The sequence below is a fragment of the Felis catus genome, chromosome B2 (genome assembly GCF_018350175.1).
Source record: "Felis catus isolate Fca126 chromosome B2, F.catus_Fca126_mat1.0, whole genome shotgun sequence".
NCBI classification, from domain to species: Eukaryota; Metazoa; Chordata; class Mammalia; order Carnivora; family Felidae; genus Felis; species Felis catus.
Window position 1 is genome coordinate 35866405 of NC_058372.1, and position 141546 is coordinate 36007950.

The window sequence follows — 141546 nt, forward strand, 5'->3', positions numbered from 1 at the left end:
CTTTCCTCCCGACCTTCGTTCAACATCTGGTTAGGATATACTATATGCTGGATGTTGGGGATACAGCCAGCAGTGAACAAGAAGACTGGGTTTCTGCCCTCAACCAGTTCACCATTTACCTTTCTCAACTTGTTCTTAATCTGTAAACTGAAGACAATGAGATTAAGTGAAATGAGGTGATGTGACGACACCTGCTCTTCCAATTTTTATATTTGTTTCTCGTCCCCAGAGCGGGAAGAGAAGGTACCTCGGTTACTTTTACTTTCGTATCCTTCCCCGCTAGGCTCTTCCGCGCAGGCGCCTTGGAAGGCCCTGGGTGGGGGTGGGGCGGGCCCTAACCTGGGTCTTCTTCCCCGGGGCCAGGACCCGGCCGCGAGAAGGAGCGGGCTGCCCGTGACGTCATCAAACTGCGCAGCCCGCAGGGCGGGACCCGAGCGCGACAGCGCGGCCGGCGGACCTGGCTGGCTTGTGGGGGAAACGAAACTGAGGGAGGAGGCGGCGGCTCTGGCAGCGGCAGGGCCAGGCCTGGTGGAGGAGGCGGCGGCAACGGCGGCCTGACCCCCCCCTCTCCGCTCCCAGGCAGCTCACCCTCTCCCCTCAGCGTGAGTGCCGACGCGCGGCCCGGGGGGAGCGAGCGGGCGGGCGCGCGGGCTCAGCATCCCTCTCCCCTCCACCGCCGCCTCGGCCACGCACCGGCGGTGGTGACCCTCGCCGCCCCTTCTCTCTCCCCTCCTCCTTTCCACCCTCCCCCGCTCCCCACCCGCTCTTCCAGCTCCCGCAGCCCGAGCTGCCGCTGACAAACGTTTCTGCGCACACATTCACACACGTTGTTTTCAAATGAAAAGACTGGCTCGGAGAGATGGGAGCTCATCTCCTCCCTCAGTGGATAGGGGTGGCAGTGCGAAACCGACACCCCGGGAGAGAAGACTGGAGAGGGGATTTGAACCCGTTCCCTTGGGGGAGCAGCAGGTAGAACCAGGCCTCTTGCCTTCCACGCAGAAGTTCCCTGCCTGGGCACATTCTTCTGGCCTGTGTCGGTCACTGGAGCAGGGCACTGGTTAAGGTGTGCGGCCTTCCCCTCTCAGGCCTTAGTTTTTTTGCAGTGGAAAATGAGAGCGCTGGAGTAGATGATTTGGAAGGCCCAGATCTAAGATGGTTTGGGGAGGAGCATCAGTGTCTCCTGCCTTTCACACAACTATTCTTTTTTTGCACCCACCGCGACGCAGTCCACGTTGAATTCCGTTGCTTACCATCTCTCAGAGTCGCTGATAATAATCATATGGCCCTTTTACTTTTGTTATGGGCCTTTGGGGGCATTTAAGACGCTGGTTTAAAGTGAAACGTGGTCTTGCTTTCTCTTTGTTCAGTGTCTCCCGCTTTTCTTCCCTGGGATAACCCCTGCCTGTGCCTAGTAAAAGGCTGCTTCCTTAAAGAGGATAAGATTATGCATTGGGTGGATGGGCTCATCCTTGAGCCGGAGAGAAGTGAAACATGTGATTCGGGGTTTTGTGAGATTGAAGGGATCAGTGATATCTGTGCATTTCATTGCTTTCTTCCTGCTGTGATTCATGTTAAAAGACCATTTTGTGCCTCTGCACCTCCCCTTCCTCAAGGAATTGCAGCCCAGCTGGTCACCCACCTGTTGGCTCCTATGTTTTGAGTTCTTTCTCTTTTCTGAGTCTTAACAGACAGTCGGTTGTGTGTAAACCACACTGTATTCACTACTACTCTTGCTTGCTCTTTGACTTGATCATTCCTTAAAGTTTCTAGATGTAATAATCACTTCATTCCATCGCATTTTTCCCCCTCATGCTTACCTCCTGTGCCTACACATGGGCATGGGTGATGGTGATGTGGTGCCTGATTGTTTCCATCCTCTTTTCACGGAGGTGTGTTCGTGTTCTTAAAATTATTTTTGTACCTGAGTCCTATGACGTGGCTACTTCTGGTTTCAGTAATTTTCCTACTCTTCTGTTTCCTCAGTCCTGAGTCAACTACTGTTTCCATTCCTTACTCATTAAAAACTTTCCCAATTCTTCCATGCTTTCAAATATCCCGAAATAAACCAAAGCCAGTATTTTTATCATATTATGTAATCCGTTGATTGTCTTGCTAAAATAATAATGGTGATGGAGCAGTCATTCTGGGGTGGTCCCTTCACATTCTGGAGTGGTCGATACTCATCAGGTCCAGTTTACACTGTTGTCATGCATGGCTAGTGTTGTATGAAAAGTATAGAATGATAAGTTCCCAAGGCTTTTTTTTTTTTTTTTTTTTTTTCTTCCTTGTGGCCTGTGGACTTGATCCATGACTTTTTGGTATCTGACACCCTTTCCCTGAGGCCTCTGGGTCTGTAAGCACCACACATTATCCAGTAAAATTAACTGCTATTATTGAAGACGAGCTTGGCTAGCATCCTTCCTGGACTTCAATTTGAGGAAGAGGCTATTCAAGTGCTGGCACTGGAAGCTATTTGGAATTGCCGAATCCCATTCCATTGATGACTTTTACCTTGGAATCCCTGCTCTGATCCTAGTGGCTCTGACAAGGGCAGCTGACTATCTGGATTTATGGTTGCAGTAACAATGAGGAGGAGAAATGATCCAGAATGCACTGCCCCTATCAAGAAACAGAAGAAAAGAGTTGCAGAGCTTGCCCTGAACCTCAGCTCTACGTCTGATGACGAACCTCCCTCTTCTGTCAATCACGCAGCAAAAGGTATGCTTGCCCATGTGATGTGAGGCCGCTGGCCATCTGGTTATTTGAATCCCTGGTGCCTGAATTGGGCAGAACACAGTCCACTGCCCCTTGAGGGAAATTAGGCAAGTTCTACAGAGAGTTGTTGGCTATAGCTTCTCTTGCTTCTGTCATTCTTCTACTAGGAATGGGCAACTTGTTTTAAATAAAAAAATTGGAATTTTGACAGTAGTGCCTTAGTTCTGCTGCTGGCCTTTCAGCAGGTGGCACTCTTTTGCTGCCTTAAACCTGTTGGAAGTAGCGGTGAGCATTGAGTGCCCTGTGCTCTTAATTGCTGTTAATGATCCTGGGGCTCTTTCACAGGGGATGGGCTCTTTGCTGCAGTGATCTGGCCTAATTCCCCTCAGGTTTTTGTATTCTGTTTTCTCAATTCCCTCAGCATGTGTGACCAGAAACACCTAAACGAATTGGAGCATCCTGTGCTCACTATTGACGTTAAACTCAAAAGATTTCACTGATCTGGTTGAAACTGACGTTTGCTTTGCCTGTTTTTTAGGGTTATGGACATTCACAGTTTCCATAGGTAACCTTCTGTGAGAAATTGTAAGGTGCCTACGAGCTTGCCTCAGATACCAAGCAATTAGAAGTAGTTCCACTTACATTTACCTTGACTTGCCAGCTGTATTTCCTAGGGCTACTGTAACAAATTACCACAAACTGGGTGGCTTAAAACAACAAATTTATTCTCCATAGTTCTGGAGGCTCCATGTCTGAAATCAAGGTGTCGGCAGGGCTGTGCTCCCTCCTAAGTCTCTTGGGAAGAATCCTTCCTTGCCTCTTCTAGCTTCTGGTAGTTGCTGGCAGTCCTTGGTGTTCTTGGCTTATAGCAGCATAACTCCAGTCTGCCTCTGACTTCCCTCTGTGTGTGTCTGTGTGCAAATTTTCCTTTATAACGACATCAGTCATTGGATCAGGGCCCACCCTAATCTAGTATGACCTCATTTTAATTTGATTACATCTGCAAAGACCATATTTCCAAATCTCACATTCCCAGGTGCTGAGTGGATATAGCTTTTTGGAGGGACGCTGGTCAGTCCAGTATACCAGCCATCTTGGCTTTTGGATCCTTTGCTGGATCACTGGTAAATTAGAATGAAATTTGGTGACAGATTGGTGGCTGAAAGGGTGTGAAGCATCCTTTGAGAGTGGTAGGAAATACAGTTTACAAGTGGTAGACTAATTGAAGGACAGTTACTCATCGGTTGTACTGAGAAGCTGGTTCCGAGAGGAGAAGCTTGACTGGCAGTAGAGCTGAAGCATTTGGTGCAGCTGTGGTCCCGGTTGACTAAGAGACTCATAACCTTGTGTGTGGAGATACGTTTGCCTTTAAAGTTGTCATAGTAGCTTCCATTCCAGGTAGCGGAGAAAGGCTGTATGTAATTGAGGTTACTAAGTGGGAAGGCAAAAACGTACTGGGTGCATTGGTTCTAGGGATTGTTGAAGAAAGGGAGTCTTGCTTTTCACCTGGGATTTGAGCAGCTTGGTGAAAGTAGAGTCTCCTTAGGTAGAACTCTGGGTTATTGGGAGAGATGGCCTACAAGAGAAGAAGGGAAAGCACGTCTGTGCTTTCACAATTTCTCAAACGCTTTTCACATTTCTCAGATGTGCTCAGGTGCTGGCAGTATTTAGGTCTAAGCGGTTCTCGGGGGACATCTCTTTGAGGTAAGGAGAGGGCAACGCCCAGGTAGAGGAAGGTACATGGTTAAGGATCTTATAAGGGAACCAGTCTGACTTAAATTTCAAGCTTTTAAAATGGACTGAATTGAGATTACCCAACTCCCCCCTGCATCCCCCTTAATTGCACCAAATAGCTTTAACCTTTTCTGGAAGTAGCGCCATATGATTCAGTTAGGATTGACTATTGCTGTTGTGTGTACAGAATGGAAGTCTAGATGTGGCCAGTACCTTGTATGTGTCTGGCAGTAGGCCATTTGGTCCTTTTCATTTTTCAGGAAATGAGGCGGGAGGCAGAGGCAAAGAAACATTGTGAGATTTCCCTGGTTTAGCTTATTTTAAGAAGGGGCAGCTCCACGCCACAAAAACTGAGGGCTGGAGTCTGGTGTCTTCATCAGCAAGATTGCTTTCTGTGCTGCCCCCACCCCACCTCCCGCATGGAATAAATGCTTAATAAATATTCACCGAATAGAATTGATACAAGTACCAGTAGCATCTTTTCCAAGAAGCTTAAAATGTTTCACCTCTTTCATTTTGCCTATCCTCCTCCATTCTGTAGAAGATCATTTCATTAAGTACTTAGCATTTATATCATTTCTGTTCTGTATTGGCTTTTCTTAGGTGTCCCCTGGACGGTGTGCCCTGGTAGTTTACTGTCTTTCCAGAAACTACATTTGCTGAGGTTTATATACAGCTTTCCTAGTGAGGTCATTGCATTAAAGCAAATGTGTTTCCTTTTGCTTCGACCACTTCTACCTGAACATACTGTTGAACAGATGACTGAAAAATGCTCTTTAGGGAGTACAAATAGAAAAACAAAATATAGTAGTTACTGTTTTTGTCTTTCTGTGCTTTCTTGTGCTTTCTGTCTTTATTTGTGCTTTGTCTGCTACTTCAGTGCAGTGACTCATTAATAGATCTATTTAGTTTAATCAGTGTGTTTATTTTACTTTATTGACAAGGTAACTGCATTGCCTGGTCAGAGATTGACATTTGACCAGAGTAAAGGAAAAAAGGGATGTTATTGTAATGGCCACCGTGGCATCATGTGTTCTTTTGAGTTTTGTTTTGTTAAGTTTATTCATTTTTGAAAGAGGGAGAGAGACAGAGTGTGAGCAGGGGAGGAGCAGAGAGAGACTGAGACACAGAATCCAAAGCCGGCTCCAGGCTCTGAGCTGTCAGCACAGAGCCTGACATGGGGCTCGAACTCCCTAACCGCGAGATCATGACCTGAGCTGAAGATGGACGCTCAACCAGCTGAGCCACCCAGGTGCCCCTCTTTTGAGTATTTTAAGAGGACTTTGAAGGATTTTTAAGCCTAAATAAACTTGGAAATTTGCTATTAAGTAACAACCTTTTGAAGTAAGAAGAGGCAGGTGGAGGTCATTTTGTTCTTTTTAGTTGTTTCTCTCAGGGAAAATGTGGTCTAGGCTCCAAGACAGTTTCCTTTTCTCTTTAGCTGTGTGTGTATCCATTGCGGGCTCCTGGCCCTCCCACAGCGTGTTGCTTTGGATGTTGCCAGGCCCTTTTGCTGGCACCACACTAGTAGCGTCTTCCCCTCCACCAGGTTTAATTCTTCCCTAAATAGGCTATTTTCCCTGAAACACCATCGCTTTCCTGTCAGCCCAGATTCATGACCTTAATCAAAAACTTCCTTTATCGGTATCTGCTTAAATTGCTCTAACGAGTTACCATTTGTCTGGCATGAAGGAGAAATTGAGTCTTTAAACAGGAGTGAGTGTATTCCAAAGCAGTTGTTAGGCAGGATGCGATATTTATTAAAATCCATAATTTATTCTTCTGTATCTGTGTGCTGCTCACCTTGGCCGTTAGTGGTTGGAACTGCCTCTCTATATGTGTTGTCACTCTCACTTTTAATCTTGGCCTGTTTGCCCTACTGTTCTATTGCCATGTAAAAAATTCTGCCCTACTGTTGTATTGCTATGTGAAAAATTTTGAACTTTTCTTCTTTAAAATGACTTAAGAGTAATGATTTCTATCAGGTAGAGAAGAATTCTTAAATGAAAACTCTAAATAATGTTTTGGGCTCTCTGCTAGGTTTTAGAAGGGGAGCTCCTGGGGAGGTAAATGGGAGTGCCACCCAGCTTTGGCAAGTTCTTAATGAAACTAATCATTTTAATAGACTGACCTTATTACTCCTGTTAATTTATATCTTCATTACAAAATTGTCTGCCCAGTGTTTGCTAAATTCTTATCAGTCTTGGGAGGCTAAATCTCCTCTTTAGTTACTGCTGCAGCAATGACAGTTGTCTCCTTTTCATCTGAAGAGAGTGGCCCCAAAGGCCCAGGGGTAAAATGGGTAGTGACTGTGGCAGTCTGTGGACATCAGGATTAATCCAGGCAACTTTGTCTTAAATCATGGCAGGCTAAGAATTGGCTTCAAATACTGCATGAAATAAAAGAAATAAGGCTTATCCAAGACACTTCTTGATCTCACAAATGCCTAATAATGTGATATTTTAGCTCCCGTTAACCTCACTCTCAGAACCATGTAGACAGCTGCATGCTAGGTAACGCCTAAGGAAGAGGAACGGAGTGGAAAGGTAATTTGTGCCAGAATCTGGTGCTGGTAGTTTGTACCAGAGTCACCACTGATTTGCCTGATAAGCCTTCCACTCAAATTTGGTTCTCCCTGTCATTTTCGTCCAAGAATGTTATGAAGACAAAAAAGACAAGAGATTTCTCTTTGAGATTTGAGGGTGGTGTGTGCCCTGCATGCCCAGGAATGATATTCATACCATTGATGAGTGACCACAGATGGGTCCTCAAGCAAACCTGAGAGCCTGCAACTCTAACTGGAGCTAGACCAAGGGCACACTCTCCTTTGGTGAGGATACCAGGTTTTCCTAACTTGTCGTAGGTAGGCCTATGAATCCCCAGAGAGCTGGTGAACGGAGTAGTAACTGATTTAACATTGTAGCTTCTGGTTAGTCAGGACCCTGAATCCCTGGGCTACACAGAAAGAAACTTAAGGGCTGTGCTTAGGGACCTGGCCACATACCACCTCTTTCTGTATCATTTGATACAGGTTGAAGGCATGGAAACAGTTGAGTAAAGAGAATTTCACCTTTGGAAGCACAATTCTTTAGTATGTGGGCACTGTGCTATAGAGTGTATCTGTTTCCTCTGTATGTGAGAGAATAAATGAGAAACCCAGGGTTAGTCTTGAGCCACTCGAGAGGTCTTCCTCTTTAGATCTTGCTGCCCTCTGAAGATTGGTCTAAAAAGGAACTGGCTTTTTCTCAAGGTGTGGAATGGTACTTTATTTCTTTATAGCTTTATTTATTTTATTTTTTTTTAACTCAAATGTATTCTCTTTTTTTTTTTTTTTTTTTGAGAGAGTGTGTGTGTGCCAGTGAGGGAGGGGCAGAGGCGGGGCTTGGTGGGGAGAGAGAGAGAAAATATCCCACGAGAGGAGGAGAGAGAGGCAGGACTTTTTTTTTTTTTTTTTTTTTTACCCAAAGCGGGGCTCGTGTTCACCTCAAGCAGGGCTCATGCTCACCCGATGTGGGACTCGAACTCACGAACTGAGATCATGACCTGAGCCGAAGTCAGATGCTTAACAACTGAGCCACTCAGGCGCCCTCTAATGAATATATTCTTATTTCTCACACAGAAAATGTAGACAAGTGCAAAACAGAAAATAAATATAACCTCACCTCACAGTTTCCATGGTTACTCATTGTTCTGGGTCTTTCCTTCTGAGTGGCATTCTCTGGCACTCTGTGACATGTGCTGCATTGGTCTGTGTAAGCAAGTCAGTTCCTTTTTGAGAGAATTGGAGAAACCTTAAGAGGAAAGGGTAGATTTGATAACCTCTCATATAGGACGTTCTCAACCAAAATTTCTCCTTGCTAACTGCTTAGGAACCAGAATGTTGGTTTTAAGTTTATTCTATTTTTTTCAAACATGTTCATAGGACTTTTCTTTATTTTGCAAAATGCTGTATCCTTGAAAGAAAAGAAATGCATATTCAGTTATCTGATTTTTATTTATTATTATTAATTTTTTTTTTCATGGACCAATCTAAGTTATTCATTTAAGCCATCTCCTGCCATAAGCAAAGGGACTCAAGATCAGTGTACCAGTCATCATCTGATACAAGTAAGGAAGGTGGGCTTAAGGTCCTGTATACTTTTCTGGTCCTTGTGCTGAGTCATGGTCTAAACCAGTGCTGTGGTCCCCACGGGGCAGTGGTCCAGGTTCTCTTTATTCATCCTCATAGCTAGTGGGAAGTGAATTCATGTGAGAGTTATGGAATAGAGTATGATTACCATCTCCCCACGGAAAGGGCTTGGACCTGATGTGGAAATGGGGGTAGGTGATGAACTCCCAATCTCTCGTGCTCTCCATGATACGACTTCAGGAAGATGTTCAGCATGCTCACTTCCACACTGGGGAGCCCTACAGAGTGGGTGAGGGCCTTACACGTGCAGGCTGAGCCCTCCTTGCCATGTGTGCCATCTGACATGGACCACCCCAGTTGTGCCCTGGACCAACCCAGTGGCCTAGAAACCCGTACCCAGCTGCTGCCACCATTTTCAACCAGGACCTTAGCTATCTGATTTTTAAACTCTGAGGGTAGAGTTATTACTTTAGGGGAGTGCCCCATTATATATAGCATGGACCTTTTATAGAACAGGTTCTGAACCAGAGTGGTTGTCTGATCAATTAAACAATACCAGTGTTTTGTTTTCTGACAGATCTGACACACATCCTATTTTAGCCTACTGGTGGGAGTGGTGGGGGAATGGGCTTTGTTAAGTAATAGTCCAAGGAAGGCCCAATTCTCTGTTAAGGTATAGGCATTTCACACTCATGCTTAAACTTTTTGTTCTTACTTAACCTTTTTTAAAAAAAAGTTTAAAGACTTAATTAAAAAGATTTTTATGGCATTAGGTCATAAAGCAGCTTTTTTAAAAACCATCTTTGTCAGAGTTTTAACAGTAAAACAAAGTTAAATGTACCTAAGTGAGACATGAAGCCATTCTTGGCAATACTGTACATTTTGTCCCGTGGGTATTACTATTTTCAAGTTTTCTCCTCTATATGAAACTATTGAAGGGAAAATTTATGTTGCAATTTCTAGATTACTTTGTACATGTCTCATTCTATAGACAAATGTATTCGTAGTTAATACATTAAGACCATAAATCAGGGCTTAAAATTTTTTTTTAAATTCACTGCAGTGAGTACTTAATTTTTGTTAAATGGAAAGATTCAGTCCAGGTGTTGGAGATGGGATGTGGAGTGTGACACAGTTCTTGCTCTCTGGGAGTGACCCTGTCCTAGTATTTGTGATGAGTGCTGGGCTGATAGTGCTGCTGCTGCTGGGGCGCGGTGGGAGGGAGAATCAGGCCTGGGGTGCTGGAGGAAGGCTTGGCTCTTCTCAAATGTTCACCCTTAGTGAGTTTGTGTTCTCATGGGGAAGTGGGCGGATCAGTGCAGATAGGCTTTAGAATTATGACGTCATTGCAAGTTACGAATACCTGAATAGTGACCATCTTGGGTTTTTGAAGAATTGTTTTACCCGAGTGCCTTTCCTTAACAAGCAGCCAGGCTTTGACTCCGCATCTCTTCTCTGGGACTTCCTTTCTTCCTTAAGAGAATTGTGTCAGTCACTTTCTTTTTCACATTTATTTTAAATTTTAATAGGTAATATATTCACATGGTTCATAAATCAAAAATATAAAAAGATAGTAAGTATAAACTCCAGTGATACAAAATGTAAATCAAATGTCACGTCTTTCACTTGTTCCAAGTAATCATTTTGGCATTCTGTCTCCATGCCTCAACTCCGCATATGTGGGTAATCACTTTTATTGGTCTTTTTGTACATCTTTCCTTCCAAAAGCTCTTTGTGCAATTACAAGAAATATAAATATATATTCTTATTTTCTCTTTAGTATAGACTTAGGATGCCATGTGTCATGCATATGGTCTAGCTCTTCTGTTACTCATTTGACAGTATGTCCTGGTGATCTGTTCATTTCAGTACATAGAGCAGAGACTCCCAAGTGGTTTTTTTTTTTTTTTTTTTTTTTTTGATTCTCGGCACCCTCAGTGTTCCCTTAACTTTTTTCACCATGCTCCTAGACCAAAAGAAATACCTAAAAGTTCGTATTATTAATATTTAGGTCTAAGTAACAAGCATTTCTAGTCTAACAACTAGTATATGTTTGAAAGCATAATACATGTAAACTGGAAAAAAATTTTTTTATTTTATTCTTAAATAAGTACAGTTACTTATTAATGAAAGGTGTATACCGTTGAGCACTGTACAACACCTCAAGCCTTGGGATGAGATTAGACACCACCACCCTCATTTTCTGTCTTGCATTCTTCCTGGCTTGCAATTTATACCATTTTCAATGGGAATATGCAGAAATTGATAAGTTTTTGAGATACGGTCCATTTCCAAATTTGGTTGGGTTTGTCTGAGAAACTACCTGAATAAAATTACATCAGGTTGAAATCGCTTTCAATTTAAGAAATTCATGTATCTATAAAAGAGAGGGTGAGAGCCAGACAGACATAGTGAATAGAGTGTGAGTCATCCCACTTTGAGCCAGGACACAGGTAACCGACCACTTCTGGCAGCTGCTAAGGTGGGTCTTATTTGGAGTCCTTTGGTAACGAGGTGGTTGACCATGAAGATAATGGTTTAGCTTATTTAGGCCACCAGCTTCCTCCTGAAGCATTTAGGTGTAGCTCCTCTGCTGTTTGCCTTAGTTGATGCTGCTGCATAAGCACCTTTCCTCTTCCCTGTCCTTCCTTTCTTTTCCCCCTTCCTGCTCTTTTTCCTTCTTCCCACCCTTCTCTTTTCCCTTGCTCTTCTTCTACCTCTTCTCTGGGGCAGTGCTGTAGATCTGCCCTCTTACCTATATGTTTGAAGGACTGTGAAAACAGAGGAAACCAGGAGATTAAGCAATCAGAAACTGTCAGTCCCATGATAAAATTGTTGAAAATGGAGCTCGGTATCAGTGTTTGGAAGTTGATGTTCAAATAATAAATAAAATTTCAATAAATACATTTTATATTTGACAGTGTACTTCCAAACACTGGTTTCATTTAACTTTCATACAACCCCATGAGGTAGGTATTATCATCTCAGTTTTGTGGGGGAGAAATTGAAAGGATGGGAAAGGACACCTGTTATTTCTGAGCTCCCATCGTGTGTCAAGTACTATTAGGAACTTTGAGTGACTTGCTGACGTTAACATAGTAAGAGGTAGAGAATACGTTTGACCCTGGGTCATTTAATAAACTTTATGTGTGCGATGCATAAACTGAACACTAGTTGAATAAATGAAACCTGGACTTCTAGAGGATACTTTGTGCCATAAGCTCACCTAAACAGTTTCTTTTCTTCTTTTCCAGCATCTACCACGAGCCTAAGTGGGTCCGACAGTGAGACTGAGGGGAAGCAACACAGCTCTGACTCTTTTGACGATGCGTTCAAAGCAGACTCCCTTGTGGAGGGAACTTCTTCTCGCTATTCCATGTATAATAGTGTCTCCCAGAAGCTTATGGTATGTCAGTGCTCGGGTTGGGTTTCTAAAGCTCCACCAGCAGAGTAAGAGAAGGGAAATTGTACTGGTATGAAAAGAAGAAAAGCTAGGCATGAGTTTTTCCTCTGCTTTTCAGCCACTGAAATTTAGTAGAGAGAGTGTGGCCCCCTTCTCAATAGAACTATCTGTCACATTTGAATCATCCATGGTAAGTGGCTGCACAAGCCTGCTTCTTCTGTCCTGTCCAGAGCTGGATCACTCTTTGGTCTCCCTAGTAATGAAAGCTTATTGTAAGTACATGTGAACATACTTCCCTACACATAGATGTGTATGGATGGGTAAAGAGGCTTCATGCTGTGAATTTTTGCTCTAGTGAGTAATCTCAAGAGAAATGACTAAAATCCTGCTCACTCTCAGATGCCTAAAATAAGTGGGAGCAGAACAGTCTTTTATATTATTTCGAAAAGAAGGTCCGGTTCTCCTTCCCAATTTCTATACTCCATTGATATATCAGAAGAAGGAAAGCGACCAGGAAGACCTGCTTGCTTTCCTTGTCAAACGTTAGTGCACAAAGGTTAGGGAAATTCAAGTTTGCTTTCTGACTAGAAATATTAATATTATAGTTAACCCCCTCCATTTTCTTTTGGATTCATTTAAGAGTAAGAACTGCAACTTCTGAAGTCATAGTCCGGATTCTAGTCTGGGGGGCCACAAACTTTGGGAAAGTGGACAGTGGGGAGGTTTGTAGCTCAGTCAGCCTTTTTGACCTGGGGAGAGATTTGTGGCTACTGTAGGAATTCTGTCCAGTTCTTGAGTTGGTAATGCTCCTTCCAAAGGGAATATAGACCCTCAAGGAGGAACTATGTTTTCTTAGGACTGGAGTTCTTTTATTAGATAAGGGTGCTTGGGTTTGGGATTTGGGTTTCTGATTTTGGGGCATATAACTGGGCCCAGTGACTCAGGGGTTTAGTGTGAGCTTATGGACAATGGTGACATTTAAAAAACATTCCTGTCCAGTATCTTATGGTACCTTCCATACCTCAGTTTTACATGAAGTGATTTTTCAGTTAATATCTTGATTAAGTGGGCTCCTGCAAGCCCTCATTGTCTTTACCTGGTAAGGCTGTTTGAGTGGCTGAGAGTAAGGTAGAGTTGCTGCTTGAAGCATTTCCATTTTAAATTACGTTCTCTTTATCAACTCTACTCTAGAGCTACGTTTCAGTTAATCAGGCAAATTAGCTGGAAGGGTAGTTGTGCAAATGTCCAATGAGATTTGTTAAGTGCTCTTGGTGCTTTTAATTACAGCTATGAGGTTCCTTCTCATTTATCCAACTTCTGGTTGCCCTAGACTTTCACCTCCAGAATAGACAGCCACTGGACCCACAGTTAAACTGCAGTTACTTTTTATGCTTATTTTCTTCATTAGGCCTTTCCTAAAGGAAAACTTCAGGCCTTACTCATTGATGTTTTTTCAGAGCTTAGCACAATGTCTGACACGTGATAGGGGCTAAGTAAATGTCTGTTTATATAAGTGCTCCCTTATTATCTGTTTATTTATATAAATGCTCTATCTTATTTCTTTTTCAGGCCAAGATGGGCTTCAGGGAAGGTGAAGGATTGGGTAAATACAGCCAGGGTCGGAAGGACATCGTTGAGGCCTCTAATCAAAAAGGTCGAAGAGGCCTGGGTCTGACCCTGCAAGGTTTTGATCAAGAGCTGAATGTGGACTGGCGAGATGAGCCAGAGGTAACTGGTGAGGGGAGGAGGAGACAGGAAAGCCAATTTGTATACGTGGCTTGAAGTAGCCATATTAACAAATTAGAAGTCTCCAGAGGCAGTGGGGATTGGAACTGGTTTTTTTTACGTGGACTTGTACTGGGGATGTCCATAATGGAAACAGAAGAGATATACTGAGGGAGATGTGATAGGATGTGGGTTTGTTTTCTACCGGTGGGTAGAAGAAGCTGGAAGACAGAGTTTGACTTCACAAAGAGCTTAAAAAAATTTTTTTTAACGTTTATTTTTTGAGAGAGAGAGAGAGAGAGAGACGGAGATGGAGACAGAGACAATGAGTGGGGAGGGGCAGAGAGAGAGGGAGACACAGAATCCAAAGCAAGTTCCAGGCTTTGAGCTGTCAGCACAGAGCCCTACTCGGGGCTTGAACTCACAAGCTGTGAGATCATGACCTGAGCCGAAGTCAGATGCTTAATCGACTTGAGCCACCCACGCGCTCCCACAAAGAACTTTAATAAATAGGTATACCTTTCCACTAGTGGTTAAGGTACCTCATGAGATAGTGAGGTCCCTCTCTCTGCTGAAAGGATTCAGAGGCACTGAATGAGGACCCATTTACCCATTGTGTGAGTGACTGGATTAGATGCCCTCTAAGGTCTTGCACCTCTATGGGTTTATGACACCCCATCTCTACCTATGTAGGTGTTTGTTTATACTCCATAAGTTACTGTTTGGTCTGCTTATCTGGTTGGGTACCAGTTGTTCTAACCCCAACTACCAAAAGAGACTCCTGTCCTTTTTCATGGCACAGATGATGTTGAGATTTTATTTTTATTCATTTATTTATGTCCTATCTTATTTCACAGAGGATTTGAAGTAGATGTGATAAAAGCAACTAAAAATAATGATGAAATATTACCATTACGGAGTTGAAACTAGAGAAAATAGAACACAAATGTCTAGTCTTCTACATAGTTGCTGTAGTTGAGCTTCACATGTGGCTCTGAACTCTGGAGAATTGATATTTTGTCTCCCTGATATTCCAGTTCAGGAAAGAACTCTCGTGAATTGCACATGATAAAAGCCTAATAAGGCTTCAGAATAAGATGCTGACAAGTCAGGAGCTAATGGCTTCTGGAGGTGGTCCTGCTGTGTTGCCTTGTAGTTGTGAGGAGACGAGACCAGCAGAATACCAGATGAGACAGTGCAGAATAGGGTAAATATTTGTAATTGGGTGCTAGATAGAGGTTTTTACCTCAGAAATACTTGGTGCTTTCCATGTCTTCATTTGTATGAAAACCAGTAAAGAGTCTTGATTTGATTCTCTTAGTGGGGCAGAATTAGAACTAACTTAACTCAGGATCTCAAATTTGCCTGTAAGATCTCTGTTTTTAATGGACACAGGCTATTGAAATTCCTTTCTGAGGCAAGGCTGTCCTAATTATCACTTACTGTGATTTAGTTTTTCTCTTAAAAGAGATGCCCTGTTGTTTAAGAGTGTGGCCTATTGGTGTCCACTTCTTTAAGGTAGATGAATCTGGGTTACCTTGGGGTGACTGTCCAATCCTGGAGTCGCTGCAGAGAAAGTGCTTGGTGCCTGCTGCAGCCCAGGAATGTGGAATGCGAGGTTTGACCCTTCGGACAAAGTCCTCTTTGTGGTCCATTTTTGCCCTTAATGTTCACACTTCTGTGGGGAGATTGAGTCTGCTTATTTTCTCCAAAAGGACATGCCAAGTGTATGTGAGTTTTCTTCCCCCAGAGTTTATAATGTATAACCATTTACAAATGGATTTGACTGGGGTGGGGGGAGGGGGGGGAAGCCATGATTCACTGCCAGATTCATTGACAAAAGGCTTCAGTAACTTTTCTTTGAAACTTTCTCTCTCTAGTTGATGGTTGGCTTGCTCTCATGACCTTGCATTGCGTTACCATTTTATGCTTTTCAGAGCATGGAATATTGCCTTTAATCACATTGCTTCAGTTTGCAGTGGTGAGTCTCTTCTCCACACTTGCTTGGGAGGCAATGTGTAGTGTTGCCACGCAGGTTAGCCACCTGTTTAGGTTTTATAATCCAGTGAATGTAGTCCTGGTTGGACATTAGAATCATTTGGGGACAGCTAAAAAATGTACTTAGAACCAGATTCTGCCTCAGACTGATAGAATTATATACTCTGAGGGTGGGGCCTAGCTATCAGTAGTTTTTAAAAGGACCGCAGAGGGGTGCCTGGCTGGCTCAGTCAGCAGAGCACGCGACTCTTGATCTTGGGTTGTGAGTTCAAGCCCAATATGGGGTGTAGAGATTACTTAAAAATAAATAAAATCTTAAAAAAAACAAAACAAAAAAACAGGACTGAAGATATTTCTAATGTATAATGTAATTGAAAAATTAAGAGAATACACCATTGAGGTGCCAGTTTCGGCTTTGGAATGAATAGGTGAAGAATCTTATTTGTTCACAACACTTTGAAAGGCATCAGGAGGTGAGACACATTGCCATTGGCTCTTCCTGGTATAATTACCTTTTCATAGACTTATATCCTATGTGTACTTCCCTGTGTCCCTACTGCTCTGATTGTAGGCCCCTTGGGTCAAGGACCATGTCTTTTTAACTGCATTCTGAGTACTTAGCCCATAGTATGTATTTTTGAGATAACATTGGAACAAATAAAAGAAACTTTGAAGTTTTGGCAAGTTTCTAGAGATTCAAACTAGAATTGTTGCTGGCCTTCAGAAGTTAAACTTTAGCATCATGGCTCTCAGTTCTCATGTCTGACCACTGCATTTGGTCTCAGCTTTCTGGAGGGACCCTTCCTGGACTGAGTCCCTTTTGATTGTTTTGGGGAAACCTTAATGAGTTGGGGCATAGCCCTAAGGGGTTGTTTTACTTGACTTACTTGCCTCTTTTTTGTTTGTAGCCCAGTGCCTGTGAGCAGGTGTCATGGTTTCCAGAATGTACCACTGAAATTCCTGACACTCAGGAAATGAGTGATTGGATGGTTGTGGGAAAGGTAGGATTTCAGGAAAATACACCCTGAATTATTGGCACTTATCTCCTGACTTTTCTCCTTGAGTCTAGTATGTATACTCATAGTTTAAGAAAAATGTAAATCTGCCATTCTGGCAAGAGTAAAGCTGTGTCAAGATGGTGTGTCAAGGGCTTTACAGATATTCCCCTAGGAGATGTGACAAGGTTTTTTCTCCTAGTCATTTAACTTGCAAGGCAGCACAAAATGCATAACTTCTGTCTTCCTCATGGATGCTTTTTCGAGTAGCTGATTATACATTTGTGTATATTCTGGTCACTGCTGGGCACTGTTCCAGGTAGATGAAAAGACACCGTCCCTGTCCTCAGAAAATAATGAGGGAGTTGTTACAGAGGGAATTTGTTTAATCTCCTTCTGGAAAATTGTAAGAATAAAGTAGATAGCCACCAAATCAGTATGGTCTGGAGAACAGTTCTCAAAGTGTAGGGCCCCCTGGGGATCTCCAAGACCCTTTCAGGGGCTCTGCAGGGTCACGGTTATTTTCATAATGGTACTGGAAGGTTACTTGTCTTTTCACTCATTCTCTCATAAGTGTCCAGGGGAGTCTTCCAGAGGCTGCACCACAACCAATTGAATGTAACTGTAGAGAGGAGAATCTAGCCAGATATTAAGAGATTTGTAAAAATGGAAAATAGTGCCACTCATTAAAAGTTTTTTGGGGAAATATAGTTACTTTTCATAAATATGTTATGTTAACACAATGTATTGCTTTTTTACACTGAATGATATTTTAACATTTTCTCGGTTTTAATTTCTAATAATGTTGATACGTATATATCCCCCACATAAACAAAAGCTCTTTGGGGTCCTCAGTGATTTTGAAGTGTGTAAAACCTGAGAACACCCAAGTCTGAGCATCGTTGGTTTAGAGGTAGCCTCACTCAGACCTGAGGTTGGATTTGACACCCACGTGAAGGTCTCTTGAACCCTTGTCTTCTCTGATGCTACCAGCTCCTACCTGGTGCCTGGTGTCCTACCTTTGTACCCATCATCGATCAGGAGGCTTCCTGGTTGAAGGAAGAACAGGCTTCTGTCATTTAGGGCGGTCCCCATCCGTCTGCCTCCATGCTCTGGGGGCAGACAGCTTGAACGTTTCCTTCCTGTTCGCTTTTCTCAGCCTCAGCGTTCATGAGTCTTATATCCATATGGTGCTCTAGTCAGAGCACCCAGGGGGCTGCTTCATCTCACAGCCATCTGGAGTGTAGCCAGAGGGATTTAAGGTTTTCTCTTTCCCTCCCCCCAGGGATTGATGTTCCTTGGCAGGCACTCAAGCCCCTTCTTGCTCTACTCACTTGGAACCCTCGTTTCTCCATTCATTCCCCTAAATGCAGTCACACGTGGTCGTTATTGATTGTTTTCTTCTTTCTGTAGAGAAAGATGATTATTGAAGATGAGACAGAGTTTTGTGGGGAAGAGCTGCTTCACAGTGTGTTGCAGTGTAAGGTAAGGCCTGTGGCTAGAGCTGGGGTTGAAAACCTTTTGTGAGGGGATGTTCTGGGCTCTTCCAGTTCTTTTGAATTGGTTGTGGGGCTGAAGTTTAGCTGAGGTTTTTCCTGGAGATCAGATGTGTGTCTTGCTACGTTTCTCTGAGATAGTATCCTTTTTCCTGGTTCCCTGCAGTAGTGGGCTGTCCCTGTGGTCAGTAGCCAGGAAAGGATTCACTTAACAACTCAGTGGGTCCGTTCTTTACCATCAGACCTGAATTCAAATCCTTGTTTTTCAGGTTTTTTTTTTGTTGTGTGACCTTGGGCCAGTTGCTTTAGCTGCTCTGAGTTTGAGTTTCCTCATCTATAAAATGGGGAGAGAATACTTTCCAGGATTGTTATGAGAATTAAATGAAATAATCCACGTGAAGCTCATGACACGCTGGGTGAATGTTAGTCTCTCCTTGATACTTTGGGAGTGATTTTGTGTCAGGAAGTACATTGCCTGGGGCAGAATGAGCCAGGGAACCTCTAAGGAAGAAATGGGTTGGAGAAGAAGTAATACCTCAGACCAGCCTCACTGAACTTATGTTTTTTGCCGGCAGAGGGTTGGGAATATCCTTAAGGTGACTGGAACTCAGGTGAAATGAGGCTTTTTGTTCCCCAGGGAAAAAATTGGGAGAAGGAAGAAGGGGTCTCCGTTGTGCATTAGGTGCCATCAGAGAACACTGGTCTTGGTTTGTTTGCCCTCTCCAAGTGAGCTCAACATCAGAATTCTGGTCCCTGGAAAGTTGCTGTTGGAGTGGAGAAACAGATTTGCTCTAAGGATTTGTGATGCCAACAGGTGGCTTTCTGCATAGCCACAGGTGCCATTTATTAACCACTGACCATGCAGGGACATGCTTACCTTTTCTCTTTTCCACTTAATAGGTGAGATAGTTGAGGGTCAGAGTGATTGAGCAACTTGTCTGGGGTCACACAACCGGTCGTTTTAGAGCTGAGATGCAGCAGTATTCTACCTCCTCAGAGGGCTGAGTTGGGCTCCTCTAGCACTTGAGTTCCCTGTCCCATCCTGGAGGGTGATGCTCACCTCGAGGTTCTGATTGTCTCCGGGCAGAGTGTGTTTGATGTCCTGGATGGGGAGGAGATGCGGCGAGCTCGGACCCGGGCTAATCCCTACGAAATGATCCGTGGAGTCTTCTTCCTAAACAGGTTTGCGGACGTTCCCCTCCCCTGCCCTGATATGTACTGTTGCACATTTCATCTGAGCCTCAGCTTTCCATACATCTGGTGTACTGAGTTGCGCTTTTCTGTCTTTGTTGCAGGGCGGCAATGAAGATGGCTAACATGGATTTTGTGTTTGATCGCATGTTTACAAATCCGCGGGACTCTTGTGGGGTGAGAACAAGATTCTGTGTGTGAATTTATAGCTTAAGCTTCAGCGGCCCAGAAATTGCCATTCGTGCAATGCTAGGAGAGTATTCCTGCTATGTGGTAGAGATAGGTTTTGCTTGGAGCTCCTCAAATTAGGTCCCTCAGTGCTTCCTCTGGTCCCAGGGATGCTCCACAAGGCAGCTGTGTCTAGGGCTTGAGGCCCAGAGTTCCAGCCCCCAACTCTGCAGATCCTCCTGCCCACCCCAAGTGGAGGAGGGCAGGGCTTGCAGCAGTGGCAAAGGGACATTTCTGGGCCAAGTCGGCAGTTGTGCTACCTACAGGCCTAGGGAGCAGGGAGGTGAGGCTATGAGATAGGGCGTGGGCCCTCCTCCTGCATCCGGTAAACACGTATTTATCCTACTATGTGCCAGGTACCAGGAATATAATTTTAAATGAGATAGATGTGATCCCTTCCCTCATGGCACTTAGGTTCCGGATGTTCTGGTGGATTTGAGAACTGGTAAGGGTGCAGGGTTGAGATGCTTGTAAAGCCTTTCTAAAGCCTTTCTGGGCTCATTGGTGTGTGGAGGGCAGCTGCTGCCAGGGAGCTTTAGACTGCTGCCTTCCTACCATGGATGAGGTGGAGTGGTAAGGGTGAGTATGTAGTCCTTACAGTGAGCTTATTTTCCAAATTCAAATTTGTGATATCGTCTGACTTGAGTGCTGTTGCTGGTATGAGAAGGGAGTGCTCTGGCAAATGTGATGTGCGTGTTGAATGAAATGTGGGCGTCTGGGTCCTTTCACTGGTCTATTTAAAATCAGTATCACGTCTGAAAATCTAGGCTGTGTTTTTCAGTGAGGGGTCGCAGGGGGCAGGAAGTACAGAACGTCCGTCGCAAGTAGTGTCACTTAAGTTCATCCCTTCTTTGGGGCTCGGCTGCCTCATCTCTGGAATTAGTCCTACTAACCTGCCAGAGGGTTGGACCAAAGGCCCTTAAGATTTGTTCCAGATCTAAGATCTGTGATTTCAGATGTGGCCACTTTCCCTTTCTGCCTTTCTGAACCAGCTTTGCGTGGGATCATATAATTATTAGATTTTGGCCCTTCTCAAGAAGTGGTAGAGCAGAATGATTTTCTACTCTGCTACATCTCATTTATCTGAACCCAGACACACAATAATTATAGAGAAAGAAAAAAGGAAATTTCATTCTGGCATTCCCTTTAGGGTTTCAAAGCATTTTTGCCCGGTCCTAGAAAGTTAGTTCTCTTTGACAGTGAAGGGTCAGCAGCCAGCTGTTCCCAAACCTGTTTCTGCTTCACACTCTGTCCTTCCAATAGGCCCCATGATTATCCACCCGCTAAAGGAACTTATCTTCCAAGTTTTTTAGTGTTTCAGCTCCACCTCCCTTACTGCTTCCCTCAGTGCTGGCAAAACTGGCATGTAGACCCCTCCAGCCTGTAGTCATTTCTCTCTCCCAGGTCTCCCTCCCTGTTTGCCAGGACCAGCAGGCAGCACAAAAGGGCTCTTGGAATTAGCATCTTGAGAAAATTAGGTTGATATAATGTTGGTTTAATTTTCTGAGTTCCAAATGATTTCCTTTAAACCCCTGCCTGGCAGAGGAGCTCTGTCAAGCTGATGGGAAGTCACAGCATCATTTTGGGCTTTTGAATGTAAACGCCTCCAGCAGCTGGTATCTGGTTATTGTCTTTTGCTGTCAGGAAAATGAAGTAGGCGCCAGGGTTGTACCATTCAGGTCAAGGGTGGAGATGTTAGTTACATAGGAAAAGGCAACTGTGTTTGTAATGCTTCAGGCAGCTTCTTGACCTGAATTGATTGTTAGTGGCCACAGAGAATTGCCCTTTCTGAGATGTTTCTCTACACTCTGCTATAAAAAGGGATTTCTCTCCAGCCCCTAGTGTTTTCTTCTCTCTCTTCATCTCTGTTTTCCCCTGAGGACCAGAGTGATAGCCAAGCCCAGTAGTCTTGGTGTGTTTTTCAGGCGAGCAGAGACACTCCAGAGCAATCCCCAGCAGAGATGGGAGTGGCTGAAGGTCCAGACACACACTGGGTTTGCTAGAATCTCAGTGGCTCTGGGATCACACAAACTTTAGAATAAGAGCATGGAGAACTTGAAGCTTAGATAGGTGTGAGGAGGTTGGAGGTGGGAAGCAGAGGGGACTGTGAATTTTTTTACTGGGTTTCTGGTTCTGTGGGTTGTGGTAAAAGGAGAAAAGAGACTAGGTAGGGAAACAAATTGTAAATATGAATTGGAAGAGATAAAGGAAAGAAGAGAGTTGAAGATTCTTTGGGTATATGCTAGCATGTTATGTGCAGGTTCTGTGTGCCTGGGGGTATTGCTGAGGTAGTAAACGTTGTGTAGCCTCAGGAGACAAAAATTGAATGTAGATATTTAAGTTTCAGTGCTATCTTAGAGGAAATTAGATAGCACTTATAAAGTGCCTACTGAGTGTGGAGTACTGCACTAGGCATTGGAAAAGGAAAAAGATGGGAAAAGACAAGAGTTTTGACTCCAAGGAAGTTGATCAGTTGAATGTTGTGTCATCTTACATTTAGTATTTACAGTTTATAAAGATCTTTGACATATGATACTTTAATCCTACAACAGCCTTGAGAAATTAGTTACATTAATCCCAGTTTACAGTTGAGGGAATGTGAGCTTAGAGGCATAAATCTTATGCTTGCCCTTAACTGCGCAGCCAGTAAGTGGCAGAGGTGAGAACTCCAGCTGTCCTTTCTATGAAAAGGCCTTCTGGCCACGACCTGTGAGGTCTTGAAATCACAGATGGAGATCATACTTAAGTGCTCTTTTTGGAGGTGAGATTCTTTGACTGATTCATTTTCCTTCCTCTGCCTGGTCTTTCTTTGGGCCAGTGGCTCACCTGGAGAGCCTAGAGCCTGGGGTTAGGGCATAGCCAGTGATGAGAAACATTGTTTTTCCTCTTTCCAGTGTGTGCAGGCCTTAAACTTGCGACCCCCGCCTCATTACCACTGGGCTGCCTAGAAAATGCTACATAATGTTCTCAGCAAATGCCATTAGGCCTTTTTTGTATGTGTGCAAGTGAATATAATCCAAAAATATGAATAATTGATGGCTCAGAAAGGAAGAATACTGAGGCAGATTGGTGGGAAAGAAGAGAAAGAACTGATACATCTCAGCATGCCTGGGTGGGCTTATCTTAGGATGATGAAGTTTATTTTTAGCTAAAGTCCAGAGACTTCTTCAACTGTTTTGGTTAAGCAGGATAGCTATCATCAGAGGCTAGGCCCTTTTCACCCAGAAAGTGACTAGATTGTGAACATTAGTATTTTCCATTTCTTTCTCACAGCTCTTTCCCTGAAAGCTTTCTGATCTTTATCTAGCAGTTACAGAACTCTGGATAAGTACTCAGCCAAGACAAACCTATGGAGAGGGAAGGCTGAGCTGTCTAAGCTCCTTCTAGCTGGATGTTCCTCAGGGTCCTCTAGTTACCTGCTCTAGAGCTCAACCTCTTGTTGTCACCAGTGTGCAGGTGGTATATCCCCTCTGCGTTGGAGCCAGGTCGGAACAAGTAGAATTCACCCTCTAGGGCCAGGTGTGTAAAAGATAAACACAATATGGGCCAGTGCCGGTTCAGCATAAATTTCAGATTAAGGGTTAAAAGCTACTGGAGGGTTAAAAACTATAATCCAGTAAAATTCAAATACTTGTTGTAATTTAGTTATTCCTAAGGTGTGGGCGGGTACCCTGGGGGCTGCCTGGAAGCTCCACGCCAGTGTCTCCTTCCCCCTCTGCCTTGTCAGCCTCCAGCTCTGCACTGCCCCGTACTTCTGGCTAGCAGAGGAGCAAAGGCAGGAGAAGGGAGTGCGTAAAAGGAGGAGACTCAAAGCACTGTGATATATTGGACTGGATCTTGGAACAAAACAAGGACTCTAGTGAAATATGAATCAAGTTGAATTTAGTTAATAGCAGTGTACCAGTGTTGGTTTCTTAATTTTGACAGATTTTGTAAGATGCTAACAAAATTGGAATCTGGATGAAGAGTATATGAGAACTCTGTCTTTGCAACTTTTTCAACGTTTATTTATTTTTGGGACAGAGAGAGACAGAGCATGAACGGGGGAGGGGCAGAGAGAGAGGGAGACACAGAATCGGAAACAGGCTCCAGGCTCTGAGCCATCAGCCCAGAGCCCGACGCGGGGCTCGAACTCACGGACCACGAGATCGTGACCTGGCTGAAGACGGACGCTTAACCGACTGCGCCACCCAGGCGCCCCTGTCTTTGCAACTTTTTTGTAAATCTAAAATTATTCCAAGATAAAAAGTTAATTGGAAAAAAATAGGGAGAACCAAGAAGGAAGGGGAGAAGGGAAGCAAAGGCTATGGTTTGGAAAGGTAGGCCCTGTGACCAGGAGGGAGACATGTTAGAGCCTCTCAGACTTTGTTTTTGTTTGTTCTCTTAATGTTTTTTATTTATTGTTGAGAGAGAGAGAGAGAGGCAAAGAGAGAGGGAGACACAATCTGAAGCAGGCTTCAGGCTCTGAGCTGTCAGCACAGAACCCAACACGGGGCTCGAACTCACAAACTGTGAGATCATGACCTGAGCCGAAGTCGGACACTCAACCGACTAAGCCACCCAGGAACCCTGAGCCTCTCAGACTTTGGATAGGAAGACCGGAGTCCAGCAGTCAGGCCAACTGGATTCTGATTGAGCTTTGTTGCACACAGGCTATGAACAGGTTGCTTTGTGTCTTGGTGTCTTTTTTTCCCTGTCTGTAAGTGGGGGATACAGCATCTATTCTGCTCAATGGGACTCTTAGAGTCAGGATATGGTAAGGAAAGGACTCAGAAATAAAAACGAATACTCAGATTCCCATTAAGATGTTTTTATTAGGAGTCTGAGCCAGGCCATGTAGTTGAAAGGCATTAGGGGTATTTTGAAGCACGGATGGGCAACTCCAGGGGGTGATGATCACAGAGGATACATATCCTGGGTGTCGTGGCCCTGGCGGGAGTTGTGCACTCCGCTTGCTGAAAGGCTCGTTTTACCTCCCTGCATTCTCCTTCCTGTTGCCCGTTGAGCCAGACTTTTTCCCTTCCTCCCCTGTCCTCCACTTACCTTTGCAGAAACCACTGGTAAAGGACCGGGAAGCTGAGCTTCTGTACTTTGCTGACGTCTGCGCAGGCCCAGGCGGTTTCTCTGAGTATGTGCTGTGGAGGAAGAAGTGGCATGCGAAGGGCTTTGGAATGACTCTGAAGGGCCCAAATGACTTCAAGCTGGAGGACTTCTACTCGGCCTCCAGTGAGCTCTTCGAACCCTACTATGGTAGGAACATGGAGGAGGGTGACGGGCTTTGAGAGAGTCCTCTGTGGGGACTTGAGGTCAGATGCAGTTATTATCCACTTGGCATGCTTTCTTTCCTAGGTCTCTCAGCCTGGGGTTTCCAGTCCTTGTCCTGAAGATCTCCGTTCCCTCTAGACCTTCCCTTTTTACCCCAGGCCTGTAGGATATAGGTTAAACACTCCACTAGGCAAACTCTCATCAAAACCATTTTAATTCCCCTTTTCTTCTCTTGTGGTGACAGGAGATAATGAAACTGCCTGATCTCCAGCTGAGAAATGACAGGGTTATTAACAAATACAAACTCCATGCCCATCTCCAGCCTGTGCACGGGGTGTGGAATTCACTGGATAACGGACAGCTCAGCAGCCCCACAGCAGTCCCCTCCACTCTTTCTTGACTGTTGTGATTTGGCAGAAAGTCCCAAGTTCTTTCTTAACAGTTCTTATTTAAAAGTGGATGTTGGTTCCTAAATATAGGTGCTTTAAACACAACTTGAGTCTTGAAGAGGAAGGCCCTCTACTTCAATTGATGACTCTTGGCTGGACAACTCTTTTTGAATTCTGCTTTATCACAACAGGCCCTGTTTTTGCCTCTTGGTCCATCACTGTAAGGCAGCCTTGCAGGATGGATTCTGCATTGAGTTGCTCCTCACAGGGCCTTTTCTCCGGGTCCTTGAGGAGAACCTGTGTTCACAGTCCCAGAGAGCTTGTGTCCCGGCTCCTGGGATCCACAGGGCAGATGAGCTAAATGTGCATCTTGTGTCCTGCCAGGTGAGGGTGGCATCGATGGAGATGGGGATATTACCCGGCCAGAGAACATCACTGCTTTTCGGAATTTTGTCCTGGATAACACAGATCGCAAGGGTGTCCACTTTCTGATGGCTGATGGGGTAGGTGATCTGTTCTCCATAGAGCGATGCTTTAGGGATTTATCATGTTAGAAGCTTGAGAGTTGCTTTTGTTTTGTTTTATTTTATTTGGTCCTTTTGGCTGCCCTAGAAAATGGTAGTTCACTATTCAGATAGTAGGGATATATGATGCATTTTTTTATTCTTTCTGCACATATTTTCAATGATAACTTTGTCAATCCTGTGATTTTGTGGACACCTTTGCTTAGAGCAAGTGGACCTTCTGAGCTCACTTCTTCGAAGGGCCTCGGTTAGCTGTGAGAAATGGTAGGGGAGAACCATGACTAAGATGGATTACGCAAAACTGACTGGAAAGAACATTTCCATCGTTGGTCACCTGGGTGTGGCTCCTGGTAGAGGCTGTCCTTACATGACCATACCTAAGCCTCTGGATGGGCTGAAGATGACCACATAACCAAAGGCAGTGGCTCAGGGGAATCCACCGGAAGCCCTGTCAGTGATTGGGCTGAAGTGAATATTCAAGGAACCTTGTTCTTTGGGCAGCTGCTTGAGGCACAGAGGGGAGCCCACTGTAGCTTTCTCACCTGGAAATCTGATGCTGCAGGTAGTCTTTTTTGGAGGAAGCCACCACTCACCAAGAGGAAAGACAGAATGTGGCAGTTGCTCCAGGGTCACATGGCTAGAATTGAGAAGAGCCTCTAGAGCTCCTTGGGTGGCCTCTCAAGCAGTAACGATGTGGAAAGGTGAAGGAGTGTGTAGGATGTCAGCATAGGCTCTGAGATGCCTTGGCTTTCCACAGCACCGTGCATGGCAGGGAACAGCAGATAGGCTTGGGGGAGAAGAGGGAGGGGCTGCTCCAGCTGAGCAGATGTGGGGGCCTGGTAGTGCTTGGGGGGCTGTTGTTGCATTGTGGCAGCTAGAGCACAAACTCAAGGATTGTCTTTCTGTTCAGGCATTGGAGCCTGATGACTTGGGATATTTATTTATTTAATTGGCCCTGTGAACAGGCATGCATTTTGAGAAACATCTACAAATCTGGAGGACATTGTTAAACAATTTCTGATTCTGAGTCATTTAGCTATTACCTTTGTAGGACTGAGGCAGGGAGACCTGGCCTGGCTGCTGCCAGCTTAACAATCATCAGCGTCCTTTACATTTTAAGAAAGTTATTGTTAAAACAACAACAACAACACACATACAACTTACCATCTCAGCCATTAAAAATTTTTTTAAGTTTTTAATTTTAATTTTTTTATTTGAGAGAGAGTGCAAACAGGGCAGAGGGCGGGGGGGGGGGGTGGGGGGGGAGAGAGAGAGTGAGAGAGAGAGAGAGAGAGAGAGAGAGAGAGAGAATATCCCAAGCAGGCTCCATGTTCAGCGTGGAACACAATGCAGGGCCTGATCCCATGACCCTGGGATCATTATCTGAGCCAAAATCAAGAGTTGGACTCTCAACTGACTGAGCCACCCAGGTGCCGCCCCCCCCTCCCCCCATTGCAACCATTTTTAAGTTCAGTAGTGTTGAGTATGTTCAAATTTTTGTGAAACAGATTTCCATGCTTTTTTCCTTTTTGTGAAATTGAAACTCTGTAGTCATTAAACAACTCTCCTCTCCCCCCTCCTCCAACTCCTAGCCTCCTTTACTTCTGTGTGAGCTTGGCTCTCTGCTCCCTGCTGGTATCTCACAGAGAGGGAGACCACTCCAGGGGTGGCAAGGCACATTCTTTGAACAAACACCCTGGCCAGAGACCCTGCCAGCTAGAGGGAGAGGCTCCAAGGTCTTGAGACAGGAAGGGGGTTTTGGTTAGCAGAGAACGAGATTACTGTGACTGTCAGTTGTGTTAACTTTTCACCTATCACCATCCTGGGGCCTGAACAGTGGCTAAGCCCAGGCAGAGTATTCACACCACTCTCAGGGTCTTGGACTGACCAGGGCATTCTGTTTCCTATCTTGTAGTTGGCCTGTGACCAGCCAGTATTTTGCCTCTGCCCTGCCTTACTCTTCCCCTGGGTTCCCAAATGGGTTTTAAAATTTTCTGGACCATCTCCTTGGAAAAGTAGTCTTGGTTGTATCTCCTGGGAGTGATGGAGCAGAAGAGTGGCCCTGTGCTAGGAGTCAGGCCTGGGTCCTGGTACTGGCTCCGTCTGCGAGGAGCCATATGACTGTGCAAAATAATTTAAACGCTGAGCTGTATTTTTTATCAGTCTGATGGTGGAAATCAATGGAAACGCTTCAGGAAATCTTAATGAAGATGTAGTAGGGATGAGCGAGGTCCTCATCACTACTCTTTCCTACTCCCGATTCTTATACTCTCATTTCAGGGTTTCTCAGTGGAGGGACAGGAGAACCTGCAAGAGATCCTCAGCAAGCAGCTGCTGCTCTGTCAGTTCCTCATGGCGCTGTCTGTTGTCCGAACAGGTAACGCTTCCTCAGGTGTCTCCCCAGCCTGGGGTCCGCTAGAGGCCCTGTTTGGACACGAGCACGTATGGGGTTTTGGAGTAAGAAAAAAAAAAAACCTGCTTAAATCAGGTGTCAGTTGGCTAAATGAGGAATTTAGGGAAGTTAGTGCAATAGAATCCCCAGAGTCCCCTCTAAAACTGAGACTACCCCTTAAATTGCCTCTTTTAATGGACCCGAGCGCTGGGTCCCTGGCTTTGTCACATTTATTCCTTCAGACTACCTTACCACTGGGTAAGAGCCCACTGACGGCTGTTGGTGTCTTCACTCTAATCTAGGAGGCCACTTCATCTGTAAAACCTTTGACCTGTTCACACCGTTCAGCGTGGGGCTCATCTACCTGCTGTACTGCTGCTTTGAACGAGTGTGTCTCTTTAAGCCGATTACCAGCCGTCCTGCCAACTCCGAGAGGTAAAGCCTTCCTCTCCATTCTAATCAGACTAGTTGACTAAATGTTAGAACAGAAAAGTGCAGCTCTCTGGCATAACTACTCAAGCTTGTACTCAAGCTACATTAAAACCCTGATTTTAAGGAAGTGATTAGAGCCAAGAGGAGTCAAGATTTGGATCTTACTGGTTCTGTGGTGTGTCAGTGCAACTTCTGCCTCCTTCTCCACAAGCCATATTCCTCACACTTAGGTCGGGGATCCTTGGCTTGGTCCGGGAAAGAGAAAGTGAAAAGGGCACCTTTGGGCTGGGCCAGGGCAGGAGGGCCACCAACCAGAGGCACTATTGGCATCCTAGTTGGGACACAGTGCTCATGCATGACGTGAGAGAAGATGTGGCCAGTCTGAATTGCTAGGTGGCTTGTTAAAAACACAGATTTCTGGGCCCTGTTCCTGGGGAGTCTGATTGACAAGGTCTGTAATTTAACAGACTTCCTAGTGACAGTGATACAGCCAGCCTGACACCGGGCAGTTGGGAACCACTGCCACAGAGAGTAGAAATATAGCCCAACATAAAAAGGAAGGAATCGAATTGAACTTTTGCAGCACAGAATTGGTACTGTTCTTTGTGCACAGACTTAAGATTCTTTAGCTTTATGACTCAGCAAGGAGTTTGGGGAGGAGGAATGTGGGGGAGAAGCCCTTGCTCAGTGGAGTGACAGGGTATCTTCTGCCAGGTATGTGGTGTGCAAGGGCCTGAAGGTGGGCATAGATGATGTGCGCGATTACCTCTTCTCAGTCAATATTAAACTCAACCAGCTGCGGAACACTGATTCTGATGTCAACCTTGTGGTCCCCTTGGAGGTAATCAAGGGAGACCATGAATTTACTGACTACATGATACGGTCCAATGAGAGGTAAGCAAACCCAGTGTTTTTTGCTGATACCACTGTAGTTATCAAGGAAGACCAGAGATTGAAGGACTGAATGGCTCTTAGTATCACTTTGTCGATTCCCAAACATTGGTAACTAGGATTGGTGTGCTTGTTCCAGGACTCTCTGGGACGTGGGGGACCTTGGGGACCTTTGTCCTACTCCCATGCCCTGTCCCTAGGGTGGCCAGTGGGAACCTGGTTGGTGTTGCCCTGCCCATGGGAGCCTGAATATGATAGTGGAACCTGATAGAGCGCAACCGTGCCCGGTCCCTGGAGGCAGGAGTAACTCTGTTTGCTTCTGTTTGTGAAAAGCCATCATGGTTGTTGCCTTGCGAAACTCCCTGTTTGGAAACAGGAGATGGCTAGAAAGCAAATATGCAACATGCTTTGGAAATTTCTGGTAATAAAACTTTTTTGCCAGTTCATGAATTCTTTAGATGCATGATCTGAATGCTGGGTTTTTTGTTGTTGTTGTTGTTTGTTTGTTTTAAGCCTTTTTTTGATTTCTGCCCCCTTCTTGTTATTGGTAATAATTTAAAGTTGACAGTTGACTCAGTTTTCTAAGGGAAAACTTGGAGAAAAATTTTTTGAGGTAAGTTGGAGAGTTGTATAGTACCAGTGAATCAGTAGAAGTGCTTTCTCACAGGGCCAAACAGGTGTTGGTGTCATTTCTAAGGGTATAATCCTGTCTCCCATGGAAGTTTGAAGGTATAGGTGGCCCTGGAGAATCACAGAAGGATAGAAAGTTTTTACCCATTTGCCCACCATCCTGCAGTGTTTTAACTTTGCACAGTACTGCCACATCAGTGCTTTCATCTTGATGGTAATGCTAGGCACCACGGTGGAGAAGATACTAAGCTTCGGCATGTTATACATGAGGAAACAGGTCTGGGAACTGGTCTAGAGTCAGCAACGCCAGGGCTTTGTAACATTTCTGTTTGCTGAACCGTGCTCCCATCTGCTATGAATGTGTGTGGACGCATGGCGGAACTGGACTCTGCAGTGCTCCCGATAGTGCAGTGTTTAAGCAGTCCTACAATGAATCAGTTTGCTTTTTTTTTTTTAAGATTGATGGATAATTCCATAATTGAAATGCAGATCTTGTGTGTATTTTTGACAAATGCATATCTTCATATAGCCTACATTCCTATTAAGATTAAAAAAAAAAATTAACCTCAGGAAATTTCTTTGTGCCCCTACCTAGTCAACCTGGAAGTAACCACTCTTCTGATTTTTATCTTAGGCTGATTTTGCCCGTTCTAGAACTTAGTGTAAGTGGAATCATATATACATACACACTTATGTGTCTGTTTTTTGTTTAATTTGTCTTTTTTCCTTACCATAACATTTTTGAGATTCTCTCATGTGGTGTTAGTTTGTTCCTCTTTATTGCTGAATAGTATTCCATTGTATGGGCATACCAGATTTATTCTTCTGTTAATGGACACTTTATTTCCAGTTTGGGGCTATTCTGAATCAAGCTGCTAAAACATTCTTGTACAGCGATTTTGGTGGACAAATGTTTTCACCTTTCTTAGATAAATACCCAAGATAAATGACCCAAATTGTAGGTCATAGGTTAGATGAGTACTTTTTAATAATGCCATACAGTTTTCTCAAGTGCTTATATGAGTTTATACTCCCTGTAGCAGAGTGTGAGAATTCTGATTGTTCTACATCTTTGCCAACATTTGGTATTGTTAGTCTTTTTCATTTTAGCTATTCTGGTCGGGGGTTCTATTTTTGTGTGTGTGTGTGTGTGTGTGTGTGTGTGTGTGTGTAGTTAATTAAGTACCTGTGTTAGTTTCAGGTGTACAACATAGTGATTCAGCATTTATATACATATATGAAATGGTAACTACAGTAAGTCTAGTTACCATCTGTTACCATATAAAGTCGTTACCATATTGTTAACTACATTCCCGTCTCTCATTTATTTAACTGGAAGATTGTACCACTTGCACCACTTAATCTCCTTCACCTATTTTGTCCATTCCCCCTCCACTCTTTCCCTCCTGGCAACCATCAGTTGGTTCTCTGTAAGTCTGTTTCTGTTTTGTTTTGTTAATTTGTTTTGTGTTTTAGATTCTACATATAAGTGTTTTTGTCTTTTTCTTTCTTATTTTGACTTATTTCACATAGCATAATATCTTCTAGATCCATCCGTATTGTTGGAAATAATAAGATTTCATTCTTTTTTGTGGCCAAGTAATATTCCATTGTATATATACATTTTATTTGTCCATTCATCTGTTGAACATTCAGATTGCTTCCACATTTTGGCTATTATAAATAATGGTTGATGAATCTTGGGGGACATATGTCTTTTCAAATTAGTGTTTTTGTTTTCTTTTGATAAATACCTGGAAGAATTGCTGGACCGTGGTAGTTTTATATCTTTAATTTTCTGAGAAAATGCTATACTGTGTTCCATAGTGGCTGTACCAATTAACATTCCTACCATCACTGCACAAGGGTTCTCTACTCCACATCCTCTCTAGCACTTATTTCTTGTCTTTTTTTGGGGAGGGGGGTTGGTTTTCAGTTTTTTTTTTTAACTTGTTTTATTTTTTATTCTTGATAATAGTTCTGTGAAGTGATATCTCATTGTGGTTTGGATTTGTATTTCTGTGGTGACTAATGACGTTGAACCTCTTTTCATGTGTTTATTGGCTGTTGAACATGTGACTCATGATCTCACGGTTTGTGGGATCAAGCCACACTCTCAGTGCGGAGCCTGCTTGGGATTCTCTCTCTCCCTCTTTCTTATCCCTTTCCTCACTTTCTCAAAGTAAATAAATAAACTTTTTAAAAAAAGTTGTGGGTTTTTTTTTTTTTTTTTTTTTTTTTGTGAGAGCACAAGCTGGGGAAAGAGAGAGAATCCCAAGCAGGCTCCATGCTCAGCATGGAGGCTGACATGGGACTCAGTCCCATAACCCTAGGATCATGACCTGAGCAAAATCAAGAGTCAGACGCTCAACTGACTGAGTCACCCAGGTGCCCCTCTTTTTATTAAATTGTAATATATTTTCTATTTTCTATATTTTGAATACAAGTCTGATTTCAAATATGTGTGTTGTGAATATTTTGTCCTAATGTGTGACATGCCTATTCATTTTCTTAATGGTATATTTTGATAAACAGAAGTTAAAAAAAGTTTTTTTATTTATTTTGAGAGAGAATATAAGTAGGGGAGTGCCAGAGAGAGAGAGAGAGAGAGAGAGGGAGAGAGAATCCCAAGCAGGCTCTGTACAGAGCCTGCTGACAGCACAAAGCCCATTGCAGGGCTCAAACTCACCCAGGTGCCCCCTACTTTGACCCTTTTTATTTGTTTATTTTTGAGAGAGAGTGCAAACGGGAGGGCAGACACACACACACACACACACACACACACACACACACACACACACACACACACACACACACACACACACACAAAATCCAAAGCAGGCTCTAGGCCCCGAGCTGTCAGCACAGAGCCGACCGTGGGGTGGGGCTTGAACCCACAAACCGTGAGATTATGACGTGAGCTGAAGTTGGAGGTTTAACCAACTGAGCCACCCAGGTGCCTCTATTTTTAAAATGTGTAATTCTGGGGCACCTGGGTGGCTCAGTCGGTTAAGTGTCTGACTTCAGCTCAGGTCATGATCTCACAGTTTGTGGGTTTGAGCCCCACGTCGGGCTCTGTGCTGACAGCTCGGAGCCTGGAGCCTATTTCAGATTTTGTCTCCCTCTCTCTGCCCCTCCCGTGCTCACTCCCTGTCTCTGTGTCTCTCAAAAATGAATAAATGTTAAAAAAAAAAATGTATAATTCACTGGCATTAAATACACTCACATTGTTGTGCAACCATCATCACTGTATATTTCCAGAATGTTTTAATCATCCAAAACAGAAATTCTGTACCCATTAAACAATAACTCCCCATTTCTCCCACCTTGAAGCTCGATGAATTTGCCTGTTCTAGGTACCTCATATAAGTGAAATCATAACGATATTTGTTCTTTTGTGTCTGGCTTATTTCACTTTGCATAATGTTTTTAAGGTTTGTATCATGTTGTAGCGTGTGTCAGAATTCCATTCCTTGTAGGGCTAAATAATATTCCATATACACACACACACACACACACACACACACACACACACCACATTTTGTTTACCCATTCATCTGTTGTTGGATATTTGGATTGTCCCCACATTTTAGCTCCTGTGAATAATACTGCTTTGAATATTGGTGTGCAAGTAACTGAGCCCCTGCTTTCAGTTCTTTCGTGTATACACTTAGAAGTGGAGTTGTTGGATCGTATGGTAACTGTGCTTAAAATGGTGCAGCTACAACTGCCATACTATTTTTTACAACACTTGACCTACTTCACGTTACCAACAGTCATGCTCAAGGGTTACAGTTTCTCCACATTCTCACCAACACCCGTTGTTGTCTCTCTGTTTTTGTTTCTGTTTTTGTTTTTTTTGGATAATAGCCCTCCTAATGGGTGTGAGGTGGTGTCTCATTGTAGTTTTGACTTTTGATATTGAGTATATTTTCGTATCGGGCTGTTTGTGTATCTTTGGAGAAATGCCTATTCTAGTCCTTTGCCTATTTTTAAATTGGTGTTTTTCATTGTCAAATGGTAGGATTCTTTATTAATATTCTGGATATTAATCCCTCATCAGATATATGATTTGAAAATATTTTCTCTCATTATGTGTTTTTTTTTCCTGCATTGATTGTGTCCTTCAATGCACAGATTTTAATTTGATGTGGTTCAATTTCTTTTTTTTCTTTGATTGTTTATGCTTTTGGTGTAATATTCAGGAAATCATTGCTGAATCCAGCATCATGAAACTTTTCACTGTGCTTTTTTCGAAGTGTTTTATACTTTTAGCTCTTATCTTTAGGTCTTTGATCCATTTTGAGTTAACTTTTGTAGATGTTATAAAGGGTCCAACTTCATACATTTGCATGTAGACAACCAGTTTTCCCAGCACCATTTGTTGAAAAGACTATTCTTTCCTCATGAAATGGTTTTGGTACCCTTGTTGAAAATCATTTGATCATATATGCAGAGGTTTACTTCTGGGCTGTCTATTCTGTACCTTTGGTTCTGTATGCCTATCTTTATGCCAGAACCACAGTTGTGATTATTCTAGCTTTGTAGTAAGTTTTGAAACTAGGAAATATGAGACCTTCAGTTTGTTTTTCTCTTTCAAGATTGTTCTGGCTATGGGGCCCCTTGAGATTCCATATGAATTTTAGGATGGGTTTTTCCATTTTCGCAAAAATTGCCTTTGGGATTTTGAAAGGGATTACATTGAATCTGTAGATTGCTTTAGATAATATTGTCTTGTTAACAATATTGAGTCTTCCAATCCATGATCACAGGATGTCTTTCCATTTATGTCTTTTTCCATTTTTGTCAGCAGTGATTTGTAGCTTTTAGTGTACAAGTCTTACACTTCTTTAGTTTACTTCTGAGTATTTTATTCTTTCTGATGCTATTGTAAATGGAGTTATTTTCTTCATCCTTTCAGATTATTCATTATTGTGTAGAAATGACTGGTTTTTGTGTGTTGATTTTGTATCCTGCAAATTGGCCAGATTTGATTATTAGTTGTAATAGTTTTTGGTGGAATCTTTAGGGTTTTTTTGCATGAAAGATTATGCTGTCTGTGAACTGAGATAATTTTACTTTTTTTTTTTCTTTCCAGTTTGGATGCCTAGAACTAACTTTTCTTTTCTTTTCTTTTCTTTTCTTTTCTTTTCTTTTCTTTTCTTTTCTTTTCTTTTCTTTTCTTTTCTTTTCTGTCTTTCTGTCTGTCTTGTCTAAATACTCTATTGTATGTAAAGGGGTGCCTGGCTGACTCGGTGGGTAGAGCGTGTGGCTCTTGATCTTGGGGTTGTGAGTTCAAGTCCTACATGTGGTGTGCAGTTTACTTAAAAAAATTTAAAAAGATATTCCATTGTATATATATTACCACATTTTCTTTATCTGTTCATCTGTCAGTGGACATTTAGGTTGTTTCTACATCTTGGTTACTGTGAATAGTGCTTCAGTGAACATGGGGGTGCTAATATTTTTGCAAGATCCTGATTTCAGTTCTTTTGGATAAATACCCAGAAGTGTAATTGCTGGATCATATGGTAGTTCTGGTTTTTTCTTGCCTTATTGAAATGACTAATTCCTTCAATTTGCTGTTGAACTGAAGTGATAAAAGTAGACAGCCTTGCCTTACTCTTAATTTTAGGCATAAAGTGTTTAATCTTTCATTAAATGTGGTGTTGGCAATAGGTTTTTGTAGACGTCCTTTATCAGATTGAGTTTTCTTCTATTTTGAGATTGTTGAGCGTTTTTATTTTGAATGGATGTTTAGTTCTGTCAGATCCTTTTTGTATCTATAGAAATTATTATGGTATTATTCTTTATTCCATTAATACAGTGAATTACATTGAATGATTTTCAGATGGCAAGCCAGTCTTGCATTTTTTAATATGCTTTGGTTATGAATATCATTCTTATATATTCTGTATTTGATTTACTAATATTTTATTGAGTTGAGTCTGTGTTCATAAGGGTTATTAATCTCTAAATCTGTATTCTGTTATTCTTAATGAATTGACCTTTGTCATTATGAAATATCCTTCTTTATCTCTAGTAATACTCTTTGTCTTGAAGTCTACCTCATCTGGTATTAATATAGTCACATCAACTTTCTTTTGCTTCGTATTGATTTGTCTTTTTTTCTTCAATTCATTTATTTATTTTTGAGAGAGTGTGAGTGAGCGAGGGGCAGAGAGAGAGGGAGAAAGAGAAGAGAAGAGAATCCTATATAGGCTCTGCACTGTTAGCACAGAGGCCGAAGTGGGGCTCGAGCTCATCCAAAGTGTGGCTGGAGCTCACCCGAAGCAGGTCTCTAGCTCACCCCATGTGGGACTCGAACTCAGGAACCATGAGATCGTGACCTGAGCTAAAGTCAGATGCTTAACTGACTGAGCCACAGATACCCCTGCTTGGTTTATCTTTTTAAGTCCTTTTATTTTCAACCTGTGTTTGTCTTTATAAATAACATATGCTTGGGTCTTACTTTCTTATGCAGTGTGACAGTCTCTGCCTTATAATTAGAGTGTTTAGTATAGTTACATGGAATGTAATTATTGATATGTTTGGGTTTAAATCCTCTATCTTGGAGCACCTGGCTGGCTCAGTTGATTTAGTGTCTGACTTCGGCTCAGGTCATGATCTCACAGTTTGTGGGTTTGAGCCCCGTGTCAGGCTCTGTGCTGACAGCTCAGAGCCTGGAGCCTGCTTTGGATTCTGTGTCTCCCTCCCTCTCTCTGCCCTTCCCCTGCTTGTACTCTGTCTCTCTCAAAAATAAACATTAAAAGAATTTTTTTTTAAAATCCTCTTATCTTGGTTGTTTAGTATCTCTTTATCCTGTTTTCTTTTTGTTTCTCAGTTCCTTTTTGGGGGGGCTGGTTGGTATTTTTAAATATTCGTTTATATCTCCTTGGATTTTTTCTTTTTTAGTCTGTTTTATATTTTAGCTCTTTTATTTATTTATTATTTATTTATTTATTTATTTATTTATTTATTTATTTATTGAATATATGAAATTTATTGTCAAATTGGTTTCCAGTGCTCATCCCAAAAGATGCCCTCTTCAGTGCCCATCACCCACCCTCCCCTCCCTCCAATACCCCATCAACCCTCTTTTTTTTTCTTCCCCTCCCCCATGGGTTAAGCTTCTCAGGATCCACATAAGAGTGAAAACATATGGTATCTGTCTTTCTCTGTATGGCTTATTTCACTTAGCATAACACTCTCCAGTTCCATCCACGTTGCTACAAAGGGCCATATTTCATTCTTTCTCATTGCCACGTAGTACTCCATTGTGTATATAAACCACAATTTCTTTATCCATTCATCAGTTGATGGACATTTAGGCTTTTTCCAGAATTTGGCTATTGTTGAGAGTTATTTTAGCTCTTTTAAAGATAACAGTATTCATCTTTAATTTATCATGGTTTACTTTCAAAGAGTATCCTGCTTTATGAACAATGTAAGAACCTTATTACCACAGTATATATGCATTTACAGTTCTGCCTTTGTGTTCTTGTTTTATATAAACCCTACTTTAGCTTGCTATTATTTTTATTTTAAACCATAAAGTCTATATCATCTTTTAAAGAGATTTAAAGTATATCTGCCTGTACAGGCATACCTCAGAGATACTGCAGGTTTGGTTCTAGATCACTGCAGTAAGGTGAATATTGCAATATGTCAAGTCAAATTAATTTTTGTTTCTTAGTGCATATAAAGTTGTGTTTATACTATAGTTTACTAAGTGTGCAGTAACACTGTGTACAAAAAACAATGTACAAATCTTAATTTAAAAAATGCTTTATTGCTAAAAAAAAATGTTAACCATTGTCGGGGCTTTTAGTGAGTCATAATCTTTTTGCTGGTGCAGGGTTCTGCCTCAGTGCTGATGGCTGCTGACTGATCAGGGTGGTGATTATTGAAAGTTGGGATGGTTGTGGTAGTCTCTTAAAATAAGACAATGACATTTGCCACATTGATTGACTCTTCCTTTTATGAATGGGTTCTCTGTAGCATGTGATGTTTGATAACATCTTACTGACAGAACTTCTTTCAAAATTGGAGTCCATCCTCTCAAACCCTGACACTGCTTTATCAGCTAAGTTTATGTAATACTCTCAATCCTTTGTTGTCATTTCAACAGTCTGAACAGCATCTTCACCACGAGTAGATTCCATCTCAAGAAACTACTTTCTTTGCTCATTCATAAGAAGCACCTCCTCATCTGATAAAGTTCTATAGCAGTTCAGCCACATCTTCAGGCTCCAAAGTTCACTGATCACAGATTAGCATAACAAATATAACAATAATGTAAAAGTTTGAAATATTATGAGAATTACCAAAATATGACACAGAGACATGCAGCGAGCAAATGCTGTTGGGAAAATGGCACCAATAGACTTGCTCAACACAGGGTTGCCACCTGCAATTTGTAAAAAATGCATTATCTGTCAGGTGCAGTAATGTGAAGTGCAATAAAACGAGGTATGCCTGCATATGTACATTTACATTTTTTAAAAAGGTCCTTTGTATCTACTGGCCTATTTACACATTTTGGTGTTCTTCATTTCTAGTTCTTGCAGAACTGGGTTTCTGTTTGGAATCCTTTCCCTTTGGCCTAAAGAATTTCTTTTAGCCTATTTTTATCGTGCAAGTATGCTGGAGTAATTTGTCTTTTGAAAATGTATTTATTTCCCTCTCCTCTTTGAAGGATACTTGTATTGGATATAGAATTTGAGGTTGGTCGTGTTTCTCTTTCAGCACTTTAAAGATAATGTTCCATTGTTTTCTGCCTTCCTTGTTTCTGATGAGAGAAGTCAGTCATTACTGTTACTGTTTTCATGCATATCATGTGTCCTTTTTCCTCTGAGTGCTTTTAAGATTTTCCCTTTATCTTTGTTTTCGACATGTTGACCACAGTGTGTTTATATATGGTTTTCTTTGTACTGATTCTGCCTGGGGTTCTCTGACCTTGGATCTGTGGATTGATTTCATTTACCAGTTTGGGAAAATTCTTGGCTATTATCTTGTTAGTATTTTTGTCTTATTCTTTTTTCTGCTTCTGAGACTCTACTTATTTATGTTTAACTGTTTGCTATTGTCCTGTAGAGTTCTAATACTGGTATTTTTTTTTTTTCACTTTTTTCTCTCTTTATGTTTTGGTTTGAGTTTCTGTTGACCTCATTATCCCCAAGTTCACTGATTCTTTCCTCTGCTGTTTTCAGTGTGGTGATAAGCCCATTAAAATCATTCTTCATCTCTAATATCATAGTTTTCAATCCTAGAATCTTGGTTTTTTAGAAATACGGTTTCTGTACCTCTGCTGAAATTCTCTATCTTTCCATGAATGTTGTACATCTTTTCTACTAGATCCTTTAATATGTTTTTCAGTTATTTTAAGGGCCATGTCTGATAATATGAACATCTGGACCATTTCTGGATCTTCTGCTATTGGATTGTTTCCCCTCTTGTTAGCTGGTCACATTTTCTTGCTTTATCACATGTCACACACTCTTTAATTTAATGCCAGACATTGTATAAAAGGATAGTGGGGATTAAAGTAGCAAGGGCAGCTGCTAGTGTAGGTGGGTTGAGTCAGTTCAGTCTGCAGCTGAACTGGGTCTGGGCTTTGTCGTTGCTTTATTTAGAATTAATTCACTACTGCTTTCAAGTTTTTAAGGATGGGATCAGAACTTTCCTTTTAGCAGGACTTGGGAGCTGGGTGTCTAGCGGGTTTGACTCAGTTCTGCTTTATCGTAAGCCTTTAGCAGGCCCCATGTAACTGTATCTTGGGGTGTAGTCAAGGGGGTTCTCTTTCAGTTTTCCAGCCCCTCTCCCCCAGATGTAGATGGCCACTGCTCTGGCTGAGCTTCTCTTTTTTGATATCTTTTGCCTTTTTTGGTAATCCTTCTGAAATTAAATCTTTTTTTTCCCCCCCTCTCTCTAGCCACTGTAGTCTGCAGATCAAAGCTCTGGCCAAAATCCATGCCTTTGTTCAAGACACGTGAGTGTTGCCCACTCCCCAGAATTCTTTTATTTCAAGGAAAGATCTTTTCATTTTGCTCCTTCCTCTGAGCTCTTTATTTCATTTCAACAAACATTTAAAAACGTCTATTTTTTTTTTTTAATCTTTTACTCTGCTGTGGTCTGTGAAGCATACCAGGGAAGTAGATGGCATGAACCTTGCCCTCAAAGACTTTGTGTTTAGGCAGATAAGAGTACCCCAGGAAAAGGATACAGGAGGAATGTAGAGGGTGCATCAGAGGGTGTAGAGTGGCATAGTATGAGTAGAATGCATAATGTTGAGGGGACACAGAATAAAGAGTGATCAAGAGAGGGGAGATAGGACTGGTCTAAGAAAACCATTCTTCTGGTAGGGGGTCAGCATAAGCTGATAAAGCTTTCTGGAGCATAGTGGCATCCATTGGGATGGACTTAATGTGTATCAGCAGAGGAAAAGCCAGAACATGCTCAGAGAGGAGAGTGTGTGGGGAACTCTGGCATTCAGGGTGATCGGGAGGGTAGTCTTCCTTCCCTTTGTGGTGAGAAGGGGAGGTCATCCATTTTGTCTACATCTGATCCCCCTTCTTTAAGGGGCAGAGCCATGTGAGTGTTGTAAGCATCCTGGGCTAATGGCAGCATGGCCTCTGTGTGCACACACGTTTATTCATCTGGGCTTCCTCTCTTGGGAGTTCTGAGGGGTGCATGGGATGCACACTCCTTGTACCTCTTGGAGGTTTTAATCACTTGTTGGTTTTATTTTCCCAGAACCCTGAGTGAGCCTCGGCAGGCAGAGATCCGGAAAGAGTGCCTTCGACTTTGGGGGGTGAGCATCTCCCTAGCCCATTATTACTCCAGAGCAGGGAAGCTGTAGAGAAGAATGGATTGACCAACCCTGTCTACTTAGGGTTTCTCCTTACATGTAAACGTCTCCCTACCCTCACAGGGTTCCAGAGTTAGACGTCTTAGCATTGTCAGGAGTTACCTTTTTGGCCCTTTCACTGACATTGTGGTCCTGCAGTTGGGTCAAAAAGGACAAGGGTGGTGGGTGACCAGGCCTCATTTTGTTGCCAGGGCCCTATACAGCAACTCTCTGCCCACAGTGAGTCCCAGACAGAGGGAAGGGGCCTTTGTGGTGTGCAACCACAGGGCTTGAAGTGAGGCAGTGACTGGATTACCCACTCCCACCTCCTGCTTTCTAGCCCCCTTTGTTGGGGGCCATTGCCTCTTCCCCTGTCTGGACCTATCCCCTCGCCTGCATGTGCATACACACAGCTTTCGTTGAAAGTACATTTGCAAATCAAAGCTCTTTGCCATCTCCTTTCAGATACCAGACCAGGCTCGAGTTGCTCCTTCTTCCTCAGACCCCAAATCTAAGTTCTTTGAGCTAATCCAGGTGAGTTTGGTATCTGTTGAAAATAAAAAGTCAGAGAGGCCTAACTTTAGATGTGGAAGGTATCAGACCCATGCCATCCTCCCTCCAGATGCCTGGCCTCCAGAGGGCTTGTGTAGGCACCTCCTGGATTCTGAGGGGCTGGGCTTCATTTAAATCTAGCCCAGATTATGGGGCCGTTGTGCTGGTTTTTTGGGGTCACGGACTGGAGAATGAGGTTCCAGATGACCTCAGAAGAGTAGCATGTGTACATATTTCTGAATGGGGTGGAGCGGTCACTTAACTGCTCTCAGACCAACTACTGATGAGTCCTCGCCTTCAGTTTTATTGAAGGGGTGGCTTATATATTCTGGCGGCATTTCCTTATAGCTCTGGTAAATTGATCTGTACTCAGGGAGTTGGTGTTCTTTCCCTTCCCAGCCTCTTCTAATAGGTCCTAAAGGAACACTCCAAGCAGATGGAATTAGATCCCAGTTAGTGCATGGTTAGGGAGAGCAGGGGGGCATGTTTCAGAGAGCAAGTGCTTCCTGTCCTTCGCCTCTCCCAGCCTGCCCCCATCCCTCATACAGGCACCCATACTGAGCGCCTGTCCCTTCCCCCAACCCAGCCATGTTTTCTCTGACCCGGGGCTGCAGGGCACTGAGATTGACATCTTCAGCTATAAGCCCACGCTGCTCACCTCCAAAACCCTGGAGAAGATCCGCCCAGTGCTTGACTACCGCTGCATGGTGTCTGGCAGCGAGCAGAAGTTCCTCATCGGTCTGGGGGTAAGTCTGCTGCTGGCTTCCTCTCTACTGTCGGGGTGGTGGAACCTTGCTCTGTGTCTGTGGGAGTCTGGACAGCTGCCTGCCACCCGCGGTGCGTGTTGTCTTGGCACTAGGGAGCTGGGGCTTTGACCCCAGGGAAGGTATTTCTTAAATCTTCACTTCCTTTCTGTGAGTTAGCCAAGTGTCATTCATCCATTCAGTTTTTCATTCATTCACATTTGCGTATTCATCTCTGTGCATTGTAAAGGGAACACTGCTTCTTTTCTTGTGATATTAAGCTTCCTAGGCCAACAGGATTGTCAGCAGGCTCCTGTGGCTTGAATCCATGCAGCCATTTCTTTGTAACACCACCCCCATCGGGCTCTGTGCTGACAGCGTGGAGCCTGCTTGGGATTTGCTCTCTCCGCCTCTCTCTTTCCCAAAACAAATAAATAAACTTAAAAAAAAAAAAAAAAAAAAAAAGGTGCTCAGCCAACTGAGCCACCCAGGCCCAGGTGCTCCATAAGCTTGATCTTTTTTGAGGGTCACTAATCATGGACTTGGGCCTTTTTTTTTTTTTTTTAAATGTTTGCTTATTTTTGAGGGAGAGACAGAGCATGAGCAGGGGAGGGGCAGAGAGAGAAGGAGACACAGAATCTGAAGCAGGCTCTGAGCTGTCAGCACAGAGCCCGACACAGGGCTCGAACCCTTGAACCAAGAGACCATGACTGAGCCAAAGTTGGACACTTAACCAGCTGAGCCACCCAGATACCCCTGGACTTAGGCCTTTTGAATGGTGCCCTGGGCCTGTTCCCTACCACCAGGACTGAGCCAGATCCCTGTCGTTGAAGTATAATACTAATCTCTCCTAGACATTTTCTTCTGACATTTCCCAGCCCCATCAGCTTATAACCGCCAACTGAAAGCTCTTTTGAGCGCTCACCCCTCAATCTCCATGCCTGCCTCATGAGGCCCTTTCTCTCTGCCTGTAGAAGTCCCAGATCTACACGTGGGATGGCCGCCAGTCAGACCGCTGGGTCAAGCTAGACCTGAAGACAGAGCTACCCCGGGATACTCTGCTGTCTGTGGAGATCGTCCATGAACTGAAAGGGGAGGTCAGAGGTGGTTCTGCTCATGTGTTCTGGCCCTGCCAGCTAGGGAACTGGGGCACGGCTGAGCCTGGCCCTTTTTCCCCCAAGTTAACTGGGTCACATTGTGGTGCTTGACAGGGCCCAGAGCTGGGGGAAGGCTGTGAAATGATTCCTCCTCCTTGGGTAGTTGCTCGAAACAATGATATGTTTAGGTAGGAAGGATCACAGTCCCCATGTGTGCAAGAGGGAACCTCAGTCATCTCTGGGCATCCTGGGCCCTAGTGGGCCTGCTGGGTATTTTTTAGCTGCTGATTTTGTTTTTACCAGGGATCCCTTGAGCTTTGGCCATGACAGCCATACAGATGACTTTCAGAACAGTCAATGGGAACAGTGGACAAGATTGGGAAGCTAGGCCCTGAATGGAGCACCATGGCGGCAGCCTCACTGAGTTTGAGGTTCAGGGGTGCTCATCACCTAAAGCCTCAGATCTCTGGCTGCTCGGAAGTCTGGGCTGGTGTGGTGCTGAGAATGATCTGGGCGGGAGGCACAAGAAAGTTCTGTGTTTGGAGTCCTTCTCTTCCCCCGGTGATATATAGGTAGAACGGAGGCCAGCATGCCATGGTGGGCAGTGGGCCCCAGGCCGATGCTTGGCAGGGTGGGCAGCGCACTTCTTCTTCTAGGGGAAGGCCCAGCGGAAGATTAGTGCCATCCACATCCTTGATGTCCTCGTGCTGAATGGCAGTGACGTGCGGGAGCAGCACTTTAACCAGCGGTTTGACCTGGGTCCTGGGGAGGGAGGGCAGGGTAGGCCGGGTCAGCTGTGCGGCAGCAGCCTCTGAGGCTTGGTCCCTCACCCAGGCCTTCTTGCCTAAGGCTATCGTTAGTTTTCCTTCCCCACCCATGGGCTGGTTCCAGGGCCCGGGTGAGGAATTAGTATCTGCACTGCAGAGTTTGCTGGGGCTTGGGCCTCCATTGCCACAGATACCAGCACACTCCGTTTGGCCACAGCTGTTCAGATCAGAAGTGGTTTTGATTCAGGTTGAGCAAGAGGATAGGCTTATGGAGAGAGGGAGGGTCTCTGAAGAACACGTCTTGAGCATGGGTGGTCCCGTTTAAGTCTGTTCATCTGGATCCCACAGCGGCCCTTTTGCTTGTGGATGGATGACTGATCAGTTGTTAGAAGGGGGGTGGGGGACACAAAGGAGGGACCTCTCACATTGCCGTGATACTGATATGCCGAAGTTGGTTCTTCTGAGTGGGTGTGCTGTGGCATCAGTGGTTTGGGGTGAGTCGACATACACGATACAGATGACATTTTAAGTTCTAGTGGAGGGGACTGAGCACAACTTAAGGCACACTTCAGAAAAGCCTACCAACATGTAGCAAAACTGGATGTCCAAATCTACAGAGGGAGGGCGTCCACAAAGATGTTAGTGGAGAAGGGCAGGTGGGCTTCCTCAGGCATAGGAGTGCTGCCTCTTGGAGCGGCTTTGCTCCACATCCAGAAGTGTTCCGTCTCTGGTGCCACGCAGATGCCCTGGGGGCAGGGGTGCTAGTGGAGGCGCCTTGGCTCACCTCTGAGAGACTCTGTTTGTGCTCTAGAATTCAGCTTGCTGAGAAATTTGTGAAAGCTGTTTCCAAGCCCAGTCGGCCTGACATGAATCCCATCAGGTGAGCATATGGTCTCCCTCCCAAACCCCCATTCCCCATTGCTTCTTTCTGGCCAGTGCCTGCTTCCCCATCCTGTGGAGGATGGGAGGGCTCAGTAGAGAGGACCAGGCAAAGTTGTGGTTAGAGATAAGACTACCCTTGGTGAATGTGAATTGGGGTGGGGTGCTGGGTAGGTGTGTCCTTCGCCCCAGAGTGTCTCCCCATCCCGCCTGTCATGGCGGGCCAGCCTCCACAGGAGATGCATTCCTAGGGGTTAAGGTGTCATTGAAGATGCACATGCTTCTTGGGGCACGACACACCTTGCACATTCACACTCATTAGCATACCACCTGGCCTTTTCTTTTTTTTCAGGTGAGAAAAGGGTGCTAAGGGAATGGGAGTTTTTGAACAGGAAGAAGAGAGTGTTTGTTGCCACGTTAGATGGTGTGAAAGTTCCAGGCCCTGAGGTAGGAGAGGAGGATGAGGACAGTCAGGGAGCCCACATAGGGAGACCAGACTTTCCAGGCTGTGCCCAGGTCAGAGGTTATTACCTTTGGGGCTTGGAGACCCAGACTATATGATTGGAGACCGAGGTGTCTCTCTACACTTTTTATAAAATGTCCTGCCTGCCAGGTCCTGAGGGACACCTTCCAGGGACCCTCCCTGTGTTGCTTGTTGTCTAGTTGCTGGGTCCCTGGAGACCTTACCCAGCAGTTCCAAAGATGTGTTCAGAGGCCCCCAGAGGTGAAGGAACCCTGCACCCTGGGTAGAGGTCCCCCTGTCCCCTATGGTAAAAGGCCCGTTAGGACTGTTTGGAAATAACTCTGCTACAGGAAGCCCTAAAATCCATGGTGACCTACACAAGAGCCTGGACCTTGGTATTCGGGCCCCTGGTGACAGTGAAGATGACTTGGGTGTCTGCCAGATCTTCCTCTCTCCCCCTTCTTCAGTAACCATAGTTGTGCTCCCCAGTTGCCGTGGGGCAGGCCCAAGGGGGTGTTTGGTAGCTCTGAGCTAGGGCATCTGTGTTGGACAGCAGCACACGGGGCTGGGGGTCCTCATTCTGGTGGGTTGGAATACTGGGGCCAGAAGCAGAAGACAAGGACAGGCACAGCCTCCTGCCTCCAGCTGCTGCTGGGTAAGAATATCTGCCCCCCACACCCCAGAAAACCTTTGTCCTCTCTCTGTCCCTCTACACACAGGGTGAAGGAGGTGTACAGGCTGGAGGAGATGGAGAAGATTTTTGTCAGGTGAGTGACTCAGTCTTAGTGCAGGATCTGAGAGGAGAGTTGGGGTGGGGGTGCAGCAGCGTTCTCTTTTTGCAGAGGTGTGTCGTGGGGGAGGTGGTGAGTTGGCCCTGGCAGCCTGCCTTTAACCCCCCTGCCGCAGCCAAGAGCCCCCCCGGCTGAGAGCTGATTCAGCACCGTCAGGAGGGGAGCAGGGCGGTGTGTGTCAGGCAGAAATACGGGCTCATTGATGCTGTAATAGTTACGATTGTCCCTGCGAGGGGCAGAGCAGCAAGCTGCTTGAAACACTATAAATCCCAGCTCCTGGTGCTGACAGAGAGATTGAGCCTGGAGGGGCAGGGGGGTGCAACTGCTTCCTTGCATTAGTGGTGTGCAGGGTGCTCTCATCTGGGGGTCTCATCCTGGGTTTGTGCCTGCTGCGGCCATGGGAGCTGGGCCAGGTCTCCGTGGTCTCGTGTTAACTCTTTAGTGGCCACAGTGATGCCTTTGGTGGGGGATCGAAGACCCAGTGGCACCTCTGGTCTCAGATCTTAACCTTACTTGTGTCACCCTTGAAACACCCTCCCTACCCATCCCCCAAACGGCAGCAACAGAGCAGGGACATCTGTCACTTTCCTGACTCCATTGCTTAGAGTTTAGAGCCTGAGTCCTCCATCCAGCTCTGCACAGACTCCCTCGATGGGTAGCCTGGAGCAACTCACATCTCTGCCTCAGTTTCCATTTCTTATGTTGAACTGAGATAAAATGCTGTGGGTGGTGGGATTTTAAAATTAGCCGGAGAATAATGTGAGGGCTCGCTCTCATGCACAAAACCATACTTGCTGTTTACTCACCTCGGGGAAATTAGGTTAGAAATGAAGATCATCAAGGGCTCCAGTGGCACCCCGAAGCTCAGCTACACAGGGCGGGATGACCGGCACTTTGTGCCCACTGGCCTCTACATCGTCAGGACGGTGAATGGTAGGTGATGGGTGATTGTTGCCTGTCCTCTTTCCTGCAGCCAGGGTGACTAGCCCGGACCCTGTCTGAGCCGGAGCTGAAGGCTGCCTACTAAGGTGCATGGCAGCCAGGCTGGTGTTTCTTTGAGGTGTGGGGTTGGGGACTGTTTCCCGAGCCTTTTCTGTTCCTTGGTGGGTCCTGGGGGTCGGGTTGGGGCTGAGAGAGAGGAGCCCAGTTGGTTTGTGCACAGTGTCCTCATGCAGGTAAAGGGCCTTCTCTGGGGGCGGCAGCAAGTCAGGCTTGGCCATTTGTATCCTCTGTACAGTCCCTTTTCTTCAGTGCCTTCTGGCTAAAGAGCCTTCCCTCTGCCAGGGTCCCAGAGTTGTTGCCTGGTGGCAGGTTGGCAGGACTGGGGTGGGGTTGTTGAGAAGTAATTATCTTTGTTGTCCTCCTTGAGCCCCTTTGGGCTGGTGATAAAGGCTGCATCCTCCTCACAGGCTGTTCTCTGCCTGCTTTTTGGGAGAGAGGGCAATGGAAGAACACAAGTGCAGAAAGGCACACCCCTATGTTGGTCTGTTCCTGTCCCGCATGAATATTTTGTGTCCTTTTCTGAGCTTTCCCCTCTTCCTTCTGTCAGAGCCATGGACTATGGGATTCAGCAAAAGCTTCAAGAGGAAGTTCTTCTACAATAAGAAAACCAAGATCTCTACCTTTGACCTCCCTGCAGACTCCATCGCCCCATTTCAGTAAGTGGCCCTCCTCCGTGCCTGTCCCCTCCACAACCCCAGGTGCTCCTGCCAGGATGCCGGCCAGCCCTCTTGGGGCATACCCCAGGTCCTGAGAAAGATGGCTGCCCAAGCAGGGGCTTCCCTAGCATAGACTGGGCTCCTCCCAAGGGTGGGGCTATGCCCCCTCTAGGGCGTGGCCCCCAGTTCTGGATAGAAGCTCAGTGAGAAGCAAGTGACACCAAGACCTGCTGTGATGGCTGGGGGTCCTGGGTGGGAAGAGCCTCATCCAGGCAGGGTATCTATCTGCCCCATGGAGCAGCCACTGCTTATGTGACTTTCTGACACTGGCCTGGTGGTGCAAAGCTACCAAGGGCCTGCAGCCCTGCCCCTTGGGATTCAAGGGTCTTAGGTGTCTCTCATGAGCACCCAGAGTCCGTTTGCCAGACTGTTACAGTCATAGGTTTTGACAGCAGCCAGTAGCTCTAATGCACCTATAATTAGCCACTGACACCAGTGTCTGTTGCTACACTGTTTTATTAGAACGGCACAGACAAACCAGGAATATCAGTAATTCTAGGAATCTAGTTGGACACAATTAGCATCAGCATCTGTTTGTTGGAAAGGAGCTGGGGCCTACTGAGTACCTGTTGGCTGCTAGAGGGAAGACCCTCAACTGGAGTTAAATGACCCACCCCTTTAAGGATCAGTCCTCTAAGTCATGGTTGCCAGGGTTGGGGTGGTGATCTCTTGGTCCTGCTCCACCCGGGTACAGCCCTCTGACCTCCTTTCTCTTCCTTCTCCCCAGCATCTGCTACTATGGCAGGCTCTTCTGGGAGTGGGGGGATGGCATCCGTGTTCATGACTCCCAGAAGCCCCAGGACCCAGACAAGCTGTCCAAGGAAGATGTCCTCTCATTCATCCAGATGCACAGCGCCTGAGGGTGTGGGGATGCCCACCCCTGCTGAATGATCTGTCATTCTCTGAGTCAGGGCACTCTGCCTGGGGCTCACAGTACTGGTTTTTTACCCCTTCTCGGAAAGGGACTGGGGAGCACAGTCACTGCAGCCTGACCATAAGGGGTGGGTGGTCTCCTCTCCATTCTCCCTGAAGAACTCAGTCGGGGGCCTTCTGAGGACTCTGACGTTCCTTCTGGGACACCTTTTGGACTTCCCTCCCCAGAGACCTGCCTGGGAATTGTCTTCCCTGCCAGGAATCAGCCTGAAGGATACTGCTCCTACAGGCGGGTTTGAGGTCAGGGCCGAGGGCATGTGTGGCCAGTGGAGGACGTGTCAGAGAACAGCAGGGCTTTGTTTCTGCCATTCTCTCTTGTATCCTGTAGACTCACTTTTCTGAGTTCCGTGCACTGCCCTGAGGGCGGCCATGCCCGTGCTCTGCCCAGCTTTTTATTGGGCCGACCCTGAGTGGGTGTAGGCCAGGGGCAGCTGCTGTACAAATCAAGGTTTTGTTTCTTTGAACTTGCTCTGTTTTGATGCCAAGTTGGAGATGATTTTATCTCCTCCCTGACCTCTGTCCTGGTCTTCCCTGGAGTTCGTCCCAGCCGGACCTCTGACAGTCCCGCAGGCCGGGAAGGGAGGCACGTGGGCCATACTTCCCTGCCACTGCATCGGGACACAGGCAGTGCTGTCTCGATAGCGGGCATGACTGCCTCCTGGGGTTGTAGAGCCTTCCTGGGCCCCATTCCCTTTTGTTCTGAACCTTGGGCAGCTCTAGAAGAGGAAGCAGCCTTTAAAGACCTTTTTCTATGCCCCAGCAGCAGTGGCCCCCTGGCAACAGAGGTACCTCGGGTTGGGTCACACCCAGCCTTCTGGCAATCATGGCACCCCCCCCCCCATTTGCCACAGCCACCTTGCTACTCACCCCCTTTTTCTTCCCCAGTAGGAAGTACAGTCACTTTCGTTTGTCCTTTTGTGGTCACTCCATTTCCTCTGTCTTGGCAGAGGGGGAAGAAGGGAAGCTGGGCAGTAGCTTTGGGCGGGGGGGGGGGGGCACTTGTTGTTTTTAATGGGAAATACCTCTCAGAGATGCTCTTATGGGCTCCCTAGAGCCCCATCCCAGTGCTAGGCTGGTTTCCATGGCGATAGGCCACAGAGACTCCCTGTGAGGTTGGAAATGACTCTACCTGGGGGTGGGGGGGCGGTGTCGCCTAGCCAGCATCTAGCCCCTCCCTCCCCCCAGGTTGGTGGCAGCACGGCTGAGAAAGGTGTGTTTCCACCCCGTTCTGGGTATATCAGTGTGTCTTGCAGAATCTTGGATCATTAAAGATAAACATATTTTTAATGCCTGTGTGGCTCTGTGCTGGGGATAGTGCTGTTTGTCCTTGGTGCTGTGTGGTCTGGGATTGGCTTGAATGAAACAGTTTGGGCTGGAGAAGGGGAGAAAGCTCTACTTAAGAAGAGGGGAGAAAAGCAGGTTTGTTTAATCAGAGCCTCTACAAGCTCCTGGGCCTCGTGGGCCCTGCTGCTAGAGAGGGGCCCCACCTAGGAAGAGTCCGGAAATTATGCAGCTCCTGTTGGAAGCAGGGACTGGAGAATGAAAGAACCTACTGCCCAGCAGGGCAGGGAGGCACCTACCCCCTTACATAAATCACACGGCTCACTCCATGGTAGCACTGTGACAATCCAGGATCAGTCTGTGTGACTAAAATAACAGAGGTGTCAGACCAATTAGTGTCACTAGACCGGAGGGAGAGAGGGAGGGAGAGACGGTTGCACTGACCCCTGGCCAGCCTCCCCTCCATTCTGTGCCTGCACCGGTGGGGGTGGGGGGGCTGTGCTTGGGGTGAGGTGTGCAGGTGCCGATGGTGCCTCCCTCTCGGCCCAGGGCTAGAGCTGCTCCACCAGCTCCACAGCTCTGGTGCTGGCCTCCTCCAGCCTGCTGTACTTTGGCTCCTTCCTTCACCCTGGCCCCGAGGGTCCTTGATGTCTCACATCCTGAGCTCCTAGGGCAACTCCTTTCTTAGGGCAGCTCCACTTTCCTAACTGGTGTAGTCTCCAGGCCAAGCCCCTGATCCTTCTGGTTGCCCTACTATGCTCGGCTTTGCTCAGCCTCTCACTCCTGCCCCTCCTGGCCCTGGTGCTGGGAGCAGAGTTGGGGGGTGGCCGTGTTTGTTGCTCCTGCCCCCACTCCAGCCAACCCTGCCTGATTTGCTGCCCACTGTCACTGTAAGTCTGGTCATTACCATGGCTCTTGCTGCCTACTCACTCTGCCAGGCCTCACCAGCCCTGCTTGCCTCTTGAAGATGGGTTAACTCTGTGGTCCTGTGGTACCTCCACATGACCACTTCCCTGGTCACCCTTTGCTGCATGGCGTGTGTTTTTTTTTTTTTCATGCCATAATTACAGGCAGTGACCCTGACTGGAGGGCAAGAAAGTGTGTTTGGTGGGCACGGTGGACTGGTAGTGCAAGGCCTAAGCCCTGGAAATGGCTCCCAGAATAGTTTTGGCTTTTACATGCTTCCTCCTGTCTCCTTATTCCCCACTTAAGCTGGGGCCTCGCCTTTGCAGCCCTGCCTTCCCCCTCCCTTCTGAGTTCTAAGCTGAACACTTCCCCTTGAACATCTTTTCTTCCTTGATTCCCGAGTGCCACCCCCACTGCCCTCCAGCTGCAGTCAGACCATGACATTTACTCAGCAGACAGAAGCAGCCTGGCTGTTCTTTATTGGCTCTCCCTTGGGCTGAGAGGGGAATCAGCACAAAGTCCTTCTGGAGACCCAGGCCCCACAGCAGGACCAGGAGTGAAGAGGGGCTGGGCTGGCAGCCCTGATCCAGTGTCGGGGTCGGGGAGAAATGCGCCTGTACCTTGGATGTCTTGAGGCTTGAAGGGCCTGCTTGGTTGTGACCAGGGGGCCAAGGAGGAACCCCGTGCTGACTGTGGAGAAGTCTCAGGCTCACATGGTCCAGTAGGTGTAGATGAGGGTCAGGAGAATAAAGATGGCCACAGAGAGGAGCATGTTCTTCCGGTTCTCCTGCCGAAGCAACTTTAACTCCTTCTCTGGGAGGAAACAGGAGTGAACAGGTAGTTTGGGCTCATATGCTACTCTCCTCTGTCTGCTTCTCTCACAAATGGGCACATACATTACTCTGAGGGGCAGACGTGTTCCTTCCCAGCCTCTCCACTTCCTTATCTATAAAAATGACTGTCCTTGATCTGCCCAGATTCTCACAACCTTTTGGCCACAGATCCTGGCCCAAAGGAATCCCACCACGCAATGCTGCTCAGCCGTTTCTCTTCAAACGCAGTGAAAGTTGAGGATGGAGTGTGTGAGGGGGTTATCGAAAAGGCCACACCTGAAAGCCAAGCTAGGTGTTGGCATGGCATCACCAGGTGAGTCCTTTGGGCTGGGGGTGGGGGCTACGTGGTGCTCATCCTTTCAGGTGTTCTCATCTGGTCAACTAGAGACTCGGGGTAGCTGGGACTTTTGGGGCCTGACGCTGGAGCGGGTACAGGGTGGGGCCACACCATCAGGGCTTCCAGTCCTGCCCCCTGCTGGACACCCAGCTAAGCAGGAACCAGGGACACTAAGAGAAAGCAGTTTGTACCCACAAGGTGGTTGGGCTCGCCTCTAGAGGAGGCCAGTCCTATGGCCACTCTGAATCCATTCATCCCCTCGTGTGACATGCAGGTGGGTGGTACTGAGGTACCGTACCTCTCAGGGAAATGGGGTTGATGCTGCGGCTGTAAAAATTGCTAGGCTTAAGGGGCACCTGGGTAGTTCAGTTAAGTGTCTGACTTCGGCTCAGGTCATGATTTCACAGTTTGTGAGTTCAAGCTTTGCATCTTGCGCTGTTAGCGCAGAGCCGGCTTCAGATCCTCTGTCTTCCTTTCTCTGCCCTTCCCTGGCTCACTCTCTCTCAAAAATAAACATTAAAAAAAAAATTGCTGGGCTTGAGGCAAAATGGATATCCCACTCCTACTTGTATAAAAGAGTGGGTATGTACCTGTAAATCAGCGCTGGGCAGGCCAGACTGAGATTGGGGCCCACGCAGGGGTGTGTATGTGCTTACAGTGTTGATTCAAACTGGTCCCTCTGGGAGGTTCCCTGTCACCTGGACTGTTCTGGGGCTGATTCTTGGCCTGGTCTGGTCTCTCGGGGAGGACAGAACAGAGAAGTCTGATGAGCCTCTGTAGACCATGTTCCTCTGAGGTTGGCTGGGGCAGGGTGGGGGTAGGGGCGGTACCAGCCGCCCTCCCGCTCTGCATCCTACCTGGTTCTACCTGGCTCTGCCCCCAGTGCCCAGAAGGTGGCAGCATTGCTCCACCCACAGTAGCCCTTCCTGCTGCCCAAGTGGGAGGTTCATCCTGGGATGGAATGGAGGGGAAGGGCGGGGGGGGGGGGGGGGGGGGTCGGAGAACAGATGTCCCAAGTCTGGGTGGATATGAGAGTCTCTTCTGGACCTGACTACAGCCATTCCCCTTCATCCCACAGAGGAAGAAGAGGCCCGTAGGCCTCTCCATCTCCCCTGGAACAAAGAAACAAACCTGCTCTCCTTCCAGGCTGTTGGGCCTACAGTGGGTTCCTACAGCCTCGGTGGAGGGGCGGGGGGGATGGCTCCCTCCCAAAGAACCCTCTCGATCCCCATCACCCGGTGGGCTCCCTGGGCCTGGAGGATGGGGCTGGTAAAGGAAGGGAACTTTCTTACCATAGTTAGAGGCTTTGTTCATCAGGCTGTTTTTCTCCTTCTCCAGAGACTTCCTGTAAGGGGAGAAGGAGTATTATGGCTCAAGCCCTTTTCCTTCCCATCTGAGGGGCAGCTGGCACACCGGGGCAGGATGGACAAGGAGCCCAAATCTCCAGCAGCAAGGAGTAGGGCAAATGGAAGCTCAGGGCCAGGTCCCCAGGATGAGAATGAGGGGCCAAGGGCAGATGCCTTACCTGGCCTCTGGGCTCAGCTCCGTCCCACAGAGCCTGGAGTTTACAGCTTCCAGGTCTTTCCGACACTGTGACAGCTTCTCCTCCAGCCCATCGATCTGAAACACACAGCACATGGGCAGACAGAGATGGGTGACAGAGCCTTTCAACTTTCAAAACAGTTGGGGTCCTCGGATGGGGAGGAAGGGGCCTCTAGGAGTCTTCCTGGACGGTACCCCGTCCCCCCAGCATCTTTGTTTTGCCGTCCTCTACCTCCACACAGTGCAGCCTGAGCCCCACCGCAGACAGCTATGGGTGTGGTGCGGTTCCCACAGTTGCCCTGCTTCTCTGGACCAGGCATGGGTGGGGGACCGTCAGGAGCAATCTCCCTGTCTTCCTAGGACGCATGCCGGCCAGGCTGACAGCAGGAGTGACCTGAGACAGTCCTGGTCTAGGAGGGAACAAGGCACTGCTATGGGAGGCCCTGCCTTTCCCCAGCACTCCACACACACGAGGGATGGGGGTTAGACATACAGGGGCCAAGAAGCAGAGGTATTTCTTGCGTTGACACACTTAAGGTAGTTTTAAGTGGTAAGAATATATATATTTTTTCCCATGAGAATCAATAAAAATCACGGACTGTAAAAAAACACAGCTCAAAAACTTGTTTCTGACTTGGTTCTTGTGCAAAAACATTGCCTATCATCAAGGTAGCTGTAGCTTGTGGGGCAAAGTAGCTAAGCTCCTCAAAGGCTGGCTGACAAAGGTATCAGTTTCCCTTTTTTTTTTTTTTTTTTTTAATTTATTATAGTTTCAGAGTCCTGTTCTTGGGGAAATAATGTGAGTTGTAGGAAAATGTTTTCTAAAATACTGGACTGGATCGTTCAAGCCTGATTCCTGGTATCATGTATGTGGCTTTGAAAGTTCATCTCTGTCCATCTGTCTCCAGGTGTCTAATCTGCCACCTCTCTGGGCCCAGGTCTGTTCCTGTACGTCTGCCCTGCTGGAGGCAGCCTAGATTTCAGTGGGTGGGAAGATTCAGAGGGCCCAGTGTCCCTCAGTGGCAGGTGACTGAATAGTGCCTGGGGTCCCATGATGCTCAATTTTCCATCACATCGCTGGAGAGGGATAGCAAATATGACCTCTATATGGGAGGCTGGGATCCCCAAAGGGAAGGACTTTCTCGAGGAGTGAGACTGGAGCACCCCTCACCTTAACTGGTCTCAGCCAGTTCTCTATCCAGTTCCTCCCGGAGAGGCCCCTGCAGAGACAGTGATCAATGATTACAAGTGCGGATCCCAGAGTCCCAGGCAGGTGTTCTGAGGCCTGTGTTAGGAGAGATGCACTTGAAGCCTTCTGCCCCTCTCCCTGGCCAGCACCCATCCCAGCCACTTCTGGGTCAGCCACTTTGCCTCGTCCCAACACCTAGCTCTAGACATACCATCTATTCCCTTCCCTACAGCCTCAGCCACCTGCCAACTGCAGCTCCAGAGGCAAGGCCCTGTGGGAGGGAGCAACTGAAGAGCCCTGAGTTGATTGCCTGGTTAATTGTGTCATTTCTCTGCTAATGGGCACCAAAGGAAGGACTGTCCTGGGGAACAGCCCCAGCCACGAGCTGGGGCCTGTGCCTTGGGAGGCCGAAGGCTGTCCTGGAACCTGCACTACAGGGAAATAAGCACTGGGCAGTCAGGTCAGTGCAGCTGAACGAGAACAGCAGGTGGTGTGGGCCACCATGCAGCCCCCTCTTCCAGCAGCACCCTCAACACACACAGCCCAGCTCCTGGGGCCCCGAGACTTGCTGTTTCCATCCCATGGTGTGCAAACCACAATCAGGGCACCAAATTCCACGCTAGGTCCCAAAGCTTAGTTCTTGAAGTGCTACCTCCTCCACAGGCCTTCTCTGCTGCCCTTGACTGGAGAGGTATCACTTCCTTCCCTTGGCTCTCCTAAGGCTGACTGCACACGATGTCATCCCAGCTACGGGTGTCTAAACCTCACCTTCCTATACTCTGGGAACCCCTAGGGCAGATGTTGTAAACCTGTAGCCCAGGGATCAAGTCTAGCCCAGACTGGCCCATTCCACTTGCAAATGTGACTGCCCGGCTCCTAAGGATGCCTGACTTTGTAGCTCCTATCCTAGAATGGCGGCCGTCTGTCTCCCCTTTGTGATCACCACAAAGCCTGTCCTGCTGCAGTCTTTGTGTTTGTAGCCACGGAGGAAGGACTGCAGTTGAACGTGGATGGGGCCGAGGGGCTACAGATAGATCTAGGCCTCATGTAGAAACTAGAGCCTGAAACCCTCCCTTAGAGCTCACTCTTGCGTCAGATGTCTTCCTGCCACTCCTTGGGCCAAGTCCTGGTTCAAATGTCCCCAAGCAGGCTCGGTATTTCCACGCCTAAACATCTCTGGAAGGCTACCGGGTGCCCAAACAAGTGGTAATTGGCCCAGAACAAGACCGGGAACTCACGCTAAGCAAAATCTTTAAATTGAGGTTGGCAAACCACAAGTGGCCAAGCCAATCTGCTGTCGTGCTCTGGGCAGGGCGTGTGGAGCTGGCAGTAGGAGGCCTTTATCTGAACAAGCCCAATTTATCTGCAGTTCCACTGAATATCCCCACTTTCATTTACCACTTTTTAATGAGGCTTAAACGGACGAACACAAATCAAGGTTTTAGGGACTCAAGTTCTAACCTCCCTCTATGAATATTTATGTCCTGCTGACAGCTCTCTCTGATTCCCTTCTAAATAGCAAGTTCCCCCCCCCTTTTTTTTTTATAACCCAGCTGCTTGATGTGGGCCGAGTGAGGGGAGGCTGAGACTGTCAGGAAGCTCTTCAGTAGGCCACAAACCTGTCCTCAGAAGGTGACTCTGCTGGCAACCACCCTGCAGCATTTGCTGAAGCAGGAGGCAGCTTTCAAGCAGCTTAATAATGGGTGCAAAGATCCAGGGTGACCTGGCTGCAGAGAAGGCAGGGAGGGAAGGTCAGGACGCGGGTTTTAGTTATGACTGGGGTCAGGAGTGGTGGCTACAGAGTGGGACTGACTCAAGATGGGCCCAGAAGTCGGGGAGAGGACCTAGAAAGTGGGCCTTAAAGGAAGCCTCTCATTGGGTTTTCAGTCAACTCACAATGACACTCTCAAGGTGGATTATTCACCTTGCAGATTCCCCAGTGCAAATCTATAATCCTTGGTTAGCTTTCTCTCTGCTGCCAGGCTAAAGGCAATAGAGGACAATACAGCCAGGACAAGAGAGAGGACAACAGGGTCAGGACCAGAGTAAAGAGATGAATGTCAAGCAGATTCTAGAAACATAGGGTCAGAGCTGGACAAGCAGTTGGGAGCCCAAGTGCCCAGAAACCTGAAATTGTGGTTCCTGAAAAGTGTGGTGGTAAGGAGTGCGGGCTGTGATCAGGTGCCTCAGCTGACTGCTCACTTGCCCTCTAAAGGACTTCCTTAATTCTGCACCTATTACTCATGTGCAAAACCAAGTTAATGTTTCATATTTCAAAAAAAGCTGTTGTCAGAATAAGAGGCAATACATGTAAGGTGCTTAGAATAGTGCCTAAAAATTAAAGAAGTGTGTGCTATCACTATTAGCAGAGAATGGCTTTCACTGGATCTTCGGAGAACAAAAGGGAAAGTGAGTTAATGTGAGGTGAGAGTAAGAGGAGGAGACAGAAGTGGGTGGGGTGTGTGATGGAGAGGAATCTCCACTCCTCACTGGCTGGCAGCAGTGGGAAGGGGAGGCCCTCTAGCTGGGATATGGCCATCCTCTGGGTCTGTGGCGGGGTTCGGTGGGGGAGGGGGGGCCTGCAGCACAGACCATCAAAACAGCACTGCCTCTAAAGGCTGGCCCACCACGCTGGCTCAGGACACAGCATGCTGGGAACCTCATGTTCCTGTCTGAGGATGAAGCTGGAAGCGTGGGGCTCTGGAGCCAGCACCAACCTGCTGAGGCTGGGCCCAAGGGTGAGGCCAGAGCAGTGCCTAAGGGCAGAAGAGATTCAGGTGTGGTGTGGGCACAGATGGGCCTCTGAGGAGACATGAAATGGCAGGCGGACCCTGGCAGTTGGAGACCGTGTTTGGCCACACCATGGGCCTGGCATCCAGTTAAGCCGAGAGCAGGAATGTGAAGCCCCGGGACTAAGAAAGGGACTGTCAAAGAGACTGGACTGACTCAAATAGGAAGAGAAGGTTACACTCTGGAGGCCAAAGTGTCTCCTAGGACTCCTGCCCAATGGACGATACAGGGTCAACTGGCAAGAAGAGCACGGCTGGCCCGAGGCAAGCTCAGGTACTGAGGCTTTTCTGGAGCTAAAGGGGACGACACTGCTGGCTGTGACTGTCACAGGCAAAGTGGTAACAGCCAGGGGGGACTCAGACAAGGCACTCATTTAGACACAGTGTGGGAGCACAGAGTGGATACTGATGTAAAATTACATTAAAAAATACCAAGGGGCGCCTGGGTGGCTGAGGTGGTTAAGTGTCTGACTCCTGATTTCAGCTCAGATCATGTATGATCTCACAATTCGTGAGACTGAACCCCGTGTGGGGCTCCGTGCTGGGCGAGGCGCCTGCCTGGAATTTTCTCTCTCTGCCCTTCTCCTCTCGTGTGTGTTCCCTCTCAAAATAAACATTTAAAAAATGCATTACGTTTGTATTCAGAAGACCAAGTGTCCATTTTCATACAGGGAAAAAGAATATTGTAAGTCTTTGAGATGACGGTCAGCCAGTGAAGCACAGATATAAAGGGACACCAGAAGTCAGAAAGGCGGCGGTGTGAGCTATCGTTAGCTGTGACCTCTGGCACTTCACGCAGAGTTGAGGACCTGGAAGGTGTGAAAACCTGTGTGCAGCAGTTCAGTGGACAGAGAAGTAGGTGGGGAGTGTGCAGGGTGTCCTGGTAGGAAAGTCTGTTCTTATCCCCGAGACGAGACCATGGGGACTATGGGTCTGAGCCCAGGCAGGAAGATGCAGAGGAGGAGGAAAAAAGAAGTATGTAAGGTAGGGAGGCAGAAGGATACAGGAAGGAGTTGAAGGTCCCAGAGGCGGTCCTGGAACCAGGGTCCAGGAAGGGTGTACTTGAACAAGAAAGTCCACAAGTGATTCCATCGCCATCAGGATGAGAACCGCTGTCTTTCTGATGCCCCAAACATGGATTGGGGCATCAGAGCCCAGAGCCTGGGGGGCGGCTTCGAGAGCGGGCAGAGGAGCAGGCTCAGTGAGAAGTTTAGGACCAAGGATTCTCCACAGAGCAGGGGATGTTTCCTGCACAACAAGGTGAAGATCTGAAGTCAGCCCAGCAGTCAAGGTCAGCAGAGACCAAGTGGGGCCACTGATCCTGTTGGCAGGTGCCAAGGGAAGAAAGGGCTTCTTCATTTCCAGTCCTTGGGGGCAGAGTTCCTGCAGCCTCTTCCTCAAGTGCCCTTCAGATGCGGCTGAGTGCCGTGTGCTCTGTGTGCCGCCCCGGCAGTTCAGGAGCCCTGAGCCAGCTAAGAAAAGCCCCTCTGCCACCTGACTTGGGGAATAACACCTTATTCTCAGAGCTTTCGGGAAGTCTCCCTGGGGTCCTATAACGCCATAAAACCACTGTGTTAAGAGAAACTGTAAAATTCGTCTGAAATCCCGTGAGGCACTTTTTTCAGGAGTGTGGAGCCTCCTGGAATCGAAACCCTGAATAAAGCCTCTTTGGGGACGGTGAACCCGGGTGCCAGCTCACGCATGGGTAACTGCCCAGCACACTGGTCGGGTCAGGCCCCACAGGGGTGGGGGAGCAGCCCCAGGTCTGGCTGCTGCTGGGCCCTGTGCACAGCTCATATTCTGCTGACAAGCTTGAGCCACAGGCTGCCGCTTCCCTGCTGCAGGTGTTCCTATTGAAGGTGGCTGAATGGTGCTCCCATGAGCATCTTGATGGCCTGGGAGGTGACTCCCTGCCTACCCCAAACCACCGTCTAGGGCCAGGCTTTCTTCTGGGAAAGGGCAGAAAGCACCCTCAGGGCTTAGCTCTGGGTTACAATGCAGATCACTCTACTTTCTGGTTTGGGAAGTTATTTCTGGTTTTCCCAGTCTTGCTCTCAAGAGCTTCTGGCCAGTGACTGACAGAAATTGCTAGAATAGGTTAACCTCCGAAGTCAGACAGTGGTCACGGGGTACATCCCACACCTGCCTGGCCAGGTACTTGCTAATAGAGAGCATGGTGTCAGGGTATTAGATGGCACAGCATGAGTCAAAGCAGCTTCTGGAAGCCAAAAGTCCATGCAAAACTAAATCACACTACCAGTAGCAGCCAACACTTCTATAGCATGAGCTATATTCCAGGTTGTTCTGAGCACTTCACTCACGGAATGCTTACGATAACCCTGTGAGGTGGTCCCCCCTGCTCAGTGGCCCCCCCACCGTCAGCTGGGAACACACTCCAAGGCCCCCAGTGGATGCCTGAAACCACAGATACTACTGAACCCTATATATATATATATATATATACATATATATATATATATATATACACACATATATGGTGTTTTTTCCTATCCACACATACCTATGATAAAGTTTAATTTATAAACTAGGCACAGTAAGAGATTAACAATAATAGTAAAACTATAACAAAAGTTACGTGAATGGAGGCTCTTTCTCAAAATATCTTACTGTATGTACTGTATTCACCTCTCCTGTGATATGAGATGACAAAATGCCTACGTGGTGAGAATGATATGAAGTGAATGACGCAGGCTTTGTAAGGGAGCATTGACCTGCCTGCCACCTTTTGACAATATGTCAGGAGGAGGATCATCTGCTTCCAGACCGAGTTGGCCGCAGGTAACTGACATCACGGGTAAGGGGGATCTCCTGTATTCACCTTTTGCAGATGAGGAAACTAAGGTCATGGAAATGAAGCCATTTGTCCAGGGCTACCCATAGGGGAACTGGGCAGTCGGAGTCTGTGCTGTTAGCTGCCCCCCCCCCGCCCAACCCCCAACGAAGAAAGCAGAGAGCTACCAGCCCGAAGCCACTCAGCTCCTGGGCGTAACCTCCGCTCCTTGTACCCCAGGCTAGGCAGTCTGAGATGGCTTCGTATATGCTACCGATGTCGGCATCAGCTCTGCAAGGAAGGGACTGTCCCTGTTGCAGAGGGGAGCTAACTCCCGGTGGGGAGGTTTTAAGCAAGGTCATGTAATTGGGAAGTGGCAGAATTGGGGATCTGAATCTGAGTTTTTCTGCTTCAGAGCTTATGCTCCTTCCAATACTGCAAGCTCTTTTTTCAAAATCCCTCATGAAAACGTTCCTGACAAAGAAGGGTTCTGGGGAACAAAGTCATCCCACATCCCAGTCGAAGCCAATCTAAGCTTGTTGATCTGGCTTCAACAGATTCTCTACTCCGAATAATCTTGTACGAGGGCTTTGCTTGGTCTCTGTCCACGAACAGATACTCTCGGTGAGGGAAGAACCTGACCGCAATCTGCTTGGAGACAGTAAGACAGGAGCAGAGCGCCTGTCCTCATGGTAAAGGCAATTACCCCCGCCCCCACCTTCCGGCTTCTTGAACTTCCCTGGCACCCTCCCCCAGATTGCCTAAACTGCCACAGCACCCTCCAAAATTCACACGAAAAGACCCAGTTTCGAGAAGGAAAAGGTGGGCTAGTTAGCTCTGACAAGTCCTTCTTTCCCCAGTGCGGGGCAAGGCCTTTCTTTTCACTTGCCAATTTACAGCCCTGAAGAGGGTGTCAGTGGCTTCACCTCCAGCCCCAGTGGCCCGGGAACTGGATTTCTGGAATCATTTTCACACATCAGGGAGGCCCTGGGACATTTATTATAATGGGCAAAGAGGCCAGAACACCTGCACAGATGGTCTCTGGCAAGAGCACTGGGGCTTTCCATCTGAGGCCGTCAGACCACACAGCCAAGTCACATGGGGGTCACGGGCCTCGATTTTCTGGGTGACCAGCCTCAAACCCCAAAGGGCCGGTTACCCTGACACCGCTTAAGGGGTGTTTTTCTGTGGAGGTGGCTCAGAAAACAAAAACCTCACCCATGGCTCCCCAAATCATCAGAAGTTTCTCTCCCAGGCTGAGCAGATGAAGACAGTAAACCCTCCCAGTTTTTAATCAACAAACAACTTCCAGGAAAAGCAGACAGCCAAAGGGCTTGTCATTCCTCTGGAGAATCGCCCCCCACCCTGGGTCAGGATCACGAGGGGCCCTGCCGAAGCACACGGCAGCTCTGAGATCCTGGGAGACCTTCTGGCGTGCTGAGCAGCTCTGCGAGGAGAGCCACGTCAGTCCCGGCCTGAGGCCTTCAGCTGTCCCCAGGCCAGAACGCTGTTTGGGGTTTGTTTTCGCTTCTTTCCCCCAATATATGTTTTTTGATAAATTAGCAAAAGCTTCTTCGTCGCTGAAAGGCTCAAAGCAGTGTTCAAGAACTGGCATCCACCCCATGCCTTATGAATTCATTAATTAAGATGCTGGCAAACAGCCACTCCACACATGCTGACATCCAGCCGTGTTAGGTAATGAGGTTTTAGTCTCCTGACCCCCGTCAAGTGGAACGGAGCCAGACACGGGCTGCCGAGAGAAATCACCTGCCCAACGGCAACCTGTCGCTTGCGCCTGGCAGCAGGTGAGGCTCATTTAATGGTCAGTGGCCCTTGAACGGTCTCCGCACGCCATGAGCCTCTCTCCCGGCCCCTGGATGGGAGGCGTCCAGCTGCCTGCCCCACCGTGGCCTCCTAACCTCTGACCAGTGAACCACTCAACGGGGCCCAGACGTCAGGGGCGCGGGTTCAAGCGCTTCCTCCAGCCACTCAAGCCAATTCAGCAAATATATATTGATGATCCACTAAGCTGCTTCTTCCCCTTGTCTCAGAAAACCGGTAGGTTCCCCTTAGCCTTGTACACAGCCTATCCCAGTACTGTGTCTTCACCTTTGTGCCGCAGGAGGTAATGAAGGGAGCGTGACCGCAGGCAGGTTGACCTGCGCGCAGGACTAGGGCAATTGGAGGCTCCTCACCCCTCCCCTGACCTTGGAATGTACGTTCTGCCCACTGTTCCCACAGTGGGAGCTGTTCTAAGGACACAGCCTTGAGAGACCAATGTGTTGTGGAGACCATCTGGACAGCATACATGACTGAACCCAGTTAAGGCCTCTATACAAACTTAAGATTTGGCAGGCGGGTGTGGAGGTCTACTCACCACCCAGGACAAGCCTCATATGTGAATTCCCTTGCTTATTAATTTTTTTAATGTTTTTATTTATTTTTGAGAGACAGAAAGAGAGAGAGAGCGTGAGCAGGGGTGGGGCAGAGAGGGAGACACAGAATCCGAAGCAGGCTCCAGGCTCTGAGCTGTCAGCACAGGGCTCAAACTCACGGACTGCGAGATCACCCAAATCGGGTGCTCAACCCACTAAGCCACCCAGGCGCCCCTGTTCCCTTGCTTATTAAACCTGCCACCTACCAGTCTGGAGTGGCCTGCCCCTTTCTTGGGTCTCTCTCTGCCCTCCAGGTCAGGGGGCTGTTTGCAAACCAACAACTTGGTGCTTCTGCCCCTCTATGCCCGCTGGGAGTTTACAGCAGTGGCTTACATCGAACAAGTAATTACAATGTCAAGGTTCTTTCCTCCTGGTGCTCATCCTGTGTAGGCCATTTTCTCCCCTCAATTTACCAACTCTCCTTACTCCTCCATGATCCTGACCTCTTTTTCTGGTAAGGATTCCAGTGAATTCTAATGACTCCCATTAACTTTCCTTCCCTATAGCAGATATTATTAGTTGGCCAACCCAACACTGATTCCCAAACCCCTCTTCCTCTGCCCACCTCCATTACAGAGGTTAGAAAAGCTCAACAGGTGCTTTCCCAGACTCACTGCAGCTAGGGGTGGTCATGATCCAGATGTTCCAGAAGTCAGCTGGAAGACTCCTGGGACAGCTTATGTGTTGCTGATAAAAGGGACAGTGTTGTAGTTCCTTTATCCTTCTTCCTGACTTAAAAGTTGGATATGATGACTGGAGCTGTGGCAGCTACCTTGTGACTATGAGGAAATAGCGAAGAGAATGCAGAAATACCAGCCTTGACTTAGCTGAGCTTTTGAACCAATAAATGCCAGGGGACATTTACCTCCAAATTTGTTACAGAGAAAAAAGTATATTCCTATTTACTTAGGCCATATAGGTCAGTTTCCTGTACCTTGTAGCAAAAAGTTTCCAAACTGACAGATTTTTGTACTGGGGACCAGATCTAAGCCAGTTATCTCCCTTAAGATGTCAGCTAGGACACCACACATCTGTTAAGACCCACTGGCTGTTGAAACATCTAAAGACACCAACCTGAATGGACGGTGTAGCTACAAAAGAAAAGTACAGTGACCAACAGCTCATTACTGTCAGACGTTAAAAAAAAACAGAAACAGGTTTTGTCTCAGCCAAAATCCTATCAGTTTAGACTGAAACTCCACCTTTCCCTCCTTCCACACATTAAAATCAATCTCATCTGAATGCTCTCTCATTATGCAGAATTAACTCTCAGAAGCTAAAACTCATAGCCAGTCTTTTCCAACTCTGAGATCTCGGAAAGTAGCAAACGGGTTGGACAAAAAGACCTTAAGAGGAGACACAAGCAGAGGCGGCTAGGAGGTGTCTTGGTTGTCCTGGGAGGTGACTGCCCGGTACAGCCCAGTACAGCTGGCCCAAGCCAGTCTTCGGGTGAGAACCACCAAGCAGGCAGTGGTAATTGCTTCATTACAACAAGTGGAGACTGTTTGCAGGTGCTGAGATCACTCACTTGTGGGGGTTTTATTGCACTCGTCAGATTAACAAACATTTTGATTAAATCACCACTTCACTGGCTCTGAGCACATGACTTTTAATAAGAGGACAATATCCCCTGCTACTGAATATCAGTGCACATTCAAAACTCAGATCTGCTGGGGGCAACAGAGGAACAGGTGGGGAGACAGCCAGATGCCAAGCTTTTCCTAAGGTGCACAGTTATAGATCTCGAATCTTGGAATATCCAAGCAAAAAGTAACCTTAGAGAACAAGATCACATATGTAAATAAATCAGTATCTGACAAGATTAAAAAAAAAAAAAAAAAAAAGGCGAACGTGAGCGGTAAAGACACCAGGAGAGCATATGCCCACCAAATTTGAAACATTTTAGAAACCTGTGTCAGCCAAACAAAAACATCTGTGATCCGTATTGGGATCACGGTCAATGAATTTCTAATCTCCGGTTAAGTTTAAGGCCTTCATGCCACAGAAAAGGAAACTAAAGTCCAAATGTGGGGCCTAAGCCATGATGGAAGGTTGCAAAGGCTACTCGTAAGAGCGCTGTTTGTTGATTACCCACCCTGAGCCAGGCGTGAGCTAGGCATTTCACACATTATGGTCTCATGTGAGCCTTGAAACCACACGAGGTAAACTGCAATCTGCAACAGAGACTGCAGGCTGTTCACTAAACACACTAGGCCCTTCTTCCAGTGATGGGGCTGTAGCTGGGCATGCGGCCTCCTGGCCAATGAATGCATTTCCCAGCGCCCCCTTACAGTTAGGCGAGCTCTGGAGTCTTAGCTCGCATCTTTGCCCACCGAAAGTGGGCGCTCTGGGCCCACGACTCTTAAGACAGTGATGTTTATGCTTCCTCTGCTCTCTTTCCCTGCCAGTGGACACATCAACGGGATGTGACTTAGTTTCATTCATGAGGTGAAATTAAGGCACTGAAGAAGGGCAGAGTCACAAGATGAGAGGAATATGGCAGAACCACTACTGCCCTGGTACTCTAGACCAGGGATTGGTAAACTGTTGGCCTGGGGGCCAAATACAGTCCCTGCCTTTTTTCATAAATAAAGTTTTATTGGAACACAGCCACACCCATTAATTCGCATATTGTCTATGGCTGCTTTTGTGCTAAGACAGCCTGTCTAAGCATGGTTGATGCTCCTTATTCATGGTAGTTATGGTCTATTACGGTTACTGCCAACAATGAATTAGCAAATTCTGAGCCAGGTTAGATTCCTGTGAGCCTCTGGTCACAACAGTTTTATCAACTGATCAATACAAAACCTTGTTTTTTGTGTTTCTGTTTAGAGACCTTATTTAATATGTATTATTGATTCATTAACATCGAACTCAGAGCCAACAGCACTATAACTCATCTCTGAACAAAGCTTATCTAACATATATTTTCTCTGGAAGGCAAATACAGCCTTCTTGTGCTTTAGGAAAAGTAGACAGCACTTCGGTGCTACACGTGAGGGCCATTTTAAACAACAAAATCACCAACAAAAAGCACAGAGACACAAAGAACATGGCACTACACAGACCACAAAAAAGACACATGTTTACAGCATGAGATGAAACACGAAGGCAGAGCACTGCTTTGTTCGACCTTAGCTGGGCCTCAGGTGACTCCAATTTTTCACCGGTTTGTGTAGGAATTACTGCAAAAGCATCACAAGTACTGATCTGGGGGTCACGAATACATTTCAGCAAGAAGGCAAATTCACAAAGACAGAATCCGTGAATAATTAGGAGCAACTATAGTTGCAGCAGAGACATATGGCCCACAAAGCCTAGAAATGTACTATCTGGCCATTTATAGACAACATCTGCCAATCCCTGCTCTGTCCTATTAGAAAAAAATAAACTTTCTGAAGCCACTGAATTTTTGAATTTCTGTTACAGCAGCCGACTATGTCCTAATGCAGGTTATAAAGTCTATGCTCTTCCCACCACACAGTGCTACCTCATTTTTCCAATCATATTCTCTTCTAGAGGGAGGTTCACATTTCCATCAACCTTTTTTTTGTGCCACGTAGGCTAGTATTTCTCAAGAGGTGGTATAAAAAACCTTCTGCGTCGGCATGGGTGTGTGTAGCTGGTTAAAAATGGAGCTTCCTGGGGGTGCCTGGCTGGTTCAGCTGGTAAAGCATTTATTTGGCTTGCAATCTCTGGTTCATGAGTTCAAGCCCCCATTGGGCATGGAGCCTACTTAAAAAAAAAAAGATTCTTTGTTGAAAATACACACCCAAGTCCTACTGAATTACTCGGGGTGGAAGACGATTCAACTCTCCATTTTTAACAGGCTCGACAAATTATTCTTAAGACATCCTAAAGTCTGAGAACTACCTACTGGTAGTAAGGTCAGGAAGACTATTACCCTGTATCTGTCTCTCTCGCACTGGGACAGTAATCTAGGGAACGGTAACCCAGGAGAAACAAGACGCATTAGAGGGCGAATCACCTGTGCTGATTCTCAGCTCCTCCACTGCTTCCACCTGGCCTCAATCTGCAACCTCAGTTTCCCCACCTGTAAAAATCTCCCAGGCCCATAGCGAGGACTGAGAACGCAAATGAAGTACCATGTAACAGTTAGGTGCTCAATATGCCTCAATCTTCTTTCCCTTCCATATGCAGTCAATTATTTTTAAGCTCTTTGGGAACTTCATCATTCCACAATTCTCTACAAAATCCCACAGATCGCCAAAGTAATTTTCAAGCTACAAGCTTCAGCACCCCAGAGGGAAAACTTCCTATCTCAGGAGATATTTAAGCCATTTAGTAATATAGTAAACGGCATATGGGCCCCCTCACTTCTGCGGGGGTTCCCTCATCCACAGGCATGCTTTTGGGGTCCCCCTCACCTCCCAGTGCCCGCCCCTTTTACGTCCTCTTCAGTTACACGTTTTCACTACGGCCTCCTTATTTCCGTGTCCCGCCCTCTTTGGGGCTTTCCCTTCACCCCCACGTCTCTTTCCCCCTGGAGGTCCCCTCACTTCTGGTGCCCCCTCGGACTTTCCAACTTGCCTTTCCCTCAGCCCGCCCCTCATCTCCGGGCACCCCCTCGGACTCTCTACGGCCCCTCACGTCCCTCGCCCGAACCCGCGTCACCCTCACTTTCTCCCCTCACCCCTCCTCCAACCTGCAGCCGGGCCGACCCACTTCCCCGCCGCGGAGAGAAGGCAACGAACGACCCGGCCCACCCCCCATTTCTCCCCTCACCTCTAGAGCGACGCCCAGATTCTCCCGCTTCTTTTTGGTCATGTTACTCGCAGGGATCCCCCAGTCATTATTGGACGCACCCACTGGCGGCACCACGCATGAGCAAAAATCGTGCTTCTCCCTCATTGGCCGTGGCGGCGGCGGGGGGCGTGGGGCTGCTGGAGGTCACCATCTTATTGAGGGGCGTGGCCCGCTTGGGGCGGCCATGTTTATGAGGGGCAACCTCTAATTTGAGGTCTCAGGCTAGGGGCGTGGAGAGGATGGCTAGATTGGCCCGTGAGGAGCAATGGCCCACCCTCTAGGGATGGAGTTGCTCCTTTTCTTTCTAGTTCAAAACCATTTCGCATCTTTTTTCACCGCATTCTATTCTATTTCATTTTATTCTGTTTTGTTTTTGTTTTTGTTTTTGTTTTGAGAGAGAGAGAGAGAGAGAGAGAGAGAGAATCCCAAGCAGCCTCCACACTCAGGCAGAACCCACCGCGGGGCTTGATCCCACGACTCTGGGATCATGACCTGAGCTGAAAAAGAGTTGGATGCTCAACTCAGAGCACCCAGATACCCGTATTTCATTTTTAAAAAGAGCTGGTGGGAGGTGACTGGATGGCTTGGTTGGTTAAGCTTCCGACTCTTGATCTCAGCCCAGGTCTTGATCTCAGAGTGGTGAGTTCAAGCCCCACATTGGGCTCCATGCTGGGCATGAAGTCTACTTAAAAATAAATAAGTAAATAAACAAACAAACAAAATAAAAAATAAAGTTGGTGGTAGGAGACCTTTTAAGTTGCTTTCATGGCCCATTAATGGATATTGAACTGCAATTTCAAAAATAGTCATAAACATTTTCCCATGTCTTTCAAATCATCATTTGTGATAGCTGTATATATTGCCAGGTAAGTATATACCATTCTTGTATCGGACATTCTTCTATTAGACATTACTTCCAAATAATGCCAAAGGAAACATCTTTGCGTACATAGCTTTTTATGATAAATTCACACAAGTGGAATTTTGGGTCGAAGAGGATGATACCAGAATCAAAGCTCCTTACTTTCTGACTAGTTATCTCTCCACTGGAACCTGTGTTTGTGTGTGTGAATGATAACCCCAGCTCAATGTCTGGGGGGAAAAGGAAAAATGTTTTCAGATCTCTGTTCTCTTCTTGATAGAGTCATTGAGTGATGGAGCTGGAAGGGACCTGAGATACCATCTCGCCTGGCCGCCTGACTGAGGCCCACAGAGGGAAAGTATAGTAAATCCTGTCTGAACAGGAGGCAGGCTGTTGAGCAGTTGTTTAGAGCAGTTCTCAACACCCAGCACAGGAAAAACTTACTCAAGAACATTGTCCATCAACTGTCAATCAACAGCATTTATTGTCAGAACACTCTTCGCAGTATTGGTTCCAATCCCAGAAAAACCAGACTCTGTCTTCCCAATTATCACAGGCACAGGCACAGGGGAGGTGAGAAGAGGGGGAAAAACACTGTGTTCTTTTAGAAGTGGTTCCTTCTGCATTTGTTTGCACCAAGAAAAAGCCACAGAGATCTAAGTGGGCTTCGGTCCCTTGTCTCTGTCCCCAGTTCCCCTGTGAAATGCTGGGCAAGCTATCATCCCTCTCCTGGAAGAGCCTCACATTTTCCACACCAAACCTTGCCCCATGGTTCTGATGATGGGACAAATACTTGAAATGGGGCTGGAATCAGAGTGTGTGTGGGTTGGGGTGTAAGGGAAGTGAGGGAGACTGCCCCGGACTCCAATCCCAGCTCTGCCACTTAGCAGTGGTGTGATTTGGGACGAGACACTTAAGTTCCCTGAGCCATGTTTTCTACATCTGCAAAATGAGCTCGTGGAGCCGGGCTTGTAGGGTTGTTGTGAGAATTCTGAAGTGGTCGGTGCTGTGCTTTGTGAATGACCAGGAGAGATGCCTCTGAGGCCAGCTTTCCAGTCTAGGTTTCACTTAGTAACTTCCGCCACTGGTATTTTTTGGCATTGTTTTGGTATTGGTTGCGATCAGCTTTGACACTGTTGTAAGGAGTTTGGGGCAAATACTTGGGTTGTTTCCTGCTGTCAAGGATGAGTGGTTCACTGCAAAAGGCAGCCCCCAACATGCACAAGGGTCTCTCTGTGATGCTCTCTCCACCTCTCTACTTGTCTCTCCTGCTGAGACCATCAGTCATGGGTTTCACGTGTCCAGACATAGAGTCAGTGTGATCCCCGTGGTGCTGGGGAGGCTGAAAAGCCCCAGGTAAGCCCCCGACGTCCTTTCGTCCCCCTGGTACATATAAAGACCAGCTTTGATTCCCATGGGAGCCGTCTGCCAAGCCTGTTGCAGCTTGGCCTGGCTTTGTGCTGGAAATTCTGCCCACACACAGATGGATTACTGTGGGCCAGTTGTCTGTCCATCTTTGTTCTCCAGAGGGCTGTGGTTCTGAACTATTTATGAGTTTTAGAGCGAAGTGTTTAAGGGAAATAGAGCAGTGCATTGGCAGACAGGAGAACTGGTTCATTCCTGGCAAGGCCAGGTTGTCACTGCAAGGCCTTGGGCAGGTAAAGCCTCTTCTTTGGTTTTCAATTTCCTCATCTGTGAAATGGGCATGGGGCGGGGGACTAGATAGCTTAGACACCTTAAGATTCTGTTTTAATGACCTTGTGGTATGTAATGTGCCTAGACCTAAGGTGCCCTCCTTGACCGTAAAGGAGACATATAAAATAAGAACCAGTCATTAACCTCAAGATATCTTCGATCTAGTTAGAGAGACAGACTGACAACATGAAATAGTGAATGCCAGACATCATATAATTAAATGCCAGCTGTCTGGCATTAATGCATTAGAGCTCAGAAAAAAAAGAGAATGCTGTGGGCTTTGTCTAGGCTGTGGGTCCCAGGATGGACAAGGTTAAGTTAGGTGAAGATGGAAGAGAGGACAGTGCAGGTGGGACCCCAAGGGCCTTCCCATGCCTACAGGGTCACCCTTTCAACTTTGCACAAAAGCGCTGTGTAGGCTAGCCACAGCCCTGGCGTATTTGTCACGGAGACCCTTGGGCCGATTCTCCTATCCCTTGTTCCATCCTGGGCCTGCCTGACCCGTGGGGCCCGGACCTGGACCCCAACCCTCCTCTCCGCGCCCCCACTGCCTCGAGGGCACCTTCGCAGAGCAGGAGTGGGGGAGAGTGGAATCCTTCACTGTCAGAAGCATTTCAGGCAGGAAATGAAGAATTTCGTAGGTGGTTAAAAATACAGTGGAGGCTGATTTATGTTTGAATTTTGTTCCAGGACAGCAGATTACAGCCCAAGTTCTGAGGCAAAGGCAGCGGTGTCTTTATGGCCTGCTTGGATCAGTTTTATGTCTTGGTGATTTTTATTCGTTTCGGCTGAGCCAAGGTGCTCGAACTTTTCTGTCCTGTACTTCACTGGGGAACCCATGTAGCACTCCTCGCGCCCCATCTCATTTTACCATAAACAGACAGCAAAGGAGACGAAAGGGATGTTTTTGCTCGCTATTTAATTGGCATCTGCTTTTTAGCTAAATTGAATCAAATCACAAATGATGAATCTCCATGAGACCCTGAGGTAGATGTCACGTGACATCGCAAAAACAAAAGGACAGGGATCTAAATATTATCGAATATGCGTAGCCTTAATGTCTTGATATCCACCATATCCTCTTGATCAGATGCTAGTGCCTGGATAAGCTGTGTGACCTTTCCCGGCATGTTGTTAGGTTTCTGCCTCGATGGCTACCGTCTCTTTTGTAACCGATCACGCTTCCCACATTTTGGTTCATGAGGAAGCTCAGATGTGAACTTGCTCCGGGATTTTGAGCATAGGTTTCCATGTACTAGTGTTTTCCCTGGCTTTATTTTCTTTTTCTACCCTTGTTTTCCCTTTGCTCTCTCACTCTATTTTTATCTCACTCTATTGTGTGCTCTTGGTAAACGACCTCAAATCCTGTTTTGGAACACAAAGAACATAAATAAATCAATAAATACATCCTGTGTTTGTAAATATGGCACTTTGTTCTTTCTAAAGCAATTTTCGCATCCATTAGCTCTGTGGATCCGCACACGCCCCCGTAAGGAAAGTTAGGTAGACACTCAATCAGCCCCATTTTGCAGGCAAGGAAGCTGAGGTGCATCCACGAATGCAGTAACTTGCAGAAAAGGACAGACTCACCCTCTATATATCTAGACCACTGAACACCTTTAAAGAAAAAGACAGGAATATGAAACTAACAGCTCATTAAGTAACTTTCTATTAGAAGATGTAGATTGAGAAGGAGAAGGACTCCAACCAAAGTTGGAGTCGCCAGTTGGAGAGGACACAAACTGGGGTGACCGCTGGCTTTGGAAATCTCCTCCCTCCTCAAAGTCCATCTCTGTGTGGCCATCTCTATTGGCCCCTCCTTTCTGACAATAGGCCCACTCCCACTGCTCATATGGGTGGCATGTGACTCAAGCCGGGCAGCCAATCATAGAACTACATGCCCCCAACCATAGTGATTGGTTCAGACCAATCACATGACCTGAGCTGGGCCAATGGAGTTCTTCCCTGAGATTTTTAATCTCTAGCTGGGAAATGAAATTCCACCTCAGCTCTGCTTGTAGAGCTGTTGGGATGTGATCCTGGAACGGCTGGGAGCTATACTCTCTTGAGGAGAAGCAGCTCATGTGAAATATGAGAGAAGGCCGGCAGCATGCACAAAGCAGCAGCTATGACAGACAGAGAGTGCCCAGCAGCTGTTTGGAGCTCATGTTCCTCACCCTTGCCCCTCCCAGGATGGAGGCCAAGAAATCTCCTTTTTTGAGTAAGCTAGTTTGAGCTAAGTTTCTTTCACTTACAGCCTAGAGATTTCTTAATTCATACAATATTTAGACTTTTTTTTTTTTTACTTTTCTAAGGGAGTATACTCTGAAGTTCTGTTTCTCTGGGGTCCAAATTTTGGTTTCCTGGATCCCATGTCAGGAACCTCAATGTTTAGCTTCACCGAGGGGGCTTAGGCTCTGGGCAGCAATAATAGTAATTGCCACCACCTTGTCATGCACCTGTCTATAGCTGGGCCATGGACAAAGGCCGTAGAGCTTAGTGGTTCAGAGTGGCTCCGAACATGGCTCTGTTGCTCATCAACTGTGTGAACTTGGGCAAGTCATTTAACGTCTGAGCCTCAGTTTCCTCAACTATAAAAAAATGAGGATAATAATAGTAGATACCTCATAAAATTCGTGTGAGGATTATATGAAATCATCCCTTTTAGCATACAATGATGCGCCTAGCACCTAATTAGCACGCCATAAATGTAGTTCAATTATTTTGGGTAATTTACATGCAATATTCCTCAAGCGCTCCTATGAATGAGGCAGAACAAATATTCTCATATCTGTGTGGCTGATGAAGACTTTGATGTTCAGAGCGGTTGAGTGACCCACCTGGGTCATGTAATAACTGGAAGAGTCTGGATTCTAGACACTGGAGTCAAATCCAGGGAAAAAACAAAACAAAACAAAACAAAAAACGAAACCAGGGTCATCTCCTTGAGACCAAATGACACTGTGCTGTCTATTGTCAGGAAGCCAATTTCAGTTACAAAGGGCACTATCCCTCCAGGGGCAGAGTCCATTAGAGAAGCCAAATTCTGTCCAGGAGGCTGTGCTTGGTGAGGATAGAGGATTGACACTGGAAAGATGCCCAGAGAAAGGGCTGCTTAAATTGGCTTCCCTGGACACCTCCAGCTGGTGTCTGTCTACCCTCCTCTCCCTCCTCTTCCTCACTGTCAGCTCTCACAACCCCCACAGTTTGAAAATAAGCATTCCAGAAGACAGACTATCAGAATCAGAAGGTAATACAGAGATGGCTGGATCCCATTCATTCATTCAACAAACATTTGTTAAACATCTACCATATGCCAAGCTTAGCAAATAAAATGGTAAACAGGCACAGATCCAAGCTCTTATTTTACAAATGAGAAAACTGAGTCCCGGGAAGGAAGATGGATTCCCTAAGGTCTACAGTGAATTTGCAACTTTATTAGACACCTTCTAGAGATAATCTGCCTAGCTCACAACGATCCCCCTTTCCTGAGGTTTATGGGGCCTTGCCTTCCTCATCACAGCTGTTTGGACCTGAGGAGAGCACCTGACTGAAGCTGGACCAATCAGATTTCATCACCTAAGAATCTGACCCTGGAACGAGATGATGGTCTTAAGCCTAGCAAGCAAGGCACAGAAAGAACGCATGGTCCTATCAATGCACCAGTTCTTGGTTCAACACTTGGGTATGCCACGAACACCACCCATCCCTTATTGTATTTCTTCTTCATTTTGGGAATTTGGGAGTTGTTGTTGGTGTTGGTGTTTCCTTCTCGCAACAAAAATAACCTAAACTAAGACTGTGGCCAAGAGTGGATTAAACCAAGTCTCCTGGCTCCCAGATCTGTGTTCTTTCCATCACGCTCACTGGCAGCAGGATGCATTTTCAAGGATCCCTCAGAACTCTGGCTTTTGAATATGACCTTAGATATATCAAACAAAACCATGCCATCCAAAGGGGTCCTCAGCACTTCAGGGAAGGGATCTCTGGGGGGGGTGCCAAATTCCATGATCTCTAAAGCAATTGCCTTGGAGGTGCATGTGATGGTTTCCAACAGCAACAGAGAATGGAGATTAAAAGTTCAGGCTCCGAAGCCCGACTGCCTGAGTTCAAACCCATCAAGGTCCTCCACACCAGCTGTGTACCTCGGGCAAGTTGCTTTTCTCAGATTCCTCCTCTGATATTTACTCCCACAGGGTTGCTGTAAGCCTCCATATATGTAGAAAGTGCTTAGAACAGTGTGCAACAATAGTAAACGCTAGCTGTTTACTATTACCTGCTTTTTTTAGATCGCATTTCCCCACAAAACATTCCCAGGCCCTTAGGGTTTAGCTTTCACTCACTTCTGTAGCTGCTGCTAGTCTCCTGAGATCCACCTTGGTCTGATCACATTTTCGGCGTAAAACCCAGCAGCATTCAAAGCCCAAATCAGAGACCCACATGAAAAGCAATCAGTCTCTGACATTTTACACACCTTGATGTGTATTGTACCTGTGATGAGTCAGTTGTCTCAACTCGTACACTCAGGAACTGACCGGCTTGCTTAAAGTTTCTCATCAGACATTCATTCAATAATTATTTACTAAGTGCCTACTAAGTGCTGATTTCCATACTGGGGCTGGCAGACAGGTTGAAAGAGAAATACGATGCCATGTTACCAGCACTGTAAGAGAGGCAAGCGTAAGGAGCTAGGGATGTGTTGAGAATGTGGACCTAGTTCAGACTGGGGACTTAGGGGGGCACCTGGGTGCCTCAACCGGTTGAGCGTCCAACTTCAGCCCAGGTCATGGTCTCACGGTTTGGGAGTTCGCACCCCACATCAGGCTCACTGCTGTCAGCCTGTCAGCGCAGATCCCACTTCAGATCCTCTGTAACCCCTCTCTCTGCCCTTCCCCTGCTTGCGCTCTCCCAAAAAAGAAATAAATGTTTTTAAAAAAAACAGACCGGGGAGCTAGGGAAGAAGGCTCAGAGGAAGGCAAAGGTGAGTAAGAGTTAGACAGGCAATGCAATTGCACACCCATCAGATCAGCAGACATCTGACAAAACCAAGGGTTGACAAGAATGTGGAGCCACGGAAGCTCCGAAACACTGCTGGTGGAATGTAAATTAGTACAATATTCTGGAAAACAAGTCAGCATCAACCAGAAAAGTTGAAGATGGACTCGTGCACCAGCTGACATGTTACAAGCATGTGTCTTGTTGCAATAGCAAAGAACTGGAAACAACTTAAACGTCCCTTATATTAGTCAGCTACTACCGCGATTTGGCAAAAAATGCCAAGTAACAAATAATCCTAAAAAAAATCTCCCTGACTTAGAACAACAAACATTTACTTCTTGCTCACAGGATTTCAGGTTAGCTGGGGTGATCCTGCTCAGGTTCGCATCTGCTCCGTGTATGTCTCATTTGGGGACTCAGGCAGAGGAGACAACAGTTTGCCGGGACTTTCCTCTCCTCGCAGCAAATGGCAAGACTGCAAGCGGCCAAGAGAAACCATGCGGGTACTGTCACCACCTCTTTTTGTGTATCACGTTCTCTATTAATGTAATACGTCACATGATGCTAATGTAATATGTCACCGGTACACAGGTTGACATATTACAAGCAGGTAATTCTGTCTTGGGCCAGTGGATGGTCTTGCCATTTGCTGGGACAGGAAAGTCGGGCAGAGTGGCTGATTGAGGAAGAACAGTGATGAGTTCAATGGAGTGGTGACCCTGAGGGCTGGGCTCCAGGGTACAGGTGGAGGGGTCATAGATGGAATGGGAGGGCAGGTGGGTGGTTGAGGGAGCCTGAAGGTCTCTGTGTTCTTTGTGCTCCAGAAGGGGAGAAGTGGAGACTGGGATGGGCATGGCAGACACTACCTATCACCTACTCTACAGGATTCCTTCTCCCTCACTAAGAGAGCCCCAATCCTCTCCACCAGTCAGTGTGCCCAGGCCCAAGATGAATCATGATAGGTACAAATCAGTTATGACCATCTAGTCCCCTCTGCCGGTGATCGGCTTAAGAGTAGACATGTGACCCCATTCTGGTCAACGAAACCAAAGGTCTGCTGGGTTTTCTAGGAAACTGTTTCCTCCATGATAAGAGACACACGTGAGAAGAAAATCTTCCTGTCTTCTCACGGTACACATACAATTTTTCTCTGCCTGACCCTTTTATTTCTACTTGGGCAGCCGTTGGGAGGGCGTGCAAGGCTCAGAACTTCAGCAGCCACCTTGTCACCACGAGGAGACACATTAAGGGTGGCAGAATGAAAAAAACAGGAAGAGTCTGGGGCCTTGATGACATCTGTAGAACTGCTAAACTAGTGTTGGGACCTGCTCCCTGCAGACACTTGTCCAGTACACAACATATACCCTCACGATTTGAGCCACTGACTGTTGGTTTTTCAAATGCATCCTAATTGCCGAATGCACCCTAATTGACACAGGGGATTTGACATTTTGAAATAACCGACGTGTGGCTTGAAAGAAGGAAACCAAATGCAGTGTTAAGGTCTTGAGGCTCTTCCAATAGCCTCCACAACCCTCCACAGCTGGATTTCCCGCCCACTAACTCTGATGTCACCTCCTATTACTCTCACTTGCTCACTCTACCTCAGCCACATTGGCCTTTGCTGTTGCTCAGACATGCCAGGCCCACTCCCACCTCCACACTCCCCAGTGTCTTTGTACCTGCTGTTCACGCTGCTTGGAATACTCTCCCTCCAGATGCCTCCATGGCTTCCTCTCTCGCTCTCTTCGGGTCTTTACTCAGAAGCCACCTCCTGGATGAGATACTCTCTGGCTACTTTCTTTAAGTTGATGCCCCCTCCCAAGTCCCCTTATTCTCCTTCCTGTTCCTCCATAGCACCTCCTCTATATTGTGCTCATTTATTTTGTTCATTGTCTCTCTCCCTGAGGACCTGGCTCCATTTCATTCACTGATGTATCCCCCAGGGCCTAGAATAGTGAACATAAGTAGTAGATGCTCAATAAATATTGGTTGAATGAATAAATGTGGGAATGAATGAATGAATGAGTTTGCAGGGGCTCCAGCACGAACAAGAAGGAAGCATTTTCTCTTGCAGACCTCAGCAATCTGGAGAATAAAGGCAGATGGCTGGACTAATCCGGGGATGGGCTTTGCTCAGAGGGAATAGCAGAAAGACAGCAAGAGGGACAAAGGTTTGGAGGGGCTTCTCTGGGGTAGGGTCTCTACATCTGAGGTTATCAAGACACACGGTGTGGTGTTTGACAGCATGGACTGTCCCAGGACCTGTATGTGGCCCTTCCTACCAGCTCCCCCCAGCACAGAGCCCCCTGCCTTGCCTCCCTCCTGGGTGATGTTCCTGTTTCAGTCTCCTGCTTCTACTTCGGTGGCTCCCCTCACCTGGGATTCTTTTTTATTTTTATTTGAGAGAGAGAAAGAGAGAGGAGAGCAAGCGAGAGCACAGGGGAGGGGTAGAGGGAAAGGGAGAGAGAATCTTTTTAAAAAAAATTTTTTTTGATCTTTATTTTTGAGAGAGAGACAGAGTGTGAGTGGAGGAGGGGCAGAGAAAGAGGGAGACACAGAATCCGAAGCAGGCCCCAGGCCCCGAGCTGTCAGCACAGAGCCTGATGCGGGGCTCGAACTCACGGACCGTGAGATCATGACCTGAGCCGAAGTCGGACGCTCAACCGACTGAGCCACCCAGGCGCCCCGAGAGGGAGAGAGAATCTTAAACAGGCTTCGCGCTGACTGGAGCTCCATCCCACGACCCTGGGGTCACAACCTGAGCTGAAATCAAGAGTCTGTCGCTCAACTGACTGAGCCACCCAGGTGCCCCCCCCCCCTGGAATTCTGACCCTAGCTATGCTTAGCCACACTGCCTGCCTCCTCTGGGGCAACTTCCCCTTGCCAGAATTGCCAAATGCGCCCCAAATTGTGTCCCCTACCCCCAAAGTTCCCACATTTTATGTCTGTGTTTGACCTCCAGCCCAGCCGCCAGCCCCCATCCTCTCCCCTGCTCCAAGGCAGCCTGCAGGGCAGGGGGGCCCATGCAGACACTCAGCAAACCCTTAGGGGGCGGGGGAAAGGTCCTGTTATTTCAACAAGACACATTTAGAGACGAGTATTCCTTTTGGGTCTTCCATAAAATGGCACTTGCCCACCATCCCCCGTTTCTTCTGGTGAGGAACATATGCTTCCACACGTGTTGTCGCATTTACTCCTCCAAGAACCCCGGGAAGAGGGTGCTATGATTGCCACTTTCCAGATGAGGACACTGCGGCCCAGAGAAATGCAGGAACCTGCCCGGAGCTACACAGAAAGATGCAAGCCGGGTCTGAGGGGGTCCGAGTTTTCCCAGGGGTGAGGGCGAGAGAACTCGTTTCCACCTTCTCTGCCAGCCACCTCTCCCCTTCTCCCTCCCTTCCCCTCTCCTTCTCAGCCATAAACACCAGAACCCCTGCTCCAGGGAAAGGGAGAATCAGTTCCGTGTGCTTGCGGTGAACAAAGGCTCAGGAGGAGCTGTTCCTAAATGGCTTGCTGGAGGCACCGGCGTTTTTATCTGTGGCCTCCCCTCTCCCTCACCTCCTCTCTTTGAGGCTCTGAGGACTCAGAGAGATTCTGTCTTTGCTGGGTGCCGGCTCAGGCCAGGAGTTAGCCAGATTACAGCTTAGCTGCCTCCACCCGCCTGCCTGGAAGGCTCAGATTTCTTTCTCCAACCTTCGGTGTGCCTGGATCCTCCCACTCACTCCTCCAAACTCTGCTTGGGGTGAGAGTCCCTCCCGCTGGTACCTGGAGGGCTGTGTGGAGCTGGGAATGGTCATGCTGAGCGCCTGGGGGGCCGGGGGCCCTGGGGGCAGCGGCAAGGCCTTTCGGGAACAGAGGTCGTTTCTGGTGCTGGACAGGAAACCTTCTCCTTGTCCCTCCAGATCCACATCCCACCTTCCCACATCCTGCTGCCTCCTGGCCGCCTCCGAGGGCTCCCCTGACCTCTGGCTTCCTGCTGCGTTTGGAGGAAGGGAAGGGAGTGAGGACGGGAACTTTATTATGCAGTTCCCTCCTGGTGAGGTCATCACAGGCTGGCTGTGCCCTCTACCCACCCTTACGCACTGTCAGGCGGCCCCCTCCACACTGCTACTCTCTCAGGGGCTCCCCACTTTCTTCAGCCCTAGGGTGCTGGGCTACCCCTTGCGGGCTTCCCTAAACCCTGTCTGTACCTCTGTAAGCAAACCATTAAACTCCCCTCACGGACAGGAAATGGGGACTGAGAGGCAGTGGGGTGAGCAGGAGGCATGGCCACCCCAGCCCCCACTGCCCCCGTCTCCTGGATGAGGAGCCGCTGGCGAGCCACGGGTGGGAGTTCAGTCAGGTCCATCTCTAAAGCAGACCAAACACCTGCTGCTTCCAAGTTTGGAGGGGAAACAAACGCTGGAGACTGCTGCCTTCCCCTCTCCCCTTTGGAAGAGCCAGGCCGCCCCGATGGGTCCAGATTTCTGGGTAACAGAGCCGGAGTTAACAGCGATCTCCAAATGTTTGGATCACATACTCCTGTGGGTGAAACATTTTTGAGGATGTGCCTGTGTATCAGCCAGGGTCCCGGCGGGGAAACAGATGTCCTATTTAAATGAGGGTAATCCAAGAGAGTTTATATACAAAGGACTCTTTGTAAAGATGTACGTGTATGGGCGCCCGGGTGGCTCAGTCGGTTGAGCGTCTGACTTCGGCTCAGGTCACGATTTCATGGTTCATGAGTTCAAGCCCTGTGTCGGGGTCTGCACCCACAATGGGGAGCCTGCTTGGGATTCTCTCTCTCTCTCTCTCTCTCTCCCTCTCTCTCTGTCCCTCCCCCGCTCTCTCGCGCGCTCTCTCTCTCAAAATAAATAAACTTAAAAAAAAGAGATGTGGGTGTACAGGAACCACAAGGGACTGTGCAGTAAGCAGAGAAAAGACCACCCCTCTGTCCACAGGGAAGAGAAGGGAATGATTATAGAAATTTGGAGGGAGAGAGTCAACCTGTGAGGAGCTTTCTAGTAAGGGACACAGTGGTCTGAGGTGGCCCTGCAGGGGGAGAGGAGGCACGAGAATAAATTCCCTCCCTGGACTGTCCTCCAACGAACCCTCCTATTAACCAAATCTTACCCGAAACGCCAGGGCAGGGAGCCTCAGGGCAGGGTGGAGGAGGGCCAAGGGGGGAGATATTCAGCTCATATCCCCAGCAAATATATGTTTATCTATTAATAATTCTAAACACACACAACCGTGTTAATGTATTATATGTATTATAAAGTACACACAAAAAGCCAAATTGAAAAGGATAAGGTAAAATAGAAGTGGCACCCCAATAATTATTTCATGCCTCCTTGGGATGTGGGCTCCCTGCTTGGATGCAGACTGCTTTGTAAAGGCCAATGTCCCTGTAGGAACATTCTGGGGTGACGGAAATATCATCTTGACCTGCATTGTGATTACACAAGTGTACACATGTGTAAAAACTGACCGAGCTGTGCACTTAAGGGTAGTGCATTCGACCGTACCTAAATCACACACGCACGCACACACACACACGCGCGCACACACACACGCGCGCACACACACACACACACACACACACACCAGAGCTCAGTGGTTTCCTACCTGGCTTCCATGGCTCATCCGAAAGGGTAGAGCAGCCTGTCGTCCAGGGCTCCTTCAACCCCCTTTCTTCTCTTTTCTCCCTTTGTCCACACTGACAGTGCCTGGGCCCGGTGCACCCTCCTTGGGAGGAGGCCCAGCTGCCTGTTCCTGAGCGTAATGAGTGAAACTTACAGGGCTCTTACTTTGTGCTGGAAGTTCTTCTAGGCCCTTCACACACAGGAGCTCATCTAATCCCATGACAACTTATGGACATTGGTACCATTTATACGTTCATCTAACAAATGAGGAAACCAACACACAGAGAAGGGAAGTGACTCACCCAAGGCCACACAGCTATTAAGAGGCAGAGTTAGGATTCGGCCCCCAAGGTCTGTGCTCTATAGTTGTGTAGCTTCCCTGGGGCGGGCAAGGAAGCCGTCTTGTGCCCTGATCTCTTTTCCTCTCTCAGCTCCTCCAAACCCCTCCCCCGCTATTCTCTTTCTGTCATGTGGTGATTGGCATGGGATCCGTCCTGGCCTGGGCAAGCTGGGCACCTCAGGGCCAGTGGCCTGGAAGGTAGGAGTCAGGCCCTGGAGCTGGGCCCTCTGTCCCTCCACCTGGCCTGGAAGAGGGCGAGGTTTATGTTTGCCCCATACCCTTTCCCTCTGGGCAGGCTGGCCTCCTCTTCTCCCTGACTGGCCGATCCTGGCCTCTGCCCTTTGCCAGCCTCCTCCCCACCGTCTGCGATGTGTTCTGCTCCCAGCCCAGCCCAGCCCGCCTCTAGGCCCTGTTGAAATCCTGCCCTCCCTCTGGAGAGTGTCCTGCCCACCCCAGCCCACCTTTTGAATCTGCAAGCTGGGCTTCCTTCTTACCACAAGCTCAGGCAGGGTAGGGACCATGTCTGTCTTGCTCACTGTCACCAGCTGGACACCTTCCTCCAAAGGTGCTTGGGACGGAGCAGGTACCCTCTGACTGAATCAGCAGGGGAACATATTCATGAGTCTTGATGTTGTTCTGTGAGCCCGTGGAGGATCACGGGGGGTTTGTCAGCACCTGCATTGCACGATCAGAATCCTCCCAGTGTCCTGGGGTGTTTGGGGCTGGCCTCTGTCCTCCTTTCTGAAGATTGTTTGCTTGACAAGACCCCTCGCCAACGACTGTAAGAGAAACGGTAGGCCCAGGCTCATTAGCAGCATCAGCCGTAAGGCAACCAGGCAGGGCAGCGCTTACAAGGTCCGCTTTGCTGACCGTGGGCACCATTAAGTGCCCGCCCAGTGGGGGAGAGCCTGCCCACCCGGGCCTCCTCGCGACAGCCTCGCGTCACAAGGCCTCCGGCAGGCTGAACTCTGTCACTTCACAAGACAGGTCATTTCCCTCCCCAGCTTCCAAGCCTTTACCGGAGCTGTGTTCTTGTCCCTTCTCTCTGTTGGTATTGAAGTCTGGGCGGCCTGACAGCCCTGGCAGACAGCCCAGAGGCCAGCGCCCCAGGCAGACACTCTTTCTGCCTTATTATTCAGCTTCAGTGGCCTCGCTGCGATTGGGTGGCATTTGTGAGCACAAAAGAGAAGACGCGAGCATTAAGGAGTCCCTTTCAGAAAAGGGCGCCACCGGCCTCCTGGCTGGAGATTCTCTGGAGGTCTGGTTGAGTCTATTTTCGGCTGTTGGGCATTTCTGTTTGCGTCCTGACCCTGACCCTGGGCAGTGCAGGGTGGGGGTGGGGCGGGGTGGGGGGTCTGCTGCCCGGGGAGGGGGCTGGCACAGGGATTTCTGCCAGGGTCTCCTAGCCTGGAGGATCTGGTGCGGGCTGCCCAGAGCTGGAGTAACAGTCTTCCCCAGGCCCAGGCACCCTATGTGCACACTTTCTCAAAAACTGGGGTGATGGCGGTGGCGCCCACCGGGGTCTGTCCTCTGCCACAGGCACCTGTTTCCACCTGGCTGCCGGGCCTTCCTCCTCCTGCCTGTGCAGGCCCCTCTGGGAAGTGAACAGAAGCCCCTGTGCGTGTAGATGAGAGTCGGCAATAAAGGGCCAACTCCCTTAATTGGTGCCTTGTGTGACTCAGGGCTCCTTTGTCACCCACATCATCATCCGTGGTACCCAGATCAAAGCTCCTGCCAGCTGTGCACCAAGACCCGCTCTCCGCAGGGAACAGCGGACCCGCGCAAGTGAGAACGAAAGATGAACTCGGGACCGAAAGACGCTTTCCTCCATAACAGACTCTGTCCCCCTCAGCTCCCTGCTGGCTCCGGCCCCCAACCTTGTCTCTAGTCCTGGGAGCAAGGGGGGGGCTTTGAAAATTCCACCCAGAAATGATGCCCTGGTTCCCGGCATGCCCTGTGGCCGTCTGTTGTTGATTTGAAATCTGTTCTCCGGGAGTCCCAGTTCGGCTCAGCAGACAGCAGTATTTGCTTATTAATTTGTTTATTGATTTACTGGGCTGTACTTGGGGCTTCTCCCGGGAAGAACTCCAGACGTGTGGGCCGCCCAGCATCCAGCCATCAGTCAGCCTCAAGTTGGGGCTTAAAATACCACAAGGTCTGGAGCAGGCCACCCATAGGCTGGTGCAAAGCCCTGGAAGGACTGACAGCGGGTCAGTGGGGCGCTGAGGGGCTGAGGCCAGTTGGGGAGGCGGTGGGCCCACGGCAGCAGCTCCAGGGACCAAGGCACGCTGAGCTCTGAGCGAGCAGCATCGACTCCCCCACCCCCGGGCCCCCGGATTTGCACCCCTGCTTTGGGCCTCTCCCTGTGGAGAGGTTATCACAAATCCATGGCCCGAGCTGGGGAAACATAAATCTCCATCTCCAGAGGGGCGCTTCCCCAGCTCAGCCGGTATTTGAGAGGCCTCCTTCCCCGAGGCAGGGGGTGGAGGAGGACCAGTCCAAGGTCTTTGGTGCCCGAAGGCAGTCAGATCCTTGTCTTAGGACGGGTTTTCCAAACGTGCCAGGACTGCGTAAGGCAAGGGGTGTTTCTAGCGACGATTCGCTCAGCTCTTGCATAATAATACTACTTTTTTTTTTTTTTAAACCTCTGAGGACGTCTGTGGCTTTGTCGCCTTTTCAAGGCATATGTTGACTACAGATTGTGGTAGCAGGATGGGAGGGGGATGGGAGGGTGGTGAGGGAAGAGGCAGCAGCATCTGAACAGAATTCTGTCACGGATGTAAAGATCTCTGACAGAGATCTTGTAAGAGTGAGGCCACCTAGGGTGGGCTTGGGGGGGTCACGCAGACAGGCTCTAACATTTATGAGCTGGGCAACCCCAGGCAAGTTACTTACCATCTCTGTGCCTCGTCTTGTCTGTAAAATGAGGGTGAGAGTGTCAGCTGCATAGTGTTGACGTGTGGGTTGAAATGAGAACTCGTTAGAAAAGCCACTAACATGTAGATGGTCGTTAACTCCCTATCGTGTACACGAGATTAGATACGTGATGTTTCCTTTTGGAAATCTCACCCCTAACACAAAAGACCCCCCTTTTTCGATGTGCCTTTCTCTTTGGCTGCTCTGTACTTTCTGGGCCTCCCTGGAGTCCCTTCTCTCCCTTTCCCTTCAGGATCAAGACCAAAATCTCCTGGCATTGCCATAAGGGGGCCCGGCGCTCATATGAGCCCGCAGAGGACGCCAGGTGTGGACGGGGCAGGGGTTTGCCTGGGCAGGTGGAGGGAAAGAAAGAACTTAGTGAAGTTCACAGTTCTGAGAAAGTGCATTGGGTCTCGGGGGGAGCACGCAGGCTGAGGGGTCCCACCGCCCAGATGCCAGTCTGAACCCCGTCTCTCACTGCCGTGCAGTCGGGAGCAAGGGGTTTCATCTCCCTGTGCCTGGTTTCTGCATCTGCTAACGAGATTAGGAGAGTGCTTGCCTCATCGGATTGTGGTGAAGTTGAGGGATTTATACTCCTTAAACCACTTAAAACACTGGGTACCTGTTCACAGCTTTCTTTCAAGTCTTGCTCCAGACATGGTTTAAAACACTCGTGACTCCTCTTCCATGATTCCTACCCTCTCCCTGTGCACACTGTGCTCAAACCACACCAGACTGTCTCTGTCCCTCAGCCCGGCCTCTTAGCCTCTGTACTTGCCATTTCTCATCCAGGAATGCCCTTCCTCCCAGCCTTGGCCTGACAAAGTCCTTCTTTTAAAAAAAAAAAAATTTTTTTTTAATGTTTATTTATTTCTGAGAGACAGAGCATGAGCAGGGGAGGGGCAGAGAGAGAGGAGGAGACACAGAATCTGAAGCAGGCTCCAGGCTCTGTGCTGTCGGCACAGAGCCCGACACAAGGCTCCAATTCACAAACCCCGAGACCATGACTTGAACCAAAGTCAGACGCTCAACTGACTGAGCCACCCAGGCGCCCCCTGACAAAGTCCTTCGTATCAGAGTCTGGCTCCACTCACTCTGGAAAACCTTCTTTGGTCTTTTGGGACAAAATTCTGTTCCCCCCCTCCCAGAGTTCTCTCTTCTCCCCCCTGCCATCTTGAAAACTCCTCCCCATCCTTTGAAATCCCCTTCCCCCACATCCTCCTCCCAGTTGGGTTGTGGTCTCTCCCCTCCCCGCCCCCCCCCACCCCTAGCCTCTGTGCTTCTTCCCACAGTAAGTGTCCTGTGGGTGTCCCTTACCACCTCAGCAGAGTTGGTCCATTTACCTGGTTGACTATGGTTTCCAGCAATGGAGCAGTAGGCATCAGTTAGGATGGAGATGGGCTGCAGGTAACAGTAAGCCCTCAAATATTGGTTTGTACAATGTAGAGGTTTTATTTCTTTCTCTCTTGAAAGTCTGACATCCAGGTGGCTCTGTCCTCCAAGATCTAGGCTCCTACCGTCTTGTTGCTCTGTGACAGATGGCTTTCATGACCAATGACCCCTCACAGACTAACATGACTGCTCCAATGCCAGTCATGACATCACTTTCCAGTCAACCGGGGGAAGAGTGAGTGCTACCTGTCTATTAAGGAGACTTCCAGAAGCTATCGCTTGACGCTTCCCTTTAAACATTAGTTGTCAGAATTTAGTCCCGTGAGTATATCTAGCTGCAAGGGAGGCCAGGAAATGTAGTCTTTATTCTATTTGGTCATATGATCTGCCAAATTTCCAGGACTAGGGAAGAAGGGGAGAAAGGAATGGAGATAACCAGCAATCTCTGGCTTCCCTCCACCCCGTGTTGTACCCCTGCCACCCCATAGCGCATTGCTGGGCAGAGAGTGAATGCTCAGTGTTTGTGGAAAGACAGACTCATATAGATGGTCACGGAGTGTGTGTTTGCTTCCCCCAGAGTGGGGGGTGTGGCAGCCTCTGACTGATCTGTGTGTCTCCCCTCTCCACCACCATTCATTCATTTATACAGATTTGTTGATGCCTCCTACGTGCTAGGTGGTATTCTAGGTGCAGGGATGAAGCGGTCCATCAAAGACACAAAAGTCTGCACGCTTTTGAGCTTGCTTCCCAGTGGCTTCTACGGTGCTACGAAGCACTGTGCTAAGTGCTTTCTGAGGATTAACTCGCTCAAGAGGGCTGCCCATATTAGTCCTCTCTATTTTATAGATGAGGAGACTGAAGCACAGAAAGGTCAAGTACCCTGTCAAGGTCACGCAGCGTGGAAGAGACAGCTGAGATTTAAGCCCGAGTGGTCTGGCTCTAGAGCCTGTTCCCTCAGCATCTGCTGGATCTCGCCTCTCAACATTTCTTGCCCTGTGGTACTCCGACTGTACAAACTGTGCTACGTCCTGCTTTCTGCACTTAACTGGGCCACAGATATTTTTCCATAACTTGTGTAATCACTATTTGTGGCGGCCCGCACTTCCTCTGGGAGAAGGCGGGGCAGAACAGCTGTGATCTACGCGTATGGGGAAGGGGGTGGGGTGTGTGGTCCTTGTGCGGGGGGGGGGGGGGGGGGGGGGGGGAGGTGTTGTAAAGAAGGATCTGTGTGTATCTGATTGGCAGGGTCCTGTGACTGGTGGGACCAGGGCCCTACGGGCTTGGGGGACCTTTGCTCTCTATCCTTCTTTGAACCTCCAACTGGGGTCTGTCTTCTCAGCCCTTCTCCACTTGACCCTGCTCCTCAGGGAAGCTGCTGGGCCTTCAGCCTTCCCCACCCGCCCTTGACTTGTCCTATGACTGACTTGTAGGCCTCAGATTTGCCTTCCTCCTCTAGCCGGTGGAGGCCTAAAGGCTCCCCTGACTCCTGCCTTGTGGACTCTGTAAAGCACATCCGTCTTCCCAAACCCTTCCCTAGCCCAAGGAGAGGTGGGCGGAATTAGAGAGCTCTGGAATAAGGCGAGTGGTACCAAGGGTAAGATGCTGGGCCCACAACTTTCCTGCCTCCCCCTTCCTCACCTACTCCCCAGTCACCCTCCACTGTGCGTCAGGGAATGGGACCAAAGAGAAGGGAGCAAACCCTTTCTGAAGACCCATTCTCCTTTGAAAATGTTATAGGGGTGGACCCCGGGACTCATAGAGGCCTGGTCCCTGGCCCTGGGTTTCTGGCTTGTTGGTAGCAGGGGAGAAATTGAAACTCGGCCCCTCGCCTGGAGGGCAGGGAAGGAGGGGGCACAAAAGTGGCTGACTATTTTGCAGATGGGCACAACAAGGCCTGGAAATTTAGGCTGTGCCCAGGCCACAGGGTGCACAGTGAAGGCAGGCCCATCTGACTCCATCTTTGGCTTCACAGGTTTGGTTTCTAAGACCCCAGAGATCTCAGAGCACTTGTCTAAACCTGTAGAAGGCCTGGTAATCCGCAAGTGCTTGTGGCCAGGCTGGGTGTTGGCAAGAATCGTGTGACGTGCTGTGGGGGGTGCAAAAAGAAATTAAGATGTGATTCTTATTGGGAGGTGATGGCGGGGTGAGGGTTTTGCAATCACGCTGGGGAGATGAGCACTTAGAATAGGAAACATGCCTCACATACAGATATTTCAATGTGTGGTAGTGCCCTTGGGTGCTTTGAGAGCCGGACTGCAGCAGTTAAGAAAATTTAACGGGAGAGGGGGATTTAAACTGGACCATGAGAAGGATTAGGAATCAAACTCGTAGACAAAGGACGGAGAGATGGCAGGAGGGTGAGGATACCAGCCGGAGTAAAGGCACGGAAGCTGGGCGGAGGTGGCCCACACCAGGTACAGCGTGATGGGGTGGCCTTGGCGAGTAGTGGGTGATGATACTGGAGAGGGGCCAGACAGTGGAGGGATTTGAAAGAACAGCAGAGGTATTTGGTCTCAATTCTAGAACCCAGGGAAGACAGCTTTTCAGCAAAGGTGCTTCCAATATCTCACCTTCATCCATGGCAGGCCCTGCCAATCAGTCACTACACTCTCCCTGCTGAGCCACACTGGGCCTTGGAGTTCTGTTCAACCCAAAGCTCCAGGCAGACCCTGCCTGTGGTTTGTGACTGAGAAGAAGCTTAGTTGTGGTGGGAGCCTCTGGGAGGTTCTTGAGCAAGAGAAGGAATGTCAAAACGGGTTTTGCATTCTCGGAGACTGTGTGGACTGCTTGTCATGATCCAGGTCAGCCTCGAGGCACAACTGTGGTGGGGTCAAGGTCTCTGAAGATGACAGGAGAGTGGGGACGTTGCCTTCACCCCTATAAACCCACCTGGTCCAGGCTTGCCCCCTGGGGAGAGGGTCCAGCTTTTCTCATTCCGGAAACTGAGCAGAGAGAGAGAGAAGCAGTCACCCCACCAGGCAAGATTGAATTCTGAACGAAGCCCTGGTCGGCTGCCCCCCCTGCTGAGGGAGAGAGGAGGCCAGGCCAGGGCTGGGTGGGTGCCTCCACTGACCCAGATTTAGTTTAAATGCACCTTTAAAATGCATAGAGGTCTGAACAAAACTCATCTGTCATGGTTTTCAGGGTGAGAGGGATCCATCCATTCACCATAGCTGTGAGTGTGTGTGTGTGTGTGTGTGCGTGTGTATTTTTTTCCCCCAAAAGTAAGTATTGATTCTCAGTGACTGTAAACAGGCCTTAAGAGGCTCTCATGCATCTCACCCTTAGATTTCAACCATGCAGACACGACTCTGAGATGACATTCCTCCTATGGTTCTGGTTTGTTTGTCATTGCTGGGCGTGTGTGTGTAAGGGTTGATAAGAAGCACAAGGTGGGGATAAAAAGGGAGCCATTCTGCTACCTGGAGCTGCTGTGGACACCGAGTACAGGTGTTTGTCTGTCGTGAGTCTCGGAGGCTGGTGGATGGGAAGGGACCGCCAATATACTTGGAGTGGGGAGCTGAAGGTCGCTTGCTTTGCAGGCCCCTGGACCCCCCCCCCCCCCCTCACTGCACCTCTAGGCTGCAACTTCATCCCTGGCTGGGGAGGCCTGTTGATAACCCAGCTCCCTGGTGAGCGCCAGGTCCGTGAGCAGCTGAGAGATATGTTTATTTCCTTTTAATGTTGTTCAGGGTTCAATTTACCCAGTGGCACGCTAGTAAATAAATAAGAAAACCAAACCTTTGACAGGGGGAAATATGGAGTTTTCCTCCTACATTCCTGAGTAATATCTCAAAACTTTTGTGACTCACGAGGGCCTGCGGTATTTGGCTAACGGAGAAAAAAAAAAAAGAAGGAAAAGAAAACCATCTTGTTTCTTATATATTTGTCAACAGCTTTACGGCAAGTGGAGCATATTCTATATAATGTGGCCCCATGCACCATACGTGCTGACACCGGTTTCCCTGAGGTCCGTGGCTGTGTCTGAAGCCAGGGAAGTGTAACCTGCATAATTGTATCTCTGCAAAGGGGGCCGTTTGCTACTGCCCAGAACCCATTACCCACCAAATCTCCTGACACTAATCTCCCAGGCCTCTAAGATCTGGGCGTTGGGGGTGGGGAGTTATTGCACAAAAATCGTTCAAATGCTCCGGCTCGGAACACAGCGGCAGTTAAGAAAAAAAAAAAAAAAAAGGCAAATGAGAGCGAAGCTGTTACAGGCGAATGAGGCAGTAGGAGGCGAGACCAGTGAGGTAAGAACGAGACAGCTCTGCATTCTGTTATGTGTTTACCTGGCAGGCTTTGAGACCCTATGTGCCAGGTATCGGGCAAGGCACAAGCAAAGGAGAGAACAATAACAATAACAATAACAATAGCAAGGCAATCATACTGGTGATAATAAAGCGGCCATTTACTGAGTGCGTACTAGGTGCTAGGCAGTGTGCTGAGCATATTATCTCAGGATTGAGTAGCAGAGCTCCTTGTTCTCAGAGAGTTTATAGTCTGGTGGAGGAGAGGGGAGTGGAATTAACTGCCCCCTGAAAATCCAAGGATATTTCTAGTCTTGAAGGATAGTTGGGAAAACCCCAAATTGGAGAATTAATAAATTTTGAAATTCAGGCTCTTGATTGATGTTGGAAACCTCAGCCCTGTCCCTTTGAGGGACTTAGGGCCAAGGAAACCAGGAACCCTGGTGATTTAGGTTTTCATGGGAGAGCTGGCCAAATTTAGCACAAAAGGCATGGGCAAAGGGGTGAGGAGGGGAGGGGACTGGGGGAAAATGACAGGGAGAGAAGGGGAGATTCAAGGCACAGAGAAAGGCAGGGGGCAGGAAGAGAGGAAGGGGGCGGGGAGATGTCTGACCACTAGGGTGTGAAATGAATAAAGTCTATGACATGCAGATGAAGGCTGCGGGACTTGGAATCCCCCAGCCCAAGGCACAGTTTTGAGAAGGAGGGAGATGAAGGCTGTCGGCTGGCTGAATGGGAACTGTGTTAGTGGTGACTGAGGTCTTCTGCATCCTGAAAGGAATCAATGAAAGCGACTGAGAGTGAAATTGCTCCTTCAGTTGCAGGACAGAGTTTGAAGATGTGCCTCCCAGGGAGGGAGAGGGGAAAGGAGGAATTGAGTGGAATTCAAGGGGAAGCCGATGGAGGGAGATCGCGGGGAAATCGCCAATCTCACCTGCTCAGCAGGCTCCCCTGTCTCAGGCTTTGTGGGGGCGGGAAGAAAAATATGAAAGGGAGATGCCAGGAACTGTCCAGGATCTCAAGTCCTGAAACAGATTCCAGGAACTAGGCCTTTTTTGGTCCATAGAAGCTGAAAGCCTCTGATCCAGTGGTTCTCAAAGTGCACTCCCTGGACCAGCAGCATCAGCATCATCTGGAAACTGGCTAGAAATGCAAATTCCCAGACCCCACTCCAGATTCAATGAATCAGAATCTGTGGGGAGAGACTGTGGGCAACAGCAATCTATTTTTAGCAATCCCTCCAGGGTATTCTGAAGCCACTCAGTTTGGAGAACAACTACTCTTACAATGGCTTTTTCTGTTCTCAATCCCAGGCCCCTGGCACCCTGTTCTACCATGGCACTTGCCACCCCGCCTTTAAGGCATCTCTATGTCCGTTTCTTCATCAATGCTGAGCTTTATAAGGGGAGGGTAATGTCCTACTCAACTCTGAACTGCCAGTTCCTGGCACAGACTGGCACACAGTAGGTGCACAGTAAATCTTGTTGATGAATGGATGGAATGATGAATGAATGAATTCTAAAAAGGTAGCTAAGGTGACCTTTAAAAACAAATGAGATTGGGTCACTTTCTTGCTTAAAACCTTCCAAGGGCTCCCAGTGCATTTAGAATGAAACCTAGCTCCTTACCATGGCCTATGAGATCCTTTAGTCTGGGCCTGGTGGCCTTGTGACTCTGATTTATCCTTCTGTCCTCCTCAGCCACTGCTGTCGGTCTTCCAAACACCCCAAGTTCATTCCTATCTCAGGGCCTTTGCATGACTGTGCCCTCTGTCTGAGGTGCTCATGGCCCAGATGGTGAAAGTTCCTTATTTTTATTTATTTATTTTTTAAAGTGCTCACACACATGCATGGGTGGGGGGGGGGGGAGGGAGGGAGACAGGGAGGGGGAGGGGGAGAGAGAGAGAATCGCAAGCATGCTCTGCACTGATAGTGATCATGACCTGAGCCAAAGTCAGATTCTTAACCGACTGAGCCACTCAGGTGCCCCATGAACTGATGATAACCCATATGGGTAACACAAGGGGCTTCCTCTCATTTCTCAGGGGTTGGCTGACATGACACCTTCTCAGAGAGGCCTTCCCTGAGTACCCATCAAAAGCATCACTTCCCTTTCCATTCCATTTTCTTCTGGGTTGTTGGTTGGTTGGTTTTTCTTCTTCGTAGCACTAGTACAGATTCCAAGGGTATATTTGGGCGAGATTCTCCTCCACTATTTCCGTATTTCCCTTCCAGTGTCCCTCCATACGAAGGAAAATCGTTATTTATATAGACCACTGATATTGCCTCAATTAAAAAGAAACTTTCCTATATTTGTTTAGTTGTAAGTAAAATCTTTGTGTATACTTAGCAAACTCAGCTTCAAGATGAGTTTCCTTCTCATCAGCCTGCTGCCTCTAGGTCCCTTCGGATGGGACTTCTGGAATAGCCACAGACGGAGCCCCTTTAATCTCGGCATCATGGGAGTTAGAGACTCAGGGCAAGACAGGTCCTGTAATCTGGGCTGTTCCACTGAGCAGGCAAAAAAAAAAAAAAAGAAAAAAAAAAGGCCACCCAAGGAGGACATAGAGATTATGGCTGAAGACTTCAATACATTCAGAGAAATGAGGGACAGATGGATGCTTTGGGACTGGGATGCAAGTTTCATTATGGTTAATAAGAAGAGACTTCCTGCCTAACTGGGCACTTGTGTTGCACTGCAAAGATTTTAAAGGGATGAAGACGGCTGAGATAACCATAATAATAGTAATTTTGTCCAGTGCTTGATTCCATGCCAAGCACTGTTCTAAAAACTCGTATTCATTTAATCCTTACAAGAATCCTTATAAAGAGGGTGCTCTTTTCATCCCCGTCTTACCGGTGTGGAAACTGAGGTACAGAGAGGTGAAGTAACCTCTCCAAAAGTATCCAGATAGAAAGAGGGTACGGCAGTCTTAACCATCATGCTCTACTGCCTCTCCAATAATGATGCCAGCAGCGCTTTGTTTCTGTACAGTTTCCCAAGCCTGTCCCCCCACTTCTAGATGGTTCTGAGTGCCCATGAGGGAGCCAGGGCAGGTGTTTCACCTCCATTTTCGGTGAGGGTGCCGAAGTTGGAGAGGTTAAGCAAACTGCTCAAGGAACCACAAAAAAGAAGACGCAGAAGTGACACCAAGCCTGCCTACAGGAAAGCCTCTGGGGTGTTGGTCCTCCCGCCACCAACCATAAAAGCCCCGGCCCCGAGCAAGCAGAGGGCATCTGGGAGACGACTCTGAAAGCCAGCAAGCAGGCAGCGCTCCTGCGCCTTTCCCCAGCCCACCCTCTCCCAGCCGTAAGATATATATAGCGCCAACAGAGAAATGAATCGTGTGTTTGTCTGCAGCCCCTTCTGCAGATCCATCACAGAGCAGTGCTCGGTGCAGATTTTGCAAACAGCTTGAGATTACTGAATTAATTAGAATAAAATTAATCAAAACACCCACCACAAAGGAACCTGAGCGTGTGGAGTGTGACTTGGGTGAAGGAGGAGGTGCAGCTGAGAGATGGCAGGCACTACAGCCTGCACTGGCTGCCCGCCCAGAGCCCACTGGGGCAGGCCAAAAGCCACTGGGGTGGGGCTCTGATTCCTGCCCGCACTTCCACATGCTCCCCCGTTTCTGCACCCCGGGCTAGATAAGGAGGGGACTCTGCCCCTTCTGTCCAGGCTGTACATTTTACGGGGGCCGCAGCTTGGGTCCTGTAAGAGTGTTCGAGGTGATAACTGAGAGGGAGGTGGGAAGGCAGGGCTAGTGCAACAGAGCAGAGATCAGAAGACCTAGGGGCTCTGGGCATCGTGATGCCAGTTTCCCGGGACAGAGAGTTTTGACTTTACTCATTTGGGTTCAAAGCTTAGTTCCACCACTTACTAGCTGTGTGCCCTCAGGCACTGACTGACTGGGTAATGTCTCCAAGCCTTAGTGTCCTCCTCTGTCAAGTGGGGATAATAATAGTACCTCCTTTATGGGGTCTGGTATACAGTAGGTGCTATATGCATGTAAGCTGTTATTATTATACCTAACCAGTCAAGAGGCCCTCTCTGTCTTTCTTCAACTTGGCTTCCTATTTCCTTTCCCTTCCTGCTGCCACTATCTCTGTCAGGCCTTCGTTCATTCATTCATTCATTCATTCATTCATTCTATATTTATGGAGCTCCCACTCCGTACCTGACACCGGACCAAGAGCCTGGGGGAGCAAAGATGAGACCCAGCCACTGCTTTTGGGGGTTCTCCGCCTATCATAGGGGTGTGGATGCACCTAGTCAAACTCCCAGGGGTCAGGGAATGCTACACAGAGAACTTTCAGCTATAATTCTCCGTGTGTATCAGGTGTAAAAAGGAGAAAAGGCATTCTGAGCAGGGGAATAGCATGTGCAAAGCACTGCCACCAGAGTTAGTATGCTAAAACACGACTTTGATGAAGTCACGTCCTGGTTCGAGAACCTATAATCAGCCCTGGTAGCTCACTGTTGTCCATGTTGTAGGTGGCATGCCTCCGGCTTGGGTTTTAGGCTTCTTCCCAAATCTGCCTTCACTTACTTACTCCTGTGCTCCTGAATTCTTGGTGCTCCCCTTCAGCTGGGAATGTAAAATGACACAGTTATTGTGGAACTTAAATGATTATGTGTATGCAGCAGGTGCTTAATAAATAAGACTCCCTCCACACAGATACTAGGCTGCTTAGTCGGGTTCTCTTTGTTCAAGTGTGTGCACACAGGCAGCTGTGTGATGCTGGGAAAACCTAACATCTCTGAGCTCCCACACTTGCTTCATCTGTAAAATGAATGATGATGGTAAGAGTAACTGCCTCATAGTGTTATTGGGAGTGTTAAACACGATAATGAGCGTAAAACACTTAGCACAGAGCTTGGCATGCAATTAAAGGCTCAATAAAAAGGTTTATTGGGTCATCTTAGGCAAAGTTGAATCGCTCTCAATTTTCTCATCAAAGAAGGATAATAACGCCACCCTCTCACTTTGTGAGATCAAAGTCGGCACGCACATATAGGCCAGGCACAGCTGGCCCTCTGCAGGGCACATGGCTGGTGGGCGCACAAGTGACTCGCCATCTTTGGAGGTCAGTGTGGCAGCATATTTCAAAATTACAAATGCACGTATCTCTTGTCCCAGAAATTCCATGTTTAGCTATTTTTCCTACATGCTCCCAAGCATGCAAAATAACATATGTACAAAGTGTGTATTTGCAAAGGACTGGAAATGGGTGGTCATATCCATCCATTGGGGATTGGTTAAATCAATTATGGGACATAAATACACTGGGATACTAACAGCCGTAAAAGGGAACGAGGAAGTTCTTTATGTACTCATATAGAAAGATCTCCAAGATATATTGTCCTGGAGAAAAAAGAACGACGTGCTATAATGCCTACATTTGTGTGCTTGTCTATCCGTAGAATATCTCTGAGAGGATTCACAGTAAATCAGCAACAGCAGCTGTTGTCTTCAGGGAGGGAAAGTGGAGTGCAAAGAAGGGAGGGAGCCTTTTGTGAATTTGGAACCATGTGCGTATAAAAGCTATTGATAAGTATAAAATCTGACTTAAAACATCAGGGACCGTAATGAGCCCGAGTCTGAAGTGAGGTCTTCTGCTGGGGGATGGCTGTAAGCCTTGGTTCCTCCAGTTTCAGGCATATGGTCCATTGCTCTTGCCTCTTGCACATACTTCTGAGGCCGAGAGGGAGGCTCCGCGGGGGGCCAGGAAACATGGGGCCCCCTCGGGGCAGGCAGCCGCTTCGTCCATTCCTGGCGCCCTGGGAGGCCGCTTTCCCCCAAGGGACCCCACATGTTTGCGCTAAAACTGGGGCTGCGGTACCAAGCGCCTGATTGCTCTGCCCAGGGCTGCGCCACCCAAGGGCTCTGTGGCTGACTGTGTGATTGGAAAAAGAGTCCTTGGGTGGCCTCTCAGTGGCTGCCAGGGAGGAAATTTCACAGATGGCCCTGGCCCCGTGCCCCTTTTCCCTGCCTGGAGCAAAGGAGCTGCTGCTGTAGCTCTGAAGGAATGAGGTGTCTGTCCCTGGAGCAAGATTCAGAGGCAGGCGGATGGAACTACAGAGCCTACAGAGTCAGACACGCTTGGGTTCAAATCCCAGCCGGGCCACTTACATACTTGTATGATCTTGGGCAGGGCATTTAGCTTTTGTGGGCCTCAGTTTCCATACCTGTAACCCAGAACAATCACACACACACACACACACACACACACACACTTCACAGAGTTGTTGCAGCGAGTGAAAGTAATGCCTAAAATGCCTTGGCACAGAGTAATAACTGAGGGGAGGGTTTGCGGGCAAGGAGTTTATTTGGAGGGTGATCTTGGGAAGCACCGGGAGGCAGGCGGAGAAAGGAGGAAAGCCAATAAAGGGTGTGTGGAAGAGCACTTACCGTCCTGGATCCTGGGTTCCGTTCTGCTGGGCCTCTGGGAAACTGCGTGGAACAAGCCTCAGAGTTGTCTCAACGAGGGACAAGGTTGCTGGGCATTTATATGGCAACTCCCTACCGTGAGCAGGTACTTAAACTGCTTGCATTTCCAGCCTGCCTGGAGCTCAGGGGTGGGGTAGGTGTGGGGGGGGGGGGGATCGAAGAAAGCTGTCAGACACAGAAATGCAGATCCTTGAAACCGACAAATCCAAGTGCTACACATGGACTCGTGAGAGCAGAGGGCATGTGGTAGGGGCACCGATATCTCTGTCACAAGTGCTTTAGGATGTGTTTGGCACTGCTCTAAGGATTTTACAAATACTAACATATTTAAACCTTACCGCAACCCGATGAGCTACATGAAGATACCGAGGCACAGAAAGGTTAAGTAACTGGCCCAAGTTCACCCGCCTAGAAGGGGAAGCCAGGATTTAAGCTGAGGCCTATGGGGACTTTAGAGACCACCTAGGTCAACCCCTTTGTTTTATGAATGAGGAAACCGAAGATCAGAGAGGGGAAGCAATTTGTCCAACGTCACACAGCTAGCTAGTGACAGAACCAGCACTTGATCTGGGATCTCCCATTTGTTCTGTGAAGATTCCCTTGCTTAACCTTAGCCTTTTCTCCTCTGGGCTATCAGTCTCAAGCAGGGCCAGAGGCAGGTGGAGGGTATGTGTGTGGAAGGTGGCATTCTGCAGAACTCTGGGTGCTGTAATACAGAAGCCAGGGTGCCATTAATCGGCGGGGAAGGCGAGCATGGCAAAACCAGATTATGATCTTTACGATGTGTGCCTTGAATCTCAAAATCAGAAAAAGAATCAGAACCCAGAGGAGGTTTGCGTTGCCTGTCCCTGCTTTTTAACCCCAGGCTGGCATCAAAAAGGAAAAGACGAGTTGGGCTCACTAGGGTGTGAAATTTCCTTTTTGTCTCCTGAGGTGGGGAGGGAGAGATGAGAAATTGCGATGCACCCGTGTGTAATTAAAGGCTCTAGAATTTCTTGAGGATTATGTTGCTCAGAGACACATGGGGGCTCTGGGCGGTATTGCTGGGCCCTGGCCGACGTGCCTCTGGACAGACTAAGGGAGGTAAGGAGGTGTTTTGTGTGCGTGTGTGCATGCGCACATGCGTGCATGCACTTGAACTGAGGGGAAATCACAACTGACAAGACATCAATTAACTCTTACCGCTTCATACTTCTGAGAAAAGCCAGGGCAGGTGCTGGCTGTCCTCGCCTGGAGATAACCTAGAATCTTCATCTTTGAGTTGTCAAGGGGTGCCCTTGCCAAACTCTCAGGGGGTTGCTGTAGACATGGCTAGCACGACGGTGTCCATGTCCCGGGTTGCCTGGGAGAGTTTCAATTTGAGCACTGAAAATCCTACATTCTGAGAACCCTCTCGGTTCTGGACAAGTCAAGATGGTTAGACACTCTAGGCATGACCTTTCAGTACTCATCCTTGCTAAGGCTGGACCAAGAGAAGCCAGCTACATGAGAAGATTGGGTCTGTGGGGGCTGGATGAAAGCAGGGCCACCGGCAAGTAAAGGCCACACTGGCTACGCGTCCAAATCTGGCTCCAACTCTTGTCTTTGGTTCCCCCTCTTTTATCTGGCTGCTCCCTTGAATCAGGTCATGCTCCTGTCAGAGACCTTTCCTGCTCTGGGAAAGGGGTCCATGATCCCCCTGCAGTCCCATTGAGCCTGACTGGCAGGCCTGTGTGCCTGGGAAGGGGCTTGGTGTGGGAACAGTGTAGGACAGGGACTGGGTTACCATGTGGGCACTGTGCGACCTGGGAGACTCCTTTTCTCTCTCTGGGCCCAGTTTAAAATGAAGGGGTTATACTGGAAGATTTTTCTCTTTCTTTCTTTCTTTCTTTCTTTCTTTTTCTTTTTTTTTTCAAAAAGATTTATGTTTAAATTATGAAAGCAATGCAATTGTTTGTTGAAAAAAATTGAACAGTACAAAAATTTAAGAGTAAGAGGTTAAAGTCCCTTTCTCTTCATCCCGTGGGACAACCGCTGTTAACAGTCTTTTTTATCTTCTCAGACATTTTCTATGCATATGCAAGCATGTGAGTATATATAGCCTTTATTTAAAATGTAACACAAATGAGATCGCTCTCTACATGCTATTCTGCAACTTGCTTTTTCTGTTTAACAATATAGTCTGGACATCTTTACACACACACACACACACACACACACACGCACACCCAGAAATCTCTTTCTTGTTGTTTTTAATTTTTAATTGAAGTGTAATAAATAAACAGCGTTAGATTAGTTTCAGCCGGAACTGCTGGTTTGTGAGGGCCCTACTAGCTCACTGCCCAGGCAACAGAGAGAAAACCGTGGGGTGGAACCGGGGTGGGGAACATCAGCTGACTGTCAGTCCAGGAAAGCTGGATGTATGTCACATCTCTTCCCTGAGAGATGGAAACGATTTGGAGAGGGGTGAGGAGGGAAGAGAACTCCTGAGTCCAGGCAGTTGGGCCTGGGGTGGGGGGAGGGGCTTTTACAGATCCAGGAAACAGCCCCTCTGACACCTAAGTGAAAGTAGAGCCAAATACACAGGCTCTCTGCTAATGCAATGTGACAGGGCTGCAGGGCCTGATAAGTTTTTCCATTTCTTTGTCTTTCCTGAGAGAAGCTCCTGATTATCACCTTCTAGGTCACCAGAGGCGGAGCGCAGAGGGACAGCGCGGCTCGTGCGCTTCCAGCTGGCTCCCATCAAGAAGTTAGAAGGGAGCCTGCAAATACATCTCCTATTATCATCTTTCCACCCCACAGCGACGTTCCCTGGCGGGGTTGGGGGAGGGGACGCGGGCAGCTTGCCCCTCAGGGGGACCTGGGCAGGAATATTAATGCCCTACGACTTCCCAGCTCCGGGGGGGGGGGGGGGGCGGGGAGGAGGAGCAGCGGCGGCGGCCGAACGGGGTCCTCGGAGGGTCTGGAAGCTGGTTGCTGAGCAGCCCGCGGGAGGAACGGATCCGCCGGCTGGCTGCAGGGGCCGCCCAAGTCCTAATGAAAACATCGCCTCGCTTCTGGCAGGGCGCCCTGGACACACCGTCCGGGCCTTTCTCGGCCACCTGGGAGAGGATGAATGCAGCGCGCCAGCGACCAACGTGTCTGGCTGTGCGCGCACAGCCACAGCGCTTTACTCCCGGCCCCGCATCCGTCTCTCTGGGTCTAGATAGATAATACAATCTCTCTGCCCACACCCCATTTGCTAGGAGACAGCCTGGGCTTCTGAATTTTTTATGGCCTCACTTAGCTTGGAGGAAATCCAGAGGTCAAAGCCAGCGCAGACGCTCCAGTCACCTTGCCCGTCCGGGCGCGCAGCCTTTCCGAAACGGGCTCACCCATGGGGCCCTAAATTACGGCGATTACACTGCAATTCGCGGCGCGATATTACTTTGATACACTACCTGCTGCAGCCGCGACTGGGAGGCGTGCATTATTTACCAGGGAGGCTGCCCGCGCTGCGCACCAGAGCCGCCAGCGCTCCGCGGGGTCCCGCCTGTCCCTGCAGCCCCGGCCCCGCCCGCAGGGTGCGGAGTCTTGGCGGGGAGGGGACTGGAGCAGCCGTCCTCTCTCGGAGGGACCCTTTCCTGACTCCAGTATAGGTCAGGAGAGGAACGGGTGACGGAAGTGGCAGCTTGCGATGAGGTTGCGGTCTGTGGGTGGGGAGAAGTACTGAGCCCCTGGCTCCTCCTGCTCTTCAGGGCGCGTCGGGTCCCCTTTAGCCAGCCTGCGGGAGCCCCTGCCACGCGCGCTTCGGGAACCACCCGGAGGGCGCGCCCAGGGCGCACAGCTGGCTCCCGGACCCCGGCCAACTGCTAGCAGCCCATTAACCCCTCGGCCAGGCTCGGTGGCTCGGCCGGCGGCGGGTAGCAGAGATGGAGGGAGACCAGGCTCTACCCCTCTCCTCTAAGTCCGTGGAAGCTGAGTCGGCCGGCCGCAGCCGCAGCCAAAGCTTGCTTTCATTCTCGCTGGGGGCTGGGGACCCGAGTCGGGCAGCTGGCCTCTCTCCGGCTCCCCCATTATGACTTGGCATCAGCATCTAGATTGCGGGTTACTTCTGCTTTTATCCAAAGCGGTCCTTAAGGGAGATGGATTTCTGATTGAAATCCAGTCAATTGGCGCTGAGGCTCGAAGGGCGCAGCATGAGCACACTTCTGGGGAAATTGCCCTGGGTCGGGGAGGAGGGGTGGGGGAGGGATCAGGAGCCACAGGCCCTGCTCAGGCCCTGCTCTGGAGCCTGTGAACACGCTCCTAGGAGTCCCCCGACATAGAATTTGCTCCTTTCTTCCAGTGCCCTGGGATTGATGGGGCTAGAAATCTCCAGCAGGGGCCCCCCAGAGGTCACTGCATCCAGTCCCTGGCATGCAGACAGCATGTGATAAACTAGCTCCAAGAGAGAGCCCACCCAAGTCACCCCACAGCAACGTTTTGGTGATGTCTGTTTTGGTGGGTGAAGTGGATGGTCTGCCGTGGGTTCATGGTGGTTGGTTGGTTCAGATGGTGGCTGGGGACAGCCTTGCCATTGGTTCCTGGTGGAGAGGGCTGCCCCAGCCTTCCGGGTGTGCCCAGGCTCCTTTTTATCTCCCTCCCCTCCTGGATAGTGCCCCCACCTCCACCTGAGCCTTCCTTCCTCATCAGGGAGCAGCCAAGGAGCCCCAGGAAGGCATCTCTGACCCCCCACATCTTTCCCTGTCATCCTGAAAGCCCTTGATGTCCAGGTTCTGGCTCTATATTAAGCCTTCCCCTCTTAGCAGAGCCTTACTTAGTAAGTAAATTCTTCCGGAAGGAGCAATACTTTGAACGGCTACTATCTTCCAGTGGAGGGGTTTATCAGCCCATCGGGCAGCTGGAGGAACTAGGTGTGGAGGGGCTCCTGGAAGGAATCAAAAGGCACAGGAAGGTGAAGGATGACAAAGGTCCGTGCTTCCCAATTGCTCAGGAGACAACATGGCTTGGGGAGGAAATATGGGAGACGGAGTGTAACACATTCCTGGATATTCCAGAAATGTCAGGAGCTCATTGTGCCTGCTCTTCCTGGGTCAGCAAATAATGCACATATCATCTCTCTGTCCACTTTGGGACTTGCCTGCCATGAACATATTTTTAAAGAGGAATCCCAGCTGCTGCAGGAGCAGATGGCACTGTGGGGGCAGCCAAGACTGAGACAAAGCACTGGCTTGCAAGGAAGGAGCTCCAGGGCTTTGCCCTGGCCCTGCCCCTTGCTAGCCACTAGCCACAGTGTGACTGTGGGCAAGTCACTCCCTGGTTCTGGCCCAGGTTCCCTTATGAAGAAGGGGCGGGTCCCTTGTAGTGCGCTAGGTGGGCAGAGGCCTTGCTCTCCTGCAGTCGTAAGGATGGAACACGATCCGGGTCAGCAAGGAAGATTTATTTTCCTATTTATTTGTTCTGTTCAGCTACAGAGAGTGGGGCCATCTTCCAGGCCTGCAGCAGCCACAATGTGTTCATGCATCTCTGTTGTAGCTGTTTGCCTGACTAATTTATTCAATGGCCTCCTTGGCCGGGGCTGTGTCCCTGTGTCCTCCTGCCCATTTGCCTCTGGCCCATTCCTGGGGTTATTAGGAGGAACAGTCCTAGGTGTGACGGTGGATGAGACTAGAACACCCACCATCACTGATTGACCCTTGGGTTTGGAAAGGATCTTAAAGGCACTTGGTCCAGCTATCACCTGGTGCTTCAGACCCCTCCTCAGAAGCTCCCCCTTTAATAATGGGAGGCTCACTACCTCTTGCCCATCCATTCTCTTAGAAAGTTCATCCTTTTCTGTAACCAAAGTCCAGTTCCTGTATCATCTCTCCTTAATTCTAGCCTTCTTCTTGGGGGTAGCACATAGAAGGAGTGAATTCTACAGGCTTCACAGGGCGGCCCTTCTGGGATTCCAAGGCAGCCATCTTGTCCAACCCCACCCTGTCTCCTCCAGGCTCAACCCACCCAGTGGTGCCCAGCATCCTCTCGCTGCTGCTTCCGAGTCCCCTGGAGATCTTAGCTCTGACAAGAATTGATTGAGCCTCTAGTCTGATGGCAGAGCCCTGGTCTTCAGGGAGCTCCCAGTCTGGGAGATAGTCTTCCTAGGACCAAACAATGAATAACAAAATTACACAGGCATTTGGGACTGTTGAATTTCCAACTGGCGTGGTTGCTGGTCTGGAAACCTCCTCAGAGGTGAGTGGGTTTAGTTGTCTTCCAGGGAGAAGAATTTTCCAGTTCTGTCTGAAAAAGCTGTCTCGCCTTTTCTCTGGGATCCGCAGGTGCTCTGAGGGGGGCTGGGGCCTGCTAGGGTGCCCCAACCCTCCACGGACAGGGAGAAAGGTAGCTATGGGAGAGAATGTGCTTCAATTCTTCCATCCCCCACCCGGCCATCCTGGGGGGTGGGGGACCCACCGGGTTAGGTACCACAAAGATCTGGGGTCCAGTGGCCTTGTAACCTTGGGGAAGCCACCTCAGCATCTCAGACCCCAGAGCTCCCATTATTTCCCCCGACGCCTAGAAGATGTTCCTGGAGGGGCCGGCCTACACTGGCAGGGAGCGAGTGGGCCTTCCACATCTAGTCCCCTTCTGCCCGCCCCCAGCTCTTAATTTATTATTAACTCTGGAACTGACTTTGAAATTATGGAAGACCATGTTGCTTCTTTCCTCAGCATCTCTTATGGTCCCCGAGGGGAGGCGAGCTGAGAGTGCCAGATACACAAATATGCTGTGAAAACCCTGTGGATTTGCGGTTCTAGCAAGGGGAAGGAAATTAGCTGTAATAAGCTGCTATCGCTTCATGGGAAAGCCTCCAACGCAGACCCTGGGAGGGGCTCCGGGGCCCCTTCCTCTGCTCTGACCGCTCCAGCCACCTGGCTGGAGACCTCTGTCTTCACGTCCCCTGCATGACGGCGGCCCCCTTCCCCACCTAGTCCTGTGACATCACTGATGGGGATTATCAGTCTCCCCAGGCAGGCCGGTGAGGAGAAAGGGGAGACCCCTGGCCCACAGAGAAGCTTGTCCCTGCCTTTCCCTGAGCGATTCGCTTGAATGGTGTTAGGAGAAGCAGGTGGGAGTCAATTTTCATTCTCCTAGAATTCCCGGAAGGGAGAGGGTTATTTGGAAGTTTCTGAGAGGCGAGAGGGATTCATTGGCCCCCAAATAAAAGGAGCAGTAGGCGGCTGGCCTTTTCCTTTTTCCTCTCCTGAGGAGAACCAAGGTCTAAAACCTTTAAGTGACTACCCCACAGTGGCCACTGCACTAACAGCAGAAAATAGCCCCGGGCTACGGCTCGGGCAAGGGAAGGAGCTGTTTTAGTCCTTGGCTGGCTAACAGGTTGGCTTACAACGATCTGGCCTCCGGCTTCCTAGTTCGCTTCTGGTGCAAAGAACATAACTCAGTCACGTGGCAGATGTTATATAAACGTTCATTGAATTGAGTGGGTTAGCTTCTCCAGCTAACTTGCTGTGTGACCTCTGGCAAATCACCCAACCTCTCTGGGCTTTGGGGTGTGTACACATAAAAGAAGAACAGAGGTGAGAAGACACAGCAGCATAATCACGGTCGTTAGCAGTGTTTTATAACCGTGACCCAAACTCACTTTCTGCCACCTCCACCAGTCAATGGGATATATCGTCTGCTGCAGCCTCACTCGCTGGTAGTACTATTATAAGGAAAGTTTGACACCCAAAATGATAGTCAGGACTTTCCACTGCTAACCATTATCTTTGTGACTTAAAACCTTGGCAATAAAATGATTTTTTTTAACCAGTATTGCTGTGTCTTTTTACTTCTTTAAAATTTACTGAGATTTTTTTTTCCCTTGGAGAGATCGGGTTCAATGGTAGAGAGCATGAGTTCAGGAACCTGACTATTTGGATGGGAATCCTGGTTCTACGACTTACCAGCTGTGTGGCCTTGAGCACGTTTCTTAACGTCTCTGTACCTCGTCTATAAAATAGGGGAAAATGATGTATCTTAAGGGTTGTGACCTGAAGGGCTGAGAAGAGTGCTTGGAGCATCGTAAGTGCATACTTGGTTGGGTATTTTTACCCATTCCATTGGGTAATAACGGAATGCCTTTAAATGCTTCTCAGGAAAGGTGGACTCTTTGTTTTTATTGTACTGGGTCCTGAGTCTTTGCTAGAGTGATCAATTAGAAATATATAATTTCTGGGCCACCTGGATGGTTCAGCCGGTTAAGTGTCTGACTTGATTTCAGCTCAGGTCATGATCTCACGGTTTGTGAGATGAAGCCCCTCATCTGGCTCCGTGTTGGCAGTGTGGATTCTGTGTGGGATTCCTTCTCTCTCTCTCTCTCTCTCTCTCTCCCCCTCCCCCCCTCAAAATAAATAAACTTTAAAAAACTTTAAAAAAAGATATATAGAAATAGATATAATTTCTGAAATCCTGAGAACACCGGACAGGATGATCTCCAAGGTATGTGTAGCGTGCTGACGGTTGGGGGAGGGTATGTTCCTGGTGAACAGAATACTCTGGTTAACTGAGAGTAGCCCATTCCTTTCAGTTTCATTCCCTTTGTGGTTGGAAATTTATATGAAATGCACAAACTCCTTTCTTTGCTTTAATCAGCAGGGTACTTAATATTCTTTTCTGCCGGTGGCCTCCTGGCGTTATTGGAAAGAGCCCAGGCCAGGCTGCCTAAGGCTGGCAAGTCTGTCCTGCCTCCACGCCTGGCTTCTGCATTTATAAAATGGGGTGGTGGGGGGTGGGGTCATGATCCCTGAGCGAGTGCAGGCTTTCCCTTCTCACATGGAGGTATCAGGTGGGATGAGGGCTCCAAGAGAACTTTCTAAACTGTAAAGCCCTGAGCACCCAAAGGGGTACATCATCTGGGAGCCTCTGCTGGGGGCCCCTTTCCAGGACAAGAAGTTATGTCATCCCCGGCCCCTGGAGCGAAGGCCCAGGTAATGGCGCAAGGCTGCTGGGTTTCGGACTCCGCCCCAAGGAACAGAAGGTGCTTCTGTGCCTTCTTTGCCGATCTTGCTTTATCCTAAAAGTCAAAACGCAAATCCAGTTAAAGGACAGTCCCGTGAGCCAAGACTTCAGAGGTTGGATATGTGTGTATGAAACACACAGTACGTGCGTGTGGGGTCCATGTGGGGCCCGATCTTGACCAGTGGTTTTCAGAGTTTATCCTCCAGTCTGGTCCCCATGCCCCGCATGTTCACTCACTGGACAAGAATCTGTAGAGAACCAGTTGGATGCCGTTCTAGGCGCTGGGAAGGAAGCCAGGAATAAGACTGACAAGGTTCGTGCCCTCCCGCAGCCCTAACTGAAGTGGAGAGAGAACGCCATAAAGAGAGAGATAAATAAGAAGGTTGTGATGAGCATTGCAAAGAAAATAAACCCATGGGGCTGGGCCACTTCCTTGGGCATGGTCAGGATGGGACAGGCTCCGCTGAAGGGGCAACTCTATGAAACAGAGATTGTCCTAAATCCTTTCTCTCTGATACAAATACTACTATGCATCTAACCCCCACAACAGCCGTATGAGGAGGGTATCGTTATTAACCCCACTTCATGGATGAGCAAACCGAGCCACAGAGAGGTTAAGTAACTTTCCCAACATCGCATAGCTAATAACGAGTGAAACTGGGATTCGAGGGTCCCGGTGGGTTTATGAATGTTGTTGCTTTGGGGGACTACAGCGTTAAGTATTTGTAACTGTCGCTCGAATAGTTATGCTCCATTAAGTATTCTTCATTCAATTTGACCCATTTTCAAAATGCATTTGGTAATGTGTAGTTTTATTTTATTTTCGTGAAGAGGGCTTCTCTTGGGAGTCAGGAAGCTGGTGGTTCAGGGAGGTTGGTAGCTTCTAGGGTGATAGAGGCATCACAAAGCCCTGGGATAGGAAAGCCGCGAAGGCTGTGGGGACCATCTGGCCCAGGGCTCTTATCGTGTAGATGGCGAAGGTGAGTCCAGAGAAGGGCAGGAGTCACCCAAAGATACACACGCTGCAAACCACACATTTAGCGTCCCCCTCCCCTCAGCCTCCCACACATTTTGAGGAGCATGTCAGATTCTATTAAGAGTAACCACGCGCAGTGTTCAAACACGGTTTCAGCCTATTTATCCAGGGACACCACAGCTTTGGAGGCAGCAAACATGCCCATTTGTTACTATTTGCGAAGATGGTGAACACCAAACATGGGCTTTCTGTAAACAAATTAAAAAGTAATAAAGTGGCCCCATCTGCATACTAGAGCACCATGCTTCCATTTTAATGAAGCTTGCTATCGCAAAGCCATTTTGATGGCTTGTCAAACATGCTGAAGCCCATGGCTGAACACGGAAATGTGCTGTCATTCCTTCCTGCGGTCCTTTCTCTCTCCAGTGTGTATGGGGCACCTGCTGTGTGCAGATGGGGTAGCTGAGGAGCTGGGCCTGGCCCCTAAACCGTCTGCTACGCTAGCGAGAGCTGACATGTGCAGATGATACCGTTAAATGTCAAAGTCAGATGTCACAAAATGGTCCGCGCGAGCCACCTGAACAGTAATAATAGTCATACTATTTCATCAGTGTTTACCATATGGCAAGTGCTGCGTATCTTCTGTCTGTTCCTCCAAACCCACTCTCTGCCCTCTTCCTGCCTGCACTGTGGCTCCAGGAGCCTGGCCTCATGGACAACGCCATGACCTCCCCTGCTTGGCAGTGTCCGGGAGGAGGTTGCGCCGAGAAATGGAGGAGGGAGGGGGGTAAGGTTGAGGTAGGTGTTTCGGGATGCGGTGGCTACTTCCTCAGTGCTCATGATGCCCCGTCTCGGTCCCTCTCCTGCAGCACAGCTTTGTCTCCGGCTCCCCACGACCGCTTTCTCCTCATCTTCCTCCAGGCCTAGGGGTGCTAATAGCTCCCCAGCGTTGCCAGCCCTGGGGTTCTTCCCATCCCTTGCTCCTTCCTCAATCCTGCCCATACCTTTGCAACTAACCCCTCTGATAGACTCTCCTCGGTGGTTTGAATGAACCATCTGTTTCCTGCCAAGACCCAGATTAACACAAACAGCCTGAGCTAAGCCTTGGCAGATATGCTCTCCATCCTCCCTGAGAACAACTCTGCGAGGTAAGGGGCGGTTATTCGCCCCATTTACAGATGAGGGAACTGAGGTTCAACGTGCCCAAGACTGAGGACGCAGCAGAACTTGACTCTAGTCTGTCAGTCCGCAGAGATAAGCTCTTAATCACTACCTCACCTCCAGGAGGGGGATCAGCCCACCTGTCATGCAATCGTTTATTAGCAAACACTTATTGAGCATGGACCATGAGCTAGGCGCTGGGATTTAGTGGTGACAAAAGCTTCCCCTTCCTCTAGAGGAGACCTCAGCCCTATCTCTCAATTGCATGGTTCTCAACCTTGCAGCTGTTGGCATTACCCGGGGGGAATGAAACAGAAGCAATGCCCTGCAGCCCCACACCCAGGCAATCAAATCAGAATCCACGATGGGGAGGCCGGGCATTAGTGTTTTAGGGAACTCCCCAGGTCAATTCCAGTGAGTGGCACGGTTGAAGACTGGAGTCGAGGGCCGGGGCCGTGCTTGAATGCAGCAGGGGGTCAAAGAAGGTTGAGAGAGTCTGTGCCTGGGCCGTTTGGAATTTGGGCTGGCCTGGGAGGATTTGGAAAGATGGAGGGTGGTAAAGGTGAGCCATCTAGGCTGGGGAATCACTGGCGGGCATGTTTGCGCTTATTCACTCAACAAACACTAGCTGGGCAGCAACTCAAACCTAAGCAGTCTGTGTGGTTTATGCGTAGAGAGGGTCCTTCCGGATCTCACAGCACAGGTGCTTCCTTCTGGGGCTCTGGAGAGGGCTGGGCACTGGGGAGCCCTTCACACTCCTCCCTGCCCCTGAAGCCAGAGACAGGTCTGTGAAAGCTCCTGGCTGGGGCAGGAGCAAGGAAGAGAGGGTGTTCCGGACACGCCCTCCATCAACCCCCACGGCCTAAACATGGGCTCTACGCCTCTCATCGGGCTTTCCACTACCTGCCGGCACTTTAATTCTCTTTCTCACTGCCCACCTACCCGGATAGGATAAAAGGAATTTTTAGGTGAAGGGAACATCCATCTTCCCTCCCTAGAGCACCTGTGAGTCTTGTTCCAGGAGATAAGTGAGGTGGTACCTGGAAGGAGATACACCCCTGCCCTCAGGGAGTCCTAGTCTGAGGGGGGAGACACAGCCCTGCCACAGTGAACCCCAGTCTGAAGGAGGAGACACAGCCCTGTCTTCAGGGAGCCCCAGTCTGAAGGGGGAGACACAGCCCTGCCCTCAGGGAGCCCAGTCTGAAGGAGGAGACACAGCCCTGCCCTCAGGGAGTCCCAGTCTGAGGGGGGAGACACAGCCCTGCCACAGTGAACCCCAGTCTGAAGGAGGAGACACAGCCCTGTCTTCAGGGAGCCCCAGTCTGAAGGGGGAGACACAGCCCTACCTCAGGGAGACCCAGTCTGAGTTAGGGGGGACACAGCCCTGCCCTCAGGGAGTCCTAGTCTGAGGGGGGAGACACAGCCCTGCCACAGTGAACCCCAGTCTGAGGGGGAGACACAGCCCTGACTCAGCAAACCCCAGTCTGAGGGAAGAGACACAGCCCTGTCCTCAGGGACCCCAGTCTGAGGGGGGAGACACAGCCCTGCCCTCAGGGAGTCCAGTCTGAGGGGGGAGACACAGCCCTGCCCTCAGGGAGCCCAGTCTGAGGCAGGGAGACACAGCCCTGACTCAGCAAATCCCAGTCTGAAGGAGGAGACACAGCCCTGCCCTCAGGGAGTCCAGTCTGAGGGGGGAAAACATAGCCCTGTCCTCAGGGAGCCCCAGTCTGGGGCGGGGGGGAGACACAGTCCTGCCCTCAGTGAACCCCAGTCTGAGGGAGGAGACAACCCTGTCCTCAGGGGGCCCCTAAACAAGGGGACAGAACAGTGACTGTCTCAGAGGGGAGATACCACATGGGAGGGAGCCTCACCCCCATGCACAGTTAGGACAAGATGCCTCCTGGTCGGGGCCCTTGCTGGGTTACTCCTTAAAAAACAACAGAGCCTCCTGGTTCCTGGTCAACACTGTGCTTTCCCCTTCTGCAGTGACCACACTGGCCTGATGGAGTCCTAGGCCAACCAGGGGGCAGAGATCCTAAAGGAATGCCTGGTGGCCTGAGGCCAGTCCCTTGACGGGAAAATGACCAACCAGAGATGAGTTCTCTGTCGGTGTCTCCCTCAGGAGTCGTACAGAAAGTGAACGAAGAATGAAGGAGGGAAAAACATAAGCCAGGCCGCGTGGCTTCAGCCCAGACTTCTAGTCCCTTCCGTAAAGACCCCTGGACTTCTGCCGCTGCTCCTTGGGACACCCTCTGCTACCCTCCCCATCTACTACCCGCCCCACCGTGTGGCCCTTCTCCAATCACCCAACCTGTTACACATCAGATGCCTCCCCCATCCCCCAGGGAGACCTTGAGGCACGTCTGCCTCCTTTTTCATATCTGCCCCCCCCCCCCCCAGTGCCCACGATGACGCCAGATGGTCCAGCAGCTGATCATGACAGTTGAGCATTTACCATGTGCCCGCGATTGTTCGAAATCTTTATCTGTATTATTACTTAATCCTTACAACAGTGCTGGGAGGTGGCTTCTGTTGTGGTCTCCGGTTTATAGACGAGGAAACAGAGGCCCAGAGAGCATCAACAACTTGTCCAAGGCTGCAGAGCTGGTGGGTCCGTCGGGCTGCAGAGCCCCCGCTCTGGCGGGCTCTCTCACCCTTCTGCCTCTCAGTAAAGTGTGCAGATTAATGAGGTGTGGATGTGAGACCAAGGCTTTGATAGATGGAATTAAAGGAGAGAGGCCTCACCTCCGTGCCCCTTTGTCTACCCGTCCCTGGGAAGAAAGGATTCGAGGCTGGAACTTCTTCCCAATTTCGCTCTCCTCTCTTTCTCCTGCCGAGAGGCTGGGGGTTTGGGGCTCGTGGCCCTTCTGGCTGGGCATAGATGGGGAGCAGGGCCGGTTATAAATGAACCGCCCTCTGAGACTGTCAGGTCCGTCCGGCCCTGCACAGATGGCAGCCCAGGGCGGGGGCAGGAGACTCTATTAGCAGCTCCGGCTGACTGCATCCGGAGCCAGGGTCGGCGTCCTTTCTGCTCCCCTCCTGGAGAGCAAGGTGAGTCGGGCTGGCTTCAAGGTGGCCCGGGGTGGGCCGGGAGGAGTGGACCAGCCCTCAGGCAGCTTTGGGGTGGTATACCCACCTCGGGCTGGGGGGAGGGGGGTCACCCGTGGTTGGGTCTGTACGAGGCTAGACAGCCCCCCCCTCCCCCCGGGGACCCTTGGCACATTAGCTCACTTAGTCCTCACAACAGCCCTGGGCGGTAGGGATGGCTGCTACCCCAGTTGTTTTTTTTTTTTTTTTTATAGGTTCAAAGAGGCCAAATCACTTGCCTGAGGTCACATAGTCCCTGCTAACTGCACAGCCAGTGTCCTTGACCACTAGGCACTTGTCTTGAAGCGATGCCGAGCCAGTCCACACAGCTGTGCCCATGCCTCAGTTTCTTCTCTGAGCCTCCAGCCCCCAGTAGAAACAGAACCCTGCCTGGAATGCCTGCCTCTGGGTATGGGGTCCTGACCCTTTTTCCTACCTTTGCCCCCTGCTCCTGGTCTCACTCCCCAAGGGATCGGTTGTGGCTTCCTCAGATGCCTACCCCTGAGATAGAGCCTGGCACTGGCCTCTCAGGACTTGGGCCCCAGAGTTCCATTCCAGCTCTGCTGTGTGGTCCTGAGCAAGTTACCTAGCCTCTCTGAGCCTTAGTTTCCACACCTGCCAAATGGGGAGGATGATTGCGGGTGGGGTGACCCAGGGATCTGAATTTTTAAATTAGCTTCCCAGGTGGATCGGATGTCCACTAAAATGTGAAGCCTCTGGGACGCCTAGGGGTGCTCAGTCGGTTAAGTGTCTGACTTTGGCTCAGGTCATGATCTCATGGTTTGTGAGTTTGAGCTCCGCATTGGGCTCTCTGCTGTCAGCACAGAGCCTGATTCAGATCCTCTGTCCCCCCTCTCTCTGCCCTTCCTCTGCTCACACTCACTTTCTCTCTCTCTCCAAAACATATAAACTTAAAAAAAAAAAAAATGCAAAGCCTCTTTGAGAGGAAAGGAAGGGTCAGGTCATAGACTTGTTTGGATGGATGTCAGCCAAGGGAGATCAGATCTGCTAACCCTAAGGTCCTCTGACCTCTCACCCCTTCACACTGAACTCCTGCTGAGCAAAACTCTAGGAAGCCCCCTGCCCTCCCCATAGCGCTGCCTGCCAGAGTTGCACTTTCCACGTTCATCCAAATTCCTCTCCTATGACAAGGACCCCCCAGGCGTCCTTGGCAAAACACTGAGCCTCCCTCCCGAGGAAGCAGGCACAGTGGTTCCCTCTGGCGCAGCTTTGCAGGGGGTGAGTGGGTGTGTGTGAGAGTGTGTGTGCACACCCGTGTGCATGCACGCGTGCGTGTTTGTGTGTGTGTGTGTGTGTGTGTGTGTGTGTACATCCGTGTGTATGCATCTCTGCATATCTGGCCCCGTGTGTGCACGCTGGTTAACAGCAGCAGCACCTTCCCGGTGATGAAGGCGTTCCAGCTGGTGTTTCCTTGTCTGAGTGACGGCAGCTGCCCTCCGCAGCTGAGATTCCTCTGAGCCTCCTGGCACCGCATCCCAGAGGCCGGCAGACCTGGCTTCCGGCTTCTGGCTTCTGGGCCCTCCCTGGAATTGTACCTTTCCTTAACTGTTTCCTGCCTGAAGTCTGGAGTAGCATCTTTAACTATTTACTGCCCAAAAGCCCAGCACTGAAGCAGCAGAACTGGGAGCCCCTGGATGTCACCCAGGCTGAGGCCCTGGTTGCAAAACGTAAGGGTCACAGAGTCTAATTTTCAGATCTGTTCCCCGTCTGGTACCAGCTGTGTGACTCTGGGGCAGCCGGTTGGTTAATCGCTCTGAGTTTCAATGTCATTATATTTAAAATGGAGACGATAGAAACTACATCAGGAGAGGCACCTGGGTGGCTCAGTTGGTTAAGCGTCTGACTCTTGATTTCGGCTCAGGTCATGATCTCATGGTTCGTGGACTCGAGCCGTGCGTTGGGCCCCACGCTGGCAGCAGATTCTCTCTCTCCCTCTCTCTGCTCCTCCCCTACTATCTCTTTCTTCCTCTCTCTCTCAAAGTAAATAAAGAAACATTAAGAAGACAAAAGAAACCACATCATGAGGTTGTTAAGAGGACAGGAGAAGTCCGTAGCCCATGGTCTAGTCGAGGAGACAGACTCATTGTCAAATTATAATACAATAGGGTAAGGGCCAAACTGGTATTAATAATAATTTAAAAATGCATTGATTGAGTGTTTACACAGTGTCAAACACGGGGCTTTACGTGCCTCATTTAATCGCCATACGAATCCCATGAAGTGGTTTCTGTTATTATGCCCATTTCACAGATGATGGCACTGAAGCCCAGAGAGGTGAAGTGACTTGCCCAAGTCACCCAGCCAGTAAGTGGCAGGGCTGGTATTTGAACCCAGGCAGCCCTGGCACCAGGAAAGGCAGAAGAAGGTGAGAACAATTCAGTTCTGCCTGGACAGGCAAGGAGGGAGGACAGCAGAAGTCAGGAAGCCTATTCTGGCTTCTGCCATTGGGGTAGAGTGTAGACATCGCTCCAGAAAAACAAGGAGGAAGGGCAAAGGCTATGCTGAGTCTGATTCATCCCCCCACCTGTGAGCAGAGGTTGATGGGGGGGTTGCAGCCCCAAGGCCCGGTGAGGTGGGTTCTGCCTTCTGTCGTCAGGATGGGAGTCACAGCGCTGAGTGGCTCTCTTTGCCGAAGTAATAAACCTGCCTCCTTACCCCCTTGCAAAGAGGTCCTTTTGTTACTTCTCGGTTCTCCTATCACCACAGCGCCAATAAACTGTGTCTTTATGACCAACAGCAGACACATTGAGCCGGTTAGGGATGTTCCCTCGCCTGGTGTTTGCCCAGCATCTAAGAGGAGACCTGGGCCCCATTCCCACTCCTCTGTTGCAGAGCTGAGTGGCTTCTTTCTTTTTTTAATAGTTTCACTCCAGGAGCTGAGTCCCCTGATCTCTTTTCCAATCTTTGGTTACAACACTTTATTAATTCTATAGCCATATGGTGTGTTATAGGTCTCCTGGTTCCTGGGAGTCTTGGCTGTGATGACAGATTCCTAGAAGGCACTGGCTAGATTGGGGCCGGGGGTGGGGCACTGATGTTCACACTGGCGTATACAGTGGACATTGACTCCTTCCCACTAATAACCCCAAGAGAGGCGCATGACCTTGGACAAGCTACTTGACCTCTGTGGGCCTCAGTTGTCTCATCTACAAATTGGGGATAATGATAGGACTCACCTCCCAGTGTTGTCAGGAACAAACGAGTCCATCCAGGTAAAGCAACTTAGGATAAATAGGGCCTCCACACAGCATGCCCTATAGAGAGTGAGCCGTGTTGGTGGTGGTGGTGTGGATGACGATGGGTGAGGCTTGGGGACTGACGTTGCTTGCCCAGGTCACACAGCAAGGATTCGGATCCAGGCCTCCCTTGCTCCTAAACCCACATTCGGCATGCAGTCCAAGCCTTTCCTTCCACAGGGAAGGAAACAGTGAGCCTGGAGTGGTACAGGAGCTTCCCCAAGAGCACATAGCAGCAAGCCAGGAGGATGTATGGGAAAGTGCCCTGCATGGGTGACAGACACCCTGGGTTGGAGTCCACCCCCTCCTCCACATGTTCAACTCACAAGGCACATTCCGTCTCTAGGCCTCCATTTCCTCACCTGTAAAATGGGTGAGGGAGTTGGTCAGACTTGATGGGCTCCAAGGCACTTTCTAGTTCTGAGTGCTAGAGGCTGGATCTAAATCATAGATTTATTTATTCATTGTTAATTGGCGGGGGGGTTGGGAGGGGCAGAGGAAGAGAGAGAATCCCAGGCAGGCTCCACCCTCAGTGTGGAGCTTGACATGGGGCTCTATCCCACACCCTTGGGATCATGATCTGAGCTGAAGTCAAGAGTTGGACGCTCAACCAACTGAGCCACCCAGGCGCCCCTAAATCATAGGTTTTTAATGGTAGAAGGGACCCTTCTGAAGCTCAACCAAGTTATAACAGGTGGACCCAGAGCTGTGGGCAGCCCGCAGACCCATTTCGTTTGCCTTGCAGAGTATTTTTTTCAATTTATGTTTGACTTTGCCCACACAGGTTGTAGTTTAGTCATACTCTGCTCCATTCCCTATGGCTTCACACCCCATCTCTTCACACGCTTATCTCCTTGGTCCCCGAGCTGTTCTAAACTCCTCATGGTTCAGAAAATGATAACTGTTATTCTGGCTGAATGCATTGAGCTCTTCTATGTGTCAGACCCTGTTCTAAGCCCATTTATATGAACTGATTTATTTAGCCCTCACGGCATCCTTGTACGGGGCTCATTACGAGCCCCCTTGTCCGGACGAGGATCATGAAGCCCGACACCCCCCAGCAAGACTGAGGCCCAGATATGGAGCATCATTTGCCCAAACTGGCAAAACAGAATTCTCCTGATTCATTTTTCTGCCCACAAATCTGCGCCTCAGCCAGGGCAGAAGTTGTTTTAGGCGGCTCCCTCTTGCTCTGCCCTTTAAGAGGGTGGTGGAAGGAGGGAGAAGGGGCGAGCCCCGACCTCCACATCCAGACACCCACTTCCCCGCAGCTGCCCCCCACCAGTCTCTCCAGGGGTTCTACAATCTGGTGGCCGGAAAGGATCAAAACAGCAAGTTAAAAGCGAAAACGCACAGCATTTTCTTCACAATTCCCTCTGCTCTTGAGGAAGGAGGCACGCGTGTTCGCGGAGCTTTCAAGTTGTCGGGAACAGAAACGGGACCCTTTCATGGCTCTTCCTCTATGTTTGAGGCACTCAGTGCAAAGTGTTATTATTAGCAGTGCCTTCGCTATCTGCCAAACAGGCTTCCCCCGAAGAAGAAATTAAATGCGTTATTTGCTGCAAAATAAAAGCACAGACCCCCATTTGCAGCCTCAGACACCACCACATAGTCATTTTTGCAATTTTCATAGTTACATCTTGTGGCCACATCACATCTACATAAAGCAATTAGCTCTGGCGGAGGACGGGGTAGAGGGCAGAGGGCAGAAGGCCCTGGCGAGGTTTTAGCAGTCAGACGAGGTGGTTTATGAGTCTTAAGGCTGGAAGTGGGGGTGGTCTGGAGAGCTGGAAGGACTGGGGTGCCTGGGTTTGAGCCGGGCAGGGCAGGGCCAACCCCTGTGGCTGCATGGAAAACAGGAATCAAAGGGTATGGTCACTGGCCCCCAGGTGATCTGAAACCCAGGGGACTTGGCCTTGGCCTCTGGAGGCTCTGAGCTGAGTGATTCCCAGCAAGAAGCCTCTTCTCTAAATCTTATCTCCTGGAGCCAGAAACTGGGCTCCTTTCAGCCTCCATAGCAAGTCTGCTTCCTAGCTCTGCTGGTTTGATTTACAAAAGAGTCTAAAATCCATCTGTGTCTTTTGCCAGCGCCAGGGCCTTAGCGTGGGTCCCGGTGGAGCAGAGGCGAGCTGGGGGTTGAATCCGACTCCACCATTACTTGTTGGGGGACTTTGGGCTAGGGCTGGCAGATTTAGGAAATCAAAAATATAGGATGCCCATTTGAATTTGATATGCAACATTTGGGACATATTTATACTTAAAAAAAATTCCTTGTTTATCTGAAATTCAAATTTAACTGCTCGTTCTGTATTTTATCTGGCAACTCTAGCTTGGACAAGCTCCTTAACTCCTCAGCTCCCTCCTTTATAAAGTGGGGATAATAATAGTTCCCGCCGCAGAGGTGGTTCTGAGGGTTAAATGAGTTTAAAATGTACAATGCTTGGAACAGGATGATAATAGCTGTCCACACGGAATTAGTGTTATTAGGAAGCGCTTTATACATTCAAAATGCAGTTGATGAGTGACTGTTGTTGATCAGAGCCAGCAAGGCAGCAACGTCAAGGCGCGGGGGTCAGGTGAGGAAGGTGAGGTTAGACCTAAGGGAACTTCCGGGCAGGACGGGCTGGGAGACCTGCAACAGGTGACAGGAAGCAGTCCACACAGCTCCTTCCTGGGCCCAGGAGCAAGCAGGTATCGTGTGTAGAGCCGTTAATGTCACCGAGAGGCGAGGCAGGAGGGAGCTTATGAGTCTGGAATCTCAGAAAGCTGGAGTCTCAGAAAGCTCTCAGCCGAGAGCTGGTGTGGTTGGCAGCAGGGGGGAAGGGAACAAGGGCTGGCCACCTAGAAGCCTGGTTGGAGGGATCCTGGGAAGGCGATCATTCATTAACTCAGCAAACATCTACCAGGCAACACTTAGGCTCCAAATGCTATTTCAAGTTCTCTCCCCAGCTACTCCCCATGCCTGGGATGCCACCATTAGAACCTCTCTCTGTGGGTGCCAGAGTCTCCCTAGGCTCCCTGTGAGCACACAGCACTCCCAGGAGGGTGGGAGAGCTTGGGTTCAGGGCCCAGAGCCCGGGGCTCGCTTTGACCCAGCACTCCTACTGTGCCATCTAGACAAGTCTGTCTGCAGAGGCTGCAGAGGGCTCTGCCTGGCTGCTGTGAGACTCAAGCTGTGTCCCCACCGTATGGGTGGCCTGAAGCGCTAAGGTACTGCAGCTGGTGACAGCGGGACTGGGCAGATGGGCACGAAGACAACACTTCTCTACAACAATGAGAACGAATGAACTGTGACTACACCGACCACACTGCTGAGTCGCACAAACACCACCAGGTTGGTTGAATAAAGCTAGACACGAAAGAATATGTAACATACGATTCTATTTATGTAAAGTTCAGAAACAGGCAAAACAGCACCGTATTACTGAGGGAGCACACAGACTAGAAGGAGAAGCAGGAAGTGATTGCCTGGGACCTCCTGGGGAAGAGGGAGGCGGATGGGCAAGGGGTCCATGGGTTGCTAGAGCTGGCCCTTGGCTGGGGTGGTGGCTACCCTAGTGTTTGTTTAAAATAATGTATTATTTTTTAAATGCTTATTTATTTATTTTGAGAGAGACAGAGACGGTGTGAGTGGGAGAGGAGTAGAGAGAGAGGGCACGAGAGAGAATCCCCAAGCAGGCTCTGCGCTGTCAGCACAGAGCCCGACACGGGGCTCGAACTCACGAAACCGTGAGATCATGACCTGAGCCGAAACCGAGAGTCAGATGCCAACTGACTGAGCCAACCGGGTGCCCATAAAATAATTTATTAAATGGCACATTTGTTTCGTGTCCTTTCCTGGATGCGAGACTTATTTTGCAATGAAAAAAAAAAAAGGTTATGGGACAGAGAGGAGGCATGAAGGGTCACTGCTGGGATGACTTGAGACTTGTGGTATCACTTCTTCCAGGAAAGAGCCTCCAAGGAGAAGGTGGAAGCTGACCTCTCCTTGGCCCCAAAGCTAGAAAGCGAAGCTGGTGTGGCAGCCCCCAACCATGGCCCTCTGGCCCGGAGACTCATTAAGATTCCTCCTCAGTTCTGCGCTCAGAGTCCACTGGGGCAGAGAGAAGCCCATGAACCATGCAGATCTCTGGGGTGAGAAAGACAAGAAAGAAGGGGTGGGGGAGAGGGGGGGGAAGGAAGGAGAGAGGGGGAGAGAGAGAGAGGGAGCGGGAGAGAGACAGAGGCACAGAGAGAGAGAGGAGGCAGGAGGGGATGAGGACCCCAGGCCCATGGTGCCAGCCAGCTCTCTATTCTTAGCCCATCTAGGCTAATGACAGCTTTTCAAGCGTCTCCCCCACCCCGCCTCCGCCACAGGAGCGGGGATAATTATTGGAGATAATGATCACCCAGGGGGACAGGGGCACTTTTCATTAACCCCAGACCTAGTGTCCCACTGCCCTTCCTGGGGAGGCTGACTCCCCACCCCGTCAGCCCCCACCTCGGGCCCAATGCCTGTGTTCGCCTTAATTCCCCAGTAAGTGACATTTAAGGGTGAGCTCTTCATCGGGCCATAACGATTTACAAGCTGTGCAGCGGCAGGGTTGCTCTGGGGCCTGCAAGGCGGGGAGCAGTGACCCTCCATCATCCGCTAAGGTGAGGGGTCAAGTGAGGCACGGCTCCTCACTGCAGTCCTTGCACCCACGGTGATGACGCAGCCAGGGAAATAAAACATTTTAGCAACTCATTTTTTCATTCCCCGAGTCACCCTGTCAGGAAAGCCGCTCCTGACTTAGGGCAGCTGGGAAACACAGCTGCCTTCAGATGCCTGGTCTCCGTCCTCCCCTCCCTCCCGCGCCATCCAGGGCAGGAAGGCAGCAAGGCTTCGAGCTGCCTCCCCAGCCCTTGGGCTGCTCCCCATCTTGCCACTCTTTCCGGCGGACGCCCCTCAGAACGGCCCCCCCCCCTCCCGGGACCATTTCTTGTTGGCGTTTATAAAGTGCTTGCGTCGTCACTGAGCCCTCAACCGTTCAACACCTGGTGCTCGTACTTGCAGAGGTGGGACTCCGATTCAGGCCTGTGGCGGACAGCTAAAGCCAGATCCTTCCTCAAAGGGGTGAGGCCAAGCAGAGAAGCTCACAAAGGAGGCGGCCTTGAGCAGCCCCGAAGCGGCAGAGGAGTGAAGAGGGGAGAGGCCGGGCCCACACTGTCTATGAGAATAGCTCATTTTCACTGGAGGAGGTGCGAGGGTGTGACGAGTGACTCGGTGTCTGGACCCAGAGCTTCCTGGAATCTCCTTCCAGCTCTTTCTCCCCTCAAGCTTCACTACTTGCTTCCTTCCATGGGAATCTCCAGTTTTCTTCTTATTTGCAGTTCCCTCTTTCCTGTCCTCTCTCCCGCGTCCTTTTCCTTCACTCCTCATCGCTGCCTCCTGCTTCCCTCCTGTTTGCCTATCTCCAGCTCTCAGCCATTTGCTAGAGAAACAGCCTGGTGAGCTGGGAAAACGAAATGCCATGGGCCCTGATCTGAAAGTCCCTGGGTTCAAATCCCCGCTTCCCCACCAAGGGCTAAGCCTCTTAACCCCTCTGAGCTTCGGTTTCTCCTTGTATAAAGGGATTAACGGTCTTTGGTTTTCAGGGCTTGTTGTGAAGACTAGAATAAACTGCATTTTGTAAGAGGTGTGGCCCAGGAGAAATGTCCGATTAATGCTGGCAACGGAAACAGAGCTGACCAGCAGTCCGCCACAATTTCACGAACCCCATTCCACGGTGTCCAGTTTTGGGCTGAGTTTTGGCCATGCTTGAGGCCCCTTTCCATCTAGGTGGGGCCACATTCCTAGTTCTCCCTAGTGGAATGGGGGCGTGTCACTTCCAGGCAGAAGCATCAAGGGTTGGGGGCACCCTTCCGGTGTCTCTCCCGCTCTGCTGGCTGAACAAGGAGGAGTCAGAGATCTTAAGGGAGGCAGAGGCACAAAAGAAAGGAGCCTGGGGGCACCTGAGTGGCTCAGTCGGTTGGGCGGCCGACTTCGGCTCAGGTCATGATCTCGCGGTTCGTGAGTTCGAGCCCCGCATCGGGCTCTGTGCTGACAGCTCAGAACCTGGAGCCTGTTTCGGATTCTGTGTCTCCCTCTCTCTCTCTGACCCTCCCCCGTTCATGCTCTGTCTGTCTCTGTCTCAAAAATAAATAAACGTTAAAAGAAAAATTTAAAAAAAAAAAGAAAAAGAAAAAGAAAGGAGCCTGGGCCCTAACGGGCCACATGGCAGGCCACCCCAACACTCGCATTGGATTGTGGCTGAGAGAGAAGTGAACTTTCATAGGCCAGGCCCTTGAGATGCGGGGACCTGCCTGTTACAGCAACTGGCGTTGCTTCTTGGTTTTTTTCTCCATTCCCCACAACCTCCAGTCCCTGTCTCTATCCCTGTATGTCTTTCTGTTTGAGCTCACGGTCTGGAGTGGGCCTGTGTCCTCCTCCCTGCTGCTGCCACATCTCTCCAGGTCAGGCTGCTCCATCTCCCACGTCACGGGGCCTTTCCCCCCCCCCCCCCCAGGCCCACTGCCCTGCTGTGCAGCAGGGGCCGAATGCAGCTGTCTCCGTTGTCAGGCTCTGGGCAAAGTGCGGCCTTCTTCTTCTAGATGCCAAGGGCAGTCCCAGCCTCAGCAGGTGCCGACAGGATGGTCTGGCCATCCAGGGATCTCGCTCAGTTGTATGGGCCTCTGGGGACTGGTTTATGGGAATCCAAACCACGCTGGACTTCGGAAATGTCCCTTTCCCGCCAGGAGTGCTCAGGAAGAGAAGAGCCAGCAGCCATGGGAACAGTTCGCCTTGGCCTCCACTCTTCTCTCCCTAGCTTTCCATCTTTCGGAGGCAAGCCCTCTACGGGCCCTCCTCCTGCTGCCTCCCTGATGGTGGGCTGGGGGCCTGGTGAATTTGTACCATTTTCCGTGATAGTTCCTTCTCCCCAGGCTCCCTCGCCCCTGCCTTGCTTCTACTGACCTCTGTCCCCCTCTCCCTGACTTTTTAGCTTTGTCCCCTGCCGCCCACTCCCAGGTCCTCCCAAGGGGATGCCGCGGCACAGACATCTATGTCCTCCTTGAAATAGAAGCATGGCAAGAATCTTGGAGAGGTCATCTCCCGGGGGACAGGCTTTCCCTATGCCTCCGTCCTGGCAGCACGTGAACTCTCTGGAGGAGACAGTGGCAAATTGGATAACAATCTCCGTGTGGCAGCAGCACTTGCCCGGGGTTAGGCAGAGGTTCAGGCTGGCGCTCCTGGACGGTGCCCCGAGTCATGCGCACCTGACAGCAGAGATGGAGAGCATCTCCCCTCCCTGACCTTCTCTCCGGGTCCCTGCCTCAATTACCCAGAGTCCTCAGCACGGCCCCGCTGCCCGGTCCACCCCTTCTCCCAGCTCCGAGCCCCTTAGCCCCGCTGCTAAACCATGACCCTGCCTTGTCTCCCGAACCCTGCCCCCCATTCATTGCCTCGAAACATTTCTTTTTTAAACTTTTAAAAATTTTACATACAAAGAGCCAGCACTACTTCGGTTGTTGGGAAGATGTCTCGAATGATCCATCCCAGGAAGGTCACTGATCCAGCTTAATGAAGCCTGTGTCCTCTGCGTACTAAGGGAGACACTAGCAGCACTTATTGAGGCCATATTTCCAGATGGGACCGCAGGTTTGCACAGATGCTGCAAGAACAGGAACTCTGGTCACATTTTCCCAGAGGGCTCCGGTACAGATGCCAGTGCCCCGTCTTGCTTTCACGGATGCACTGAGGCAAAAGGCTTGAGACATTTCTTAGACACGTCTCCTAGATTCTGGCCCTCTGTCTCTTCTCCCTACAAACAAGCGTTCAGCTCCGATTCTCCTGAGGTGGCGTTGGGGTGTGGACATTGGAAAACCCCTTGGGACAAAGAGCCCTGCCTCTGAACAGCTGGGCAATTCATCCGGGGATCCTGAGCTGGCCTGCAGAGCGGTGGTCTCCAGGACTCCATCCAGGAGACAGATACACAGACAGACAAGGGCAGGGAAATGTTCCCGAGCCCCTGATGCTGTGAAGCCCAAAGTGGGGGTGGTCCGTTTCACTGGGGAGGGGACCAGACTCATGAAAACCTTCGCCAAGAGGAAAGAGATTGGAGCTAGTCTTGGAGGACGGCTAGGAGTCGGCAGGGGAAGGGAAAGAGCAGCAGGGAGGGTCTTCCAGGCAGAGGGCACAGCATGTGCAAAGGCCCGGTGGGGAGCGTTGAGTCTGAGGCAGAGGAATGACAGGGGAGGAAGGTGGAGACAGGATGGCAGGGCGTTGCCAGTCCTGCTAAAGGGTCTGGACTTTGTTCAGTGGGAGCCACTGAGGGGGATTAAGCAAAGCAGCAACATGACCGTGTGCATTAGTCTCCTTGCTCCACAGTCCTCTGACTCCTACCCCAACACCTTAGCTGGCTTCCAGCGCCTGACAAATAGTAGGTGTCAGCACACTAATGGATGGATACCACTCATGTCTCTCCTGTTGTCCTTAGAATACACTCCACAGTGCAGGGCTTGCCCTGGACACGCCTGCCCACTTGGCTGGTCCTACTCCCGGCGCCGCCCTGGCTCACGGCTCCCGCCATACTGGCCTTCCTTGGGTCTTGGTATGGCGCCCAAGCTTGGTGTTGCTTTAGAGGCCTTTGCCGAGGCTGTTCTCTCCACCTGGGCCCTGTCTCCCCACTCCCCACCCCATGCCGCACCCACTCTTCCTCTTGCTTGGCCCCCTCTCATCAGGAAGGTCTTGGTCACAATATTACCTCTTGGAGAGACCTTCCTGAGCACCCAGTCTGAAGAATCTCCCTCGCACATGACGCTGTCTTCCTTTGTAGCATTTAACCTGATTTGTCATTGTACAATTGCAGTTTGTTTGGAGTCTGTCAGCTGTACTAAACTATACAGGGAGCCTGTGGCTTTTGTCTTCCACAGCGTCTCTGGGGTCAGGCACAGAGTCTGGCACAGGTTCCATGATTATTTGGTGAAGGAATGAATGAAGCCCAAGTCTCTACTCAGACCCAGGGCCCCCTGAAGGCAGGAATCTGCCTCTCTTCCCAGCCTGGGACACCTCCACTCCTTGCACAGAACAGGGACCACATGTCTCCCTCTGTGTTTCTTCCAGGGTCATCTTGCCGGGCCACAGCTGGAGCAGGTGGCAGAGGTGGGGCAGAGATAGCTGGGAATATATTCACAGCTCAGACCCTGCAGTTTTCTCCAACCCACAGAACGAGCATGATTGAGCCGAACAGTAGACATCTCCAAGGAAACCCCCGCCAGTCCCCTGAGCTTACTGCCTGGCCCCAAACCCGGCCACGTGCTTGAAAAGGGACACATCTTCTCCCCATCTCTAAAGATACCTCAGAGCCCACTTTCATTAGCCCATTTCTTTTTTTTTTTTTAAGTTTATTTATTTATCTTGAGAGGGAGAGAGTGAGTGCAAGCAGGGGTGGAACAGAGAAAGAGGGAGAGAGAGAATCCCAAGCGGACTCTGTGCTGTCAGTGTAGAGCCTGACTCAGGGCTCGGTCTCAGGAACCATGAGATCACGACCTGAGCCGAAATCAAGGGTCGGACGCTTAACCGACTGAGCCACTCAGGGGCCTCTCACTGGTCCATTTTAACGAATGATAAAATGGCTTCAAAACCAGGGCCGTATGGTAATACACACACACACACACACACACACACACACACACACACGCTCACTCACTCTTGACACATCCCCACTTCCACCCTGGAGCTCAACAATCTTTTCTGTCCCTCTCCTTTCTGCAAGCATCTCTCTTGCCCAGTCTCCGTGTCTCTGTTTCCACCTATTTCTGTCATCTCTCTGTCTCTGTTTTCGTCTCTGTCAATCTGTGTCTCTTTCCATCTGCCTCTGTTGCTCTGCTGTGTTTTTGGGTCTCTCTGCCACGTTTTTCGTCTCCTTTCTGCCTCTCTTCGTTTGTGTCCGTCTCCCTGCATCGCAGGCCCTCTCAGGGTCTTTGCTGGTGTCTGCCTGACCTCTCTTCACCCCCAGGCCCTCTGGGCCTCGCCTCCTTGTCTCTCTAGCCCCCTAGAAGCCTGCCTCTCTTGTGCCACCAGCTCACACTCAGTAAGCTCCCAAGGCAATCGCAGAAGGAAGAAAGGGAGGGAGGGAGGGAGTGGGGAGCTTGCAGCTGTCCCTTTTATCTGTCCTCAGCAGGAGGGAGGAAGCAGGGGCAAGGGAGGTAAGGAGGAGTAGTCACCCAGGGGAGGGGAGATGCGTGGCTGTGCCCTACTGGGAGAGGGAGAGCTGCTAGCAGCCGACTGGGACTGAAGTAAAAGAGGGTGGGGGTTTCCATGACCTCTGGCTTCCAGGAAGGGACTTTTAACCCTGATTGCTGGGAACAGGGAGTTGTGAGGGTCTGAGAAACACAAGGATATGAGAAATGAAAAAGCCATGGGAAGGGCAGTGAGTGCGTGCGTGTGTGTGTGTGAACACGCGCCTGTATTATGTTGTGGTCATCATTAGTGCTATTTGCTGAGAAGTTCTGGGTCTCCGGTTTCCTTGGGTGGGGGCCATAGGACCAGTTCTGGCCAGTGAACAGAAGAGAAAGTGTCACTTCTGGGCGTAAAGATTTAATCACCCAAGACCTTCCAAAGGTCTTTCTTTCCCTCTGGCACGGTGCCCAGCAAGGTTTGGGGTGACCACAATGAACAAGGGCTGCGATGGACATCGCGTGTAAGCAAGAACGAAGCCTCTGTGGTCTTAAGCCACGGAGATTGTCTGGAGCTGTTTGTTAGGGCTGCACAACCTTGCCTATCCTGACTGATGCCGTATAAACATCGGTGACTATGTACATGTTTGTGCAGGAGTGTAAAGTGAGCAAGCATGTTTGTATGGGCATGCGTATGTGCCTATATATACATATATTTATAGTGATATATATGCAAGCATGTGTGTTTGTGGGTGTGTGGGAGTACAGATCTCCGTATTTTTGGTGTCCGCCCAGCAGGAGGCAAGGAAGGAAAGCTTCCCTCTGCTGCCTTCTCACCTCCTGTCTCATTTAGAAACACCAAGGGCTGTATCTTGGTCCCAGCCTGCCTCCTCACCACTTTCCCAGCTTTGATCTACCAGTATCCGCTTTTCAGCAGCTGCCGCCCTCTCCCCGGGCTGAGGGCTCCTGGGGCGGCTCCTGCCGTGGGCAAGTCTCCTCTTCCCCACCCCAAGCGGAATGAGTGCTTCTGGGATGGGCACGTGACCTGGGCCAGACCACTCAGACGCCTTTCCTGGGATTTTGCCGTTGGAGCCAGCAGGGCAGAGCAACTTTTCCTTTGGGGTGACAGACACGGGAAGGGCTACCCCTTCCTGTCATGGAGGAATGAGTGATCAGGCAGAAAGAAACAGAGAGGAGAGAAAGGAACGAGACGGGCCTGGAGCCAGTGCCACCCCGTTCTTGCTAGTTCCGTGGGTCAGTGCATTTATCTGTTTGCTCACCAGGGTTGTGGGGCCTGGTGGTCAGTGCCTGGGCTCCAGGCTGCATGGCCCAGGATCCCTGCCTTGTGGCTTCAGGTGGGCCCCGCTGACGGGGAGCCCCACAGGAGGTGGAGAGAAGGGGGAGAGTGAGGCCGAGGTATTTAATCTCCTGACTTGTTCCCTGTCGGCTGCAGGAGGCTGGCTGTGTTCCTCTCCCCTTGCCTGTGGCTCCTGGCCAGTGACTCCTCCTCATGGCTCCCCCACCCAGGTCTCCTTTGGCCTGGCCCCTCACCACACCCTCCTGATTTCCCTACGTCTTCTCCACACCTTTGCACCTTGCCAGCACCTTCATGAAACTCCCTTCGGATTACTCAGTTTGAACATATCCTGAGTTTCCTGCTAGACCCTGATCATAAATAAGATCCCGAGTGTCAGGGGTACTTGGGTGGCTCAGTTGGTTGAGTGTCCGGCTCTTGGTTTCAGCTCAGGTCCTGATCTCACGGTTTGTGAGTTCGAACCCCGTGCCGGTCTCTGAGCTGACAGGTGTGGAGCCTGCTTGGGATTCTGTCTCCCTGTCTCCCCGCCCCTGCCCTCCTCACTTTCTCTCTCTCTCTCTCTCTCTCTCTCTCTCTCTCTCTCTCTCTCAAAAATAAACAAATAAACATGAAAGCAAATTTTAAATCCCTGGTGCCAAGTCCTTGGGGCACCCTTGGTGTTTTTCTCACCGGCACCTTCTGCAGCATCTGACCTGGCACCCCTCTCTCCCTCCCTCCTTCATCAGCCCCTCTCTCCTCCCCTCCCTCCCCAACACAGTGTTCTACTAGCTTCCTTCTCTCTCTCTCTCTGATAGTTTTGTCTTGGCCCCTTCTTTTTTATTTTTATTTAAAAAAATTTATTACTGAAGTATAGTTGACATAGAATGTTATATTAGTTTCAAGTCAAGTGGGCAACACAGTGATTCGACAATTCCATATATTGCTCGATGCTCGCCACAGGTGGAGTCACCATCTGTCACCATACAACATTATTACAATACTATTGACTATGTTCCCTATGCTGTACTTTTCATCTCTGTGACTTATTTAATTTATAACTGGAAGTTTGTGCCCCACTCCCCTCCCCTCTGGCAACCACCAGTTTGTTCTCTGTATTTAAGAGTCCATTTGGTTTTTGTTGTTGTTGTTCATCTGTTTTGTTTCTTAGATTCCACATATAAGTGAAATCACATAGTGCTTGTCTTTCTCTGGCTGACTTATTTCACTTAGCGTAATACCCTCTAGGTCCATCCATGTTGTTGCAAATGGCAAGGTATCATTCTTTTTTATGGCTGAGTAATATTGCATTGTATGTATACACCACATCTTCCTTATCCATTCATCTATTGATGGACAGTTGGCTTGCCTCCATACCTTGGCTATTATAAATAATTCTGCAGTAAACATAGAGGTGCATATATCTTTTTGAAGTAGTGTTTTAATTTCTGTGGGTAAATACCCAGGAGTGGAATTACTGGATCCTAGGGTAGTTCTATTTTTAGGTTTTGGAGCGTCCTCCATACTGTTTTCCACAGCGGCTGCACCAGTTTGCGTTCCCACCAACAGCGCACGAGGGTTCCCTTTTCTCCACATCCTCACCAACACTTGTTATTTCTTGTCTTTTTGATACTAGCCATTCTGACAGGAGTGAGGCGATATCTCACTGTGGTTTTGACTTGCATTTCCCTGGTGATAAGTGATGTTGAGCATCCTTTCATGTGTCTGTTGCTGGGCCCCTGCTCTCTCCGCCACAGGCAGTCACCTCTACTCCCCTTTGGGAATTCAGCCACCACAAGCCAGAATATTCAACTACCCCCAGTTGGTCTGCACATCCTCCAACTCAACATGCTCCACCTGGACGAGTCCCCTAAGTCTGTTCTTCTTCCCCTAGGACCACTCAGAGGGTGGCTCTCCCTCTACCACAACCAAGCCAGACATCCAGGGGTCAGCCTTGACCTCAGTTTTCTTCACTCTGTCTCTATTCTTTTAGGTCCTGATGCTTTGACCTCCAAAATATTTCTCGACTCTCCCTTTTCCCCCAACCCAATTCTTACTGCCCTGATGTGGTTCCCCATCATTCCCTGCCCCCACAGACTGTTGCAGTAGCCTACCAACTGGCCTCCCTGTCTCTAATACCCACGGCCTCCAATCCACCCCCCGTGTCACAAATCTCAACTTACTACCCCTTTGTGCAAAACCCTTCAGTTCCCTACTGTGAACTTCTCAGATGGACAGCAAGACCTCCGGAACTAGGCTCTGCCTCTTTCTTCTGAAATATCTTTCTGCTCCTGCTGAACCTTCACCCCAGGAATACAGAGCTGTCTCTACTCCTCTCACACTCCGTGTCTCTCTGCCTTTGCTATGCTTCCCCTTCTGCCTGGATTTCCCTCTCTGTCCCTTTTAACCTCCAGTTAATCCTGGAGGACCCCCACTGCTTCTCCGTGTTTTTTTTTTTTTTTAAGTTTATTTATTTATTTAAGTAATCTCTACATCCAACATAGGACTCAGGCTCGAATCCCTGACCCCGAGATTAAGAGTCGCACGCTCTTCCAACTTGAGCCAGCCAGGCACCCCCACCCCCACTGTCTCTTAAAGACTGCTTTGGGGGGCGCCTGGGTGGCGCAGTCGGTTAAGCGTCCGACTTCAGCCAGGTCACGATCTCGTGGTCTGTGAGTTCGAGCCCCGCGTCGGGCTCTGGGCTGATGGCTCAGAGCCTGGAGCCTGTTTCCGATTCTGTGTCTCCCTCTCTCTCTGCCCCTCCCTCGTTCATGCTCTGTCTCTCTCTGTCCCAAAAATAAATAAACGTTGAAAAAAAAAAAGACTGCTTTGGTATCGCTTCCTCCAGGCAGAGGCCAAGTAGTCAGCTTGGCTTTTTTTTTTTTTTTTTTTTTTAATCTTCAGGGTATAGAACTGGAGGGGGATATGTGAAGCAGGGATAGGGACTTGGCCATTGTTTGAAGGGGAAACCAGTTCCTGAAAACTGTGCCCCGCTTTGACTACTTCTCTGTGTGTCTCACATTCCTTCCTTGCTGCTTTCCCTAATTCTCCAGGACTGAGAATTTCTGGATTTGGTGGTGGCTACAACCCTGCAGCTTCCAGGCTGTGGTGCACTAAGCCAGTCACTTAACCTCTCTGTGCCTCCCTGGCTGGCCTCTCTGCAGAAGGTTCTCCAGGGTTCTCTGTTGCAAGGTGCCTGGGGTGGGGCGGGGGTGGGGGTGGGGGTGGGGTGGGGTGGGTAGTAATAAGTGGTTATTACTTAGTAATAAGTAATAAGTAACAAGAGCTGTGAAGGCATGCCTTGGAGTCAGCAGGGTCTGTCTCTTCTGGGGGGTTGAGTCTGTGGTTCCAGCTTCCAGGGGACACAAGGAAACCAAGGGTTCAGGCAAGGGGTCTTTTGTTCCAGAGTGACTGCCTCACCCCCAGGACCCTAACCCTCCCTGAGACCACCGCTACTGGGGCTAATGCCCCTCCTGTCTCCTCCTATGCAGTGCTGTACCACCCAAGCTGGGCCTGAGGGAGGGCCCTGCCTTTCCCTCCATCCGGATGCTTCTATTCCCGGGGTGTGGGGGGCGTGGGGGGGGGTGGTGGAGAGACGTGGGGGTGAGGAGTGGGGTGCTGGGATGAACTGCTGAGCCAGACTCAGGCTGTGACAAGCCCCTCACCCCAGCTCGGCTTCATGACAGCTTCAGCCGATAGGGGGTCTCATCTGCTCCAGCCCCCCCACCCCCACCCCCACCCCAATTCTCCCAGGAGTTTGCCTTGCCCTTTCCAGAACAATAGCTTCCCTCACTGTCTTCTCCACCCCGTTCCTGCTGGCTCCGGAGAGGAGCTGGGGTCGGTAAGACCCTGAAGACTGGGGGAGCAGGGAGGCGGGGTAGTGAGAGAGAAAGGATTTAAAACAGGGCAAGAGGGACAAACAGAGGGAGTGACAGGGAAAAGGACCAAACGGACTCGGGCGGCTCTGGAAGGCGGACGGGCTTCAAAGACTCGCTCCGATTCTGAGGGAAGCAGCCCAGCAAGAAGCCTTTCTCCTGCCCTTCCTTGGGGAGCAGTTTTCAACGAGGGACATTATTTATGAAGGGAAGGAGACGGGGCGGGGGGGAGGGGGGGAGTGGGGAGGGGGTCACGTGGGCCCGGCCGTCATGGAAACAAACTCCGGTGCGGGCCCCGCGGCAGCCCGCAGCCCCCACCCTCGGCGCCCCTCCTCTCGCCTACCCCCGCCGTGGGCGCCCCCGCGCGGCCGCCAGAGGCTCAGCACCCCGCCGCCGGGGCTTCACCCAGTGGCGCGGGAGCTCAGCCCAGGGCCCAGGGAGGCCACGGGGAGAAACGAGCCCTCCTCCCCCCCCCCCCCATTAGAGGGTCTGCCCATTTATTCGTCATCTTTTGGCACATCCAGCACCTGTCCATGTGTTCCGGCTCCTTCAGGTCACCCCCTGTATCCTGCGACCTACCATGCATGCCTGGGCAGCAGCAGTGGGTGTCCGTTTGTTGCCTGTTGTCTTTTCTCCAGTCCCCTGTGTCCAGAAAGTCCCTCTCTGTGTATATCTCTCTGTCTTGTCTCCTAGCTACCGGCCCTGCCTCTGATCTCCCTGCCTATCTAGGATCAATGCGTCTACCACTGATCCGGGATCAGTCCTTCCAGCTGCCCCTGTGTCTCTGAAACTGTCTCCCTCCATTAATCTATATGTACCTACACATCTATTACTCCGGCAGCTGCCTATACATCATGCAGGCCCCATTATCCATCATTTATCTGCATATGTATCATTCATGCTTTCAGACATCTATTATCCATCACCTCTCTTGCCGCCCCTTTGATGTCCTGCACTCTGCCATCAGGGGTTAACACTGTCAGGCATGCTTTCGCCAGCCCCAGAGAACAAAGACACCAAAGGGACATGGAGGGAACAGAGAGGCCACGGGGGGGTCATTAGGAGAGCTGGGGGCTCAGAGTTTGGCGGGGAGTGGAAAGAACTGGAGATGTGTCCGGGGAAGGCTGTTCCGCTGGGAATTGGATCTGTTGTCTCACCATCCCTCTCTCCCACCCCCCCAAAGGATCAAGAGGACATGGGTTTGATTTGCAGCAGGAGAGCCCGAGGCTAGACACAGGTTGGCACTTTTTGACTGAAAGGGTGGAGCTCTCTGGAGGAAATGGGGCCTGTGAACACAGCATTGATATGGAGATGGTCCAGGCTTGGAGAGTCATGGGGTTGGGTAGAGATAGAGCTGGAGCCGTGACTGAGGCCGAGAGGACCCCCACCAACACACACACACACACACACACACACACACACACACACACTTCAGGAATCACAGGCTTTCACAGTCAGAGATGCTTTCCTTTGGCTCAAGAATTCTTACTTAACCACGGCAGCACAAATCCCTGTGGGGCCAGCATCTCACATTGGTTTATAAGCATCACTCTTCATGTTGTTGATAATATTGCATCTTTTCCCCTGAGCATGGCTTCCTGGTAGACTGGTAGACTGTGGCTCCTTTGTGCCTCTCGTTTGCAGACATCCTGCTTCCTCCGTGTAAACCTCTCTCCACGGCCCCCTTGACTCCCTGAGCCTCCCCACGCACGCGCAGAAGCTGCAGAAAGGAAGCAGGAGGGCCCTGTGGACAACCCGGGCAGGGCTCTGTCATATCCATTTCTGTGTCCCCAGTTCTTCACGTCTGGTAGGAAAGTGGCCTCATACAAGATCAATTATAGGCATAACCTCCCCCAACCCCCTGCCCAGTTCTGCCTCGTCCAAAAGAGAACAGACAGGGGGTCTGATGGTTCCTATAGTGCCCTCAGGGCACTTTACTAGGCTCTGGACTCCCTGAGGGGGTCAGGAACACCCTGTGAATGCAGGCAGGTGACAGTGTCACCTTTGGAATCCTTTGGGGGTTCTTGACACAGAGATACCTGAGGCTGGGTTTCTAGGGGAGGTGGGTATGAGGGCCAGGTATTCAGTGGACGACTTCTCAGCCCTCCAAACTTCAGACAAGGAGAACACACCTGTTCTTACTGAGCAGGAAACTCAACAACTCAAGTTCATAAGTTCCTTTAGTTCTGTGGTTATTGGCATCTGAGTTTGCTAGGAGTGGAGGGCCTGGGGGCGGGAGAGGCAGGGAGCCAAAGGCCTCCCTCCTCACAGCTCCAAGGATAAAAAAGCACTTAGCAGCAGCACATAATAAAAGCAAAAGTAAGAGAAAGAATATCCTAAGGATTTAATAAACTGCAAACAAAATTATCACGATTCTCTTCCTAGCCAGTTGAGTTTTCAGTGATTAAGAAAATACAATTTCCTATAATTAAATCTTAACAAGAAATGTTATTAAAAACACTCTGTCCCAGCCCCTGTAATAATTGCATGCTCCCCTAGAACAGTAAACAGAATTAGACTTTGCAGCGTACATGCTAATCCATGTGTCATTTTGATCAAATTTGTACTAATAATCTGTCTCCTTATTCTGAGACAGGGAAGGAAGGCAAGAGGGAGCCAGACCCGGAGGGCAAGAGTGAACCCTGGTGGGGAAGCGGGAAGCCAGGAGAGCTGGGTTTGGCCTCCGTGATGGTACGTGTTCAACTTACTGAGCACATACTCTATGCCATGCTCCGTGCTAAGCACGTTACATGTGTAATTTCACTTACTCTTACACAGTCCGGAACCGTGCCTGCCCTCATTTATAGACAAGGAGACTGAGGCTCCAAGAGGTTTAGCTGCCCAAGATTGCTCAGAGCTGGTGTAGAACCCTTGGGGCCCAGACCCAAAGCCCCCAACCTTATCCTGTGATGTGGCTCTGGGGTGTGGCTGGCTCTGGCTCTCATTGGACCTCGTGCTGTCAAGTGAGAACATTCTCTTTCCATGAGAACTGGCCTGGCCTGGCTTGAATCTGCAAAGAATTGATGGGAGCTGGGAGGAGGAACTTTCTCACATTGGGATGTACGAGCCGTGGGAGCAAGGGAGACTACAGCATCCGTTTTCTGAAGTTTCTTTTCCTTTTGAGAAAGCCAGACGGGTGGGAGAGGACCTTGTCAAGGGCCGAGGGGTGAGCCCTGGTGTTCATATGGTGCAGGGTGCCGGCTCTGCTCACGGCCCTGGGACACAGCTGAGAACACTGGAGCGCAGTGCAGACGGAGGGATCTGGGTGGGGTGTGGAGCCGTGAAGGTCAGAACCGCTCCCCCTGTATGTGTGTGAATGTGTATGCGAGTGTGTGAGTGCGTATGAGTGTGTGGGAAATGTATGTGCGTGTGTGGGCAAGCGTGTGAAGGTGTGTGTGGCTGTGAACACGTGCATGAGTGTGTATGCGTGTAACGTGGCTGTACACGAACGTGCATGTGGATGTGTACGTGTGTCGGTGTCTGAACTGTGCGGGTGGGTACGTGGGTGAAAGGCCACTTACTCACACTCACACACGTGTGAGCACGTGTGTGGGTGTGTAGGTGTGTGATGTGATGTGTCTGTGTGAGTGTGCATGTGCGTGTATATGCGCAGGTGCGTGTCCCCGGGGCCTGTCCCTGGTGGAGGGGGATGGGCCCTGGCTCTTGTCTGACCACACCAGCCCTGGCTCCTGCAGCTTCATTCCCTGCCGAAGACAAGCCTGAAATTATCCTCAGCCCGTAGGCTCCTGCACGCACACGGGCACCAGCGCCTCATCTCTCCCTCCCGGGCCACCAATTAGCTCTCCTAATTAAATTCCTGCTGGGATGAAAGGAGGGGCCTTCTCTTTCCCTGATTCTTAGGGGACCAGATCACGCTGACCCGGAAGGCCCCTCCCACTCCCCCCATCCCCATCACACAGCCTTTGCTCCTGCTTGGAAGAGCCTGGATCTGAGAAGAGGGGGAGGGGGAGGGGGGCCCATGTTCAGGGCCCTGTTCAGCGAACACTTACAACCCACCAGCTCTGTGCCCAGCACTGCGCTAGGTGTTGTAGGGGAGGAAGCAGGATGACAGTGAACGAGACAGATGGACTTCCCTATTTTGAGCCTCCTTCCCTTGACCACCCTGACTCTGAACTTTGGTCTCATGCGCCATCCTGTCTCTCCTGCCACCCCCAGGCCTCTCATCTTACCTCTCTTGCTTCCTTGCAGAGTTCCACTTTGCTGTGTGGCCTGAGCACTGGGCCACCTGAACCCTAGCTCCTTCCCCAGGCCTCCTTTCTGCTTATGGGCGTTTTAAATCGCCTAGCGTCTCCTCCAGGGAGCCCTTCCGGACTGCAGCATCATCTTCCTTCTCTGCACATCTATTGGTCTCTCAACCTTTGGGCCTTGGCATATGCTGCTTGCATGTATGGCTGTTTCCCTTTTGACAGGTATGTTCTCTCCCACTAACCAGAACTTAAACCCTTTGAAATCAGAGGCCTTGTCTCGTGCCTCTTAACTTCTTACAGAGCCCAACGGTGTATGGAGCACATAGTAGGTGCTCTAAGAATTTCTTTGCAGGATACAAAATTAATACCCGGAAATCCATAGTGTTTCTATACACTAATAATGTTGTAGCATAAAGAGAAATTAAGAAGACAATTCCATTTACAATTGCACTAAAAAGAATAAAACATCTAGGAATAAACTTAACCAAGGAGGTGAAACACCTATACTCTGAAAACTATACAACACTGATGAAAGAAATTGAAGGTGACAAAAACAAATGGAAAGACATCCCATGCTCATGGACTGGAAGAATTCATATTGTGAAAATGTGTGTGCTGCCGAAAGCAATCTACAGATTCGATGCAATCCTTATCAAAATTCCAACAGCATTTTTCGCAGAACTAGAATAAATAATATTAAAATTTGTGTGGAACCTCAAAAGACCCCAAATAGCCAAAGTAATCTTGAGAAAGAAAAAGAAAGCTGGAGGCATCACAGTTCCAGATTTCAAGATACACTATGAAGGTATAGTAATCAAAACAGTATGGCACTGGCACAAAAATAGACACATAGGTCAATAAAAAAGAAGAGAGGACCCAGAACTAAATACACATGCTTATGGTCAACTAATCTGTGATAAAGGAGAAAAGAATACACAATGGGAAAAAGTCTCTTATGCTGGGAAAACTGGACAGCTACATGCCAAAGAATGAAACTAGATCACTTTCTGATACTATACACAAAAATAAACTCAAGATGGATTAAAGACCTAAATGTAAGACCTGAACCATAAAAATCCTAGGAGAGAGCATAGACAATACTTTCTCTGCCATCAGCTGTAGCAACATTTTTCTGGATATGTCTCCTGAGGCAAGGGAAACAAAAGCAAAAATAAACATTTGGGACTTCATCAAAATAAAAAAGCTTTTGCACAGTGAAGGATGGTTATCGTCAATAAAACTAAAAGGCAACCTCCTGACTGGGGGAATATATTTGCAAAGGATGTATTCAATAAGGGGTTAATATCCAAAATACATGAAGAACTTATACAACTCCACCAAAAAAAACACCACTCTTTAAAAAAAAAAAAAATGGACAGAGGAGGGGCACATGGGTGGCTCAGTTGGTTAAACATCTGACTTTTGATTTCGGCTCAGGTCATGATCTCATACCTCACACCAGTCAGAATGGCTGAAATCAAAAAGACAAGAAATAACGATCGTTGGCGAGGATGTGGAGAAAAAGGGATATTCATACCCTGTTGGTGGGAACGTAAATTGCTACACCCGCTGTGGAAAACAGTCTGGAGGTCCCTCAAAAAATTAAAAATAGAAACACTATGTGATCTACTAATGCTACTACTGGGCATTTACCCAAAGAAAATGAAAACATTAATTCAAAAAGATACATGCACCCCTGTGTTTATTGCAGCTTATTTACAATCGCGGTGATATGGAAGCAACCTAAATGTCCACTGAGAGGTGAATGGATGTGGAAGGTATATAGTGGAATATTATGCAGCCTTAAAAAGGGTGATATCGAGCCATTTGCGTCAACATGGACGGACCTAGCGGGAATGATGCTAAGTAAAATACGTCAGACCGAGAGAGAGAGATACCATGTGATTGCACTCATGTGGAATCAAAGAAAACAAATGAATACACAAGAAGCAGTATCAGACCCACAAATACAGAGATCAAACTAGTGGTTGCCAGTGGGGAAGGGGTTGGAAGGACGGGCGCAATGGGCGAAGGGGAGTGAGAGATACAGGCTTCCAGTTATGGAATGAGTAAGTCATGGGAATAAAAGGCACAGCATAGGGAATGTGGTTGACGGTATGGTAATTGGGCGGTGCGGTGACAGATGGCCACTACGCTAGTGGAGAGCACAACATAACAGAGAGAAGTTGAGTCACCATGTTGCACACGTGAAACTAATATAACGTTGTGTACCAACTATGTTCAAATTAAAACATTTTTTTTTTTCGGAAGAATTTCTGTGCTGTGACTGGAGGGGACAGGATTCCTGCTCATTGTTCTCGCCCCTGGGGAGCCCCGCGCGATGAAGCCCAGGCCCGCGGACCTCAGAATGGACAAGTCATAGATATCAGCTTGTCTAACTTCTCCCTGCCAGCGAAGCCTGAGATGTGAATTCTTTGCGGGTGACTTGCCGTGGAGGAGGAGAGGAGGCGCAGGCGAGGCCAGGAGAAAATCCAGGCAAGGCGGAGGCCTGACCCCACAGGAGGCCCGGGGGCATGAACGGCACCACATTGCTGGTCCCGTGAAGGAAGGGGGCTTTTTATGACCACCTTCACTCAGTCAGGCGGTCATTGGCTGTGAGGAGCCCAGGGAACCTCTCAGACATCTCAGACGTTTTGTCAGGTGGCTCTGTTGGCTGAGAATAATTCTCTGGAAAAGAGGACCACCCTGAACATTGAGCAGCTGGGGCTGAATGTGGAGGCCTGATAAAGGGGATCCGGGCAGGCACCAGGCACCCACTGCGTTCCTCCGGATTGCCCTTCATACTAGGCATGATTTCTGAGCCTGTCTCAGCGGTGCGGAGAAGGGAGGACAGAAGGGACGCCTGTTCCCAGTTGTCAGTCCATGGGGGCACCGCACAGATACAAGTTAGGAGAGTTTTCATTTCAACTCTGCACTGTTACCTTCTTTCAAGTGCATGAACACACACCCCCTGGTTTCATTGTGCATTTATTCACATCTAGGTAAATTCTATCCTGTTATTTCACCCCAGCTTCATTTGCCCTCACCTGACCTCTGCATGGACCCTCATAATGGGACACTGCCCCCACCCCCAGCCCCTGCTGCCCTTGTGCTGTCTGCACCCATCATCCCACCCCCTAGCCTTAGCTACAGCAGGGCTTTGCCGTGCAACAGGCTGAGAGGGGCCAGCGAAGACAAAATTTTGGAGAGAGGAATCCGTTAGAGGAAGGAGGGCAGAGCAGAGAGAAGCAGTGCCTGGCTGTAAACAGGAGACTATGCAGGGCAGAGAGATTGGCTGGGAGGAGCTGTGGCCCACTCAGAACCTCAGCTCGTTCTAGTTCCCTGAGTTCAGCTGTGGTGCACCCCTCTGTGCAACCTGTGAGTTGCAAGCTTGGAGCTTCCTGGGGAGAAGTAAAAGAAACCTGCTGTTGAGGGCGCCTGGGTGGCTCGGTTGGTTAAGCATCTGACTTCTGCTCAGGTCCTGATCTGGCTGTTGGTGGGCTCGAGCCCCACATTCTGTGCTAATAGCACAGAGCCCGTTTCAGATCTTCTGTCTCCCTCTCTCTCTCTGCCCCTTCCCCCCCACATGCGCTCTGTCTCTCTCAAAAATAAATAAACATTAAAAAAAAAGCGGCGACTCATATGGCTGATACCTACCTATCAAATAGGTAATCAGCCATCCCTCCATCTTCCTTAGACTGTAGAACCCTGATTTTGTTAAGGGGTGGCGGGGGGCATGCTCAAGAAAGTGAACCCAATCTCTGGCCCCAAGAGACGAACTAGGTGATCTATGCCAACCAAGATAATCCTGGCCACCTTTACTGGGGATTGGCTTGAGGGTGGGCATGTGACCCGCTTCTGGCCAATGAGATGCAGTGGGAAGACTGGGGCGGGAGGGATGAGGGGGGCTTTTGTGAATGACTGTACCCCCTGGTCAAGAGACAGATAAGGAAGTGTGCCTTTTCTTCTGTCTTGAATGCAGTCAAGTAAGGGTGTAAAGGCTGAGACACATGAGACAACAGCCTGAGGATAAGAAGTCAACCATCTTGAGGACGGTGAGGTGACAAGATAGAGCCTAGGTCCACAGTGATGTCACTGAACCTCTGAATGACACTGGGACTGCCTACAGAGGCTTATGTGTGACACAATTAAATGTCTTTATTGCTTAGACCTCCAGGATGTGTGTGTGTGTGTGTGTGTGTGCCTGTGACAGATACTTTCCTGCCTATTTTGATCTACTCTAGATCACTTCTCTCTATCTCCTTTTTGTCTCAGGAGGCTTCTGATTGTGTTTAGTCAATCGGAAGCCCTAGCAAAAGACCAGAAAGAGGGAGAACAGTGATGATGAAGTCATTTATTCCCCTGGCTCTCTACCTGCAAGGTCACTTCAGGCTGGCCGAAGGCCCCGTGCCTCTCAAGCTGGCCTGTTCCCCATGACTCTAGTTTCTGGGTTCCAGTAACCTCTCTCCCCCTCCATCCCTTTCAGCTTTGGGGTAGTCACAGCTCCTTTGATGCCAACCCTAGGTTTCTTCTCTTTCCCCCTTGTCGTCTCCCTATATCCCATCTACACCTTTGTAATTAATCCCTTTGTAAATAAGTTATCCTTGAATTATCTTAAGTGTGCTACTTACCTCCTATTGAGATCTTGACTAACACTCAGTTCTTGTAGCCACAAGAATTCTTAACTGATATGACCATTTATTCTTGAGCTAACTTGAGCTAACTTGAATGGGTACCATAGCCAGCAGTCTTGCTGGAACTATCTCTACACTAGAGGGCCCTCTGGGATCCACTTGAGCCCCTCCAATGATGGCTGTTCACAGGTGTTGTTGGGGGAAATACCCACTCTGAGGTTAGATAGACTTGGACATGAATCCCATCCTTGCTGGATTTTAGTTGTGGGATCCTCTCTGGGTAAGATGCACACCTTGCAGAATTGCTGTATTGTCTGAAGACACTGTTTATAAACTGCCTATCCAGAAAAAGAGGACATTTTCAATGTATTCATGCATATTTCAATATGTCACTGGAAAGATCTTTAAGGTATACTGTAAAGTATTAAAATCACAATGTCTGGGGCGCCTGGGTGGCTCAGTCGGTTAAGCGTCCGACTTCGGCTCAGGTCACGATCTCGCGGTATGTGAGTTCGAGCCCCGCGTCGGGCTCTGTGCTGACTGCTCAGAGCCTGGAGCCTGTTTCAGATTCTGTGTCTCCCTCTCTCTCTGACCCTCCCCCGTTCATGCTCTGTCTCTCTCTGTCTCAAAAATAAATAAATGTTAAAAAAAAAATTAAAAAAAAAATCACAACATCTGGCATTCAGTAAAAACATCACTAGGCATGTGAGAGACAGAACCAGATCACCTAAGTCAGAGGAAAAAAATAGACAGTAGAAATAGACCCACAGGAGATCCAGATATTAAGGACTTTAAAATTTTTTTTTCAACGTTTTTTATTTATTTTTGGGACAGAGAGAGACAGAGCATGAATGGGGGAGGGGCAGAGAGAGGGAGACACAGAATCGGAAACAGGCTCCAGGCTCCGAGCCATCAGCCCAGAGCCCGACGCGGGGCTCGAACTCCCGGACCGCGAGATCGTGACCTGGCTGAAGTCGGACGCTCAACTGACTGCGCCACCCAGGCGCCCCTTAAGTACTTTAGAATAGTTATGATTAATATGCTCAAAGAAACCAGAAGAAACTATGAAAAACATTTAAAAATGGAATATTCCATTAGATAATAGAATATATAAAAAAGAATCAAATGGAAATTATAGAGCTGAAAAACAAAATAACTGAAATCAAGAACTCAGTGCATGGGTTTACCATCAGATTAGATACAAGAGAAAAGAGGATTGTAACGGGTAAATAGAAACTATCCAAAGTGAAGCAAAGACACAGCTGTGTGTATTATATGTTGCCTTTTGTGAAAAAAAGGCAGAGTGTCTAAAATATGTGCTTTATTTGCGTATGGAAGCTTTGGAAGGAGAAAAGGTGGTTCCTGAATGCATGACGATAGGAGGGGTAGAGGATATTTTGGGATAGAAACAAGACTTTTCATTATAGACCTTTATGTATTGTTTTGTTTTTTGAGTAGGTGAATGTATCACCTACTCAAAATAAGCACAGTATTTTTCAGTAAAGTATAGCTAGTATAATTTCTTTCTGAGGCAGTCTGTTTCGATAACTAGTTTAGTTCCTTACATTAGACCCAAACCTACCTTTCTATAACTTACATGTGCGATCCTTGTTCATCACTAACGAATGGCAATAATGAAGGTTCACTCAACTTGCCATGTGACAGTTACACGGCCCCCACTTTTATCGTATATGTCCCAGCTAAATACTGTCAGATTTTTGTTGTTGTTGTTCTCATCACACATGATTTCCAAGCTTTTACATTTCTGGCCAGTTTCTCCTGGACTGGCTAATGTTTGCCAGTGTACTTCTTACCTGATGCCCAGAACAGAACAGGTGAGTGGGGTTCTCACCACCTTGGGACCCCGTGGTTCTATATCTTTTAATGTAATCTAAGATCAAGCAAGCTTTTATGGTTATCACACCCAATGGTTAGCAAATGTTGGTCAGCTAAAACTGGGTCTTTTTCACACAAACTTCTGTTGAATTTAACACCCCACCCTTTTCTGAATTTATGCAGATATTAAATACCAGATTACTTTTTCCCCCAGTCTTTTCCATCTTTTTATATTTCAGCCTGTGATGGCCTTTGCAAAACTGGATCCTGGCAGCTCTCAGTCAGGGACAGGTTGACAAGTACCTTAAACAAGCATGTATTTAGGTAGTGTAAGGAGCAAACACTTCAACTTTAAAAAAATGTGTTCCACGGTCTCTGTCAGATTTATTCAGTGGGGGTTATCTTCCTCTGACACACAGGAAAACACTGGCAGGCCCATGATTTTTCTACTCTCTTAGGTGAATGATGGTTCTGCACTTTTTTTTTAAGCAACAGCTTTATTGAAATATAACTCACATATCATAAAATTCACCTTTTATTTACTTATTTATTTTGAGGGAGAGAGCGTTCATGCATGTGAGTGAGGGAGGGGTAGAGAGAGAGAGAACCCCAAGCAGGCTTCACACTCCGTGTGGAGCCTGATGCAGGGCTTGATCCCACAACCACAAGACCATGATCTGATTGAAAATCAAGAGTCAGATGCCCTAACCAACTATGCCACCCAGGTGCCCCAAATTCACCCTTTTAAGGTGTACAACTCAATAGTTTTCAGTACATTCAAAGAGTTATGGAACCATCACCACAGTCAATTTTGGAACATTTTCATCACCCCAAAAAGAAACTCTGTTACTCATTAGCAGTTACTGCCCCCTTCCCTGCTCCCCCTCCATCCTCCCAGCCCTGGGCAATTATTAATCTACTTCCTATCTTTATGGATTTGCCTCCTCTGGACCTTTCATATAAATGTAATTATGCCATACGGCAATTTTTGTGGCTGGCTTCTTTCACTTAGCATAATGTCTTCAAGGTTCATCCATGTTGTAGCGTGGGTCAGTATTTCATTCCTTTGGATGGCAGAATCATATTCCATTGTGTGTATATCCTACATTTAAAGATCTATTCATTAGTGATGGACACTTGGGCTGTTTCTATTTTTTGGCTATTTGGAATAATGATCCTGCGAACATTCATGTCTAAGTTTTTGTGTGGACATATGTTTTCATTTCTCTTGGGAATAAACTTAGGAGTGGAATTTCTAGGTCAAATGGTAACTCTAACTGCCTGAGGAGCTACCAGACTGTTTTCCAAAGAAGTTGCACCATTTTGCATTTGCACCCATGGTGTATGAGGGGTCCAGTTGCTCCGAGTCCTTGTCAACACTTGTTATTATCTGTCTTTTGGATTATGGCCATCCTAGGGATGTGAGATGGGGACCACAGTATAGCAAGAGCTCTCTCCAAGGTAGTCTCTTCATAGAATCCTCTCCTTCTACTATGTGTCCTCTTTTTATATGTCCTTGACTTGGCTAAGGGTGCTACAAGTTATGAAACCGGTTCTAGAACATTTCCTTGGCAAATTCTGTATATGAGATCTGCCTTTGAAATTTCACCTGTATTGTACATTGGTGACTCCACGAAAAACTCAGTTTTAGTACATTGGCATGTGTGCAGTGCCCAACACGTGGTAGGCACTTTATACGTCTCTTCTCTTCCTTAGGGTCTCCTCCAGCTACTGATAGAAACTGTGAGCAGGAT

General features: G+C 48.9%; 2 protein-coding genes, 1 long non-coding RNA gene and 1 pseudogene across 8 annotated transcripts; 2 read left to right on the top strand and 2 right to left on the bottom strand.

The window, feature by feature from the left end:
* Positions 1–408: 408 nt before the first annotated feature.
* On the top strand, positions 409–50216 carry CMTR1 (cap methyltransferase 1). 5 transcript variants are annotated; one of them, XM_003986075.6, is made up of 24 exons: positions 409–602; positions 2581–2718; positions 11833–11984; positions 13551–13709; positions 16613–16705; positions 18113–18184; positions 19283–19377; positions 19491–19563; positions 24666–24864; positions 25653–25771; positions 28073–28169; positions 28487–28619; positions 29331–29510; positions 40072–40128; positions 40893–40950; positions 41452–41520; positions 42153–42284; positions 43256–43378; positions 44035–44126; positions 44957–45025; positions 46207–46254; positions 47099–47211; positions 47828–47936; positions 48724–50216. In XM_003986075.6, exons 2-24 carry the CDS (start codon positions 2586–2588, stop codon positions 48854–48856), a joined length of 2508 nt encoding a protein of 835 aa, XP_003986124.1. In that variant the 5' UTR covers positions 409–602; positions 2581–2585; the 3' UTR covers positions 48857–50216. The 5 variants fall into 5 exon arrangements, with proteins under 5 accessions (XP_003986124.1, XP_019686096.1, XP_044913406.1 ...); XM_019830537.3 differs by lacking the exon at positions 409–602 and having other exon boundaries at positions 2562–2718; XM_045057471.1 differs by lacking the exons at positions 409–602; positions 40072–40128 and having other exon boundaries at positions 2562–2718.
* LOC102900174 lies at positions 8473–9956 on the bottom strand (annotated as a pseudogene).
* CCDC167 (coiled-coil domain containing 167) lies at positions 47050–67872 on the bottom strand. Of its 2 annotated transcripts, none has more exons than XM_045057472.1 (5): positions 67779–67872; positions 55000–55113; positions 53812–53906; positions 53579–53631; positions 47050–51924 (listed from the first exon to the last, which is right to left on the bottom strand). In XM_045057472.1, the coding sequence occupies exons 1-5, from the start codon at positions 67818–67820 to the stop codon at positions 51470–51472; spliced, it is 759 nt and encodes a 252-aa protein (XP_044913407.1). In that variant the 5' UTR covers positions 67821–67872; the 3' UTR covers positions 47050–51469. The 2 variants fall into 2 exon arrangements, with proteins under 2 accessions (XP_044913407.1, XP_044913408.1); XM_045057473.1 differs by having other exon boundaries at positions 51565–51929; positions 67779–67835.
* Positions 67873–129516: 61644 nt separating this feature from the next.
* Positions 129517–133503, top strand: LOC123385694. Its single transcript, XR_006598655.1, has 3 exons — positions 129517–130351; positions 130759–131805; positions 133324–133503. It is a non-coding gene; the product is annotated as an uncharacterized LOC123385694 (long non-coding RNA).
* Positions 133504–141546: the final 8043 nt, after the last annotated feature.

Bases quoted from the DNA above. Each gene is read 5' to 3' on its own strand.
- CMTR1 (XM_019830537.3), top strand. From the start codon at position 2,571: ATGGTTGCAGTAACAATGAGGAGGAGAAATGATCCAGAATGCACTGCC. The intron at 24,865-25,652 runs GTAGGAACATGG...GTGTCCTGCCAG, and splicing joins GCTCTTCGAACCCTACTATG to GTGAGGGTGGCATCGATGGA. The intron at 28,620-29,330 runs GTAAAGCCTTCC...ATCTTCTGCCAG, and splicing joins CGTCCTGCCAACTCCGAGAG to GTATGTGGTGTGCAAGGGCC.
- CCDC167 (XM_045057472.1), bottom strand. From the start codon at position 67,820: ATGACCAAAAAGAAGCGGGAGAATCTGGGCGTCGCTCTAGAG. The intron at 53,632-53,811 runs GTAAGGCATCTG...CTCCCCTTACAG, and splicing joins GAGCTGAGCCCAGAGGCCAG to GAAGTCTCTGGAGAAGGAGA. The intron at 51,925-53,578 runs GTAAGAAAGTTC...CTCCCAGAGAAG, and splicing joins GAACAAAGCCTCTAACTATG to GAGTTAAAGTTGCTTCGGCA.